General features: G+C 45.0%; 8 protein-coding genes and 2 long non-coding RNA genes across 13 annotated transcripts; 6 read left to right on the top strand and 4 right to left on the bottom strand.

Moving 5' to 3' along the window:
* Positions 1 to 29,475: 29,475 nt before the first annotated feature.
* Positions 29,476 to 43,071, top strand: LOC112902702 (parkeol synthase). Its single transcript, XM_025971869.1, has 18 exons — positions 29,476 to 29,724; positions 31,448 to 31,633; positions 31,839 to 31,928; positions 32,033 to 32,227; positions 32,345 to 32,429; positions 33,404 to 33,570; positions 34,420 to 34,608; positions 36,282 to 36,395; positions 36,908 to 37,030; positions 37,120 to 37,242; positions 38,400 to 38,498; positions 38,916 to 38,972; positions 39,528 to 39,574; positions 39,669 to 39,812; positions 39,919 to 40,096; positions 41,625 to 41,705; positions 41,788 to 41,871; positions 42,843 to 43,071. The coding sequence occupies exons 1-18, from the start codon at positions 29,527 to 29,529 to the stop codon at positions 42,960 to 42,962; spliced, it is 2,280 nt and encodes a 759-aa protein (XP_025827654.1). The 5' UTR covers positions 29,476 to 29,526; the 3' UTR covers positions 42,963 to 43,071.
* A 1,349-nt stretch (positions 43,072 to 44,420) lies between these two features.
* LOC112903357 lies at positions 44,421 to 46,041 on the top strand. The gene is made up of 3 exons (XR_003230790.1): positions 44,421 to 44,490; positions 45,350 to 45,421; positions 45,565 to 46,041. It is a non-coding gene; the product is annotated as an uncharacterized LOC112903357 (long non-coding RNA).
* Positions 46,042 to 53,228: 7,187 nt separating this feature from the next.
* On the bottom strand, positions 53,229 to 53,804 carry LOC112902187. The gene has a single exon (XM_025971121.1). The coding sequence runs from the start codon at positions 53,802 to 53,804 to the stop codon at positions 53,229 to 53,231; it is 576 nt and encodes a 191-aa protein (XP_025826906.1).
* A 2,199-nt stretch (positions 53,805 to 56,003) lies between these two features.
* LOC112903618 (spidroin-1-like) lies at positions 56,004 to 56,690 on the bottom strand. The gene has a single exon (XM_025972862.1). The coding sequence runs from the start codon at positions 56,688 to 56,690 to the stop codon at positions 56,004 to 56,006; it is 687 nt and encodes a 228-aa protein (XP_025828647.1).
* An 11,829-nt stretch (positions 56,691 to 68,519) lies between these two features.
* Positions 68,520 to 72,134, top strand: LOC112901976 (putative receptor protein kinase CRINKLY4). 2 transcript variants are annotated; one of them, XM_025970857.1, is made up of 2 exons: positions 68,520 to 68,682; positions 69,146 to 72,134. In XM_025970857.1, the coding sequence occupies exon 2, from the start codon at positions 69,159 to 69,161 to the stop codon at positions 71,883 to 71,885; it is 2,727 nt and encodes a 908-aa protein (XP_025826642.1). In that variant the 5' UTR covers positions 68,520 to 68,682; positions 69,146 to 69,158; the 3' UTR covers positions 71,886 to 72,134. The 2 variants fall into 2 exon arrangements, with proteins under 2 accessions (XP_025826642.1, XP_025826640.1); XM_025970855.1 differs by having other exon boundaries at positions 68,520 to 68,949.
* Positions 72,135 to 74,620: 2,486 nt separating this feature from the next.
* On the bottom strand, positions 74,621 to 84,217 carry LOC112902244. Of its 2 annotated transcripts, XR_003230525.1 has the most exons (13): positions 84,024 to 84,217; positions 83,316 to 83,392; positions 83,141 to 83,216; positions 82,966 to 83,038; positions 82,837 to 82,888; positions 82,703 to 82,764; positions 82,490 to 82,553; positions 81,737 to 81,794; positions 81,565 to 81,651; positions 78,244 to 78,337; positions 76,419 to 76,550; positions 75,601 to 76,317; positions 74,621 to 74,797 (listed from the first exon to the last, which is right to left on the bottom strand). XR_003230525.1 is itself a non-coding variant. In XM_025971207.1 (11 exons), exons 1-11 carry the CDS (start codon positions 84,122 to 84,124, stop codon positions 76,458 to 76,460), a joined length of 837 nt encoding a protein of 278 aa, XP_025826992.1. In that variant the 5' UTR covers positions 84,125 to 84,217; the 3' UTR covers positions 76,418 to 76,457. The 2 variants fall into 2 exon arrangements, 1 of the variants encoding a protein (XP_025826992.1); XM_025971207.1 differs by lacking the exons at positions 74,621 to 74,797; positions 75,601 to 76,317 and having other exon boundaries at positions 76,418 to 76,550.
* On the top strand, positions 74,797 to 75,977 carry LOC112902245 (tetrapyrrole-binding protein, chloroplastic). Its single transcript, XM_025971208.1, has one exon. It carries the CDS (start codon positions 75,000 to 75,002, stop codon positions 75,807 to 75,809), a length of 810 nt encoding a protein of 269 aa, XP_025826993.1. The 5' UTR covers positions 74,797 to 74,999; the 3' UTR covers positions 75,810 to 75,977.
* A 5,835-nt stretch (positions 84,218 to 90,052) lies between the features above and the next one.
* LOC112902888 lies at positions 90,053 to 91,793 on the top strand. The gene is made up of 2 exons (XR_003230690.1): positions 90,053 to 91,326; positions 91,493 to 91,793. It is a non-coding gene; the product is annotated as an uncharacterized LOC112902888 (long non-coding RNA).
* Positions 91,794 to 103,011: 11,218 nt separating this feature from the next.
* LOC112903378 (endonuclease III homolog 1, chloroplastic-like) lies at positions 103,012 to 107,772 on the top strand. Of its 2 annotated transcripts, none has more exons than XM_025972629.1 (11): positions 103,012 to 103,267; positions 104,061 to 104,188; positions 104,375 to 104,438; positions 104,839 to 104,880; positions 105,489 to 105,607; positions 106,077 to 106,143; positions 106,263 to 106,354; positions 106,646 to 106,783; positions 106,865 to 106,969; positions 107,077 to 107,160; positions 107,321 to 107,772. In XM_025972629.1, exons 1-11 carry the CDS (start codon positions 103,153 to 103,155, stop codon positions 107,453 to 107,455), a joined length of 1,089 nt encoding a protein of 362 aa, XP_025828414.1. In that variant the 5' UTR covers positions 103,012 to 103,152; the 3' UTR covers positions 107,456 to 107,772. The 2 variants fall into 2 exon arrangements, with proteins under 2 accessions (XP_025828414.1, XP_025828413.1); XM_025972628.1 differs by having other exon boundaries at positions 103,014 to 103,267; positions 104,375 to 104,459.
* Positions 107,773 to 125,280: 17,508 nt separating this feature from the next.
* On the bottom strand, positions 125,281 to 125,838 carry LOC112903617. Its single transcript, XM_025972861.1, has one exon. It carries the CDS (start codon positions 125,836 to 125,838, stop codon positions 125,281 to 125,283), a length of 558 nt encoding a protein of 185 aa, XP_025828646.1.
* Positions 125,839 to 143,568: the final 17,730 nt, after the last annotated feature.

The following is a 143,568-nucleotide window of genomic DNA, read 5'->3' as shown; positions in this document are numbered from 1 at the left end:
TACTAACCACATGCCGCGAAATATGGTAAGCGGTAAGCCTAGTAACCAATCAGCCCGAGGAGTGGACATACCTCCCACCACTCGATTGCTTCTTCTGGTTACTTATGTTCGACTGAGGAAATACGTGTTGCAAGGGCAACCAGGAATACGGGTTTTGTAGTCGCGCTACAGACGTATGTCCTGCACGAGTGATGTGCGTATGTTCCTGCAGTCGCTTGTGGTGGACCTGTCCACGAGTCGGAATGAAAGGCAAACGGTTGCTTTGGAGCAAATGTGGGATGTTCCAAGCGTGTGTGTTAGGTTTACCTTGCAAGGTTGAAAATTCGATTCAGAATCGTCCGCCTCTCACGAAGATTGAGACTGCTTAATCCCTTTATCACACAGAGTAACAAGAGCAACTATATGATGAGTAATACTGATGGTTGAGATAAAGAGCTCTACCTTGCTTGCTTAGTTATAAGTGCTTATCTAGAATGGATAATCACATAGAACTTGAAAGCTAAAAGTTGAAAGTAAGGATCTACTCTTAGTTGCTTTTCAGCTGAAACTAAACCCAGAACTTTTACAAGCCTTCATAAGTCTAGTTATGGGCTAAAGTATACCCAATTCCGGGTAAGCCTTGCTGAGTATTAGTATACTCAGCCTTGCTAGTTATATGTTTTGCAGGTAATGTCTTGAAGACCCTACTCTTTCCTTGCCTTGGACCTGTGCTCTTCCAGATGATTGGTCCGTGGAATGGGATCCGTCCCCGACCAGCACTGGTGATATCGAGTGATGTCGTGCCCGGGCTTAGCATGACATCCGTTTTAACGACGTGTTGTAATCATCATGTATGTTTTCCACTGCTAAAACCCATAGTTTTTAATAGTATGTAATCTTTTCTTTGAATCTGAAATTTCGTAACTCTTTTGGAAACTCTTATAATGTAAATCTCTATGATGTAAAATGTGATGGTGATTGTATCTCTGGACTCACCTTCGTGTGAGGTAACCTTATTTGATCCTGTGTATCGGTGGTTTATCGGGACGTTACCCGACAGGCTAAGGGATTATACCGTTTGAAGCACGTTGGAGCCCTCTGGAGTGGACTCACGTACTTGAGCCGGTATAATTCAGGTTGGTTCTGCCACAGCTGGTATCAGAGCTATAAGGTTACCCTGGAGATACACTTTACCTTAAAAATGCTTTCAGTATAAAAGTTTGACCAACAAAATGTTTGAAAAAGTTACGTTGGATTCGTTAAGGATCGTGTTTAGTACGTAAAGCCCTAGGGTAATGCTTATGAGGGATTTAGAGGTGGCTATATATATATGTATATATGTATAATTCTAACTACCAGCATTACTTTTCTGTCAAAACTTAAATTCATGCACAACCCAACCTTACTTTCTGTAACGACATCTTCGATCGTGAGGTAAGAAGGTAAGGATCCTCAGCCAACTGAGGGAGCTTGGCCTTCCCGTCGGTGATGCGAACCGAACGCTGTTTCTCAAGCAGTGGCCTACTTGAGATGCTGCCAATGTACCAACCTCGGTTGACTACATTGGGAGTATATGGTTCGGCGCAGGATATGGCGATCGCTGTTCATATCCCCGCATTTTGCGGTACCCCCGTGAATACGTTATCTCGATAACGTATGCTAACATTGTCTGTACGGCGGTAATTGTACAGATGCTGTTCCTATAGTGAGCAGTAATGATTGGGGACGCTTTCATGACATGCTGGCATGAAAGGTTCATTGGTTATATATATTGTGGTTTTCTGCAGGTACACTAACCACGAATACGAAACTAGGACGGATAGGGTTTATCGACTAGTTAATAGTGAGAGACGTATGTACTATGCCACCGAAACTAACCACGTAAGTCCGAAGATATTCGGCAGTTGTTTTTGGTTTGTGAGGACGAGTAGAGCGTGCATGCATAACTCCTCATTAAATACATGAATACAATGTGTGACTTAGTTCTTCTAAGGATGTGTGGTAGAATGTTGATCTTTGGTATGGTTAGTGGGATTCTTGTAGCAGTATTGATTATGTCTCTTAAGTATCTTCCTGCTTTCCAATCCTTGCTATATCAAAATCAGTTATCTCGTCCTATTTGCCTTGTAAGTCTTCAGCAGGGTAAATAAATTCTATCATCCGAATCTTTGTTTCAGATGGTTGGAGCTACACGTGGAACCCCGGAAGGATCCCGGGCAGATCGATCCAGCAATTCCCAGCCACCATCCCCATCACTTTCACATCTAACCGAGGTTATGGCTCGGCAAACCGAACTTCTCAACCTATTGGTACAAGCACAGCAGAATCAACAACACCAGCAGTCACAAGGTCGTGGTGAACCTCTGGTGGCAACCTATCAAGATTTCCTCAGTACTCAGCCCCCGCTGTTCAGCAAAGCGGAGGAACCTTTGGATGCCGATGCTTGGCTCCGCACCATTGAATCTAAGTTTGCTCTTCTTACGATTCCATGTGCGGACTCCAACAAAGCTCATTTTGCTGCCCAACAATTGCACGGAGCTGCCCGTATTTGGTGGGATAGTTATTGTACTATGCAGACTGATGGTCATGTTATCTCCTGGGAAGAATTCCGTAATGCCTTCAGGGCACATCATATACCTGAAGGGCTGGTGGAGCGGAAACTGAATGAGTTCTTGGCACTTACTCAAGGCACCCGAACTGTACTGCAGTATGCACAGGCTTTTAATCACCTGTGTCAGTACGCGGGCTACCATGCTGATAATGATGCCAAGAAGCAAGATTGTTTTCGTCGAGGTTTGGATACTAAGCTTAAAGAGCATCTGAACCTTGTCAAGGCAAATACTTTCAGCGAGTTGGTCAACATGGCACTGACTCAGGAGGATTGCATTACGGCACACCGTGCCGAAAAGAAGCGAAAGATTTCCACTGGATCCACGAGTGTTCAACCCTCGTGGTATCAAGTTGATCAGAATGTATTGCTTGAAGCACCACAGCAAGATGTTCCGATTGGTAGACTGGTTCTTAGGCCGCCTCAACAGCAAGGAGAGTATCAACCTCCTGTACTTCTACAACAACCACAACAATTTGGCCCACGGCCGAATATTCAACAAGCTCGACAGAAGAGCAACACTCATTGCTGTTTAAATTGCGGAAGTGCGGATCACCTCCTTAAAAATTGTCCGCAACCCAGAAGACCTAATCAAGGGCAGAATTCCAATCGGAATGATCAGAACAAGGGTAAGAGGCCGATGATGCAAGTCCGGTATGGACACATCAATTTCACTACCCTTGCAGAACTTCCGGATGGAGCTCCTATTATGTCGGGTACATTTTCGGTACATCACAAACCAGTTGTTACATTATTCGATTCTGGAGCAACTCATAGTTTCATTAGTAACAACTGCAGTACCCGAATAGGACTTGATCTTTGTCCTACTAAGGGGTCATATGTGATCTCTACCCCGGGAGGAAAAATTTCATCTGGCCAAATGGTCAAAAAGGTGCCAATTCAATTGGGTAGCAAGGAAATCAGAACTGATTTGATTCTATTAAACCTAGAGGGTATTGATATTATACTTGGGACAAATTGGATGGCAGAACATAGAGTACTGCTAGATATCTCTTCCCGAGTTATTGAGATTGATTCACCACATCAAGGAGCAATTACCCTCTATCTGCCTCAGCAAGAGTATTTGCACTCTTGCACTTATGCCATCACAGACGTTAAAGTAAAAGATATCCCAATAGTCTGTGAGTATCCTGATGTCTTTCCGGATGACTTGCCTGGAATGCCACCCGACAGAGATATTGAGTTTATTATTGAACTCCAACCAGGCACAGCTCCTATCTCGAAGAGGCCGTATCGCATGCCTCCAAATGAATTGGCTGAATTAAAAATCCAACTCCAAGATCTCCTTGATAAAGGTTTCATACGCCCAAGTGCGTCACCTTGGGGTTGTCCTGCTCTCTTCGTAAAGAAGAAAGACAATAGCCTAAGGCTATGTGTCGATTATCGTCCACTCAATGCGGTCACCATCAAAAATAAGTACCCTCTTCCCCGCATTGACATATTATTTGATCAGTTAGCTGGAGCTAAGGTCTTCTCAAAAATTGACTTACGCTCTGGCTATCATCAGATCAAGATTAGGCCTTGTGATATTCCAAAAACGGCCTTCTCAACCAGATATGGACTTTATGAATATCTGGTTATGTCATTTGGGCTTACCAATGCACCGGCATATTTCATGTATCTTATGAATTCAGTCTTTATGCCGGAGCTTGACAAATTTGTCGTGGTCTTCATCGACGATATTCTAATATATTCCAAGACCAAGGAAGACCATGCTAATCATCTACGTGTCGTGCTTCAACGACTACGAGATCATCGCCTTTATGCCAAATTCTCGAAATGTGAATTCTGGCTAGATAGTGTGAAATTTTTGGGACACACTATCTCTAGTGACGGCATATCGGTTGATCCCACTAAAGTCCAGGAAGTTATGGACTGGAAACCTCCAACTTCAGTCCATCAAATCCGAAGTTTCCTTGGATTGGCAGGATATTATCGCCGATTCATTCCAGACTTCTCCAAGATAGCTAAACCAATGACTGAGCTACTGAAGAAAGAAGTTAAGTTCTGCTGGGATACTAAGTGTGATGAAGCATTCCACACTTTGAGAAGACTTTTGACAACTGCCCCAGTACTAGCTCAGCCAGATAATGCTCAGCCTTTTGATGTCTATTGCGATGCCTCTGGAATTGGCCTTGGTTGTGTTCTTATGCAAAACAACCGAGTCATCGCTTACGCATCCAGAGCACTTCGGAGTCATGAGCAAAATTATCCAACTCATGATCTTGAATTGGCAGCTGTTATTCATGCTCTCAAGATCTGGAGACATCATCTTATGGGTGCTAAGTGTAACATCTACACTGACCATAAGAGCCTCAAGTATATCTTCACTCAAGCTGACCTAAATATGAGGCAAAGGCGTTGGTTAGAATTGATTAAAGACTACAATCTTGAGGTACATTACCATCCTGGTAAGGCCAATGTGGTTGCGGATGCCCTTAGCCGTAAGGCACGATGTCATTGCTTATCCATTGAGGCTTTCAATGACACTCTCTGCAATCAGATGAGGAAGCTCAATTTAGAAATCATTCCTCAAGGTAGTCTGAATCATTTATCCATCGAGAATACCCTTCGAGATAAAATTATCAAGTCTCAACTACATAATGAGGGTATCAAAATTATCAAGTCAAAGTTATCACAGGGAGAAGTTAAATATAAGTGTTTTCACACTGATCATCAAGGAACCTTATGGTTCAACGATCGAATTGTTGTACCTAAAGATCGTCAGCTTCGCAAGCAAATCCTTGATGAGGCACATCTATCCAAATTCTCTATTCATCCTGGTAGTACCAAAATGTATCAAGATCTTCGACAAAATTTTTGGTGGACCAGAATGAAAAGAGAAATTGCCAAATATGTATCCGAATGCGATACGTGCCAGAGAGTAAAAGCCAGTCATCTCAAAGCATCTGGTACACTTCAGCCATTACCCATTCCGTCATGGAAATGGGAAGACATCAGTATGGATTTCATTGTGGGTCTTCCCAATACCCCTCAGAAGCATGACTCCATATGGGTAATTATAGATAGACTTACTAAAACTGCTCATTTTATTCCCGTGCGTACTATCTACACCACCAAGAAGTATGCCGAAGTCTATCTAGATCAAATTGTCCGGTTACATGGTATCCCTAAGACCATTATTTCTGATCGAGGGCCCCAATTCATTGCACGCTTCTGGGAACAGCTGCAGTCAGCGCTTGGAACTAAACTAATTCGAAGCTCTGCATATCATCCCCAAACTGATGGACAGACTGAGCGAGTCAACCAAATTCTTGAAGATATGCTCCGAGCTTGTGTTATACATTATGGTACAAGCTGGGACAAATGTCTTGCCTTGGCCGAGTTTTCTTACAACAACAGTTATCAATCTAGCCTTCAGATGGCTCCTTTTGAAGCATTATACGGTCGCAGATGTCGAACTCCTTTGAATTGGTCTCAGACCGGTGAACGCCACATCTTCGGACCCGATCTGGTTGTAGAAGCCGAAGATAAGGTCAAGGTTATTCAAGCCAATCTCAAAACCGCTCAGTCTAGACAGAAAAGCTATGCAGATAAAAGAAGGAAACCTTTGCAGTTCCAAGTAGGAGATTTTGTTTATCTCCGAGTCTCTCCTACCAAAGGTGTCCAGCGTTTCGGCATAAAAGGAAAGTTAGCACCACGGTATGTTGGACCCTTTGAGATTCTTAAAGTTTGTGGCCCAGTGGCTTACAAAATTCGCCTTCCATCTCAATTGGCTGCCATTCATGATGTCTTCCATATATCTCAACTCAAGAAGTGTATTAAAGTACCTACGGAGATCATTGAAACCACCGCCATTGAGATTGAACCCGATCTATCTTATACTGAACAACCTATTCAAATTTTGGATACCAAAGAAAGAGCCACCAGAAGAAAGACAGTGAAGATGTACAAAATTTTATGGGATCACCACACCGAAGAAGAAGCAACCTGGGAAACGGAATCTTATCTTCAACAAAATTTCCCAAACTTCCTTCAAGCCAATCCCCAAACCTAATCGTCTGATTCTTTCTGCCTTCGAATCTCGGGACGAGATTCTTTTTAGGGGGGAGGGCTGTGACACCCTAGGTGTCAAATTGTACCATAATATGTATGAAATATAATGCATGTGTTGATTTGTAAAAGGTTGAATGTATTTGTAACAAAAAGACCCTATGTGTAATTTTATGAAAATGTGAGTCCTTTTGTGTAAAAAGCATGAGTTACAAAAGTAATTTCCAAAAGTTATTAGGGGCCAAATTATAAGAATGCAAGTAATCATGGCAGTTCTGAAGACTTGCATTAAGGCCCAAAATTATGTGGGTAATTATGTAGCAAAGACAAAATCTTATAAAACTTAAAATTTGTCCAAAGTTTCAAAATAAAGATGCATACTTTGAGTTTTTGAAATCAAACCCTAAAGCAAAGTTGTAGAGCTTGAAAAGTTGTACAACTTTCATTTTGGTCATTTCTCCATTAGAGCCCTGTAACAGTGGGTAATTTTGGTTTTACTTTCAGACCCTTGAAGTTTTTGCAAATCACAAACAGGTCCTTGGCGCTCTCCCACTCATCTTCTACCTCTGGCTGTTTCCCCTGCTTCTCTGTTTTACTGTGCCGGCGCCGCAATTCTTGAATTCAAGCCGGCCAGTGCAGCCCCCCTTCCCCCCCCTCTCCTAGGCACCGCCCTAGGTCTGCTCCTCTGCCCTAGCCCGCCCTCGTGGCACCTCCCCGCACCCCCACGCGCCCACCACTGCCGGCCCGAGCTGCCAGCGCCGCGCCACCGTGCCGCCGTCGTTCCCCGGCCGTCCGCCCTTCTCCTCCCCTTCTTTCCCTATAAATAGCAGCCCTGAGGTCTCCTGATGCTAATCCCCCCACTCCATTGCGCCTCTCCCTCGCCGGAGCGCTGCTCCCAGCACCACCATATCGCCGCCCCTACTGCTCACGCCGGCGACCCCCTTCCCGGCCTCCCCGAGCCCAATCGAAGCCACAATCGGGTGTGTCTCGGTGCCCTCTTCCTTCCCACCCCATTCTTCTTGCTAATCGACCAACCCATCGCCGGATTTAGGAGTGGATCAGAGCTTGCGCCGGCCATCCATGGCAGAGGGACCTGTTCGCGAGGATTGAATTCTTTCCAAGGGTCTAAACAGAAGTTTTCAGCCCTTTCTTCCTTTCCAATGTGCTGAACTTTAAAAATTCCTAGAAAATCGTAGGAAATTCAAAAAAATGTGAAACCAGTTGCATATGAATCTTCATTTCAAATTCTATCACCTTTATTTTGTGACCATGCTATGATAATGGATAGTTTGTGTTGTATTTAGAATAGAAGTGAAGGAATGATTGTTATTTCATGTGAGTGCTATTTTTGACTTGTAAATTCAATAGAGAATTATAGAAAATTCCAAAAATTACAAAACCAGTTTTGTTTGAAACTAGGTTTTGAACTCTATAACTTCCATTAAATGAGTTTGACTTGAAACCAAATAGTTTTGAATCTATATTGAATCTAAGACATGAAAATGTAATGTCTTATCCATAATTCCAATCTTTACCCGATAAGGTTAACTTTGTGATCATAATTTTTGGATATACAAATTTCTATAGAACATATAAAGTGATATAAAATCTTCAAATTTAAATTCATGATATAATTTAATTTCTTTTAAGATAACCATTTCAAACTATTCTGAGCAAAAATCTGTTAAGCATACCTTTTAAACTTTAATCAATTAGATCTCTTAATCATGAATTATGAAGTAATCTATTTTTAAATATTCAAAATCTTATAACATTCTTTACTCAAAAAAAAATTTAAAATTCAAATTTAAATCTGAGTTTAACTCCAATTGATGTTTTAATATTTATCTTGGATTAGTTTAATACAATTAACTAAATCTTTTTAGTAAAGCTTATCTAATTAAATCTTTTGATCAAAATCTTTAAATTGATCTGTATTTAAGTTTTCAAAACTTTATAACTCTAATTACTTAGAGTTCACATTCAAATTTGAATTTAATTTAAACTTGAATACTTAATTTCTATTTTCAATTAAATTAATGCTTTACTCATAAGTTAATGCCTATGATTCAAAACTTAGGTTTCTTATACCATGAGTTCTGGAATGTTAACTTCTGGATTCCAACTTTACCGTGAATTGAAATAAAAATATGTGCATCCATTAAACCTCATCTTGCATATCATGTAGACTCAATCTCTCCCGCCAACGGAAATTATCAGCTAATCCCGGAACCAGAAGGAGGTTATTCTGAAGATCCTAAGGACTTCGTCAGGGAATTCTCTGAAGACCCGAACCAAAGTTCGGACGTTGTTAACTTGACTAACCCCAGCCCCGCCAGTAAAGGCAAGCCCCGGACATATCCCACTATTTTATTTACACTGCAATCTATCTCTATCTATATTGTATCTTGCATTAAGTCTAGGAGTTGGAATGAAACCCTAGATGCATGAATCCTAGGAATCCAATGTAATGCTCCCGAGTCCTTATCGGATAGATGCTCCGCTAAATAGGACCGGTAGAAGTCGGGTGATTTCCTGTCACTCGCGCGATATAGGGGTTGTAATGTTTACATTCCTGTTCTCACTATAAGGATGCCGGACGGGAGTTTTGTGCGGTATCATAGTTGAGGTGATACCCCGTCTGTGTTGTTGAATTGGATAAGGCCGCGGGGTGTGTTAGCGGTGGTTAAGCATTTGAAAGTACTAACCACATGCCGCGAAATATGGTAAGCGGTAAGCCTAGTAACCAATCAGCCCGAGGAGTGGACATACCTCCCACCACTCGATTGCTTCTTCTGGTTACTTATGTTCGACTGAGGAAATACGTGTTGCAAGGGCAACCAGGAATACGGGTTTTGTAGTCGCGCTACAGACGTATGTCCTGCACGAGTGATGTGCGTATGTTCCTGCAGTCGCTTGTGGTGGACCTGTCCACGAGTCGGAATGAAAGGCAAACGGTTGCTTTGGAGCAAATGTGGGATGTTCCAAGCGTGTGTGTTAGGTTTACCTTGCAAGGTTGAAAATTCGATTCAGAATCGTCCGCCTCTCACGAAGATTGAGACTGCTTAATCCCTTTATCACACAGAGTAACAAGAGCAACTATATGATGAGTAATACTGATGGTTGAGATAAAGAGCTCTACCTTGCTTGCTTAGTTATAAGTGCTTATCTAGAATGGATAATCACATAGAACTTGAAAGCTAAAAGTTGAAAGTAAGGATCTACTCTTAGTTGCTTTTCAGCTGAAACTAAACCCAGAACTTTTACAAGCCTTCATAAGTCTAGTTATGGGCTAAAGTATACCCAATTCCGGGTAAGCCTTGCTGAGTATTAGTATACTCAGCCTTGCTAGTTATATGTTTTGCAGGTAATGTCTTGAAGACCCTACTCTTTCCTTGCCTTGGACCTGTGCTCTTCCAGATGATTGGTCCGTGGAATGGGATCCGTCCCCGACCAGCACTGGTGATATCGAGTGATGTCGTGCCCAGGCTTAGCATGACATCCGTTTTAACGACGTGTTGTAATCATCACGTATGTTTTCCACTGCTAAAACCCATAGTTTTTAATAGTATGTAATCTTTTCTTTGAATCTGAAATTTCATAACTCTTTTGGAAACTCTTATAATGTAAATCTCTATGATGTAAAATGTGATGGTGATTGTATCTCTGGACTCACCTTCGTGTGAGGTAACCTTATTTGATCCTGTGTATCGGTGGTTTATCGGGACGTTACCCGACAGGCCAAGGGATTATACCGTTTGAAGCACGTTGGAGCCCTCTGGAGTGGACTCACGTACTTGAGCCGGTATAATTCAGGTTGGTTCTGCCACACAATGATTTGGCACAATGAATTCGGGGTACAAGGCTGTGATAGATGGAACCGACCTTCAGGTGCACCTCCTGGACCAAGCCAATTGGAGAGCCGATGTCTTCAATTATTTGAAGGATTCGGCTCGGGGGGCACCCAAGAACATACGCTACAAGGCTATGAGATATGTCCTGATAGGAGACAACATGTTCTATAGGACTTTGGAAGGATTGCTACTCAAGTGCCTAAGGCCGATTGAGTCCAATCGTCTCTTACATGAAGTCCACAAAGGAGCCTGCGGGACTCACCAATCGGCTCATAAGATGAAGTGGCTGATTAGGCGATCAGGGTATTACTGGCCCACCATGCTTGAAGATTGCTTCAAATATTATAAAGGATGTCAAGCATGTCAGAGGTTCAGAAAGATTCAGATGGTAACAGCATCAGTGATGAATCCCATTATCAAACCGTGGCCGTTCAGAGGTTGGGGGGATGGACATGATCGGCAAAACTAATCCTCCATCCAGCAAAGGCCACAAATTTATTTTGGCCATTACAGACTACTTTACCAAGTGGGTAGAAGCGGTTCCCATGAAGTCAGTGGCATCCAAAGATGTTATCAATTTTGTCAAGGAACATGTCATTCATAGGTTCGGGATCCCTCAGACCATTACAACAGATGGAGGCTCAGTCTTTATTTTAGAAGAATTCAAGAAATTTGCCGCCGACATGGGCATCAAATTGATCAGGTCATCTCCATATTATGCCCAAGCAAATGGACAAGCTGAAGCATCCAATCAGAGCCTCATCAAGTTGATCAAGAGAAAGATTGATGAGTATCCTAGGCATTGGCATGAGGTCTTATCAGAGGCACTGTGGGCATACCGTATATCTTGCCATGGAGCAACAAAAACCTCTCCTTATCACCTGGTGTATGGACAAGAGGCCGTTTTACCGTGGGAAATTACGGCCGGCTCAAGGCGTGTAGAGTTCCAGAATGACTTAACAGTGGAAGAGTATGCTACTCTGATGAATGATAATGTGGAAGACCTCATGGAACTCAGGCTTTGGTCACTTGAAAAGATCAAGGAAAATAAGGCCAAAGTAGCCCGCGCATACAACAAGAAAGTCAAGCCAAAGGAATTCCAAGTTGGAGATCTGGTTTGGGAAGCGGTGCTACCAATAGGGACTAAGGATGCAGCGTATGGCAAGTGGTCTCCAAATTGGCATGGGCCTTATAGGGTTGACCAAGTCCTATCTGGGAATGCATATATGCTTGAAGAATTAGATGGCGTCAAGTTCCCGGTGGCGGTCAATGGTCAACATCTCAAGAGATACTTTCCGAGCATGGTGAAGCCGATGTTGTACATCAGGCTGTAAGCCGATGTGACCAATGGGCCTGAATAAGGGAGCGTCGAAGATGTGCGGAAGGGTACAAACCAACAGAACTCGATGGCCCGTATATGCGAAATTGGTAACGTGTGCCAAAATAAGAAAAAGGAAAGAAGGCCAATGCGTGCAGTCGGCCCACATATATAAAAGAAAAGAGAAGATTTCGTGCCAGCACACTAAGTTGATAGAATAGCTGATGTGCGACCATCGACTCTAGGGATTTAAAGTGCCCAACACATTGGGACAATCGAACAGCCGATGTGTGACCATCAACTTAAGAGTTTAAAATGTACACATACAAGTTTATCTGTTAAAGAAGCAAGCCTACTGAAGAAATTTGTCGAAGGCAGCGATGGCCTCAAGACAGACACGATCAGCTTCAGTGATCACTGCTTCATCTTCCTCGTCCACTCCTGGCACCACCTGCTTACTCAGAGCACTCAGCTCAGCCAGATCCACCTTCAGTTGAGCGGTCAAGGCTTCTGCTTCCCGTTTGGAACTTGCAATAAGTTCTTTTTCTTCTTGGATGCGCTTCTTGAGGTCTTCTAATTCCTTCTCTAGAAGAAGAAGAAGCCGTTGAGTGTGCACAGATGTGTCAGCCTTGGCGTCCACAACCACTTTCTTCTTGTTAACCAACCGGCACCTCTCGGCAATGTTGGCCTTCAAGAGGGATTGACAGTGACGGGTCTCAATCCTGTGACGAGCTTGAGCTACTCTGGCCCGAAAGAAGGGGAGGTGCCCGGTCAGCCAGAGCTTGATTTGAAGAGCCACGAGAAGCTGAGAGTTGATCTCCTCGAGGATCTGCCTTACCGCACTGGAGTCCTGGACCAGGGCATCGATCGAAGCTGACAGAAGGTCCTACACACGGAGAAGCTGACTGGCGACTCTGGTCGAATCTGGTTGAGGATCATTGGCTTCTAATATGGCCGATCCAACAGATGCAGGATCAAACGCAAGCAATTCTGAGAGGTTCAAGCCCTGAAGGGAGGCATGTGAGTAAAGCAGCACAGAAGAGGATGAAGATGATCTGGTGGTAAAACATACCTGTCTTGGGGGGAGTAGCGATAGCCGATGAAGTAGTGATCGGCTCCCGAGGATGCATCCCTTCTGGAGAAGGAATGTTGACAGCGGGAGAGGCAATGGTCAGCTCTTGAGGGTTCACCCTCTCACAAGGAGGAGTGATAGCCGACGAAGTAGCGGTCGGCTCTTGCAGGCGCGCCCCTTTGAAAGGAAGATTGGCAGTCGATGAGGCAATAACCGATTCCTGCAGGCCTTGAGGGGCGACCGGAGCATCAATCAGCGCTGTGGGGCCTTCCAGAGCTTTTCGGTCAGGATCCTGAAGGGTAACCAGAGCACTGACAAGCGCTTCCACATCTTCTGGAGCTTCTGAAGCTGAGTCTTTTTGGTGTGCTGGTTCCTCTCCGCTAGAAATGTCCACAACGACAGGCTACAAGAAAGGGGAGTGTAATCAAGAAGAATGTACATGAGCAGAAGGTTAACTATTAAAGGGGTGATCCAAACCTGGCTAGCAACCAGAACTTCTTGGCTGGTGGAAGATGGCCCAGCTGCTTTTCGGATTTTCCTAACAAGCACCTTTCTCATCTTAGCAAGGGCCCAGGGGGCAACAACGTCAGAAGATCGTCTCAGTTTGGGGGTTAGCTTTGCGGTGCTGGGCTGGATCTGCGTGATGCTTTTGGAAGGGGGAGGTGCATTTTTGCCAAAGAGAACCACAGGGGCAATTGGTGAGAACTGGAAGTTAGATCCATCATCGTTTTTTGGCTCCAGGCCATCCTCCTACTATAAAAGAGTAAATGGAATCAGAAAAGGATTCAACAAAGTCAAAAGGAGGAACGATGGGCGGATGGTAATACCTCTTCTTCAGGGACTTCATACTCAGCATGAATCTGCTGCAGCATCGGCCCCAGGGCTCTCCGGAAAACATGGGTCTTCCACATCAACCACCAGTCCTCGAAGCCAACAGCCGAAGAAATAAAGGAAAGGTCAACAAGAATTGGGATGAAAAGGTCTGAAAACAGGCTGTGGCATCTTTGGATGGTGACGGCATCAGGAAGTTCTACCCAGTTTGATGTCAAGTGATGAAGGAGGAAGTGTGGAGGAACTGGCCCAAGACCAAATTGCCAGGCTGCTACAACCGGCTGGTAAAACTCGTATCCCAGTTTGATGATCCGATTGGAAGTGCTCATGCCAACTGGGAGGAGGCAAGGGCGAATCATGATAGAGTACAGGCGCTGGGTGTCGACATCATCGGTGAAGTCAGCCAATCGGAACGTGGCTGGGCTCTTGAAGATTTCAGACTCAGCATAGGGGAGGAAGATTGGGTTGTCCAGGCCCTTGTAGAAAATCCTAAACCATTGTGAGGCGTCCGAAGGATTCAACTTGCTGCCAGGGAGACTGTATAAGGCCTGGCCGAAGCTGGTGCATCGGGTCTGCCTCCCACTTTGGTCCGGGAAAGAATTGTTGGCCAGAGGGGGGAAGTTTGGGATGAAATTTTGAAAGTAAAGGTGAGCCCACAGCTGGATGAACCACTAGGGACCACCAGTGCTAAGTTTTTTGTGAGAAAGAAGGCTCAAGGACATCAGATGAAGGTATCTATAAATTTCTCCAAGGAATAATTTACCAAGGCCAACAGTGTGACCTTTGGCCAACTCGTAAGCCAGAGGAAGGTAATTCTTGTTTGGAGCAAGGGAGGGTCCACAGAAAAGGAAGTGCTCTAACCAAAGGTTCAAGAAAGCTGTGTGTTCTTTCTCTATCACAGGGCCTTTGGTTTTTTGGTGTTGATTCAGATATGCGCCCCAGTTCGTGCATTCTACTTTGGAAGATAGTTTGAAAGGAACTTCAGATAGTCTATAAGTAGAAGGATAGGATGATGCGATGTCCAGACCAGTTATCATCATCACGTCCATAAGAGTTGGAGTCATCGGACCATGACCAAAGAGAAAACAATTCAAGGCATCGAACCAAAAATAGCCGATGGTCTTCAGAAGGTTCTCATCCTTTTCAAGAGGGCAAAGAGATAGAGACAGAGCATCGGCTATTCCCATGGATTCCCATGTAGGCTGGTAAGTGTTCGCCACCCTGTTATACCAAGTCACCCAGCCCTCGGGAGGGTTCGGCCAAGCACGAAGGCTATCGGACCGGGAGTCTAGATCTATGTTTTGGCTCACGAATAGGATTCGATTAGGCTCACAAGAAATTAGATCTACGGGCTTTTTGTAAGAACGAGGCCCAAGACAGAAAGAATTGGGGAGAGAAGGATGCGGCAAGAGGATATCGGAAGCCTGAAGAAATCCACGAAAGCCAAAATAATCGAAGAAAGGTCATTAAATAGCATGAGGAATCTCGTGATTACTGCATTAAATTAACAAAGGCCGGAGTTTTACCATCAGACCAAAGAGATTCGCATCAGGGTTCGAAGACCCCACCATCGGAAACCTTGATGAAGGTCGAGGACTCAGGAAATAGATCTAGGGTTGGTGGCGCAAGATTGAACGCGTATTCTGAGGCTCGGGGGAGAATTTTGTGGCTAGGGTTTATGAGCAAAGGGGTTTTGGAAAGTAACCTAAAGTTGGGGAATCTTCAGAGATCTATTTTGGATAGGGGTCTGGATTCAGGCGGAAAATGAAATGAATTGAAGAAACAGTTCGAAATCGGATCGGTATATTTTGAGGAAGGGGACCGATGCGTTGCCATCGGCTTTTAACAAATCAGCTTTTAGAGAAATCATAGTTAAAAAGAAAATCTTATTTACGATAAGGGAGTAAGTACAAAAGAGGAGCCGATTGCTCCTAGAGCCGATCCATCGGCTTGGTGCTACAGTTTACCACCAGTAGACGCCGGAGGTCTTGTGGCGCTTGGTTGGCGGAGCTGCGTGACGTCGCTATCATCGCCGCTACTATTCTCATTGCTATCATCATCTCCGCTGCTGTTGCTGGTGAAGCTGCCATCGTCTTCAGTTTCTTCATCGTCCTCGTCAACATCTTCTGATGATCCAATAAGGAGGAAGTCTCCTATTACCGAATCCTCCTCGATTGAGGAGGAATCGGCTTTTTCTTCCGAAGGGGAGAGCTCTTCTTCCCAAGATGCGTCATCTTCATCATCTTCCTCCAGCTCGTCACCGAGGAGTAGAAGGAGATCCTCGCTGTCGGTCAGGGACTCATCATCTTCTAACCAAGATTGGAAGTCTCATTCCTCTGCATCCCAATGCAAGGGGGCAAGGATCTCGTAGGCGGCTATCGGATCATATTCCGGAGTAGGCTCTTGGGAGGATTCAGATTCAAAGGAGATGGCAGAACAGGCAGAAGAAGAGGAAGAAGCCATTGCAAGAGGAAGAAAAATCAGGTTAGATGTGGTTGCTAATGTCTGAAGAAAGAAGATGATTAAGAAAAGTTGCCAGGGGTAGGCTTATAAAGGCGAGGTAGAAGGTGAATCAGCACCATAACTTTTTCCAAGGAGCCCGATACAGAGCAGTCACATCCCCTGTAAATTGAAGAGGCACGCTTGTACGGATTTTGGAAGTTGAAGAGGCAAGGCGATTAAAAGGAAAATGGTTTCGGAACAATTATTGCCGAAACCAGGGGGCATGTGTTATCGCCACAATTTAGGTGGCCGGAGAGGTGGGCCGTGGAGCAAGATGGGTTTGAAGGATAGTTATAATGGGCTTGCGAATCGGACCCTTTGTAGATATTTTGGGCCAAGGTTGGCCATGTATCTAGATAGATATGTATGTTTAAACAGTTTAGATAGAGATAGTTAAGATTTGTGTCGTGTTTGGTTAGGATTGGTTAGGAAAGGCAAGTCTACGGACTATAAATATGTATTTTGGGTAAACAATAAAGAATCAATCATTCATCAATAACTCTCGGCGCATCGCCACCCCTATTCTAGGGTTTCTCAGGTAAGTGCCATGCGGCCCTGATCACGCCTCGCGTGATCGGGGCAGCAATGTCCTTGCTTGTTTACCTTTCGTGTTTCTCATTCTGAAGTGTTATTGATGACGAGTAGCACTAGTTATCTTGACGTGTATAGAGTAGCATCAGCTCTTCCATGCTTTAATCGTGCTTTGCTTGTTATCTATGAACGTCCAGCCATCCTTGTATTCGATCTCGGGTATAGGGATGGTGCTTTGCTCTGTTCTCATTTAGTAGATCTAATCCGTTATGGTTAATCTTCGTCAATTGAAGATTCAGTTTAATATCTGTTTGATTAGGCCCTTCAAACGGGTTGAATGTTCCGGCAGTATGCTTGGTACTTTATAACAGCTTAAAAAGGAATTGTTCCGGGAATCGGCTTTTGGTTGGTTTTTAGGCCTCTGTTTAGGTTGTTGTTTCGTTACCTCCCGTATTTGTTAGGCTCAATTACGTGCAGGATGTTCCGATTACACAGTGAAAGCTTTAATTGTCGTAGATTGGATTAGCTTAATGTTTACAGAGCAAGGTTTATATTACCATTGGGCATATTTGCTTTATTTATAGAACTGATCCGGTATTGAACACAATCGGCTCTTTACAGCCGATACCGGGAAACATCCGATGAGCCGATCACGGCTCGGACTAATGTTTACACGTGTCTGTGCATGCAGGAAACTAACACATAAGGTCAGGAGGCACGCCTAGCGATCCAGAAGCCAGGATGTGTGCCGGATCTCGGGCCGTTGACCGAGGGACCGGAGCCCACCAGCAGTCCCGGGAGCCTCCTAGCTCCTCGTGTTGCCTATCGCTGCTCGCCGGTGGGTTTTGACCGACAACAAACGCTTAGACATAAATCCTAATCATGTGTTGTATAACCTTTGCTATCTTGAATAGAGACCGCTAGGATCCCTTTGTATGCCTTGCTCCCACTAACCTTAGGCTTATTTGTTATTCTTTATTCTTAAGTTTGGCTTGTGTGTGTCATATTACCCTCATATCTTTATATCATTACTTACCCCTCTATGAAATGTGTCTATAGCTTAAGCATATTGTCCTGAATATGTACCAAGTAAACTCTTTTACAGCTCTACCATCCTTTAGGAAAATATAAATAACAATACCCTGAAACTCTCAGGTTGAAATGCTACAACGGTATATACGTACGCTTGCGGATTTATCTGTGAACGTTAAGAAATACCAACACTAGCTAGATCTAGGTCTCCATGGTGTGAATTTTCCATTTGAGGCTCCATTGCCTCAATCTTTTGGATGAAGTTAGGTTATTTTAGTAGAAGAACAAGATTATATAATCATTTGGACTCAATCTTTATTTTTAGCCTCATTCCTAACTAAATAACTTTTAAGATCCATGGAGGAGAGGGAAGAAGAGTTTTTTTTTCTATATTTGCACATGCATTATAGCTTTTTCCCCAAGATTTAATGGAACAATAATAGGTTGGGTTTTTATTTTTTTAGTTAGTAAATGTTAAATTGACCTTTTCCAATATCTATGCATATATAAAAGTATGTATTTATGTACCATTTATTTATATAATTATTGAAGAGATTATTTTAATTCATTTAAATTATTTGTTGTTGTTCAGAGATCAATAGGATATGGATGCACAAAATACGAAGAACAGAATCCTATTTCCTTGGAGAACTTAATAAATTCATTCAATCTTTGGAAAACCACGCAAGAACTAAGAAGACATAGAGGATACCTTGCCCGTTCAAAATATGCAAGAATATGAGACTATGTGGCGATACAATTACAATTAGATCATATGTGTTGGTGGATAGTTTTGTGGAGAACTACCTGCCAGAATAATGATGAGGAAGGTCACACCACATCAGCTAGCAAGAATCGTCTCCAGATGATTTGAATGAACCTTTTTACGCTCTTGCTTTTTATTTTCGCTGCTCATTGCAAGCAGTTTCAACATTATCGGTCCAATTTTTTGATAGATTGTAAATGGACTTTTATTTGTCAATAGCTAACTTGTTTTAAATAAACTTCAGACGGTTTTGTTAGTTTTGAAATCATCTACAGTTAACTTAATACAGATGTTGACTTCACCATTTGTAATATGGGATGATATCACCAATGCTCTCTAGCAAAACGGATGGAAAGTCGTTGGCATTGTAGTTTTTAGCCATCTATATATATTGACTTTTTTGACCTAGTGTATGGAATCCTTGGTGGGTCTAGCTGTATTGATATCTCTATTGGTTGTTTTAAAGAAGCGTAACAAACAACCAAATACCAGATAGTTCTCAAATAGTTTGTTGGCACGAAAACAACCCACACCAAATACGAGCAAGGTCACTTGCAGCACCTAGAGCTGCTCCTTGCAACTCCTCTCTGAACAAAAGCATTCAATTGTGAGCGCGATGAAGGAAGAACAAAGGTTTAGGTTTTCAAAAAGTAGAGGAAAATAAAAGGTAAAAGATAAAGTTAATTGTGTTTTTGATCGATTAGATGACCTCAGTTGGCCGTGGGGAGGTCTTGCCCCTTAGAAGTTCATCAACCTTTCGCGCAATAGTTTAGCAAAATACTCCATTACTTCCAATATAGACCCATATCCTTTACTTGATAATAGATATATTTGGCCAACGAGAACACCGTTGGCTAATATTACAGCTCCATCGGCCAATTGTTTAGAATGCAAGCGTTGTAGCCCTCCAAAGCCTGTGATTAGTATTAGTTACCCAGATGCAATTGACTTCTTAATCATTGGCCATTGATGCTCACCGGCCCACGTATCATTTGTCTTCCGCCCATAATCATTAGCCGATGGCTTTTCATAAACCGATTAGTACTATTTCCACTATGTAATCAAATCAACATGCACCTGGTACAGCTTATCGGTCTCTATAATGTATTTGAAGCTGAGTTATTTTGCAACTTGATCGGTGATCATCAGCCTGATGAATTCATCGCCTATATTGCGCTTCCGAATCGACAACACCCAATACTTTGACTCGATACTTCTGATGTTCAATTAAATCTGTATCGGCAATTGAAATAATATTGCTTGGGTTGGTCTTTAGCCGCCATTGGAATTTATGAACATGTACCACCATGGAGCCGATAGATATATCGACTATCTCGTAATAATCATGGGCACATCATTCCTGAATGTCTGACATTAGGAAGCATGGCATATCTTCGTGTCCCACCGAGCATGCCAAAAATATGTTGATGCAAAAATTGAGCAGTGAACCACTGCGTTGACAACACACGAAAGGATTGGGAGATTTGCTTGACTCCGGTGCAGGTCTTGTATTTCGACTCGCGAGGCGTGCACAGGCGTGCCAGTTAATTTGACCTGTAGTTGACAAGAAAAATTTAAAATACATGAGCCGATAGGCAGCGAAGCCTTCGTGCTCATAGATAGGCGTTCTTTGAATAAAAACCCCATGCAAATAGATATTGAATGTAATTATGTAGTGTAAATGACTAAAACAATCGTGGTACGTGCTACCGGTTATGTCAACCGACAGGATAATAAAGCATGATAAGTAAATAATTAGCCTTGAGGCCAATTCCAGCATCCTGATGAGCATGAGTGGCTCATCGGCTGTCCAAACCAGATCCACACAATTGATAATAATAAAGCATGAAAGCTATCAGCTAGAAAGCCGATAAGAAACGGAGCGTCGTTGAGCTCTTGCTCCACTATGACTAAGGCCATAAGCCGATGAAACTTAAATTAATGTTACAACCAGTATTTCTAGTTGAAACTACAGCGATGCGCCCGGTAATTGAAATCTAGAAATGATGGCGGCAAGATGTTAATCTAAACTTTATAAGCCGATAGATCTGTCCACAATAGAACTTGATCCCAACAGTACTTGAGAGGTAACTGAGATTAAGATGCAACAGGCCATTAAATAATCTATCGTCTATTTCAACAAGATAAAAGCTAATTAAAGCAAACTAAACAGCTAGACGATAGATTAAAAGAATATCAGCCGATGCAGGCTTAATCAAGGCTAAGATAACTATGATTCTACCATATTAAGTAAGAGATCAAACGATGCAGTCTTATGAGACAGGATAAAACCGATAACTGGTGAATACACTAGATCAAGATAAAAGTGATGCACCGTAAATCAGAGATCTAACGTATATGTTAACTTGTGAATAAATTAGATTAAGGAAGAACTGATGCACCATCAACCTAAGATCTATATTACTCGATAACTAGTAGGTAAATCTAGACAAAACCACAGCAATGCGTCCGGTGGTTAAAGCCCAGAATACCTAGTGATAGAAACTTGCAGCTTGCCGTAGATGGAAGTCGATGCAGCCCCGCTTGCTAGAAGACAACTCGTCGAGAAGCTACGTTACTTCTACTCCTAAGGTACGGTAATGGGGTGAATCCGAAAAGGAAAATTGTGTTGTATTGATTGAGAGATAAAAGAATTACAATGACCGCCATCCCCCTATATTTATAGGGGCAGCTTTGGACCTCACGCAGACTCAAACTTGCCTAAACCAACTATGACTTGACTACCTTAATTAATGCCTAAACAAAAAATATTAAGATATATGGACTCTGAATTTCCTTGTGTAGAGTCCTTATCCATGAAGCTTCCTTGTCCGACCTGTTTGTGAAGAAGCCATTCTGCTTACGTAATTAACTTGGACATGTCCTTCTCATGCTGCAACTTACTCTTATTTTATTCGAATTACTTTGACATGCACGTCCTGGCCTTGCCCTTCCTTTATTTGTCCTACCTCCATTATTAACAATAAAATAATTCGACCAGGGTGCTAACTGTATCTAATTAACAAAGCTCTTCACGTGTGACCTCACATATGTGCATGCTGCAAGTCTTCTTTACTTTAATTGCCCTGCCCGCGAGCTTTCTTTTCTCTTGCTTGTCCCATCTGATGAAGCTAAGCCAATATTTAAATAAACCTTCTGGACTCCGGCATGAGCATTAACTCCCAACGCTCTCTGGACAAGTCAAACTTGTGAATCATCGGCATGCATGCCCGCTCGTCACATTTGATCCCTGCCGATGCACGCTAGTAGCCGATGATCTCCATATTTCAGATTACATCGGATTTACTGACAAAACCCGGTGTCAACAAAAGTCAAAAGTCTTACATATCTTGTACCAAAATATAACTTTAGCTTGGATTATATACAAGAAAAACTGGCCTGGACAGCTTAGGAAATCAGTCTAGCTACTTTCCTGTGGTATGGATTTCCCTGCAACCACAACTCTCTCATGTGGATTCCAAATTAGACACTATATGTATATATGGATATCGATCCTGAAGAGCTACGCAATAGTAGAGTCCAATTCGTGATTCAACAATTTTCTCCAATCGGTTTGGCCGGTTGTTTTAAGCCATGCTACTTTTTTGCAATCAAAAGTGGTAAACATTTAACACAGGAGTTTTGTTTGAAGGGGAATGGCAGGTGCTCTACCTTTTCATTAAAGAAGAAACAACCACACCATTTCATGAAGTGGTTGTTTCTTCATTTTCCATAATGTGGTTTGCAAGATGTGTACCTACATTGCTGCACATCAACTACCATTGCCAGAGTAATGAGAGTCTGACTCTAATTTCCTTAGCTAGTGCGCACCGTGACCTCTAAATTCTTTTGCTTTATATGGAAATACTTGGCAAACACGCACCCCTATACACACTACAAACAAAAGTCGTTGTTAGATAGGCTTGGACTTGCGCATGGCATCAGTCAAAATCATAATAAAAGCGTCAATGCACAACAACCCTACTTACTCAGAAGGTGGTTGACCGTCCTTAAATGCAAAATCCAACTGTCAACTATACTCGGAAATAAAGAGGAACGACCCTACTTACTCACATATTTGTTATCACTAATCTAGTTCCACAATGTATTGTATATTAAACCATTTCAAGGATTCAAGTCTAAATAAGAGCGAAATGAGCAAAGTACGCAGAAGAAATACACAGAAGATCGCCTCCTACGTCACCCCAATAAAGAAGGGCCCTCATGATAGAGCAAACTAGCGTACTTTTGCAGGAGTCACCAAGTACCAGGGCAAGGACCCACCTATCAGCTAGTCAAAGGAAGGCGGTGCTTGGGGTCCCCACTAGGGGTCGGCCGAACCTGGACGGGATCCAAGCCTGTAAGCTTTGGCGGGAAGATCTCTCGCGCCCTCCCTATGTCGGTTGAAGATGTTTCCATATATACCTCGGCCAGGAACCGCCCTTGGAGGAGTATGAAAGGAGGAGGAGCACCCCCTCATTCCATACACTACACTTGAAATCTCTCTCCCTCTCTCAAAGTTATGACTTGTAATTCTTAGGCTAGTAGAGCTAGGCTAGAATCTCTCTTAGCGAGTGCAAGCCATCCTTGGGGTCGTGGAGTAACCCTCAGCCTTTGGTATGGCTTTGTATTCAACTTGTCGGTACTCTATCAATAATTCAGAGTTTATTCATATAATTGTCTGTCTATCTTGATAGTTTGCCATGCCATGTCTTATGCCTCCTCAAGTTATATACCCATGTTTAGTTTTGTTTTAAGCCTCGACATCGGTTTGATTTGCTTTCAAGCTTGCTCTAGTTCTATGCCTGTCGCTCATCATGGTTGGGGTCCCGGAGGGGCTAGAATAGTGATCACCAGTGCGGGCGCGGTGCTCGGGCATCGTAGGATCCATCAAATATGACTGCATTCCATGGTCTGTCTGGTAGGCGGCAGGTGGTGATAGCCCTGTCCATCCCTTATAGTCCCCCACGTTCGGATGAGGTATATGTGGCAGAACCGCCTGAATTATTCCGACTCAAGTGCACTAGTCATCGCTATACAGCCGATACTAACTCAACGCACTTCAAACGGAACAACCCATTGGTTTGTTGGGTCACCGCCCGATACAACCACGGTTCAACAGATCGAAGTAGGTTTACCTCGCATGAAGGCGAGTTTACAATCGCACAACAGTTCACCAACTTTAAGTTCACCAGAATAAGTAAACTTTATTACAAACTGTTTGGTAGCTGAAAGTAATTTATACAGACATTGTTTCAAATGACAAGCTAAACAACTTTTCCAGGTTCACAGCGGAAGAAAATTAACACGCGACTACACACGTTGCGACGGTTGACCCCACTCTCAGCCCGAAATGTGGCGTCATTCTGGATGGTCACTGCCAGCCGGGGATGGATCCCACTCCACGGACCAGCCAAACGGAACAAAAAAATGGCTAGGCAGGGCTATCCGTTGGGTTCTCATAGGCCATACCTGAAAAGTAGACTAGCAAGACTGAGTATGCTAATACTCAGCAAGACTTATCCGTTTCATGGTATACTTAGCTATGTAACTAGACTTATGAAGGCTTGTAATGGTTCCGAGTTTAATTTCAGCTGAAAAGCAACAAAGAGTATGATCTAACTTTCATGTTTTAGCTTTTAGGTTCTAGTTGCATTAACCAGTTTAGGTAAGCACCTATACTAGACAAGCAAGGTATAGATTAACATCCATCAAGATTGTTCCAACAATAGTTATTGTTCTTACTCTATGTGGCAGAAGGAATAAGCAGTCTCAATCTCTGCGAGAAACGGATGATTCTGAATCGAGTTTCATAACCTTGCAAGGGTAAACCTATCTCACATGCTTGGGACATCCAACGATCGTTCTGAAGCAACCGTTTGCATTTCATTTCGACTCGTGGATCAGGGCCACCACAAGCGACTGTAGGACCATACGCACAACCAATGTATAGGACATACGTCTGTAGCGCGACTACATGACCGTACTCCTGTCCGCTGCGTGGAACGTAGTCCCACACATCGGTGCGTGAGAAAAACCAAATTACGAGTGGTGGGAGGTATGTACACTCCTCGGGCCGATTGGTTACTAGGCTTACCGCTTTCCATATTTCACGGCATGTGGCTAGTACTTTCAAACGCTTAATCACCATTACCATACACTGTGACCTTATCAACTTTTATCAACACAGACGGGGTAACCTTCCAAGTCATGATACTGCACATGACCCCGTCCATCATCCTTATAGTGATTGCAGAATAGTAAACATTCAACTCCTATATCGCGCGAGTGACAGGAAATCACTCGAATTCTGCCGGTCCTATTAGCAAGGCATCTATTCGATAAGGACTCAGGCATAATATATAGGTTCCTAGGATTCATGCATCTAGGATTCCATTTCAACTCCTAGACTTAATGCATAATATAGATATATAAGTATCAAACTGTATAAGTGTAATAATTTGAAATACTGGGTTATGCATCGGGGCTTGCCTTCTTGAACGGGGCTGGGGGCAGGGTTGTCAAAGACTTCCAAACCTTGGTTCGGGGCTTCAATTATGTCTTCCGCGATGTTCACCTGGTCTTCAGAATACCCTGGCTCGGGTTTCGGGACTAGTTTGTATGTTCCGTCGTCAAGTGTCGCTGACTCTACATGATATGCAATGATTTGAATTAGTGGATTATTGAGTTAAGAATTTTACTTCACGATAAAGTTGCAATCTAATATATTGATAAACACAACTTCATAAAACAAGAACTTTAAATTCAAACCTATTGTTTGTATCTTAGTTCAATTATCATGATTAATTGAATTAATTGAATTTGATTAACAAGTTTGATTTTTATTTTGAATTCCAAAAAGGCTATGGCCTTGAATTTTTGTGGGTAAGCTTACTTCTAATAGATGAGCTTACTATGAATTTTTCATAATTTTCTGAAAGCAGAAATTAAAGCATTTGAATTTAGTTCAAATGTCAAGTTTAAATTCAAATCTTAGGTAAAACAGTGTTATAAATTCTTGAAAGATTTACTATGAACTACTCTATTACAGGACATCACATGGTAAAAAGATCTAGGCATGAAAACTTTAGTAACATGCCTGAATAAATTTAAACTATGTTAAGCTTGATTTGACTAAGTTTAAATTAATTCAAGCTAGGGTTTAGTACTGTAAGTGAATTTTTCACACAAGCTCACTTATCTCCTAAACAAACTACATACCAAAAATCATAAGCAAAAGAGGTAGCATGCAAAAGTTACACTTAAGATACCCTTTTGATAAACTTTAAAATAACTCTAAAAATATTTTGTTTCATACTACACTTTAGTAACAAAAATTGTAAAGCTAAACTTCTGGAACACAAAAAAATTAGTTTGGCAATTTTTGGATTTTTTTACAATTTCCTATGGATTTTCCAAGTTGACTGATTTGAATTGGGGGTACTGATTTTTCCACAGAAAGGCTCCTGGAAAGATTTGAATCCTTGCAATTGCATCCTTGGCCGGGCTACACAGGGATGCCGATCGGTGGCGATCAAATTCCAGCGAGGGAGCTCACCGGTGGCGAGGGGAAAGTGAGGGAAAAGGTTCAGGAGCTCACTGCGGTCACGGGGGTGGCCAGGGTTGGGGAAGAGAAGGGCCGAGGCGGCGGTTCGACGGTGAACAGAGGCGGGCGGTGGTGCTCCGAGGGACGGCGATGGCGTTCCGGTAGCCGGAGGGCAGGAGAGCAGCGGGGAAGTAGCTAGGAAGCTTCCTCGCGATGATGTGGTGCTGATGGTGTGCTTGGCCAAGGCTAAGAGGCGGTGGATCGTCGGGACGACGGCGAGGCCGAGCGGCGGCGGAAGCTCGAGCTCACCGGCGCAGTGGTCCGGGCAATCTAGTGTGGGAGAGCGAAATTGGGCAGGCTTGTGAGCATCAGTGAGTTGCGGCGGTGCTGCTAGAGCGCTGGATCGGGGGTGGGAAGCGGCAGCGGCGGCTGTCGACGGTGAGCCGAGGCAGCGGGGGGGCTCCGGCGAGGTGTGGAGATCGGGGGAGAGAAAAACAGTAGAAATGCAAGCGCGTGATGGCAAGAGTGAGTTCGTGGGGAGCTCCAGGACGTGCTTTAAGTCCAGAAGAAGGCACGGGCACGCGGGATCTGCTGCTGGGATGCCGGCGGCACGCGTGGAGGCTCGGGCGGCGGCGGCGCGACGTGGAGGAGCAAGGAGAGGCCAGCGCAAGCCGGGAAGCGGCGGGTGGGGTGCAGGAGCGACACGTGGTGCGAAGGAAGGTGGCGCGGGGGCAGCAGGGGCTCGGGAAACGGTCGGCGAGGGCAGCAAGATCACGAGCGCGGGGCAGAGCAGGGGAGAGGACTGGAGGTAGATGAAGGGGGACCTAGCTGCAATTTCCTAAAAGTGTAGGGACTCCACTGTAAAGCCTAGTTAACTTTCAAATCATAGCTCAAATGAAAATGTGCCCAAAAGTAAAAGTGTAGGGTTTAGCAAGATCTATAACTTTGCTTTAAGGTTCAGTTGTAAAAGAGCTAAGGATTTGAATCTACTTTAAAACTTGGCAAAGTTTCAAACTTCGGAGAAATCCTATTTAAAATCTATACTCCACTTGAATCCTTTGAGTAGTTTCACCTCTATTTGTGGTTTAAAAGCAAGTTCTTGCCTTTTTGCAAAACAACCTCCACATGTTTTGATTTTACCTCCCATTCTCACCCATTTTACACCAAAGGACCTAAATTTTCAAGAATTATAAAAATACCCTTTTGCCTTTGCATTATAGTTTTTGGCACACATACACAAGATCAAACACATACACTTTATACTAGAATCTAGTGTATTTTAATCCTAAGTACCTGAATATCACAGTATAGAAGTCTAAAGTGCTATCTCATCTTGCTGGCAGACCAGTGCTGGGTAGTCTCCCTGTAATATCGAACGCTTAGACATAAATCCTAATCATGTGTTGTATAACCTTTGCTATCTTGAACAGAGACCGCTAGGACCCTTTTGTATGCCTTGCTCCCACTAACCTTAGGCTTATTTGTTATTCTTTATTCTTGAGTTTGGCTTGTGTGTGTCATATTCCCCTCATATCTTTATCATAACTTACCCCTCTATGAAATGTGTCTATAGCTTAAGCATATTGTCCTGAATATGTACCAAGTAAACTCTTTTACAGCTCTATCATCCTTTAGGAAAATATAAATAACAATACCCTGATACTCTCAGGGTGAAATTCTACAACGGTATATACGTGCGCTTGCGGATTTATCTATGAACGTTAAGAAATACCAACACTAGCTAGATCTAGATCTCCATGGTGCGAATTTGCCATCTGAGGCTCCATTTGCCTCAATCTTTTGGATGAAGTTAGGTTATTTTAGTAGGAGAACAAGATTATGTAATCATTTGGACTCAATCTTTATTTTTAGCCTCATTCCTAACTAAATAATTTTTAAGATCCATGGAGGAGAGGGAAGAAGAGTTTTTTTTCTATATTTGCACATGCATGATAGTTTTTTCCCCAAGATTTAATGGAACAATAATAGGTTGGGTTTTTATTTTTTTAGTTAGTAAATGTTAAATTGACCTTTTCCAATATCTACGCATATATAAAAGTATGTATTTATGTACCATTTATTTACATAATTATTGAAGAGATTGTTTTAATCCATTTAAATTATTTGTTGTTGTTCAGAGATCAATAAGATATGGATGTACAAAACACGAAGAACGGAATCTTGTTTCCTTGGAGAACTTAATAAATTCATCAATCTGCGGAAAACCATGCAAGAACTAAAAAGACACAGAGGATATCTTACCCATGCAAAACATGCAAAAATATGAGAGTATGCAGCGACACAATAACAATCAGATCATATGTGTTGGTGGATAGTTTTGTGGAGAACTACCTGCTAGAATAGTGATGAGGAAGGTCACACCGCATCAGCTAGCAAGAATCGTCTCCAGATGATTTGAATGAACCTTTTTACGCTCTTGCTTTTTATTTTCGCTGCTCATTGCAAGCAGTTTCAACATTATCGGTCCAATTTTTGATAGATTGTAAATGGACTTTTATTTGTCAATAGGTAACTTGTTTCAAATATATTTCAGACAGTTTTGTTAGTTTTAAAATTATCTGCAGTTAACTTAATACAGATGTTGACTTCACCATTTGTAATATGGGATGATGTCACCAATGCTCTCTAGCAAAACGGATGGAAAGTCATTGGCATTGTAGTTTTTAGCCATCTATATATATTGACTTTTTCGACCTAGTGTATGGAATCCTTGGTGGGTCTAGCTATGTTGATATCTCCGTTGGTTGTTTTAAAGAAGCGTAACAAACAACCCATTATTTTTCATACCACAATTTCAATTACTAACCTTGACAATTAAATTGCTTACAGTGTCATTAAAGGATCTATGACAGACAAGATGCCCAACGCAAAGTTTATAGTAATACCGACATCTTGGTCACCGGAAGCTACTATGAACATCTCTATCCTAACCTGTAATTTTATCTTATTCTTATTTTTATGCCATTTAGTTTCCCAAGTCCGACGCCTAGCTTACATAAGACTAATACAGCGTATATCCGTATACTCGTGAAACTTGCTACTCCTATTGATTATGTTAACATTAATCACTCTTTTGATTAATAGGGTCATGGATCTAGCTTACAGCAACTCGATCATATTAGTTCAGGGACAGCACGCAGTAATGCGTACAATAAACTAGATATACACGCTAGCTCTCTAGGCTAAACAATCACTATTGTCTAAGTTTTCTAGGTCGTCCATAGTCAGGATAGCGCAGCAACAAGTGTTTCCTAATAAATTCCTAGTAGGTCCATGCCCATAACTGCCCACCTGTAACCACACGCCGTGAGCGACTGAGCGGCCCTCTATAAATGGCCACATTGGAGCACATGCATCATGTACCTCCGGATCCAGCTGATTGATACACCTCTCCTTCCTTGAGCACTGAGCTGCTGCTTCCGGACTTGTACATGTGGAGGCTGAAGGTGTCGGAGGGCAGCAGCCCACGGTTGAGGTCGGTGAACAACCTCCTCGGGCGGCAAGTGTGGGAGTTTGATCCTGACCTAGGCACGCCGGAGGAGCGCGCCAAGGTGGAGAAGGCACGCCGGGAGTTTGCCGAGCACCGCTTCGAGCGCAAGCATTCTAGCGACCTCCTCATGCGGATGCAGGTCTGTGTCCATGTCTACACGTCTGCTTGACAGACTGGCATACCTGATTGAAAGGAACTGGTGCTCGTAACTTAAGAGGGAGAGGAGGTGAATTAGGCAATTCTAAAATCTTAATCTATGGCTTAAACTAGTTAGCACAAAACATAAGCTAAAACATATTATCTGGATATGCAATCAGGGTTCAACTAGCATGAAAACCTTATGCCAAAGAGTTTTGCTACCTATAGCCATCCTAATAAGATACTACACTAAGAATGTAAAGGCACACAAGATTACAATAAAAAATGCGAAAGTTTAAAGAAAGTTGACGAGGGGAAGCAAACTCTCGACACGAAGATTTATCCCGTGGTATTGGTAAGCACAAGGCCACCCCTAGTCTACGTTGTTGAAGCACTCACTAAGACTATTGCTTCCCGGTCACCGAGTCTCTTCCGGAACTCTTCTTGACTCGCCACCAAAGTTTAGCCACCAAGACTCTCGCCAAGTCCCCGGTCACTTCAATGCCGTCTCTACTAAGAAGCTTCTCCGCGAAGGAAGGAGGGTCTCCACGTCCCCCGCACAAAGACGTCGTCGCCGCTCCACACCAAGCCGGAGGGTCGATGACTTGCCGGCAAGCCACCAAGACTCCAAGGGGCCAGCACATCGAGATACAACTTGTGGTTCACTCAAGAACCAGCACACAAGGCAGCAATGCCTTGCTCTCTCACTCTCTCTAGAGCTAATCTTAGCACTAACACTCTCAAAGCTTGTGCTAAACCTAAGGATGTGATCAATGAGCTCTTAGATGGCTTGGAGAACTTCTTCAGAGTAAGGGTAGCTTCTCACGAACTACAGCAGCCTCAAATGATCCGGGATAAAATCTTATATAGGCTAGAGATCCACTCCTTCCCGTTACATGCTTTTTCCCTAAAAAGCATAAAGCATCGGTTAAACCAGTCGCCACCGTCGGTTTAACCCGTCACACACAGCCTGCCCACTAGCTGTTGAACTCCAACTGCCATCTTCTGCTGACGTCATTGCACACCCGTCAGTTGCACCGGTGCTGAAGACTTTGCTTGGAAACCTTTCTGGAACCAAAACATGCGTACTGAGTAACCATAGGACACTTATACCGACGCCTTCTTTTGCACCGGCGGTTTAACCGGTGCCTCTGTTATTTCTTCACTTGATTGCCATGTTATCTCCTTGTTGCACCAACGTCTCCCTTCTTATAGCATCGGTTCAACCGGTGGTACCGAGTTCTTCTTCACTTGACCGTTGTTTCAACTATCAATGCACCAACCTGTTATATCTAGGATCGTCAGTTCAACCGGTTGACTGATTTTGGCTAGCATTTGTCCAATTTATCGCTGCGATCTTGACAGCGAATTCGACCATCTTGTATAGCATTTTGTGTTGTGCGTGTTCGGGCATATATATACACATGACCTCAAATAAAAATGGTATAGGAAATATAAGTTCGTGATCTTTGAGGCGATGGACGTGCCTGTCTCACGAAAGGCTATTTTTAAAAGATTGAAATAAAGGTTGCATTAAAACTCGTCAACCATATAGGCCGGGCTGATCAAGCTGACTTCACTTCGACCTACACTAAAGAAGTTAACTTCTCTTCTGTTCGTGTAAAATTTTGGTACTGAAAAAGAATGCTGTTCTCTACGGGAGTACAAGTTAACTTGCAGCTGCAGTGACTCGCTTACCTCTTGCTCTCTGTTATATTGTGCAGTTTGCTAAAGAAAACCCTCAGAAGCTAGACCTCCCGGCCGTCAAGCTTGGAGAGAATGAAGAAGTCACGGAGGAAGCCGTCTGGAACTCTTTGAAACGGGCAGTAAGCAGGGTCTGTAATTTGCAGGCAGATGATGGACACTGGCCCGGGGATTATGGAGGGCTTCTGTTCCTTTTGCCAGGCTTGGTACACTTGTTCGAACTTGTTCTATTGCATACAGCACCCATACCTTGCTATTTTTGTTACCCACGCGCCACTAAGATGCATGCATATATGTGAATTGGCAGCCTACAACGATGTTTCTTTCAATATGTGTTGCATTAAAATGATTTTGTTATTTGCTGCTATGCAAGGAAGTTACTCATCAATGTTTTCCAACCCATGCGCTCAGATTATAACATTGTATGTGACTGGAGTTGTGAACACTGTTCTATCACCGGAACATCAGAAAGAGATACTCCGGTACATCTATAATCATCAGGCACGGCTAATTTTGTATTTTTGTAATTTTTTTTATAAACACTTACAATTCTGTGCTGGGAGAAAGCAAATAAAATCCATTTCTTTTCACGAATACGGTTGTAGAATGAAGATGGAGGGTGGGGGATGCACATTGAGGGCCACAGCACAATGCTTGGTTCATCCTTGAACTATGTTGCTTTGAGATTGCTTGGAGAGGGTCCAAATGCTGGAGATGGAGCCATAGAGAAATGTCGAAAGTGGATTTTAGATCATGGAGGAGCCACATTTACGGCGTCATGGGGGAAGTTTTGGCTCTCGGTAGGGGACTAATGCTTCTTTGTTTATGGAATTTACGCAATCTCAAACTTACTCAAACTGGTTTCATAGACAGAAGTAATTCCTTCGGATCGCTTTTAATTATTTGACATATTTCAGGTACTTGGGGTATTTGATTGGTCCGGTAATAAGCCGGTGCCACCAGAATTATGGCTATTGCCATATCACCTGCCATTTCACCCAGGTTCTGTTTTCTTTCTTGAGGCATTGTATTCGTGCATGTACATATGTATGTCACGACCTAGCTAGCCTGACCGAACATGACAATGTAGGGTATGTTTGGGTTTAGCCCCACTAAATTTTAATCATGACCAAATTAAGTTTTAGTAAACCTGGGGTGTTTTGATTGTTGCTACACCAACACTACCAAAAGTCCATATAACCATTTTTGTAGAATGTGGGCTCAATGTGCAAATTTTGTTTGAGCCTATGGACAGCCACCAAACCCCGGTCCCTCCACACGTAAAAACATGTACATGCTGTATAGCATCTCAAAATATAGTTGACTAGAGGCCATGAGCACATAGTATACACGTGTCATCTGGGTTTAACATAGTGTCTCACAAATATAGCTCATATACAACTCATAGCAGCGGAAAAGATCTAGGACAATTAAAATTCTATAATGAATAAGCTGTTATATATGTTAACATCCCTTTGATCTTGCCTGCACTTTCCTCCAGCTTGCTCTCCAGCTTCTTAAGATCTCATGCATGGGCTCACAGTTTCGGTTGCATATCTCTCACAAATGTCCCACTAGGTCATTGACTCATTGCATAAGTTAGACTGTAATATACTTAGAAGATTGGTAGGAGCAAATTAACAAAATAAGCCAAGAAATATACTTAGCAGATTGACTCAATAATGTCCCACTAGCCAAAATAAACCAAGACATATACATTGTATAATTTACAACTTAAACTGCAACCCTGTTCAAAGCAGATTGGTAGGAGCAAATTAAGCAAGTTCATGATGATTATGAGTTCACGTTCAACAAGCAAAAAGAATTCTTCATTTGCATGGCTTACCCATTTTATTTTTTAGAGGACAATCAAATCATTTTATCACAATACTCCAAAGTTGATAAATGTTAAAAGTTCTAGGACGCAAGGTCATTGATTGCTAATATGATACAATGTGATTAATGATGCAATGCAGGTCGAATGTCATGCTATATCCGAATGGTGTATCTGCCCATGTCTTACATTTACGGAAAGAAGTTTGTTGGCCCAGTCACACCAGTTGTACTGGAACTGAGAAATGAACTCTACAAAGTCCACTATGATGAGATTGACTGGAACAAAGCTCGTACGGAGTGTGCTAAGGTTGGTATGAAAAGTTGTCAGCAATATAGCACGTAATCAGTGTACTATACTATTTCTTTGCCAATAATGCACTACGGTATACAGTTAAAAATTGCTGTTTTTAAAATATATCCACAATAAGCTAAGAGGATACACAAAGCAAATTGTAGTACAAACACAGTATGTTAGAATATTGGACTTTCTCAGAATAAGTGAAAAAGTGATTTTATTTTGAGGGGATATTTTTAAATAATCATACCAGGAAAATATCTTGAGGGAAGGATCATTTTTTGAATATTATAATGCACATCAATCAGTTGCCAAATTCTAGAAAATGGACTATCCTTGAATAAGGATGCAAAGCTAATGAGATAGAGATCATTGTCGTCTTATTTATTTGCTCCAATTAATAGAGATGAGCCAGAAGACAATAACAGGAAGTGACCAAAATGATGACTTACGGCTGACAGTGCTTAATGGAACATTGGTGATAGAAACAAAATCACTGCTGGTTCTTACTTGATATGGTCATTGATACAGACTACATCAGTAATTTATAGCCAATGTAGTCTAATTGGACCATGTCGTTTTCAGGAATTGCTCTCTTTTGGAAACAGATAGAGTACTTATCAATATTGATGTGAACTTTGTCTAAATTAAACTACGTAGGAATTACATATATTGGCTTCGTGATACAGACGTCATTTTTTAGCGGAGAGACTTGAGAAGTTATTATATTGAAAGGAAAACGTGAAAGCGCATATAAGATGCCGTACTTATATTTGCTTTTTGATCCAGACTTTTTATTAACGCAGATTTTCCAACTGTCTAAATGATTTTTTTTTCAATTTTTATATGCTAACATTTCAGGAAGATATGTACATTCCGCATTCGTCAGTTCAGGATATACTTTGGTCCATTATTCACAAGTTTGTTGAACCAGTTTTGATGCATTGGCCTGGGAGAAAACTGAGGGAGAAAGCTCTCGCCACCGCCATAAGGCACATTCACTATGAAGATGAGTGCACTCGATACATCAACCTTGGTGCTGTACCCAAGGTAACCAGAGGACTATGATTATTTGTTATATTTTTTACATGATGGAAGTGCAGACTTCTTGTTTTAAAATTTCATAGATTAATGCAACAACATTTTAGTTATTACCTAACAAAGAAAACAGTTTAGATAAGCAGGTTGTAACACTCCATTTATTTTAGGAATAAGTCTATGTTTGGTCTTCTATGAGAGTGTACATCTCATCCCTTGTCTATCCATGCCAGTGCATATCAGGTCCACATCCGGTTTCATTGGTGGTTTTGATTGGCATGGCATCCATGTCACTGATCGATTGTTCTTCCCTCTCATATATGCCACATATCCACAGATCACAAGCCTGATCATTCTCCCCTGTGATACTTTCATCTCGCGCGGCTCTGCTTCACCTGTATACCTAAACGCTATTGAAACTTGAAACTGCCTTGCCGCACCGCAGCTCTGGGCACCTCCCCTGCTAGAGTGCTCTGCTTCGTTCCCCTTGCCAGTTCTCAAGGAACTTTTCCGGGTGGTAAAGGGTTTTAAATTTTAGTCTAGATAAGCTAAGGGCCGGGATCTAAAAGGACCGTCTATAATCTTATACAATTTTAAGCTAGAAATATATAAAAGTCAAGTTGGATCGTGAAGGAAGCATTAAATCCATGATCCGTTACCACCCCTCCTTATCTCATTCGGAGCTCTTCCCACCCAGCACTCTTTTTTTTGTTTGTTTATTTGAAGAAACCACCCGGCACTCTTAATCTATCCAGCAGCAAGTTATTATTAGGGGAGCATAGTGACAAGCAACAAAAACCAAGCGGTGACTTGGTGACCAGTGCATGGAAAAGTCCAGCCATCTAGGCACAGGAGTAGAAAAGATGAAGGAGCGCGGCAAAGGCAGGTCATGCTGTCCATGAACGAGGACTAGCTGTATCTGTACTGCTGTGGCCCATGAGGAGGACTGGAAGAGGCACTAGCTTCCATGACCGGCATCCAGATCCAGGTGTTCAATTGAGAAGCCCTAGTTGTATCTGTAGCCCGCCATGATGTTGGTTCTGAGCTCTGACGAAGCTGTGCCGTAGCTGCTGCTGCTCTCTTGACCAATTTTCGGCCAGATGTGATGGTGCTGCCACCGATCTTTATTTCAGTACAATATGAGAATCATTTCATTTACAATATCTTGATTAATTGATAATTTTCACAAACTATATGCGCTTCCTACTTTTTTTAATCTATGGACATGCATACTTTTTGGCAAAAAAATCAATAAACATTTTATAAACTAGCTCAAGCGAATGCACAGGTAGGTGGCTAATTCTTCTAATTTCCTTTTTCCTACACCGAGTATGAAATATGTTGCATCGATTGTGATAGAGTAAGTACTATTTTTCAACCACTACTGATATTCTTTCTATCCAAAATGGTTCAAGGAACTTTAGCTCGTTCAGTTTGCAATTGAGTTGAACTTCACAATCAAGTTTGAACTCCGGTCCAGGGTCCACCACACCACATTGTGTTACTGAACCTTCTTTTTTCCTTTATTGTGTACTTCATTCTTCCCCTTTCTTGGAGTGATTCCTTTTTGTACTTCTTCATAGTTAGTGAACTTCTATCATAGTATTCCTTAGTGACTACATTTGTTTCCAATCAGCCTTTCCATGATAGCTGAAAAAGAAAATAACTAAGCAAATCATGCACAGGCATTAAATACGCTTGCTTGCTGGGTTGAAGATCCAAACTCAGTGGCATTCAAACGCCATATTGCACGAGTATATGATTACTTGTGGATTGCTGAAGATGGCATGAAGATGCAGGTAACTATTTAATGTTCTTTTCCAAGTATTCATAATGTTTTTCTGGCCCACTTCCTACTATCTCCTTCACATTCCATTCATTCTATGAAACATAAGTATTCATAATGGTTTTATCTAATAGTTTTGGCATGCTCAGTGAGAGCTTTTATTCAGTCTACCAAGTATTGAAACATTTCTTAATTGTTGAGATTGTTGTAGTTGAATCAGCGTCAACTCCTCTCTACTCTCTTAGCAACGCCTTTAATGTACTAACATTCAGATAAGGTGAAGCTACACAGAAAAGATCACATGGAAGGACTCGACCGCAACATGGTAGGCCAATGGCTAGCAATAGCGGACACATGCAGTTCCAGAAGTCTCACGTGGCACCAACAACCATTAGCATACAAATAATAAAATTATTAATCATAATAGAGATGTATGCAATGCAACAATAGCACCCTGTTTTCTTGGTAGGGTTACAAATTCTTGGACCCTAGTGGGATTCCAACTTTTTGTACTGTTCAATGCAGATTTACGATGGCAGCCAAGTGTGGGACACAGGTTTCACAGTTGAGGCCCTTGTGGCTACCGACCTTGTCAAAGAGATTGGACCAACTCTTAATCGAGCGCATTCCTTCCTTAAGAATTCGCAGGTACATGCATGCTACTAGACCTCGATTTTGTCTATAAAATGGCAATCCATTATGTTTTACTAATAAGCAAGCTATTTTCACTATGGAAGTTGCTTGACAATTGCCCGGGAGATTTTGAAAACTGGCATCGCCACATCTCCAAAGGTGGATGGACATTTACTACAGCTGATGATGGTTGGCAAGTTTCAGATTGCACTGGAACAGCATTAAAGGTGAAAACTTATATTTTCCTAACTATTACCAGTAAAGAACTTTTCTTGTCTAATTTAATTTCTTTCACTATGTCTATTGAATGCTCATGCATATACTAGAAACAAAGTGTAGATATAATATGCATAAGATAGTCTCCCGGCCCTGATCATTATTACTAAGGGCCTTTATATGGGGCCATGAAAGAAAATTACCTTTCCTTGTCCACCAATCCATGCTTTCAGCTCCTTCCATGTCTCCCTTCTATTCTTGTTGTTATAACCTACACGTTAAGAAGCAAAATATATACGAAAACATTTGAACCCAAAATGAATTTGGACAACTAAGATATATATACTATATGATTGATAAAAACTACTTGTAAGGAGTGGATTCTCCTGCGAACAACCATATGAATCTAAAGATACAGACTAGTTACTATCCATTGAAACTCAGAATCTCATATCACTGTTGTCTTCTTCAAAGGTTCAGCAAGACAATAAAATAGCCAAATAGAATTTAAGAAAGGATGCAGAACATAAAAGATTTAAATGGTTTGCCTTATTGAATAGGTTTAAGTTCAAAACTAGTATAGTAAAATCTAATAAAATTGAAGGAAACTTCAATGTGGATCCATTGGTGCAAGGTTTCATAACGTGAAATCTTGAAGTGGAGTGAATTTTGAATATTAAGGCCAGTGCAATAGTAATTGATTTTTTTTGCGCTTATTGTGGACTCCAAAAAATTAATTTTAGCGATTTTTTCCATCTTCAAAATTTGGGGAGCTACAGTAATTTTAGGTGTGCGGGGGTGGGGGTGGGGGTGATGGAACTGACAGGGGTAAATGGGCATGGGAACATATAAGATTTCATGGGTGCTCATTTTTTGTCTCTCTAAAGTTTTATATCTGCTTATTGTCGTCTAACAATGCACATCACACACTTAATACAGTGGTTTAGGCTAGACTTGACCCAATTGAACTAATATCACAGTTGGTTACAGTGAGTAACAATAGTTTTATTAGAGTCGTTGTTTAGATTCTCGCATGGGCCAAGATAATGAACCAACTGTAATGTCTGAGTGTTGATAATATTGCAAATGTTCATTTTACATTATTCCCTATTAAATTTCTGAGATTATTTTAAGTATCTATGCTTTTACAATTTACTTTTACATACAGGCATGTCTACTGTTATCAAAGATTTCTCCTGAAATCATTAGCGAACCATTGGAAACTGAGAGACAATATGATGCTGTCAATTGTCTGATGTCTTTCATGGTAAGCATAGTTCAAACTTCTGTCACTATTCGACACAACTGTAGCTACTAATTATATTTTATAGACATGTTCACTTTTAAGTTGAAAACATAGTACGTGGTGTGCATATTCAGTACTCTGTCATTGAGAAACTGAAATCAATGGAATGACAGAACATTTACTCATTTCTGCTGGATCACAACTTTCTGGATCTTCCACTACAATGCCAATAGAAATGTGGTTACCTATAAAACATTTGCAGTTTGTTCTTGTCAGATCACAGCATGAAAGGGCAGCAACCCAACTAATTATGGTTGTATAGTGATAACATTTCTAAATGTCAATGCTCAACATTTAAGTTTCATGAAGTTTCTTTATCAGATGGTTCACTTTGACGAGCCTTGTGTCTGATATGCTTGTATTAATAAACATTCACAGAATGATAATGGTGGCTTTTCATCATTTGAACGCATAAGGTCTTACACATGGCTGGAGGTAAGTAGTTGATCTCTTTCAGGATCCTTCTTTTTCAAATTTATGCTAAGTCCCAATGTTGCAAGCCAATTTTTTTCCCTTTCTTTCATCAGTAAATAAGAGAGCTGAAGATACAAAGGGAGATGTGCACACATGCTCGTGTACATCGTCACAAGCGGCAATGTGTTCTTATTACATATATAAACAAAAAAATATACAGCAGTAAAACACAAGTAGTACATGCCTTATACATAGGCTAGGTTTGTTTGATGTACACCACTTGAACAACAACCAAAGAATATTCTAACCTAGGTAAACGAGACAAACGGAGAAAATCAAGTACTCTGAATCAGAACTTTGAATTTACCCCAGTTTTGTATAATCTGAAGTAAATGGAATATAGAATGCAAAGTTAAACAGGATAGATGCTAAATTAGCTAAATGCACATATTCGTATATAAATTAATACATATCTGCTTCGCTCTCTACTTACATGCTTACTTTGTTGAAAAAGCACAACTACATTCATCAATGTGACTAGATTTGTCTATACTGACATATTTTGTTGGAATTCAGTATATTAATCCTTCCGACGCATTTGGGTGTGTAATGATTGAATACCCGTAAGATGCTACAATCCATTGATTTTCAGTTTTAATATTTTTCCTTTTAGTTATATATAAGACAGTCTCCAACCATGTGCATCTGAATTGACAGGTATGTCGAATGTACATCATCATCAATTCAGTGTCTAGCATTATTCAGAAAACTTAACCCTGGGCACCGCAAGGAAGAGGTGGAATATTGTATCAACAAAGGTGCTAGTTTCATTGAGAGTTCTCAAAGAAGAGATGGCTCATGGTTAGTATTATGATACCATGCAAACATAAGTACAGATACAACAGAATGAATATATAAATTAAAATCTTTACTCAACCCTAGTTGTTTCAAATCTGTATTCTAACAGGTATGGCTCTTGGGGAGTTTGTTTCACCTATGCCACATGGTTTGCCGTAGCGGGATTAATTTCTGCTGGCCGGACATTCGAGAATAGTGCTACGATCAGAAAGGCATGTGAATTTCTCTTGTCCAAAGAGCTTCCTTCGGGTGGCTGGGGAGAGAGCTATTTGTCAAGTCATGATGAGGTAACTTTGACGTCAATCCATCAGTTTGTTTGAAGTTGATATTTAGGAATCAGGGTTTTATACACTAGTACAAAATAATCCTTCATTAGTCCCGGTTGGGAACTGGCTTTAGTCCCGGCTTCCCAACCGAGACTGCCTATCCAGGACTAATGTGCCTCACCTTTTCATCCTAGCAGCTATTCAACCGAGACTAATATAATTTTTTATAAAAAAAATATCGGCATCCGAGACTAATGTAATTTTTCATAAACAAAAAAAATATCGGCCTCCACACCACCGCCCGCCAGGACCAGGCCGAGCTAGGTCTGGCCGTGCCGCCCGCTGGGGCCTGCAGCTCCATCTCGAGCACCACCTTCTTGAGCTCCAACTCCACCTCAACCGCCACAGAGATGCAATCAAATCGAGAGCAAGAAAGAATCGAAAGATTCACATCACATGAGTTCAATTTGATCCATTGTATAACAACTGATTCACAACACATGAGTTCGATTTGATCACAGTACAACATCTAATTCACAACACACTTACAAACGAATCATTCACAAACACGAATCGTTCACAAACACAAATTTATCTATAGCTTCTCACCGGCTGGATCCACTGCGGCCGGGCCTGTCCTCACGCCTGGCGGCGGCACACAGCCCTCGCGCCCACGCTGCCGGGCCTGCCCTCTCGCTAGCCAGGCCAGGTGCGCACGCGACCGTGGGGGCCGGCGGCGGCAAGTCCAACACCACGCGCCCGTGGAGGCCGGCGGCGGCAAGGCCAGCCCTTGCGCCTGGCGTGGCCATGACAGCCAGCGCCGGCCAGGCCAAGTGCGCACGCGGCCGTGGGGGGCGACGGCGGCCAGGCCAGCCCCGCGCCCGTGGAGGCCGGCGGTGGCCAGGCTAGGCTACCAGAGAGCTATAAGAGAGAGAGAGAGAGAGAGAGGGGTTACAGGAGAGGAGAGGATAAGGAAGGGGTGAGAGAGATGAGAGGACAAGGGAGCGAGGTGAGAAGATAAGGAGATCCGTGAAAAAAATCGCCCTAGTTTTTAATCCCGGTAGCTGGCTGCACCCGGGATTAATGCTCTCTTTTAGTCCCTATTGAAGCCACCCACATTTGTCTCAGTGGGTGGCTCCAACCGGGACTAAAAAGAGATCTTATGGAGCTAGGGATTAAAGTTCCTACTCTTGTTCTATCTATTTGGACTAATGTCCATATTGATCCCAGGTCCAAAACTAGCCGGGATAAATGAGATGAACGAATGACTCTTTCTGTAGTAGTGATATATGTAGCTAGTGTTGCAAGCTGGTATTTTGGGATTTAGTGTTTCTATGTAATTTCTGTCGGGACTCAATAAAATGGACATAAGGGATTGTTTGTTTTAGATAGAAATTGGGAACAATAGCTTGTGGACAATGGGTGTTGGAATCCGAGTTTGTGCGAGCTGAGGGTCTAAAAGCTGATACAAATAGGCCGTAAATTGAGAGTATAACAACCATGCAACCACAAGATCTGACCAGCCATCCTCTGAATTGCATTGAATCAGGTTTACACAAATCTTAAAGGCAATCAACCTCATGGTACGCACACTGCATGGGCCATGCTGACACTAATTGATGCAGGACAGGTCTGCTTTTTTGTTGTTCATCAGTTGGCTTGTGGATTTCAATACGATGTCCACATCAGACTAATTCAAGGTGTTGTTGTAGGCTGAAAGAGATCCAATGCCTCTGCATCGTGCAACCAGGGTTTTGCTGAACTTACAATTAGAGGATGGAGAATTTCCACAGCAAGTAAGTAATAGCTGATTGCTTCGGAAGGTAGTTTCACTATCATTGGGAGATATGAAGAGATATTACTAAATTATAAACTACTCCGTCAGTTCCCCAAATAAAAAACAAGTCATTTTAGGAATTCTATGATATATTAATAAGGATATAAAATAACCTTATTTGTCCTTATTTATTAGCCATGTTTGACACTAATTGATTGTTGCATACACATGCACATAATAAATGGGATAAAATGACTTTTTTTGGATAAATTTTAAATCTTAAAATAACTTGTATGGGACCTGGGGAGTACGAGAGTAATGATTTTCATGTACAAACAAGCATTAGTGTTTTCTTCTTCTACTTCACTTACTCTTGATTCAAGACTACAATGCTTATGAAACTCCTGATAAAACTCCCATTGAGACTGGTCTAAGAACAACATAAGCTGGCTCAACATAGTGGTGATTCCATGAAGACTTCTTCATTCGAGCATATCATGATGTTTTTTGCATTCATGCTCAATGTTAAACAAAATGGATCTATCCCGTAATGCCCATATTATGAATAATATTGTATAGATTTTTAAAAAATAATTGTAGAATATTTGTACATGTTAAAAAATTAATCTATTGAGAAACCCTCAAGAGTGAGTATGCCTCTCTTAGCATTTTTGCAATTCATTAACAAATAACAATATAAACATATATGCCAAGCCCATGCAAATCAATGTCCTGTGTTGACAACTAATGAAACATTCCTAGCAGAAATCCTCTAGTAAAAACATTAATCATGGAAGAAATAATATGAATCAAGCTTCCATGGAAACTAATTCGTTGGAACTAGATTGATAGGCATGTACATTTGTGTTATTTTATCTATACAGAAACTCTTATTTCCAGCATATGGTTACTCTATGCTTAATTACATTATGAATAACGATTATTTATAATATTGCAATGTGTTGAGAAATGTTATACTGTCAACAACAGGAGATCATTGGAGTTTTTCTCCAAACTGCCATGGCCAGTTACTCCCAGTACAGGAACATCTTCCCTGTATGGGCTCTCACAGAGTACCGCCGTCGAGTATTGCTCGCAGGCAAGAAATAGGTGTTTGATTTAAAGTCATAAAGACAACTCTTCGCGTGTGGGTTACCTTTTACTCCTAGCAGCTTGTACTACTCTCCTTGTATCTATCTTTCATTTACTTTAAACTCTGTCCTACCCTTTGTACTTTCTAAGATTAAAACGTTTAATCGTAAGTAACAGATAATAAATTTTAGTTCCCTTTCTCTGTAATAAACATGTAAACTGTAGTACTGCTTCCTTGTAGTTACACAGGTGCTTTGCAGTAATAAGAAATCTCATCTAGTTTCCTGTATGTTATTTAATTGTTTTTGCATAACGAAAGGTCACAGATCTTGCCGGTTCATTATTTGCATTATTACTGGCCACTACAATCAAGAGCTTTAAAATTCTTCGTTGAATCGCTGATTCAGGCTAGTGAGGCCAAATTCATTGATTACCAAGTGAGAGGGGATCAATTGCTTCTGGTTTCTTATCCTAGCTTCGAGTAATTTTTATTCGTGCGAAACCTATTCTTCTATTTTGGTACCATTACAGTCATAAGCCAAACATATTCAGGTATCACTTATCTCGTATACACTAGCGGTGTAATCTGATAACGTTTACATTTTGTGTTGCAATTTTTGAACCAAACACTACCTAAGTATAAGGTGTGCATAATCCTTAAGATGGGAGATGCCAATTGTACTTTCATTAATTGCTTTTCTTAGATTCTAGCCAAAAGATTAAAAGTCTGCGTACAAGTTCTTTTTGTTTCCAAAATCAGCCTTCTTTTCCTTTGTTTTGGATGACCAACCTTCGTTTTCTTTTGAATCCATTTATGGTAAGAATACCTAAATTGGATGATTTTTACTATTTGGTTGACTTGGAATTTGCAAAGACTTGAATTGATCCTTATGACTTAAAAAGCCGACAAAGAGACATTCTTGACAAACACATTAATTCCAATAAGTATATTATCCACTCAATCATCAAAATCGCAACCAATAACCTAGAGGAGCCATTTTTTTTACAACTTGGGTTGAAAAAATAAAAAGCCCTCCAAAACCAATGCCTTCAAAAGGGCACGCGTCTCTATTGCCAAGATCCGATAAAGCCCAAAGAGTGGTTTTCACCTTGAAGAGCAATTCCATCAATCCTGGCTTCAACAAGGAAGCGACAATAATGAGGTCATTGGCAGAGTGCAACCAGCTAAGGCCAAACCTAGAGATTTATCCCCAAAAGTTAAGGACACATGGTACTCGAAAAGCTCGCTAAGGCCTCGTTCGGTTAGGCCGGATTGGCCCGTTCCCGGCCTCGTTCCACCTGGATTGAATCGGCCTGTAATGGTCGTTCGTTTCGACCGGACCGGGAAATGAAACAGGCCCGGAATGGGCTTCCCCCCTTTCCACCGCCCGGAACGAAACCCTACCTCATACCCTACGGATCGATTCCTGCCCACTCGCGGTCACGCGGAGCCAGTGGCGCAGGCGGTGGACGGCGCGGCACATCCCCGACGGGGACGGCGACCACCTCCCATTTTTCATCCGCAGTCTCCGCCGCCTTCTCGCCAGTAAGCCGTCAACTTCTCCTCTTCTCTCCCTCTCGCGTTTCTTGGTTCCGGTGGCCGGTGGGCCACGGCGCAGGCCGGGTACGCGCTGGGGCGGCGGGCGTCGATGGCCTCCCTGGCCACGGTGCTCTTTCTCATCTTGTGCTATTGCGCTGTGTGGGACGTCGCTGGCGCCGTCGCCGCACTCCGTGCGCTGCTGAGCTTCGGATTCCATCCAATGTGAACTGATTCCATCCGTGCGCTGCTGAGCTTCCACATTCCGTGCGGTGCTGAGCTGTGCTGTTGATTTGCTTGGCGCGAAGATGATGAGTGAACTGATTTTGCGATGATTCGAGCACATCGTTGGTGGTTGGTTTTGGTTAATTGCACGCAAAGATAATAGATTGTTCTGTGTAGGTGAGAATTACACTCTAATTGGAGATAAAACGAGGTGTGAAGTGATGCGTTTGAGCAATATTAGAAGAAAAAAAAGAGAAGGTAACAAAAATGGGCAGCGCACCTCTGTTAATATTTTTAATGTTTGTATAAGCGGGTGGAGCTGGTATTTTGATGAGGATTAGTTGTGTTCTCATAGAAATTATTCTTTTTTCCCTGATGGCACTCAGGACCGTTGATGCTAGTTAGAACTTATTAGTTCTACAATTGCAAAGAATTTCTTACCATGAAAGCAATTTTGTTTCATTAGTGATTGAGAATGCTAATTCCAATTAGACTAGTGGTGTCTTACTGTTTTGTTTGATAAAATGAAACTTCTGCAACTTGCTGTCAATCACATTTAAAGATACTATTGTGGTGAGAAGTTCAGGTCTATAACTATGAACTTTACTGTTTTGTTTTCTTACCATGGCTCGTTGGATTTCAGTTGGCTGGGAGGGTGGACCATGTTTTCGTGGACTACTTCGACAACAATCCCCATCAAATCTGTCGGGAACAGGTTGTTAATTAATAACAGCAAAATTTAAATTTCTTATCAATAACAATGTGTGCTTGGAAAGTGATTTCAAATAATCTGACTTTCCGATAAAGTTTGTTTGCACTGATGTTCAGACTTCTGGCTGCTTGCAATGTTTTAAACAGAAACGACCCCCTCCAAGCGCACCCAGAAGACTTTGTGAAGGAGCAGACTTTGTGAAGGAGCTGAAGACGTACTTCGCAGACGTCGGCGCCTTTGAGCTGCCAGAGGAAGAGGTCTCTGACTCTGAGCTGGAGCGAGAACTGAATCTGATCCCAGAATATATGACTTTTCTTTTTTTTTCCTGTATAGAAGTAGTTTACTAGAATCACGCAGATCCATAGTAAGAGTGTGATGGTAGTTGAAGCAAACGCTGCTGGCAGGATGATGGTTGCTGGCATCAGAATTCAGAACTGATGTTCCTTCTTGTCTTTGTTTGCTTCGCTTCAGTTGCTTGGCAATTTGGAACCAGGAATGGTTCCTATCCAGACAAATACATTTTGTAGGGGATGGAATGGTTCCTGGATAGGATTTGAAGCAGACCAGGATCGAGTGAAGGAAGGGGATTCACTCGATCATGGCCCTGAACCGTTCCTGGACGGGAACGGATTCAAAATAAACGAACGAGGCCTAAATGGTAACCAATACTGTGTTGCCACCCCTCACTTCTGCGGTCAAATTTTACATGCCTCCGAGTATTAGCCAGCTGCAATCAGCCACAAACTACATAATATAAGCTACTACCCACTTAGGTATGACTAAATCCCCTCAATGCCACTAGAGATTATACGAATTCCTTGAGGGCTATTAAAATTTCTTACTTCCCTTGACTGCTATTATTTAAAATTTGCATTTCCTTAAATGCTATTTTCGTCACATGCCGTTAAGCTATGATCCACTGACTAAATGGACCCAGTCTGTAAAGCTATTCCGTCTGATTCCTAGGACATATCTACCCCTCTTCAACTAATAAAGTGGGTACACAGTCACTCTGAGATAGGGAGGTCTAAGCCTTATCTGTTGGCATGTGTTTAGTTTAGGGACCAAATAAGATGGATTGGGTCCATTCATGTTTTCGGTTGGGTTGAATCCACCTCGTGTTTGGTTGAGAGGATTTATTCTAGTTTTTTATTTGGTATGAAGGATGAGGTGGGGTGGGATGGATGGCAATTTAACACCGTTAGTACTATTAGGTGTGGGACCCACATGTCATTGACGGGACCGACCTGTCATCAGCTGCACGTTCTTCTTCCTCGGGCGCACATGCCCATCATAGCGCCATCCACTGGCCGACCCCATCTCGCCGCTCAGCTGCGCTTCCGCTCGGCGCGCGCCGGCCGGCTGCCTCCACATTCGTGCCGGCCTAGCGCTCGCCCCATGGCTGCCATCGTGTCGCGCTGGCCGCCCACCCTACGGCCGCCACCGCGTCTCACCTTCCCGCCCACCGCTAGCCCTGCGGCCGCCTCCATGTCGCAGGGCTGCCTCCGCGACTGTTAGGAATAATCACGCCATGGTCTGTTCCGGGGTGCGTGAGTCCGTGTGTGTTATGTGTCGCGTTGTGTTCGTGCGCGTGGGCGCCAGCAGGGAGGCTGCGGCGAGGTCGGGCGCGCCACGCAGGTGCGACACGTTCTGGAGTCGAGGATCATGTGTGCGTGCCTGTTGCAGTTTGGATCACGGCTGTTTAGGGCTGTTGATCGTGTTGGAGTCTAGGTGCAGTACTTGCACATGTTTGTGCCCAGGCTGCTGTGGGGATAGGGTCGTAGGCAGTTAGAAGTCTGTGGAGTGCATGTGTGCATGGAGCCGGTCAGCACGGAAGAAGCCGCATAGTCCGAGATGAGCGGATGGCTCTCACGGTGTTTGTTGAGCGCGTCGTGCTGATCATGGCGTGAAGACCGGGTGAGTGGAGGTGAGCTCCATGGTGCGTCCCTGGTGGTTAAATACACCATGTACTCCTAGTTCAGTATTCTCGCCGAGTCCGTTTTTTATCAATACAAGCCAAGATACAGGAGCTTGTGCTCCGCGGCGTTCGTCGCCGGCAAATCTTGTGTGTTGTCTCCAACTCCGGCGAGCTGATCGCGAGTGTGTGAGTGAGGGCAAGGCCAACAGCGACGAACGGACGCCTCCACGTCACGCAAGTCTGCCCGCCTACATGCTGCATGGCCGCCACCCACTTTCATGCCGCGCTGGCCGCCTCCTGCCTGCCGCTCGCCCGTGCACGAGACGGTGCGAGCTGCTCGCCCGCACGAGACGGTGCGAAATGGGTCGAAGTGGGTCGACCCATCCGTTTGTTTCAAGCTGATAAAACGGATTGATGCGGAGAATATTTCCATCTGAATCCGTCCCAACCTATATGAAATCGCATCTAAACCTAGGGCTACGTGGGTCGAACCCATTCCAACCCTCTTCAGCAGGACGTCCAAACACATGCTTCAAAAACCAAAAACCCTCTCCCGGACCCACCCCCATCGGCAACGTGCGTGCAGCTGCATGGAGGACGTGGGTTGCCGTGCATGAGGCGAGAGCTACATGGCACACGCGCCAGGACGACATGCACATCCCCCCATCCGGCCATCACGAACCATATCTGATAGTCAGAGCATGAAGCAGTGAAGAGTTGAATCGAGAAATGGTGAAAAAGCTCGGAGGCAAGGACCTCAAAATCGAGCACATTTGGATGAACTTAGTGGCCAATGGCTTGAAAATTGAACAGAACGCCGATGATTGAAGCTCCTAGTGCATCGAATCGAGCTCCATGCAGCGGCTCCAGCAGCTTTGCGGTCGCTTGTACCAAACTTTTCTCTCCTTTTTCAATCTTTTATTGTTTCAGTTTTCAGATGAGACCATGGAAGAATGCTTTATTTTTTTCAGCCAAATGCTGTTGTGTTGACTGTCATGACCCGGCGGGCATCCAAGAAGAAGCGTCGTCTGCTCGAGAGAAGGGAGCGGAATATGGCGCGCATCATCGATGATTCATATGAGAAGTAGTTGGGCCGTGCGCCTTGGGCAGGCTAGTGGGCCGTTTCGGCCGAGTTGTATTCCTTAATACAGCCGACTTCCAAATAGGGAAGTTGATTCTCATAAAACATTCTAAGCTTCTGAATCGTAAGCTATCCTTGACGACGCCCCTACCCAAATTCTCCATGTTCTTTCCCTGATCTGCTCTTACCTTCCTGATTCTATCTAGCTTTCTGAGTGCGATCATAACAATTGGTATCCATAACCATCTTCCCCACATATCCCCCAAAATTTTTTCCAATCCATCCAGTATTGCGCCCTGGCGCCTCTGCGTAAGCCCACCAAACTTCAGACTCAAATGGCTTTGTTGCTTGAGGATCTCGCGACCAAGTTCGAGAGCTTCGATCTTATGATGAAGAAGGTTCTCGACAAGGTCACCAGGTTGGAAGCGTGGAAGTCCTCCACGGACGCATCCATGGACTCCCTTCTCAGCAAGGCGAACAACACCGCATCGCGGCTGCAGCAGCTGGAGTTGGCGCCGCCTCCCTGGCTGCAGCCACTTCCGCATCAGCCTTCGCTGCCCCCGCCACCACCCCCGGCGTGGACCGACCCGTTCGACCTCAACCTTGCCCCGGGACAAGCGGCGCGCTCTTCTACGCCAACTTTGGAGCGGCCCAGCAGGCACCGCAGTGATCATGGGCACCGGGATGTTGGCGGTGGGATCCTGGGATCCCATCCGCCACGGCCAGTCATGGGTATGCCTCACAATCCCTCACCTCGTTTCCATGATTTCATTCCTAAGTTGAGTTCTTCTGCTGTTCGTTCGGATCCTACACCAAAAATGGATTTCCCCAAATTTGACGATACCAACCCTGAATTGTGGAAGGACAAGTGTGAGCTCTTTTTTGAGGTGTATGGTGTGAGTGAGTCTTTGAAACCTTGTTTCCCGGCTCTCAGTTTCTCAGGCACAGCCGAATCATGGCTGCAGACCTTTGAGAGGCGTGGCAGAGTTGGTAGTTGGGAGGAGTTGCATAAGGCCGTGTGCGAGCGCTTTGATAGGGACCAGTACTCCTTGCATATGCGCCAATTAGATTCACTGTGTCAAACTGCATCGGCTGATGAGTACCATGCGAAGTTTGAGCAGTTGACTCACATCATTCTGTTGTATAATCCCAACTATGTTGATACCTTCTTTGTTGTTCGCTTTCTGAACGGGTTGAAACACGAGATCTGGGCTCCTATTGTTTTACATCGCCCAACAACTGTGGATACTGCGAGTGCTCTTGCCTTGTTACAAGAAGAGGAGTCGGAATCTCGCAAGCATCATTATGGGAAGCATGAGCAGAAGGATCTGTCCAAACCCAGTAGTCGGGTTTTCACTGCTGGAATAAAGCTAAAGCTCCTTTCAAGAAGGATGAACTGAAGAAGTCTGACAAGACCATTGGGGATGAAAAACTGGCAGCACTTATGGCTTACCGAAAGGCCAATGGCCTCTGTTATACATGTGGTGAAAAATGGACTGGCAGGAACCACAAGTGCCCTGATCAAGTGCCTATTCACATGCTCCAGGAGCTATTGGATCTGTTACAGGTGATTGATCATCTGACACTGATTCCAGTGATGAGGAACAGGAAGTCACTGAAGATTGTATGCAGAACAGTCCCACTCCTCAGGAATCCAAGGTCAAAAGAAAGACTATGAGGTTTTCTGGTTCTATTGGCAAAAAGGAAATTCTCATCTTACTTGATTCGGTCCAGCAGTAGCACAGTGTTGTTCTGCTCTATTGCAACCTTGTGACACCATGCAGTTTTCTACAGCTGATGGGACCCCAATGGTGTTCGATTCATGTGTCCCTGGTTTTCATTGGACAATTCAGGGTTATTCCTTTGCTTATGATGCAAGAGTGCTTCCCCTCAAGTGCTTTGACATGATAATTGGAGCCGATTGGCTTGAAGACCATAGTATTACATGGATCCATTGGAACAAAAAGTTGATAAAATTTCCTCTGGGTGGCAGACGTTTGCTGTTGAAGGGTATCTCGGATGATATTGCTTCCTGTAAGGGTATCAGTATAAGAAAGCTGAAGGGACTGATGAGGAGGTCTGCCATTACACACTGTGTTGAACTGAAAAGAATTTCAAGTAATAGTGAGTTACCTGTTGTTCACTCTATTGCTGAGGTAATGTCAGAAGATGACACTTCTGTTCCACCAGAAGTTGCTCAGGTGGTTACCAAGTTCCAACACCTGTTTCATGAACCCACTGCCTTGCCACCACAAAGAGAGGGTGATCATCACATTCCCTTGATACCTGGAGCACACAGCCTGTGAACATAAGACCCTATAGATATTCTCCCCAGCAGAAGAGTGAGATTGAGAAGCAAGTTCAGGACATGTTAAGATTAGGTGTGATTCAACATAGTGCTAGCTCCTTTGCTTCCCCAGTCCCGCTAGTCAAAAAGAAAGATGGTAATTGGTGTTTCTGTGTCGACTACGACACCTCAATGCCATAACTATCAAGAACAAACATCCTGTGTCCATTGTGGATGAATTGTTAGATGAGCTTACTGGTGCTCAGTGGTTCACTAAGCTGGATTTTAGATCAGGGTACCATAAAATCAGGGTGGTTGATGGAGATGAGTTGAAGACAGCTTTTCAAAAGGAAGCATTTCATCAAAAGGGCAATGCCGCTGCTCGCTATCATCATGGTTCAGTGGAACTCTCCTTCATCGCTATGCACCTAGGAGGATGAACAAGATATGCGCCGCCGCTTTTCATCTGCTCCAGCTTGGGGTCAAGCTGCCTCTCAAGGGGGAGGAATGTCATGACCCGGAAGGTATCCAAGAAGGTGTGTCGTCTGCTTGAGAGAAGGGAGCGGAAGATGGCGTGCGTCGTCGCTGATTCGTGTGAGGAGTAGTTGGGCCGCGCACCTTGGGCTGGCTAGTGGGTCGTTTCGGCTGAGTTGTATTCCTTTATATAGCCGACTTCAGGGAAGTTAACTCATATAAAACATTCTGAACTTCTGAATCGTAGGCTGTCATCCTCCTACTCCTGACGACGCCCCTCCCAAATTCTCTCTATTCTTTCCCTGTCCTACCCTTCCCTTCCTGATTCTATCTAGCTTTCGGAGTAAGATCATAACATTGACATTTAATGCTTATCCAAATTCCAATGCAGCAGCAGACTAGCAGAGGCAGGCAGGATTAGGCCGAGGGGGACTTGGTTTGATCAAGGAGATGGAGATGACTCAGTTCATGAATCTGGTTTTGGTGCCTAAGATTTTGGCGAGCGGGGAGGGAGATCTGCTGCTGAAGCTCTAATTCATAGAGGTGTGGAGGTGTGGAGGTGTGTCCGTGCGTGAGGTGCTCTGCTCTTGGTGAGGAAGAAAGGGGGATAGTAGAGAAGGGAGAAGAAAGTGAGGGGTGTTGGCGTTCCGTAGCATCATCCTCAAGACGGTTAATCCTCGGCGGCGACGTCAGAAAACACCGTGTGGTATTTCTTACGTCATAGATAAATCCGTAAGTGCACGGAATACTGTTGTAATATTTTATCTTTGAGTAATCTCAGGTGTCGTATTTATATTTCTGCAAGGAAGGCGGCAGTTATGGAATAGGTAAGTTGATCATAAATTCTTGCTTGGATATTCAATTGCATAAATAGGGGCCAGATAATATATGGATAACGAGGTAGTGTGACACACAAGTTACTCAAGCTCAAACACTTAGCAAAGACATTAGGCAGGGGGAAAGGAAGAAGAAAGCTACCTTGGGTCTTATGTACTTCTATCTAAGGGGCTGTTTGGTTCGATGCCTCACTCGCCTAGCCTAAGGTTAGCCTGTTGCCTAAGCTGTGGCACGTCTAATGTAGCTAAATTTAGGTACGTGTTTGGTTCATGACCACGCCTAAAGTTAGGCATTTAGAAAAAAGTGTGGTAGCAGTTTGGATGGCTGCCACACCTACAGTTAGACAATGTGTGGTAGCTGTTTGTTTTGCTACCACACCTAAAAGCCACTTAATTCCTTTCCTCCTTCGTTAATAGGTGGATGATCTGTTTAGTTCTACGCTTCTCTTTATGGCTTCTTTCATCTATCTGACATTCTCGGTTCTATAATCTTTAGTTGTCATTTCTTTCTGCTATTGGATGTCACGGATCCTTGCTGCAACATATTTGTCATTTGTGAGAATTGTAAATTTAACACCATGGTTAGAGATTGCCATGTCACATATAATTTGGCTCCCTTCTCTCCTTTGAGGTTCCATAGAGCACTGTAAGTTCTGAGCAGAGTATGGACAACTCCACTGTATGAAAACTGCACTGTATGGACACAAGGTCACAACAACAAAGCAACCCAAATATTTTTCTTTTACACAATAGGCATGTGAGCAGAGTTCTTGTCCAGCATAGTCCAATTCAAATAACATATAAGTTGGATACTAATGTAGCACTGTCCACAAAAGATCGTACCACTAGCAAAAGTACGTGAGCACCACCATACTATCATCATCTTAGTTCTACAGAAACTAGAGCAGCACCATACTACCATCATCTTAGTGCTAGAAACTATATGAGCAGCACCATACTACCATCATTTTAGTGCTACAGAAACTATATGTGAGCATCACCATATATCTTCATTAGCTGTCATATATCAGCCTAAAAGAAAATCAAAAGAAGTGCCGTCATTGACACCATCCACCTTCAGTTAATTCTTGAATGAGTCTACAAATGCAAAACAGCTCATTTTAGCAAAGTGCAAACAATGAAAGTAATAATGTATGAACTGAAACATATATCACCTGGCACTTAAACAAAATAGCAGCCAAGCACATAGGGAATTACAGCCCCGAATCACTGAGAAATTTGAATACCCATGATTGAAATGTCATCTCAGCTGAACCGGATAGAAAACCACGCATACCCTTTTGATCCTTATGTGCTAGAAAAGTTCCCACCATCAGCTTTTGATCGGTAGTTAATGTCATATTTTCAAGCCTTTGCCACAAGATAGCATCAGAATTAGGCATATGTGGTGGAGCCGGTGCTGGCTTCTTGAGTTCTTGTTGAAGGGTCACCAAAGTAGTTGCAATCGTATCCCCTATTTTTGACAACTGACTTTTCGGTCTCACATCTCTCTTGGCTGGTTTACCCTCAGCTCTAGGACGCTTCATTCCAGAGCTAGATGAACTACCATCGCCAGTTTGGGATAAAAAGCTAGTTTGCTCATTTGTAGGAGAAGGCAAAGTGTCAGAATCATCACCTAGATCATCTTGAGGTTGAGCATAATTTGAAAAGTCATTGCATATGTCATCATTCAAGTCATTGTCTTCATCATCTTGTGTGTCATTCATGCAATTAGCGGCATCCATAGCAAGAAAACCGTCTGCATTGCTATTACGGAACAATTCTTGCATTTCATTGTAGAATTTGATAGGCTTAGAAAGGAGCCTTCTTACTCTAACCTGCACAAAGTAACATATTACTTAGTTGTCTAAATTACATTAAAACAGTAAAATATTAACAAAAATACATTGAAAAATAGAGAGCACCTGTAGTTTTGCCTTGTCTGATTCAGAGATAATTACCATAGACCTTGTTGCATCAAAAGTGTTACCACTCTTAGCTAAGGCTGATGCAACAAACTTTCAATTTTCCTTGTAGTGTCTTAGATGTCTCTCAACTTGGGTAGCACTTACCCCCATATTGAATTGTCTATTCAATGCTTCTGCACACTTGAAGTGGTGCTGTTTTTTAAGCTTGAAACCAGCATGTTGATCCTTTATGAACTCAATGAACCAACCAAACATAAACTTGGTTTGATCATCATCCCAAGTGATGGTCCTCTCACGAGCGGAGCCATCACCTTCAACCTTTTTTTTCTCTTTTCCTTTAACCATATCTGTACTCAAGATCAACAAATAAAAATATAGCAATGCAACAAAACAAGATCTGAATACAGCCGCTTTATATAGCTAATCAATAGCAACTAAATGCAACCATCAAATACAAGTACACAGGGTCTGAATACACCATCCAATACAAGTAAATAGGTCTGCATGCAACCACACACGTCCAAATACAAACACACAATACAAGTACATAGATCCGAATACAAGCGCACATTTGTTGGGCTCAAATACATCAATTTTGATCCCATTCATCCCACATTTGTTGGGCTAACTGATCGCGCATATTTGCCCACAGCTAGTTGTCTATATTCATATCACCATGGGAACGGTTGCTCCTTGGAAGAGTTGCAAACCATGTCTCATCATCATAGACATAAATATCAGGACCCTCGTCTATTATAAGGTTATGCAAAGTGCAGCAAGCTAATACTATCTTTACTTGAGTTTTAAGAGGAAAAAATGGCTGACTTGTTAGTATCTTAAATCTGTTTTTGAGTGTGCCAAATGACCGCTCAACAGTTGTCCTAAGGGAGGAGTGACGAAGATTGAACAATTCCCTTGGATTCTCTGGTCGCCTAGTCCCCTGAAACTCCTTAAGATGGTACCGAACACCTCGATACAGAGGTAATATACCAGGTCTATCAGCGTAACCAGCATCAGCTAGAAAATAGTGACCTACAATTGGATTTAGCTAAAGTTAGGTAATATTTTTTTAAGGCAAAACACTAGGCATCACTTATGACTTTACTAAATACCTTCTGGAATTTTTAATCCTGAGGGGCGTGACAATGCATCTTGTAGCACATAGGAATCATGAGCTGATCCTTCCCATCCAGCCAAGACATATGTGAACCTAAGATCAAAGTCCATGGCAGCTAACACATTTTGTGTTGGATAGTGTTTTCTACCTCTAAACCTATCCTGCATATATAGAGGAATCGATGCTAGGATATGAGTGCCATCCAGAGCCCCTATACATTTCTAGGAAAAATAAAAAAAAGTTATTCTATTAGTAGGTACTACAAATTAACGAATATAAGATTAAATTCTAATTACATATGTATATGTGACCTTAAAGTATGGGTGAAATCTTCCTGGGCTGTTGGATATTTTTGGATGTGTCTCGGTGGTTCTCATGGTAATGACGTCGCGGGACAGAATGCATAGAGCATCTAGAACAGCATTGAAGTATCTACTAACTGTCTCTCCGCAACGCAAAAATTCAAAGGCAACCGACCTATTTGTCCATCTATGGCCAACAAACTTCATGAACATAGCAAGCTGCTCTTCAATAGAGACGTTCATACTGTCTTGTAACAACCCACGAGACCTTAAATGGTCACATATCCTATGGAAAACGGCTTTACGCATACGCAACTCACTAATACAATTAGCCTCGGTCCCATTATACAAACGGTTGAGACGCCTTTCCCTTTCTAAATCTCTTTCTAGCAAAGAACCATATTTGATGTACCTCCTGGACAATCTATTTTCTTGCAACTTGTACCATAACATAACAACGCAGATTGCCATGCAAATAAGAATCCTTCTTCTTCGAATTTCATAATAATAGCAATACTCAAGATACAGCATTTTTTCACCCATCTATACAAATTATAAACTAATTAGAATGCATACAACTCATGCTTATACAAGTAGAGGAACGAAAATATACCTTGGAGAAGTTCCAATAGATTGTCCTGCTCAATAATCCCTGCTCAGTAATCCCTGAAAAAAGGTAAAAGCCACAAAATTAGTGAAGCAATTTGGAGCAAATCCATGGAGGTACTGCACGGCGGCGCACAGAGCTGGGCGGCCCCGGCCATGGCAGAGCCCCTGCCTGCACGCGGCGCCCCTGCCTGCCGCCGCCGCCCCTGGCCGCGGCCCCTCTGGCCGCAGCCCACGCCATGGCCGAGCCCCGCGGCGCCTCTGGCCGCAGCCCACGTCGTGGCCGAGCCCTGCGGCGCCCCTGTCAGCCGCCCATGGCGCCCCTGGCCGCAGCCCATGCCGTGGCGGCGCCCCCCTGGCCGCAGCCCACGCGGTGGCGGCGCCCCCCTGGCCGCCGCCCGCGGCGCCCCTCGCCGCTGCCCACGGCGACCCTCTGCCCGCACCCCTCTGGCCGCAGCCCCGCGCGATGGCGGCGGCCCTCTGGCCGGAGCCCCGCGCCATGGCGGCGCCCGCTATCTCCCCGCTGCAGCTCGTGCCGTGGTGCCGCCGCCGCCACGGATCCGCGACCTCCCTGCCCCGCCTCCCGCAGCAGCTGCAGGCCACCACCGCCACGGCCAATGCGCCGCCGCCATGGCGCGGAGCCGCCGCTGCCTGACTCCCGCCGCGGCTGATGGTTCCCCTGCCGCGGCTGCCGGGTCGTGCCGCCGCCATCCATCGCCGCATCGCGCGAACACGCCGCCGCAGCCGCCATCTATCGTCCCCATCGCGCGAACACGCCGACCAGAGGGCTCGACCGTCGACTGGCTGCGCCGTCCCCTACCCCCATCTTTTCCCCAATGAGGTGAGGCGCGACGGGATCGTACCTGGAGGAGCTCCGGCGACGGCAAGATGGGGAGTGCGGCGCGACACAGTGGACGGGGAGTGCGGCGCTCGTTTCGATCGCCGAACGTTAGGCATTTTTTTTGTGAGGCGAAGGGGTGCCGGCCTGCCTAACTTCTGCGGCATGCCTACGGTTAGCTGCGAAACAAACGGGTGCCTAACGAGGTGTGGCACGCCTAACGTTAGGCTGCGGCAAGTTAAGCGTCGAACCAAACAGCCCTTAAATATACAGCTCATACTATATACTCATATATATACACATATATATACACATGATTATCCTCAGCTCTAGGCTCCCAGGCACTACCGGGAGAACCGCACAAGACTAGCAGAGGAGCCACCAATCCACTTGGCTACTTTATGGACCTCCTACCACAACTACCCGAACGGGAAAGATTACGCTGGACGGACAGGGCTATCACCACCTGCCGCCTACCTCAACTAACCATGGGATCGAGCTGTATCCGGAAACACTAATTAACCTACATACCACGTCTACATTAAAGAGCGATACTCTAGTATCCCGCACGGAGCCCCCACCCTCCAGATGGACAGATATCATACTAGAGTAAACATACGAATAACGGAACCGTTGCTGTGACACTAGATTTACTCGTCTAATCATGCAAGGCATAAGGTACAAGTATAAACTAATCATATATGTCTGACACCGCAGAATATAAACTATGCGAATATATAAATCTAGAAGATAACTCTATTAAAGAATTCCGAGTATTACAAAGGAGAGGAAGAGCAAAACTAATACCGAACACTCCTAGGCAACCTCGGGAACCTGAAGAAGAGCTACTTCACCTAAACTCCACTGTCTTAAGGACTAAGCAAGAGAGGAACTTGAGAGAGAGCAACTTGAGGTGTGTCTTCGTTTGGAGCCCCTCCCCTCATATTTATAGGTGTGCCCATGGGGTGCTCCTGCCGTGCAACCAGCTGAAGCTCTGCAGAACCGACCTTGGGAGCCAATGGGGAGGTCACACGTCGAAGAGGTATGGCGGTGGAGCTGGTTCTGGTTCGGACGAACCAGGTGGTTCCCACCGACCTCAGTTTCGCCTAGGTGATTGACATGTGGGTCCTGGTCACTCCTGAGTGTGGTTTGGGTCTGTCCTAAGTCGGTTTCATGCTCTGATGGGCCTTTTGATCCATGTGAGGCTGAATAGTGCATTCTAATTGGTCGATGCTCTTTGCGTTGGATTCAAGGATGTGCTTTCCCTCCATTTCTGCTCAATTTTTTGCATAGCATTAATTTCCAAGGTACATGTGGAAATAGCATTATTCTTAGATAAATATGTGGGTGAGGAATGCTAGTTCTCCCAATGTTCTCATCAAATTGATGGTCGAAATTGGTTTATAACGAGCGTCAACATGGGGCAAAAGCATCTCTTCTATAATTCTATTGCAACATAACGGAAGTGGCACATATCGGAATGTGATTTTAAATAGTTGCAGTGAAAGAAAATGAAAAATTTTAATGGCACATACAATTTCTAGTGGCATTAAGAAAATTTACTCTTAAGCATGCCACCTAAGCAAGGGCACCCACAATGGTTATAGTAAGCTGCTCTCTATAAGAGATGACACCTCACATATAGATAGTATAATAGATACTTCTTCCAACGGTCTCAGCATGCCTCCGATGGATCAAGCTTTGTGACTATGGACGCATTCTGTGATAGTATGGCGACGTCTATTGTACTTGCATGGAATTAATGTAATAGTTTTTTATTATTATGAACATGTCATTAAGGAATATTTGGGTGCGAACATTGGAACTATCATATATTTGTATTATAATTTATGGAATATTTGGTTGCAGACAATTAACTTTTATAATCTATTTGTATTTTATTTTCCCATGAATATTTTATTTTGTATGTGTCAGCGTCAAGGGAACAAGGGTCCCCCAGCCATGGACAAATCAAGGATAAATAGGCTAAAAGACTCTCCTAGCGCATTAGTAGTAATGGGCTGAACTGAGACGCCTCCTAGAGGACCCAAGGCCGTGGGAGGCCAAGCACCTCCACTGAAAGGGGCGGTTCCTTCGTGGAGAAGGGATCGCCTAACGATGCATTTAATGTGCCCGCCCTGCTACAACAGAGTGAGGCCCGTGGGTAGCGCGCCTTCCTTGTAAAACAACTTGATTGGGGATGAGGGCGCCTCGACCTTGGCGGTGTCCCCCCTAGGGAAGCACTGGTGGCAGCCCGTGCGCTCCCACGCCACCCCCCCCCCCCCCCCGCCTGAGAGCAGAGCCCCGGAACACCCAAGGGGAAGTGGATCGATGAGCTAGTCAGTCTCGTCGGGAAGGCGTGCCCAAGGCCGGGGTCTCAAGGCTCCCGCAATATCGCCGGAGATCCCTCCTATGGGGACTCTAGGTCGCCGTCGCAGCAGCCCACTCCAGGCCGATCTCGCACTGGCGGGTCGCGCGACTTGCGCTCCGACCTCGATGAGAAGAGAGTCGGCAAAGAAGCCCGGACTACCCTCGAGCGTACACGTGAGTGGCGCCGAGAGGCCAAGGAGGATCACGCCTCCTCCGGCTCCTCCGCGCAGGGAAACCAGGGGTGGTGCGGCTCCACCGGCTACGACGACATTTGACCCTACAGGGTCGAGTGCTGGGCCTTCACTGCGGACTTGCAGCGGGTCGACTGGCCCCACCAAGTTCCGGCTAGATATCCCGGAGAAGTACAATGGTACCATCGACCTTGAGGAGTTCCTCTAGATCTACACCATGGCCCTAAGGTCACGGCCAACTAATTCCACATGGCCCTCAGGGGTACCGTGAGGTCCTGGCTGATGAACCTTCCGCCGGGATCTGTCGGCTTGAGGGGCGAACTTTGCCAACAGTTCGTCAACCCAGGTGGCGTCCCGGGTTCTCGGCCTTGCGCGGCTTCCCGGAACAGCTAGGCTGATGTGACCTCGAGTCGCAGGGCCCGAGCTGATGGGCCCCGAGTTGCAGCAACTACGCAAGCTGCTCACGCGTTGTCGACTCAAAATCTCAAAAAAGCTAAGTATTTAATCGCTTAATTGCTAATTGCTAAGTCACCTCCACTCCTTGGTTATACTTGCTGAAAGTACTTGGGTAGCATAAGGCCCAATCCGTGAAACCTCATCTCTTCTATGACGCCTAAAATCTCCATGCGTGCATCAGTATGCGCTCTCTACGCTACGAGCCACGGCTAAACAGAGACTGGGTGCTTGAGCGTAATGGGCTAGTTATCCAGGGAAATTATAAGATATTTGTTGTTAGAAGACATGCCCCTTTCCATGAGTAGTGCCCCAGTCTCTTGCTTCCAAAGCCAAAGAATGGGCCTCGTACCATGGCAAGGGACCATTTTTCTCACTTGAATTAAGAAATTAAACTAATCTAGTATTCCATTCACTTGTTGCTAATCAAACTAAAATTCTAGTTTGAGCTTTGCGGTATATGCAACGCAGGTGCACAGGTAACTGCGCGTCTGCACCCAACATTCCACGCCACTACATGGCGGGGCTGCTTGTGCGTATACCAGCCGCACGAGCACTGAGGCGTGGCAGCACCGCCGTGCTCAGCAACCCGCATGCATACCTGTGTGCCCTTGGGGAGTCGGGGAAGCCTTGGTCCCCACACCATTCCTTGGAAGCGTTCAGCCGCTGAACTGTTTACCGCTCCCCAGGACGTTGGTGACCTGCGACAGCCGACGCGGAGCTCCTATTCCCCCGAGGGCCCAAGGTGGCTTGCCCCAACATGGGGCCTGAGGGTTGTCCCGGGATTTGTGTCTGCCAACGCCGGCGTCGATGACGGCAGCAGCTCGCGCTAGCGCGATAACAACCACAGCGGCGTCCGACCATCAGTGACGACGAGGATGAAAGACTAGAACGATGGTACCTAGGGCTTCGCCGAACCACAATGACGGCAGCGGCGCGGCTACACCAGGGGCTCGACGACATTAACACCACTCGGAACCGCTCCAGTGGCAAAGCCAACTCCGGTCGCACCAAAGCCCGCTCTGGCGGCAAAGCTGACTCTGGTCGCACCAAATCCAACTCCGGTTACACCAAGCCAACTCCGGTCGGACCAAGCCGACTCCGGTCGCACCAAAGCCCGCTCTAGCGGCAAAACCGGCTCTAGTTGCACTAAAGCCCGCTCCGGCGGAAAAGCCGACTCTGGTCGTACCAAGCCAACTTCGGTCGCACCAAAGCCCGCTCCGGCGGCAAAGCCAACTCCGGTCGCACCAAAGCCGACTCCTGTCACACCAAAGCCCGCTCTGGAGGCAAAGCTGACTCCGGTCGCACCAAAGCCCGCTCCGGCAGCAAAGCCAACTCCGGTCGCACCAAAGCTCACTCTGGAGGCGAAACCGACTCCGGTCGCACCAAAGCCCACTCCGGTCTCACAAAGCCGACTCCGGTCGCACTAAAGCCCGCTCCGGCAGCAAAGCCGACTCCGGTCGCACCAAACCCAACTCCAGTCGCACAAAGCCAACTCCGGTCGCACTAAACCAACTCCGGTCACACTAAAGCCCGCTCCGGTCGCACCAAAGCCCGCTCCGACAGCGAAACTGACTCCGGTCGCACCAAAGCCAACTCTGGTCGCACTAAGCCGACTACCGGTCGCATTAATCCCACTCTGGTGGCTCACTCTGGCAGAAAGCCAACCCCAAGTCCGGAGAGGCAGAGTGGCAGTCGAAGTACTGTCCACCTCAGGATTGGCCCCAGACCTGGCCTTCGGTGTCTTCGTCCAGATATGGGGCCGGGGGCTACTGTCGGCGCCAAGGGAGTGGGGGTCCCCCCAGTCCTGGACAAATCAAGGATAAATAGGCTCAAAGGCCCTCCTAGCCCATTAGCAGTAATGGGCCGAACTGAGGCGCCTCCTAGAGGATCCGAGGCCGTGGGAGGCCAAGCACCTCCCCGGAACGGGGCGGTTCCTTCATGGAGAAGGGATCGCCTCACGGTGCATTTAATGCGCTCGCCCTACTACAACCGGATGAGGCTGGTGGGCAGTGCGCCTTCCCCATAAAACAACATGATTATGGGGGAGGCATGCTCTCAGACGGCGCGGCGACCGGGACAGAGGAAGCCTCCCATCCCGGGTCGCGTCGTGTCATCTGGCGATGGGCGGTGGGGTGGCCTCCGCCACTCACACCTCCCGTAACATCGGATAGACATGGAGAGGAGCGCCTGCGGCCCCGGGCAACGCACAGAAAAGACCTCGGGCGATGCACAGAGCCTAGGAGAGACCTCGGGGCATCCCAGGGTCCCTCGAGGAGGACCTCGGGTGATGACAGTCCAGGCCCACGGCGCAGGACCCTACCTGGCGGGCAGGCGCCACTTGCAGACCGGCGCCCCTCATCAGGCGCCGCATTCACACTTAAGGCGGTAAGCCTCTTTCCGGGGCCCACGGGGAAGGCTATAAATAGAATACACGGACGATGTGTAAGGGGATCGAATCCAATCGACCTGAAGTCAGACTCAACTGAATACAACTAACAACTACACACAGGACGTATGGTGTTAATGCTCACAGCGGCCCGAACCTATCTAAACCCCTTTGTCTCCTGATGGTCACACGGTCTGAATCCTACTGCGTGTTACACCCGTGACCGAATATCTAAACGGGGGTTCCCACAATCCCCGACAGTATGTATTGCAAGAGTAGTTGTAGTTAATGATAATTGCTCTCATTATTGGTACAGTCAATCAAATCGTGGGCAAAAAGGACAATCCACCCTCACAACCCTATTTTCTGGAGCCGGGACACCCTCCATGCCAAACACCCAATCCAGCCAACTCCAACTCCATTTAGAGCTAGCTCCAGCGAGAGTTTTGGAGTGGAGCTGCTTCAGGCAGATTTGTAGCGATACCAAACAGGCACAATGTACATGATCTCTTAGGATCCACGTGTCATGAAAAATTTAATTCTCTCACTTACCGTGCTCCCCACCGACGCAGCCCCTTTTCCTTCATCCGTCCGCACGGCGGCGAACGGCGCGCCCTTGCCTCGCCCGACGGCCACGCTGTCCGCGCATTGTCCGACTCCGCCATGCCCGCCTGCGCTCCACCTCCACACTCGTCCCCGCTGGCAATCTGCCTCTTGCCGAATCCCGCAGCGGCCGCGGCCGAGCCCCACTCCACGGCGAGCCCGGCAAGCTCCTCCTCTCCCCGTCCAGTCATCACGCTCAGCCCTTCGGTCCGTCTCGCCTCATCCGCAGCCATTGTGGGGCTCGCTCAGCATGGGGACGCGTGCTAGCGGCTCTCACCAGCTCTGGCGACGACATATTCTCTGTCCATGCTTCTCTTTCGTACTTGGAAGGCTTGTAAGAGCCTATCGACACTGTTGCGGGTGCCTTAAGGATAATGTTACAAAGAAGCCGACAGTTATAGTTCAAAATATGACAATTTACTGAATGCATCTAAAGCCTCGTTGTCAATTGAACGAAAGAGTAGGTAATACCATGAGTTAATGCCAATATAACTCTGTTCTCTAGGCCAAGACCCTTGACTGATGATAAAAACTTCATTGTGAGAGTTTGCCCCCTCATTTTGGCTAGTTTTTTTCTTTTTCGCTCCACATCGAAAATAACCCTGGAACTAGGGCCGAAATGAATATTATTTCACCCTGTCGACCGAATGCATTTGTGTTTTACTTAGAGTATTATTTGTGATACTAATATCAACATGGAAGCCCTAAATCTGACTGGAGTTCTATGCAAATTCACCCATCGAAGTATCAAATCTATTGAACTTTTGAAATTGTAGAATTGCTACAGCCAAAGGGATTATAATTAAAAAAGTCTCTTTCCACTTTTCTGCTATTAATTATTTTCCACACGACTAAGAATTGCAAATTTCCTAAATCACTTATTCCGAATCTATGGATCTAAAATATAAATCTAAGGATCTAGACCAACAACTCAATCTCTTTTCTCAGCATAGACCTTTGGGGCAATCCTAACCCATAATATTTATGAGCAGTGTCTATATTATCCAAGATTAAAATACCACATTTAGAAACTACACTCTACCACGCAGGATGTCAGGATGCAGATTCCTATTAAGTTCACTCTCTCTTCTCCACCTATAATATTTGTTTTCCATTTATTATAAAAATAATACCCAGCGCAATGCAAAATTTGATAGTGTCTAATGTATAGATTTTCATGTCGAAACTGGTCGTACATAGGATCGGGTTTCTTACTCTTTCCATTCTCTCCTATTTATTATAATAGTATATAAGTTAAACATCTTATATGACTATGTAATTAATACTATGGAAATCATTCTATATGGAGGGTTAGGAGTGCCCACAGTTTTTACAAAATTTATTAAGAAATATTTATTATAGGAATGGACCAGATTGGCAGGTGTATGTTGAGGCGTTCCTCATTTCCTCTCATGCTCAAGTCATGGTTCGGAACAATCTTGTTTTCCAAACAACAATGTTTTAAAAATGAAATAACTAATCCTAAAATGAAGATGAAAAAGTTACTCGTCTCAAAATTAAAAAAAATTAATACTCCCAGGATTAACCAGGCAGAGCAGATATCAAGCATGCAGCGCAGGCATACGCTGTGGCATCGAACTGAATTCCCACTGACACTCCCCACCTACACGGCCTCCAACCAGGAACTGCTCTTTAATGCCCGCATTCAATACCCTTTCCCTCTCCCTCCCTCCCTCTCTCGCCGAGCAGAGCCCCGCTCCTCACTCAAGGCCGCCGCTGCAGCGCTCTCGGTGGTCCGGCGACCCGTCCAGGCCCTTCTCCTGGTAGGTGAACTGTCCCTGCACATCATTCTTGAAATGGCTTGATTTTCTTGCTATATGTGTCGGAGTAGGTTCGTTTCGTTCCCAAATCCTATCGGTATCTCACGCTCCCCTGCAATTTTTTGTGCAGCAACTCATCCAAATCCGCCCATCCTTCTGCGGTTGATTTTGTTCCTCTTCAATCGCCACTCAAGATCGGCGTTTATTTGTTTTCCGGAAAAGATTTTTCGGATTCAGTTAACCCTCCCCAAAGTCCCATTACAAGTGTGAGAACCGCCCAATTTAATACCATTTTAGACGAATCGCCGGTCGTTATAATTAAGAGGAGAGCTAACACGCGCTCGCGCTTCGGCGTGCCACGTGTTAACCCACATCTAAATCACGACAACCAACACGACATTCACCCAAAATGAGGCTAAATCCGGTAGTCCCGGTATGTGCTCCACCATATGCCCAAGATCATGCATATACACATACCGTTCACAATCTAGTATTTCGCTATTGTACCACAAAGAGCAATTTTAAATAGCAAGTTCAAATTGAAGTTAAGGTTCAACACAAGTTACAAGCCTTGGGCTCACAATCCAAATTAAAAGGGACATAATTCATGAAGTTTAGTGTGACATGATAATTCCCCAAAAGACGAGTACGCAGCGGAAAAGTAAAGCGCGCAACGAGACGGAGTCTTGCTCAAGGACGCCGTCGACATCACAATGACCTACTCCTCGCCCGCACCGGGATCGGCGAGGTAGAAGTGGCCAAAAACAATTTCCGGCTCACCTGCAACTTAGTTAAAGGAATATAGCAACATGAGTATAAAGGTACTCGCAAGACTTACGTGAATAAATAGATCAAGGAAAATGCATATGAAGGCTCACGAAAAGGCTTTAGGGTTAATTAATTTAAATAAGCATGAGCTCCCTAATTCCACCATCTAGCCTCCTAGTATTTTAATTAGCTTGCCCAACCCACCTCAAGTTTTAGTTAATTAGATAACTCCAATTCTAAACATCAACAAGAGGTAACGTGCGACAACCATTCGACAAACACTTCTACGAAGATTTCGTGGGATAAAGAGCTTGCTCATAACCGAGAGCGCGGCAATTCGAATTGATTCATTAACCTTGCAAGGTGTACAACTTTACCCACACGACACAAGGACCATGCGACTCGCCCAACCGATCACGTTGGGTGAGGGGGTACTCGCATCAACCATTCCCGACGAGTTATAACCGTTGAACATCACGCCTAACTTGCGCGGAGAGTTACCTAGGTCCACCGGGGACACCCCTAAGCCTCTCTACAAAGCCCCATGGCCACGCATCTAGGACCGTGCATCAACGATTAGAACTAGAGGGTATTCGGCTTATCCACCCCATGAATGGATATGTGGTAGTACGATAAGTGCTCAATTTCCAAGGTCATCCACGGACGGTCCTTAATCGGTTCAAGCGGACTAAACCTCCGAGACTCCTTTCTCTAGGCCCTACCTTCCGCTCGAACCAAAACCACACTTCCAACTAGACCGATCCAAACCCACATTCCGACACCGGACAACATGTTTAAGATAACACCAAGTGGGTGAAACAAGTGATCCTATTCCAATTTTCCCTACAAGATATCTACCAACCCTAGACACGACTAAGCATTTAGTTAAATGAGTTGCAAGTGACTACGTGTACCAAGGGCATGGATAAACAAATCAAGAGAGGGCATTGCATGAAAATAGGGACAACAATGCAATAGATAATTATTTAACATAAGCATAGATACCCAAGTGAAATAACTAAATTTAAGCAAGTTAAATAGGTCAAGGAATTATGCTTAGCTGCTTGCGTTGGTTCTCTTCTTGCTCAACCACACACTCGGCTCCCGGCTCGGTCTCAACGAACTCGGTGGGCTCAACGGGTGCGTCCTCCAGCGTTTCGGTCACTACAATGCATGAATGAGATGTATGCATTAGGATGATGCCAATGATGTGAACATGAGATGATATGCAACGACGTGGTAAGAGAAGAAAAATGTCACATCAACGCGAAAGCAAAACCACCATGGCACCACAAGCTCGATTACAAATTTAAACACTAGGACCGAGGCGAATTTCGCTTAACAAAACATCTACAAGCATAAATCATGATTTAATTTAGGCATACAGGGGATCTAAAAATAAGCTCATGAGAGTTGAAATTGCATCAATAGCATATTTGTGGAATTACTTATGATATTTGTAAATTTCAGCCGCTAAACTCAAGTTAAATCTTAAAAGCCATGCAAAACATTTTCAAAAATCCTAATAAAATTACCAGAGGTAGAAGACATGATAACAAGGATAACAGAAGTGGTTTTATCATTTTATCAATTTTCTATCAAAAGATATGAAAATTACAAGTTTGCAGGCAGCAAATCAAAAAGTTTAATAAAACTCTATCAAACATCCTAGGAACAATTACACAACTTGCACTATGAGAAAAAGCATTTTACAGGGAATATAACAAACTTTAGTTTGACATTTTTAGGATATTACACAAAAAGCTAAACAATTTTCTTACTTTACAAAAGGAAAGGCATAAATATTTGCACAAGATATTATCATGCTTGAAAGTAATTTTACTGCGTAGATCTATTGTAGAGGAAACAAAAAAAACAATTCTCACAATTTTTAGAGCCCTAGAACAATTTCTACACATTTTACAATCTTTCAGCATATTTAAACAAAACAAAACAGCCCCAAAAGGGCTAGGGCCACCCGGGCCAGCACCCTGCGGGCGCCGACAGGTGGGCCCGCGGGGACCGGGGCCGAGTCAAGGCCAGCCGCGGCCTTGACCCGCCGCGGACGCGGCCAGGGCGCACCATGGCGCGGCCCGCACGCGAACGCGCGCGCGCGGCGTCGCGGCGGCCGGCACGGGGCCGCGACCCGGGGCGCGAAGGGCACAGGCGGGGGCGCGCGGAAGCAGCGCGGCAAAGCGGCGAGGCTCACCCGCGGCGGGGCGACGGCGGAGCGGAGCGGCAGACGGCGGGACGGGGGAGCGCGGCGGCGGCGGGCGGGGGCGAGCGTGGGGAGGCTCGGGCGGCTGAGGGGAGGAGCGATTGAGGGTCGGGGCTGAGCGAGGAGGTGGCGGGGGAGCTCTGCGCGCGTGGAATCGAGCGAAGGCGGAGTGACGGCGGAGGATTGCGGTGGCGGCGGCTCGGACCGGAAGAGGAAGAGGCGGAGGCAGGGGCGTGCGGTTCAAATGGGGAGCGGGGAGAGCAAGGCGAAGCGGCGGGGGAGGAAGACGAGCGGGCGGCACGGGAGACGAGGGGACGGCGCCACGCTGGACGGGCCAACGGCCGCCGGCGTGCGCCACCGCGCGGGCGCCCAACGGGCGGGCGTGGAGGGCCGGGGGACACGGAGGGTGGTGCTGACGCGCGGGCCCGGGCGCGCGGAGGAGAGAGGGAGGAGGCAGACAGGTGGGGCCGGGAGGAGAGAAAAAGAAAAAGGCAACGGTTCAACTTACAAAATCTAAAACATGCATTTCCCGGGCTCCAAAAATCACCAAATTTTTACTGAAGTTAGATTAAATCATCAAGAACACAATTCAACAACAAGATCATAAAAATCTAATATGGATTGCTCACAAAAAATCAAACAACATTGCAGTTTTCAGATATTCCAAGAATTTTATGGCTCGGGTTAGGCATCCAAAAATTGCACAAAAATATTTATAATTCACAATTTGAAATCTAGTATTTTAATAAATTATTTGGAGGCACATTCACCTAACAAAATTTAAACTTTCTTCCCAACATACACTCAAACAATGCAAGAAAAATTAAATAGCTCAATTCGAAAATATGCACATGATGCTTGATGATGCTTGGGTTATGCTCAAGATGATGTTGCTTAATAATTTTAATCATGTTATTAAGTTTTGGGTCGTAACAACAAGTTCGCCTCTGGGGAATACGGGCGTGGAGGATGAGGAAGAAAGATGCTGCACTGAAGCTCGTGCTTCCACTGTCTGCTCGTGCATGATTGGAGATGGAGGCTTGAAGCATGGATTTTATTGGGGCTTGAAGCAATTTTGGTCCAACAAAGCGTCAATAATTTGGGGTACGATGAGTGGTTCCTCTCTTGCTTCACTGCTTGCGCTCTTGATTCGCCGGCGAAATGCAGAAATGTTGAACAGGTTGCAGCTTTCTTAGATTCAGGTTGCAATGCCTCTTCTTTAATCATAGCATATAGGTGTTTTTTTCCTGCTGAGTAAGGTAGCAAAGACAAAGGAGGAAATCAACAAAGCAGTGTCCTGTTCAAATGCTGTGCTGTGACGATGACTGATTAGCCACTCTACCATCCTTGATTCTTGCTTCTTGGTATGCGGTGAGTTAAAAGGGTCTTGTATAATAATTAATAAGACTCGTCTGGTTACTGTTGGTACTCAGACACTTTGTTATGTAAAATAAGACTCACCTGTTTCTTGTTGGTTCAAAAACTTTTTTCGTAGTATAATGGGATTCGCCTGATCCTTGTTAGTACTTAGTACTAAGAAAAGTCCAAACATCTGTGTTTCTGGCAGGAATCTTCTCAGCATGACCTCCCAATACCCCAAGTTCCAGGAAATGGACCATATGCTGGTTCTAGCAGTTTGCTTCCTGGCCTTGCTGTCAGGCTGGGCCTGTGGCCTTGGCTCCATGTCATCCATCTCAGTGGCTTATGGTGAGGATGGTCCGGTGTTCTGTGGCTTGAGCTCCGATCGATCCCGCATCGTCACCTGCTTTGGTGTGGATGCCTCTGTTCTGTATGGTGCTCCGCGCAATATACCTTTCCTCGGCCTTACAGCAGGGGACGGGTTTGTGTGTGGCCTCTTGCTTGACTCCAGGCAGCCATACTGCTGGGGGAGCAACTCCTATGTCAAGAGCGGGGTGCCACAGCCAATGATCGAGGGTGCAAAGTATTCTGAGCTGAGTTCAGGGGACAACCATCTTTGCGCGCTGCGAGCAGCTGCAGATGAAATCCATGGTCCTAATGCTGCTACTTCATTGATCGATTGCTGGGGATACAATATGACTGCCACACATGTTATTGATGAAGCTGTGTCAACCATCTCAGCCGGTTCAGTGTTCAACTGCGGCTTGTTTGCACGGAACAGGACAGTGTTCTGCTGGGGTGATGAAACAGTGAGCGGTGTGGTTGGACTGGCACCAAGGGATGTGCGCTTCCAGTCCATAGGAGCAGGTGGTTACCACGTCTGTGGGGTTTTGGAGAATGCACAAGTGTTGTGCTGGGGCAGGAGCTTGGAAATGCAGCAAGTGGCACCGGCGAGTGCTATCGGTGATGGAGATGTGAACATAGTGCCAATGGATGCGATGGTCTCTGTGGTTGGTGGACGGTTTCATGCCTGTGGCATCAGGAGCCTTGATCACCAAGTAGCTTGCTGGGGTTTCGCACTTCGTAACAGTACATCACCTCCAAAAGGGCTGAAGATGTATGCACTTGTGGCTGGGGACTACTTTACTTGTGGAGTGCCTGCTGAGACATCGCTGATGCCAAGGTGCTGGGGCAACAGTGGGGCAATGGCACTACCAATGGCGGTACCACCTGGAATTTGTGTACCTAATGCATGTAGCCATGGGTACTACAATTATGAGAACCATGATGAAGTTGGCAACAGCAAGGTTTGCAAGCCTGCAAATTCTAGACTCTGTTTGCCCTGTAGTGCAGGTTGCCCAGAGGAATGGTACGAGTCATCACCTTGCAATGCCACAGCTGACCGCGTTTGCCAGTATGATTGCTCAAAGTGTGTCACAGGTGAGTGCATATCATTTTGCTTATCCCAGAAACAGACCAAGAGTCGGAAGTTGATACCCTTTCAGCTGCGTATCTTTGTAGCCGAGATTGTGTTTGCCATCATCTTGTTACTCAGTGTGTCAGTAATTGCATGCCTGTATGTACGACACAAGCTTCGGCATTGCCAATGTTCAAATAACAAGTTGAAACTGGTGAAGAGCACAGCATATTCCTTCCGGAAGGATAACATGAGGATTCAGCCTGATGTGGAGGATTTGAAGATCAGGAGGGCTCAGGAATTCTCCTATGATGAGTTAGAGCAAGCAACCGGCGGCTTCCCAGAGGATTCACAAGTTGGCAAAGGCAGCTTTTCATGTGTGTTCAAGGGCATATTGAGAGATGGGACAGTGGTTGCTGTGAAGCGTGCGATAAAGGCATCAGATATGAAGAAGAGCTCAAAGGAGTTCCACAATGAACTTGACCTCCTCTCCAGGCTCAACCATGCACATTTGCTCAACCTTCTTGGTTACTGTGAGGATGGCAGTGAGAGGCTATTGGTTTATGAGTTCATGGCCCATGGATCCCTGTACCAGCATCTGCATGGCAAGGATCCAAATTTGAAAAAGCGACTGAATTGGGCAAGGCGGGTCACAATTGCTGTCCAGGCTGCCAGGGGAATTGAGTACCTCCATGGCTATGCTTGCCCTCCTGTAATTCACCGAGACATCAAGTCATCAAACATATTGATTGATGAGGATCACAATGCACGTGTCGCTGACTTTGGCCTATCTATATTAGGTCCTGCTGATAGCGGCACCCCACTGTCCGAGCTGCCAGCAGGGACACTTGGCTACCTTGATCCAGAGTACTACCGTCTCCATTACTTGACTACAAAGTCCGATGTCTACAGCTTCGGAGTTGTTCTCCTTGAGATCCTAAGTGGCAGGAAAGCAATCGACATGCAGTTTGAGGAAGGGAACATTGTTGAATGGGCAGTGCCACTGATCAAAGCAGGGGACATTTTTGCAATCCTTGATCCAGTCTTATCTTCTCCATCTGACCTTGAAGCTCTCAAGAAGATTGCTTCTGTGGCTTGCAAGTGTGTCAGAATGCGAGGGAAAGATCGGCCTTTGATGGACAAGGTGACAACAGCTCTAGAGCATGCCCTTGCACTGCTGATGGGCAGTCCGTGTGTCGAGCAGCCCATCCTGCCAACTGAGGTTGTTCTCGGAAGCAGCCGTATGCACAAGGTATCACAGATGTCCTCGAATCACTCTTGCTCAGAGAATGAGCTTGCCGAGGGGGAGGACCAGAGGATCGAGTACAGAGCCCCATCTTGGATAACATTTCCCAGCGTGGCCTCATCACAGAGGAGGAAATCATCTGCATCAGAGGCTGATATCGCTGGTCGAACAACCACAGATGGTAGGAACATCGGGAGCAGCATAGGTGATGGTTTGCGGTCGCTGGAGGAAGAGATTGGCCCGGCCTCGCCACAGGAGAACCTGTACTTGCAGCACAATTTCTGAAGAAATGTCGTGACTTCCTGCTATTTTCCGGCCACCATTTGAAGTTAACACTTGGTTACCTGTTGCTATATGGAAAGGGTTACTGTTTATACATCCTATAGTGGTGGGGCATTTAAAAACTGATGTAGCTAGTTTGTAGAGTACACGAACAAAATTTAGCATCCAAGGGCATTCCTTTGTAGATTTATCCAGTCTCTTCATCCCTTTTTTTCTCTTGGGTGTTAGTTATCTGTTCATGGCTTCAGTTGATGGGTTATCTTCCACGATTGGCTTACAGAATTGTGTAGTTTCCACAATCCTTGAATATTCGTGATGTTGCTCTGGTAAAAAATGGTTCAATTGTCGTGCTAGCCTGTTAGATCATTAGGTTATCCAAGATCAAATTTTGCCTATAAATTTTTACATGTGTTCTTGTGGATTCTTCAGTTGCTTGATTTCTGATTCTCAGTAACAGGTTGGTTGGCCCAGTCTTCTTCAGTAACAGGTGAGATGTAGTTGTCAGGAACGACTGCTGCCATGTTCCATGGCCTGTTTAGGATGCTGCTTTCAGCATACTGAAAGCTGGTTGTTAACCAATCAATGTTGCTCTGACCTAACAAACTCGCCATTACGTCTGTTGACAATGCTTCTTTCAGAAGTAATCTTTGCGGTACCATAGGTACTGAATGAGTTCTGTTGCTTTTGCGACAGAAGATATCCATCAATAATGTCTCGGCTTGCATCTTAGATGCTTGTTGCTTGCATGCCGTGTAATATACATGGCATGCCAAAACTTGCTTTGCTTAATTTATTTTTTGTAACAATGTTAACTTTCTTTCATAGATGCTCTCTTATTTTCAGCGATTCAGTGAGCTTATGGTACGCATCCTATTATTTCCCTAAAATAAATTGTAAACTACTTTGGACCCTCAGATGAGTGTAAACCCGATAATTTTTGTTTGTGATACAGATCAATACGAGTCATGATGCACTGGCAAGATTTGAAATATATGGAAGTTATGGATCTGCTTGGTTGGCTACTAAAATGTGGGCATACCAAATTTTTTTACCAAAATCTTGGCAATTTTAAAATAATACTTAGAAGGTGGGCTACTTTTTGAATTCCAAAGTGCCAAAATTTATAGGCTTGCCCACATTTTGGCTGGGCAAATTTTGGTAATCAACCAATCGGGCTCTACATTAAGTTTTGTTGTCCAAATACTTGATGTCAAAATATGTGTAAAAAACACAAAGTTCTCAAAAAAGCAGAGGTAGATTTGCATAGCCAAACTTGTCTTTCTTTTAAGATGATTGGCACTGTTTAGGCGCTCTTAAAGAGTAAATGTAGAGTTATTCTTCAGTTTGAAACGACATGGACAAAATCACAAAATTAAGAAAACAAGGATAAACCACCATTAGAATTCAAATTCAAAGTAGGAGCATATACACAAGGTTTAGTTGTAGCGCATCTCAGCGATTGACACAAATGGTCAAGGATTTTTTTTTACGTAGGCACATAGGTGGCGGCCTAGTCTACGGGTTGATAGTTATTAGAGTGCATGCTTTCTCCTTTTCGATTGTTTGTCCTTTGGGCAAAGATTGGAATTTTTTTCAAGCGGGATTTTTCAAGCAGATATAACTATACTTGAATTTAATAAAATTTCCACTTTCAAAAAAAATAGGCATAAACACACAAGCCAAAGCCCCTTTCCGGGGCTCACTCACCCATCTTGAGCTCATGAGCTGGGTGGTCCTCAACACGGCCTCACGGGTGACTAGCGGCAAAGTACAAGCCGGTGGGCCCACTTGCCTAGTGAGAGACAGGAGGGAGTGGCGCTATGCGGCCTACTCCACGTCTCCACTCCACACATCTCAACGCCTCCACGACTGATGTGCGTATCTGTGGCTCTGACAAATACAGTAACAATGTTGGTTATTTTTATTGGTTTGGTTGGAACGAGATAGCATATGTGGCCTTTCCAGGACAAAGACAGGCAAGCTCGGCCGTCCAGAGCGTCCGACACAGCCGTGCCGTCGCAGGCGCAGATTTTACATGGACCAGATCCGTAGACCCGAGAAACTTCCCAACCCCCAACATCATCTTGATTCTTCTGCCATGCTAATTGAGTTTCGTTACCATTGTTGTTGTTCCAAGAATAGGTCCAGAGTAGCATCGCAGTTCAAGACACGCAAAACGTTTTCAAGTTTTTCCGTATTTGATTAGCTGCAAAAGTAAGATGAGGGTTATCTGAATAACCAAAACCCAGGGCCATAAAATAGTACCATCAGCATCATTGTTCATACATATGTGATTCGCGAAGGGCTAGACGTTCCTGTAGTTTTAAACTTTACATGAAAGTTTGTAAAGAATTTTCGGTGGTTGCCGCCATTTTTGAATGGAACGGACAAAATAACAGCCGACCCAAAGTCTAGAGGGAAAAAATGGTTTACACCTAGTACAGTGCAACTGTATTACAGGAAGAATTAGAACAGAGAAAAAAAGAACTAGAACCAGAAACTGAATTTTCTAGAGAAATTTTGTGCAGATTCAAACTTATATTTATTACTTTAACAGGGATTCAAACAAAATCATAGTTAATAGTTATAGAAAAAAGAAAATAACTAAAACTGGAAATCGAAATTTCTTGGGAAAAGTTATGTAGATTCAAATTTATTTTTGTTATTTCAACACGGGTTCGGACGGTTAAAATAACTAAAATTAAACATTACCATAGCAGGGTTTGGAACCAGGGTTCTTTTTGGGGCACGAGTGCCAAAGAATGCACAACATATCAGAACTGTTCTGTGGACTCGGCCTACACACCCCACATCCTCACCTCCTTGGCATATCTCTGCTGCGTAGCCAGTATCCTCATCTCACCCAGAACCCACCAATCACAGCCCTCCTTTGTATTCTCTCCCAGATGCACCCCCTACAAAACCACCACCAAAATCTCTCACAACCCCTGACAGATCACAACAAAAGTTACACATACACAAGGCAACACACTCTCAATTCTCCACACCACACGACCACCAGCTCAGCTCTCACTAAACCTCATCCACTCCTTTATCATCGTCTCCCTCCCTCTCATCTCCCTTCCCTCCGTTCTCAGCTCAGTCCTCCTGCCATCAATGGCGAATGCTTCTCTCCAGTCCTTTCTTCTTCCCCAACACCATTCTTTCGTCAACACTGGCGGCAGCCATGACAGCTCCCCTTCTGCACTACTCAAGCTCTCTACCAACAGCAGCAGCAGCATTTCCTTCAGGCTCTACTCCAACACCTCCCCCTCGGTGACCACAACCTCGACCACCAACTCATCAGCTCCGACTCCAGTCACCCCTGCCGCAGCAGCAGACTCGCCACCCACCCCCTCCATAGACCTGCTTGGTCGCCAGCTCGCAGCAGGGGACTACCGTCAGGCTGATGAAACCACCCGTGCGCTCCTCATAGAGCTTGCAGGGGAGTCTGCAAGGCGCCGAGGGTACGTCTTCTTCTCCGAGGTCCAATTCATCTCCGTGGAGGACCTCCGCGCCATTGACAAGCTCTGGAAGGAGCACAGCAATGGCAAGTTCGGGTACAGTGTTCAACGGCGGCTTTGGGAAAAGTCACGTTGTGACTTCACCCGCTTCTTCATCAAGGTTGGCTGGATGAAGAAGCTAGACACCGAGATAGAGCAGTACAACTACAGGGCATTTCCTGATGAGTTCATTTGGGAGATGAAGGATGACACACCTGAAGGTCACCTGCCGCTCACCAATGCCCTCAGGGGGACACAGCTGCTGGGGAACATCTTCACCCACCCGGCCTTCGTGGAAGAGAGCCAGGAAAACCAAGCCGCGGCGGAGGAGAGTGTTACAGCTGCTGGCCAGAGCAAAGATGATAACAAAGGGAGGGAGAGACCAAACTTTATGAAAGATTTCAAGCCTAACTACTCCTTTTGAGCCTGGAAAAAAAAAAGGCATGGGAGTTTGTGATGCAGAGATGTTGGCATGGTGTAATTGATTTAAAAGAACATGTATCTGTAGTTCTGTTTTTCGTACTTTCTTGAACATGCATGAGAAATTGTGCAATATATTATGAATATAATTGGTTCAGGTGTTTGCTCTGCACATGAATGATGCTTGCAGACAAGAAAGTGAAACAGCCTGCGCAGGACAGCCACAAATATAAATTATGAGGAAAGTATGGATGCAATGCATCTCAGCACTCGATGGTATGTACAGTGAGCAAGGCACTACCCATGCTGCATGTATTTTCATTCAGCAGGCAACATCCTACCAAATACCATGCAAAGATTAGCGGGTACCCCATTTCCTTTTGCATCCATGATCCTGCCCAAAAGTAGGATGTTTGTGTTGAGGGCTTGAAGCAACCAGTATGCAGAATGGTTGTTCATCATGGGGGTGATGGAGAACCACTGGTTTTCAGCTTATCATCTCCACTTGTTTCCTGTCCAGTGAGTGTGACTGACGTGAGAAAACCTACTTTGTACATATCTTGGCAATTAAATGAGTCTAAAGCATGATAGAAACTTTTTCAGGGAAAACTACCTCTACTCTCTTATGTGTGTCACATTCCTTTATTCCTTCTCATGCACATGGACAGAGCCTCTGGGTATGCTGATGTGAACCATCACATGTGAGTCGCTCATCCATCTGCATATATAAGCATGCTCCTGGATTCTGAAATAGCAGCCAATGGAAGTCAGTTCCACATTTTAACTGTGACTATTTTATGTTTATATGCAAAACATCTACGTAGAAAGTACAACCACAACTGAAAAATTCAAGTCAATAGGCACTACAGGCATTCCCTCATGCAGCATTGAGAGCTTAACTTCTGCAATCCCTAACGTTACTAAATTCAGCATTTCGCTGGGGTCCAATGCACAGATATCATAAGCAGTTAAATATCAGGCATCTAATTAGCATAACAGGAATATCGTGAGCCTTTTTTTAAGGCTAATATGGTGAGCCTTTGATTGTGAAAACAAACAACAATATGTAAGATTCCTTTCAGAAGGTATCGGACAAAAATGATGAAAGAAGAGGCATCTAACAAGACAACTTTGGTGGCTTTGAGAACTGATGTTCCTGCAACAATTTTTTCAAAACAAGTCTTATGAATTTATCATCAATCCATCAAATCTTCTAATATATTCACACCTAGGGGTGGTAATGGATCATGGCCCTAGTGCTCTCTTCATAATCCGACTTGGCCCTTATGTATTTTTAGCTCAAAATTCTATAAAATAAGAGCCCGGCCCTTAGATTATGTAGACTAAATTTTTAGGCCCCTTACCACCCCTATCCACACCCCACTCTCGTGTGAATTGGTAGGTCTTGTATCCAAATGTCATTTGATATTCCAAGTAGATGTGTGTGGAGCTGACTCAACTTTGTCAGTGTCAAAACAGAGAAATAATGATATCTGAATTCTGAAAGATAATAAGTTTAAGCATATAAAGTGTGTTAAAACTAAAGCTGAATTTGTTCAGATGTATCCAATGAGGCAGTGGAAACCATCAGGTCGGTGAAATTAGGGATGGTGTGACGAATAATGAATTTTAAGAGGTGATATGTTTGTCAACTATCCAATGAGGCAGTAGAAACCATCACGTCGGTGAAATTAGGGATGGCGTGACAAATAATGAATTTTAAGAGGTGACATGTTTGTCAACTATCCAATGAGGCAGTGGAAACCATCACGTCGGTGAAATTAGGGATGGCGTGACGAATAATGAATTTTAAGAGGTGACATGTCTGTCAACTCCCGAAAGTTTTATGTAATGGTACTCTTCAGATGGTCAAGGATCACCTTGTGCAGATAAACAGATTGGAAGCAAAGTTATCTCTTTAATCAAGAATCTATGTATTGCAATTAGGAAGTTAGGATCATATCTAAGTTCCCATTTATAGTTGACTTATGGGTCAAAATATCTCCCTCTATATAAAGTGAGGGATGTACCATGGTTCAGGTTAATTAAGGAGAAGCGAAGGGCTTAGCCCCTTCAGCTCTCAGCTCTCCAGACTCTCTGCTATAACGTGTAAGCTGGCTTCCCATAGCCATCACATTCTCCCCTCATCCCTCCTAAATTCCAAAGCAATAACATGTTGTTAGTTAGTTAGTTGGCTGACTATTTTACAGAAATTGGCATAAGCGCAGCACATCTAATAGCAGTTTGAAGTATGGGCATAAACAGCATAACAAGAAGAGTACACAAAATATCCTATCCCATATAATCTGAGCTGTGAAAGCTTCCATTTTATGATCAAACCTTTTAACAATCTGCATGTGGTGAAACTGCCAAAGACGGAAATGAAATAGACAATAGTCCAAGAATTAAAAAATAGTAAATCCAAATAATATTCATACCAAGCTGGTCGGAGCTTCATCAACAACTTCAGCAGGCTGATCTGGTCCAAGGCTGCGAAAGCAGCCGCTTTTGCATCTCATATATTTCTGCAAACTGGTTTGAACAATTGAGCACAAGCGATCATTATCCTGCATGAATGTATGAAAAGAAAACACACACAGAAACATGAATATTGCTCCAGTTTGTACTTGTAAGATTGTGTATAATGCGTGGAATATATTGTTTGAGCCCCCTGGCCTGATTATATAGGAGTACAGGCTTGGAGGGCAAGTAGCCTCTCCTAGAGATAAGGAAGGTTATCCCAAGATTACAATCAATCCTAAACTAACCATATCCGGAGTTTCCTAATATACACTAACATCCCCCCCCCCCCGCCGCGCAGTCACAACGGGAGCGCGCAGACGATGAGACTGGAGAATAAGCCGAACAGATGACATCCCCCCCCCCCCCCGCAGTCGCAACCGTCGATGCTCATATGTTGTGGATGGAATGGGAGCTGAAGAGGCTTGTCAAGCAGGTGGTAGCCCCTTAGTGCCGAAGTAGCCGAGGTCGAGGTGGATGTGGTCAAAGCCATGGAGGAGGGCGCGGGTCCAAAGCGTCAGCGAAGACGCCCGAATACACAAAATCAGGAGCTTCTTGCCGACAGGTTCGGCAGGACGATGAGCCAACTGCGATGATAGATGGTGCAGCTAAAGAGCGCGACTGCATCTTCCTTCAACAACATCAGCGTCGGTGTCCGCGAGCATGCGGCAACAGGCGCGGACTCGGACTCAGAGCCAGCTTGACAAGGACCAGCAGCATGAGTGGCGCCACCGCCTGAAAGGACCGCAACACCGGTGATAGTGGCTTGATCACGAGCGTCGCCGCTGGAGCCTGGAGGGCGGAACGACAACCTCGTCCTTGGAGGTGTCGACGATGAAGCGACGACGTACGGTAGGGCAACGCAAACCCGATCTCTGACCAGGAAAGAAAAAAAACAGCAGCAGGAGGGTCATGGCGACAATCTTAGGTGCACCTAGTGATGCCCCCCACCTTATCCCCATCTCATCCGCCATCAGTCAAAAAGACAGAGATCGAGAAAGTGGCATAGCAGAGGGGGGCGAGGGTGCGTCCCTAGCGGCGTCTCCACTCCAGCCGCGCGGCGGGCTGGCGGCCCCCGAGCCGCCCCCGCAGCCGCGTCCTCGCGCTTCATGGCAGCGGCGGAAGCAGTGTTGAGGGGGAAGGGGACAGCAGGCCCGATGGCGCGGAGGGGGGATTATGGAAGGCGGGAGGGGCGGAGCCCCACGGCGCTGCGGCCCGGCGGCGACATCGTCCGGCGTTGTGGCGGCCCAGCAACCCCAACGGCGCGATGGCCTGGCGGCCCCACCTCCGCAGCCGCGCACTCGCACTCAAGGCAACGGTGCGGCGGCGCTGGAAGGAGGGGCGCCTGGCCTGTGGCGTGGAATGGGCGACAGATCTAGATCGGAGCCAGGGGAACGACAATGTCTAGGCAAGGTAGGCTTGGCGGCGGCCCCATGGCAACGCGGTGCCCGACGAGGACGACGCGCAGCGCGGCCATGGATCGGCCACAGGTTGAGGTAGGCCCCTCTGCTATGTCTTGACCACGACGGTGCGGCAGATCAGATGGATCGGCCGCACATCCTACAAGGGCGTTGCCCCCGGCGGAAACCGATCTCCCCGGGGGCGGCGTGAGGGCAGCGGAAGCGGAGGCCTAGGGTTAGAACCTAGTCTCGTGATACCATGTAAGATTGTGTATAATACAACAACAACAACAACAACTTAGCCTTTTGTCCCAAGCAAGTTGGGGTAGGCTAGAGATGAAACCCACAGAAAACAAGAATAAGAAACACAAAAAGGGCACAAGCCAAAGGAAGAGTTAGGAGTTAAACAAAAAGTAACAAAGGTCACGGTTCAAGTACGTTAATTGCTAATCTCCAAGCGCTCCTATCCATAGCTAATTCCTTAGCGATATTCCACTTCTTAAGGTCTCTCTTAACCGTCTGGATAATGCGTGGAATATATTGCTTGAGCCCCCTGGGCTGATTATATAGGAGTACATGGCTTGGAGGGCACGTAGCCTCTCCTAGAGATAAGGAAGGTTATCTCGGGATTACAATCAATCCTAAACTAACCATATCCGGAGTTGCCTAATATACTCTAACAGTACTAGCTAATTTCCCCCAAGAAAAGTTCCCTTGGGATCATGGTGTAAGATGAATGAGTTTATTGATCATCAAGTGAGGATGTGATGGGTGGATCTATTTCCACAGCAAGCTGACAAACTAACACAAACAATCATAAACAAGAACAAATATGTCCTATCATGAAAGACCTACTAACAAAATGATAACATATCAAGGGTACATAAGATCCAGATGAGGTCCACAGCTAATCTGCCTGATAATTTATATTAACAATATTACTGACAGTGCTCATGCAAGCTTAATAAAACTTGTATCTGCTTTACACTGGAGCCAGATGTGCCCTTCAATTTTAGCATGAGTCTTATACATGATATGAAATTATCTCATGCAGGTAACTATGGAACAAATTTACACAGATTGGACAGAAAATGGGCTAACAGCTAATAGGTGCCCAAAAAGACTATGCACTCAGACAGTCTGTCAGGGAACAAAAAATTCTACATTCACGCAAAGGAGCAACAAAATAAATAAATAAATAAATAAATAAATAAAATAGAAACTTCCTGCTGAGATGCCCACAGGAAAAACAACTGATGTGTCAACATCTAAATTCAAACTGGTTCCCTTGTGCAAATTCATATGGCATCACCTCTGGGCCATATCTTTTGTAATCCTCCAGTCTACCCCCTATCCTTTCAGTTTCAGGTAAAAGCTTATGATGACCCTAGTCGAAATTCATATTCAACTTACGGTGCAATTCAAACCCATATGAGCCTTCTGTCAATACATGGCTCCCTACAAATAATAAAATATACACCCAGTCTAACTATTGACAGGACAAAGCTATATTCAACACAACACACCCTCACCTCCCCCCTTTTGCTCCCAAATCAGTCTATATGGGATGTTCCTTTTTCAGGCGTCACTTTAATATTGATGGACTTATCCAGATACAGTGTACTGTTGGATATTAAATTGATAAGTTAGGTTCTGAGTAATCTCTTGGTCAACATTTACTTCAAGCCTACCCCTGATGCAATGAAAATGGAACTTGCTAAATGACTAGTCAGCTAAACAGCAACTGTTATAGCACGGCATGTGTGTCATGTGCAATTTGAGGATAATTGACTGAACTGTAACGATGGCATGTAATTTGAAGATAATCATTGGACTTACATCTCACATTTGTTCAAGACAGAGAGCCTGCTCGGAACACATGACTGTCCTCTTACTTTGCAAACCAAGCTGCAAGATTCTCCTGGCCTAAAATTCACTTGAGCTTTCACAAAGCAGTTCCTAGGTGCTCATCACATTAAAGAAATATGTGCTTGAAGTGGAAAGGCCTTACCTTCCTACTACGACATTAATGCCCAACAACTTTGATACAGAACTAGGTTCAGTTGATCCTGCAGAATATATACACTCCATGATCACTTCCAGTCATCAAAACGACGCATCATGGGCACTAGTAATGGACTAATGGACAGAAAGGTACCAGATTGTGAGCGGAGCTGCTAGCACAGACTGTCCAAATTTTAGTCAAGATAATAGGGGAAGATCTTATCACTATCAAAGTTCTCAAGCATCCATTTATAAATACAATAAGTTAATAGACGACTATCCATGCCATTATTTGCCCCACCAATGATTCCAGGCCGTAGAATATGTTACATATTTCTAGTATGGCAAATGCTGCTACACTGTTGAAGAGGCCAAGAGATGGCTTGTCAACAGCCCATTGCCAAAGCAAGCTGTCCCTACCTGTATCTAGATAAATCTTTACTTATGACTCATGTCCGATTAGTGTCAAGCCTTCAACGGAGCTGAATCAAACTATTTGAAACTCGAAGCAGGTAAACTAGAATGGGCTTGTTTCCACTCCTAGTGGGGATTTGGATGTTTTAAAATATTATTATATTAACATGCACATGAATATGAACCCCAAGGGGAGACATTATTAGTGTTTACTTAAATAATTCAGTTCTAGCAGTAATGAGCTGAGAACATGATAGTTTAGGTCTACCAGTAATGATCTGTGAATATGTTGCAACTGAAGTTGTATTATAACCAAGAAATACAATTCATAGTATGTCTTTCACACCTGAAGAATTTTGCTGTACTGAAAAACAATGATGGAAGTCACTGGCGTAGGCATTTTCATGAACCTTGTAAAATGGAAAGAACAACTTAGTTAGACTGAACCATTTTGACAAATAGTTGTTGTAACTCTAGGCAAACCAAGCAAGGTGTGCCCTAAAGTAAAAAGAATTGTTGTATCGGTACTTGGGGGAGGGGGAGGGGGGGGATGCAGTACCACACTTGCAGAGCTATGGCGGCATCTTCCCATGCAGAAATCAAAAATATTTGTGTATGTTCCTGGAGAAAACTAACTGTAAACTTCATTCATCATATTACAAATTCACCAATTAATAACTTCAAGCATCTTACCAGCAGTAACTGGCTTAGCTACCTTCAGCTTCAGCACATCTTCTTTCTTGGTCTGTCAAGGCAAGTAAAAAAAATTGTGAAACAATTCATTTTTGTATTCCAGACCTGGTACTACTGGATGGGAATTACCTTAGAAGGATTCAAACAGCAAGAAACACAATATTCATAAGAGTTGCAGCACTGTAAATCATGCTTGCAGCCCCTGGATTATGTCATGAAGACTTATGTCAGGTTCAGGTTCACAGGGTTAACCAGATCAGATGGAGTGCTGCATATAAGGTGCAATGAAAGATAGGAAACCCACTGGCAGGAAAAGCGGTCCCCTGCTGTTGGGCAACAGTGAGACCATGGATTGATTGAAAGTGCAGAGCATACATAACCTACAAAGGGAAATGTTTCATCAGTGAGAAATGGTTGAAAGATAGTGTAGCATTTACAGGAAAAATAATCTAAGCAAGACAAAGGAACAGGAGTATTGCCATTATCATCAGAGATCAGATGCCGTCCCTGAACAGTGCTTCTGCACATAATTGGTTCAATAAAGCCAATGTCCTTCCTGCACAATATTTAAAGGTCTGTCCTTACCTTTACTGAAATATACACAGCAAAATAGCTATCATATTCAGAATGACAAGAATGTTCCAGTACTAGACCGAAGCAATTCACTGAGACCCAATAAAACTTTTCCTGGTACCAGAAACAAGGTTAAAGCACAATATAATAACTGAACTAGCACCTAGTATCTAGCTAAATGCTTAACACCATTATAAAAAGGTGAAAGGCACTATATGGAAGTATTTCTCGTCAATCACCATCCCTTCGCCCCTTTTATGTACCTATCTTTCATATTAGACTAATTAGTGGCATTTACCTGTGTGTATTGGCACGGAAAGCTACCATTTCTAATCGGTGGATCCAACATGGACAAACAGAACCCCATTGAAACATAACAATTAAAGCATCCTGATCTTAAAAGTCAGAATTAGCTAGGCATCGCCCCCCCCCCCCCCCCTCCCCCTCACAGTACACATCAACAGAACCAAGCTTGAGGCCCCTAAGTGGTCCGAATACTCGCCTTATCTACGAAAAACCTTTTTACGGCGAGAGCTGAACTGACTGCGACGAGCAGGGAGAAACGGGATTTGGGTCCTAGCATAGCAAAGGCAGCAAGGGGGTGCGGATCTCACCGGATACCGGAGACGGGGGCAGGGAAGCAGGCGCAGGCGGCGACCGCGATGGCGGCGGCGAGATGGAGGATCCGGCGGGGGAGGGGGCGCGGGCCAGCCATCCCGCCGGCGGGATCGGCGAGGCGGAAGGAATGGGGTGGGGGCGGAAGGAGGACAGAGTCCGGAGGGTTCAGGCCGTGCCGACGTGGCAGAGCCGTTTGACTGCTGAATTACAGTTTCAAATTTTGAAGGAACCAAATTAAAAATGCTAAGGAAGCAGTCAAGCGAGAAATTTGAATTTGTGCTACCAGAAATATTAGACTTTATAAAATTACTATTGCTAGGACTAACTTCGTGAAATCACCGCTTGAATCATTGACAACTCGATTTCCTTGCCATTTTTCCTATTTCACTATTTTTAATTTGCCTTTCCATTTTTTAAGGCACGACCAAAATACCTTTAGTCTATGTGTACTTAGTTGGGATTGGATGCTCCACTTAATTAGTATGCGAAGAGAGCACGCGCCCCGCTGGCCGATACGCCTTGTGCGATCACCGCCAGGACGCCATCCTCCCTCGATATCTAGGTGTGGGCAATACCTTCCCTCTCTTCTCTCCCCATCTCTCCAAACTGGAGTAAAATCCGTTTTGCCCCTATAAACTTGTGGCCGAGTTTGAATAACCTCCTAAGCTCAAAAACCGGACAACTACGCCCTCTAATTTTAAGAAACCGGATAAATTACCCCACTCGAATAATTGAAAGTCATTTATGGAGTGGTTTTTGTTGATCTGGCATGTGGGACCCACCCGGTTACATCCCAACCTTTCCCTCTCTCACTTACATATCCACCCCTTCCCCCTGCTCGTCTCATGAATCGTCGATGCCACGAACGGCACGGCCCGCCCGCCACCGTGCACGCCAGCCGGGCATACCTGTGATGCCCATCTCATTAGATTCTAGCTCTAGCCTTCTTCTATTGCAAATCTTATGAAAAACCCCATAAAAAGATTCTGACATTAGCAAAACCACCTTAAAACCCACTTTTAAATGATCAATGTGGGTAATTAGTTAGGTATTTCAAAGTTGGAGGCGTAGTTGTCCGGTATTTGATTTTAGGGGGTTATCCAGATTCGGTGATAATTTTAGTGTGTGTGTGTGTTGGGGGGGGGGGGGGGGTCAAAACAGACTTTTCTCTCCAAATTGCAGGACTGGGGTTTTTGATCGTTGCTTCAGGCACCAATTGAGGGGGACCCAAGCCGGCAGAAATTGAGCATAAGAATAAGGAGAGGACAGATGGCTTTGATCGTTGTTTCAGGGACCAAATTGTTCTTATGTGGTTCTCAGCCATACTCCACATACATTGGCAATATGCATTCACTTGGCTTCTCTGCTACCAAGCATCTTAATTCATTTAGCTTCCTGTCCGATTGAAATTCTTCTGAACCTGCACAAGCACTCCTTCAGAACCTGCACAAGCAGGACACTTCACTTGGCGATGGTGAGACTGCGGCAGCCCGGCAGGATGATGGCGAGTCAGCGGCAGCCGGCAGCCTCGTTGGGACGGCAGGTGTGTTAATCTTGCTGTTTATTTTGTTGATCATGTTTTGTCGAGTCATGTAGTGTCTAGATCCAAGTTGTGTTTGTGCGTGTCATACAGCATGGTGCAGTGGCCAGGATCTGCAAGTGCAAGCAGATCGGCAGCCATGACGCGAGTGTGCGTTATGTGCTGTTGGAACCAGCATTTTCTTGGGAGTGTGCGGCGGCCAGGTGCTTGGTCCAGTGGCGGCGAGTGCATATTAGGAGCAAATCAGCAGGTGAATGTGTGAGTTAGTTTAATCAGAGAAGTTCATGCAGGTGCATGTTGGCTTGGAGTTGTGGCCGAGTCAAGTGAACAAGTCATGGCGAGAAGAGTGGATCAGATAGCTCTTGCATGCAGCCATTGATAGTGCTCTGCATGCAGCAAGATGTGCCTTGTATGTAGGAAGGTGATCAGTGGATAAGCCACGGGAAGCCGGTTTGCATGGCAAGACGTGGCTTGGCCTGTGCGTGTGTGTTCTATTTAACCAATGTAATAAGTGTTTGTTTGTGTGTGTGTGGTGAAGTGAAAAAAGAAGTACGGTGCTGATGTGCAAAGCCACAAAAACTACTTGTGTGTTTCTATGTTCCTACTTGAGCATCTTCTCGACTTCTCCAAAGAGCCGAGTGTCGTGAGCTGTGAGAGTGAGCTGGGAGCTGGGCCAACAGTTAATTTCTCAGATTCACCCATGTATATATCATCAAAAGCTCCCTCTTACAGTTGCACTCGGGTCTTCTTGATGCGCTCTTCGCCCATATACATCTCCTTGAGAGCGTCCCACGCCTCCTTCGCCATCTCCTTCTCAGATATGGTGGATGGCCTCCAGCGCAGCTTGTACAATGGCGGCGAGAGCCATTTGGTCCATCTTCCTGTCAACATCTCCCTTGCTCACTATGTTACCCTATATTTTCTGAGAACAACTATGGCGTGGGCTGTCGTGGTGAGAAGGGAGATGTCAACGAGAAGATGGACCAAATAGCTCTCGCTGCCATTGTCCAAGCTGTACCGGAGGCCGTTGTGATAGCCACCATATATGAGAAGGAGGCGGCAAAGGCGGCATGGGATGCTCTCAAGGAGATGTACATGGGCGAAGAGCGCATCCAGAAGGTCTGAGTACAAACTCTCAACAAGGAGCTTGATAGTATGTACATGGGTGAACCTGAGAAAATTAATAAGTTTGCTTTGAAGGTTACCACTAACATGAACAGGATACGTTCTCTCGGCGCGAAAGTGGAGGAGACCACCATTATCGAGAAGCTCTTGCATTCCATCCCGACAAGTTTTTACCCTCGTGAGCACCATCGAGCAATAGGGGGATCTGTTAGAGATGACGGTGATGGAGATAATCAGGCGTCTGCGAGCATTCGAGGAGTCTTCAAAGGGGCGGCGGTGTGACATGGAGGAGATGACGCGGGATGAACATACGTAGGATTAAGCTTCGAGGTTAAATTGGTTCCGTTTATGATCTATTTTGGTCCATTAACATATACCGCGTCCCGCATGATACATTTGAGGTGTTATTTCAACCCACATAACATATTAAGGAATTATAACTTAGTTCTCCTTTTTTTGTTTGGCTTGCATTTCTTCTCCGTATTTCTTATATTTATAATATCTCATTTTAATTCATTTAAATTTTCCTCTATATCTTTATTTATATATTTGTCAATCAAACTTGAGCAAAATTTGATACATCTAAGATTTAGCTTAACATTTTTGTTACATGATTCATATACTAATGGTCCCTTGTATCATTTTTTGTTCTAGGTGTACAAAGTTTTGCTCGGAGACTTTTTATGATTTGTTTAATTTTTTTTAATCTGTTAGTCTCATAGTTATGTTTGTATATTTTTTTACTCAATGATATTTATTCCACGAGTCATATCATTTGTTCAACATGTATATCTTCTTGTTTCAGGAGTTCTCATGATTTGTTCCACGTGTATATTCTTTTGTGACTCCTATTTGTTCCATATTTATATTTTTCCGCAAGTTCAATAATTTGTTCCATATGTATAACTTTTTTTGTTTTGCATGATTTTGTCCCACATGCACATATTTTTGTTCCTCGAGTTGTTTAGTTTTGTTCTGTGTGTATATTCTTTTGTTCTCGCAAATAATTTTTTTAGCCTTTTTTAAGGGGAACTTTTTGGTAGTTTATCATACGATTTGGTCCAAATATAAAAAGTTTTGTTTTCAAATTTGTATGATTTTCATGGATGTACAAAAAAATTTCGCATAGGTTTGTACGTTTTTTGTTTTAGACATATAAATTTTGTTTTTAAAGTATTCATGATTTGTTCTAGGTGTACACATTTTTATTTGACTAAAAGTTTTTGTTTCAACTGGAGGCATATTATATTTTGTTTGGAACAATTATCTCTATCGCATGAACAATTTATGCTACGACTGGAACATTTTCTTGTGGGCGTTCAACATTTGTTTTTTATTTGTAAAAAATGTTCCATCTTCATTAAAAATTGTTCCTAAGAAATTATCATCTAAACATACTAAAATGTGGTCTTATTTTGATGATCTTATTAAAATAAACACAATGTTGCTATCGGAATTTGATTTGAACATCTGGTTTAAGAATTATAACTTTTTTTATGAAATACAATAATCTTATTACATTTTAGTTGCACATGCATGTAAGATGTAACTACTTGTAGTAACATATGGGAAGGGGGGTGGTCGGCTCTGTGCACCTGACAACCAGGCGGACCCTATACATAACAAATTTTTTTTGATGCCTCTCGTCTAGCATCTATTCATACATGCACCATCCTACACACACCACACGTGTACAACCAGACCTATAACTATACATGGGTACGAAGACCGCGTCTGTCGGTACATACGGACAGGAATACCTCCTGTTAGGGTGTCCAGGCCCTTAGCATCTCAACTTTTGCAATCTCCCCCTCGTCTTTTGGGTGATGTGGCGTACGGCCCGGGGTCTGACAGCTGGGACCATGGTACCCGGACCTTCCCCGTGCTCTTAGAGGCCCGAGGTCTCCACGTGCCCAGGAAGGCAGGGGAGCTCTCGGGTAGCCCCCGCGGATCCGGACTTCCCAGGGAGGTCCGGGGCCGCCACGTGTGATGGCCGGACCATCACGGGCCTGACCGCTCCAACCGGCCTTGGGGGCCCGGACCCCCCTCCCTCCGGGAGGGGGTCCGGTGCCGCCACGTGCCGCCCCTGCGGGGGGAGCGGGGCTGGCCCTGCCACGTGCCTGTGGCAAGAGGCCCTTCGCGGGTCTCCTGCCCACCAACCAGCATTTAATGCGGTAGTTGGGCCGGGCGCGCCCAAGTCAAAAAGCGTGGCCTGCCACTGACACACGGGGTAGGTAGGCTGACACCACGGTAAGCCCGCCTGTTTCCAAGGCAGCGCGTCGTGTTACCGAATACTGTGCGCAGGCGGCGTACAGTCCCGTCACAGCGCCGCGCGCGGCGTGATGATGGCCTGTAACAGGTGAGCCGAGGCGTGCACTGCTACAGTATGCGCGGAGGCAACGGCGCGGCGGGTCAGCGCTGCTCCTTCGCCTGACAGGTTATCACTCAACAGTGCGGCACGGCTCCACTGTTGGGTAACATTGACAGCGGTCGCTGTGCCTGCAAGGCAGCACACGACCGTATCCAGGCGGTGGATACGCACATTATCTTCCCAACCGTGAAGACTACAGCGGGGAGCTGGAGAGGGAGATCTCCATATCACATAGAGCAGGCTCCTGTTGGCCGGACCCACCTGTCGGGGTCCCGCACGGTGTAAGCATCTCCCTTGAACTATAAAAGGGAGAGTGCACTCGTTAGAAAGAGGGGTTCAGACAGACACACACGAACACAAGTTCACGCTAAGTTCCATCCAGACTTTCACAATCAATACAACACCAAAGTGGACGTAGGGTATTACGCTCCGGCGGCCCGAACCACTCTAAATCCCTGTGTTCTTCCTGTATCCATCCACGCATCGATCGAGCGCTCCTAAGTCTCCTCCAAACTCATCCTTAACTAGGATTAAGCGGGTGCATTCCGCCACCCGACTGGAGATTTCCTCCGACAGCGTCCTTCTAGAGATCACCGGAACCCCCAACGTTCTATAGTCGATGGGCGCATTGCAATCCCTTCGTGGCTCCACGCGTGAGAGGTAACGGAAATTATTCAGATACTATACGTTGCTACACAGTATCTGAGTGAGCAGGGGCAGGCTCCACATGTATTCATGGGTATTCAGTTGAATACCCAAAATTTTTGAAAAAAAGTTTGTATACATAGTATATAACATGTATATGTATCAAAAACTAGAAAATAACACCACCAAACAAGCTTCCCAATCTTAAATTGCGTCTTGAACTCAAATGGCCCGCTACTCCCCCTCCTCCAGACCCAGTTGCGGCGGCCCAAACAGCCCAACTACTCCCTCTCCCCTCAACTGGCGCAAACGGCCCAGACTGCCCCCCTCCCGATTCCCTTCCCCTTCCCTATCCCGACTCCCACCGCAGGGCCAGCGGCGGCGGCGAACCCTAGCCTGGCTAGTGGTTAGCGAGCAAGCGACAGTGGGGTAGAGGGCAGCGGGCAGCGGCGCTGCAGCCTAGTGGCGCGGCAGTTGGGCGCCAGGCGGGCGAGCCGGGGGTAGGGGCGCGGGGCGACACCGCGCCAGGCGGCCCAACAGCTGCGTAGGCAGGTGGCACACCGGCGGCCCATGGTTCCCTTCCTCAGTTCTTCGGCTGTTCCTTTCCTCTCTAGACTCCGCGATTCTAAAAAGAGAAAGATGAACAGTGTGCAATTTGGATTGGCGATTGCTTATTATTTTATGACAATTCTAGAGCAATGAAAGCCAAATGCAGTTGGTGGTATTCCAAGAATAGAGTTGAGTTCAGAGGTTGCAAATAATTTCAGATGTTGAATTTTGTTCTCTTTAAATAATTTCTGCTCCTGTAGGTTGATTTCACCCGTGGTTGCTGAAATTACTTGCTTTGTTCAAACACAAAGATATGAGTTTTATTATTTACAAATGTGCACCACTAAGAAAAGAAATTTTGCATATATTCAGCTAGTACTAGAAGGCAATTGAATACTGACTTGCTTAAGTAGCTGGAGGAAATTGTGAAAATATCTGTGCTAGATGTGAAATCATGCCTTAAATATTAAGTGTCTGAATTCAGTATCTGACTTCTTTTCCATCCGAAGCATCATGCCTGTTCACAATGTTTCCTTGTGATAGCCAAAACAAACGTAGTTTGCTATTAACTTTCTAACTATATACAGATGCTTGTAGCTGTGTTTTTTTTTTATGATTGACCTGCTATACTACATATCTATTTATATCAAGACTTGATAGTATCAGCCTGCCTGAATAGTATTAGGTCAGTTCAAACACAATGATAGCATGAGCTTGAACTAGCTGTTTGTTCTTATGAATCTGAATTTAGTATATGACTTCTTTTCGGTCTGAAGCATCATACCTGAATCATTTTATGGGAAGCATCAGCTATAATCTGTGTAGAGTAATAATAAACATTCAGCTCCTTGCAACTCAGACAACAAGTTGTTTCTCTTGCCAGAAAAAGGTGTTTCCCTATGTGCAGATCAAGAGAGAGTTGACTTCTCAGAAGCTCAAGTGGCTCCTAAAGGTAACAATTAACATTGGATACCTTTGTGTGCATTTGCTAATCATGAGAAATGCTGGATTATGTGATTACTTGCAGGAAGGTATGCTTGAGGCCATCTCAATTTAGGCATTGGCTCAGGTAAATATAAATCTTCAGCAGTGCAAAAGACTATTTATGTTGTTAACTTGACCTTTTATGTCTTGCAAAATCTTGCAAATCGGGCTATAGCATATTACTACCTGGACTTGCCAAAAGCATATATGCAGTAAATTTTATGTGCGCTACTCCCTTTTCTGTGTTTCAGGCTGTGGTGCTCTTTGCAGGGATGGTTATGGGACATATCTTGGCTCTTGGACTTCTGGATCAAACTATCAGATGATCCAGCAAGTAGTATTCACCAACATGGCTCAAAGTGAAAAGTGTGAGGTTTAGTTCTTGTATAATGCCATTAGGTTCAGCTTATGTACTAATTCAGATAAGTGGCGTTAGGAACCGTTGAAACAAGGTAGTAGATTAGATTAGGCACTGTGATGTATGTATGAGCACAGATGTATGATGTACATATGGCCTATTTTTTTTTTCAATTTTTATCATCTATTTTTCTTTTTTTTGTTTTTTTAATTCATCATAGGAGACATTGGTTGCCAACTCGCGTCTCCAATGACCCTCGCAGGAGACGCGGATTGCCAATCCGCGTCTCCTATGTAGCATAGGAGATGCGGGTTTGTAAAAAGTGTCTCCAATGACCTCTCTCATAGGAGACGCGAAAAACGTGTCTCCTATAGAGATGTAAATCTGGAGAAGCAAAAAAATGTGTCTCCTATGTGAGTTAACCCGCGTCTCCTATGAGGCTGGCTTACATAGTGATAGTGTTAGAACCGGGGTCACGGGACTGTGCAAATAGCATAGACTTTCTAGAATAAGAGGTGGAGCATGTCTTATACCTTATACCTATTGTAAACTACTTGTACGAGAGTAAGACTAATTGGAATAGAAAGAAACCACTCGAATAGCACTAGTGTAGGACTCCTAAGCTCGTATCTGGCTGGGATTCTTTGTAACCATATCCCCTAGACTCTATAAGGACGGGTAGGGACTCCCTCCAAACGAATCAACCCACACTAGACCATAAGGCAATACAAATCACCACACAGGACCTAGAGTATTAAGCTCCTTGCGATCCAAACTTGTCTAAATCTTGTGTTCCTTACATCTTCAAGTTTCTGATCTTGGCGGCACCTCACCTGAAACTTACCACCTCGGGGGTATTCCTTGGTAGGCTTGGAGGTAAAACACCGACAGCTGGCGCGCCAAGTAGGGGAGCCCGTCGACGATCCACCGGAGTACTCGATGGTATCTTTTAACTTCACCAGCACAATGCCCGATGAGGGCACATCGTTCACCTTTCGTGCGGGCTCATGCGTCAGAAGGGCACGAAAACCGTTGAGTTATTGGACATCAGCTTACCTCTCTAAAACACTAACTCCGGCGAGCTCCCGTTCTAGGAAGGCAGACCCCTCAGTCCCTCTGACGGAGAAGAGGAGCAACCCGCCAAGTACTTCGTGCCGGATCGCGAGGTGTTCATGGCGTTCATCAAAGAAATCCAGGACGCAAGGGAGGAAGGGTCGGAGCATGTTCAATTAGACGACTACTACATCGACGATGACGACTACATCTCCGGCACACCCGGTTCAAACCCGGATGTGGCGGGGGCGTTCGCCGATCACGAGCTACCAAGTACATGCTCTCGACACCGTGGGTACCATGAAGGTCGAAGATGAAGACGGCGTCCAAAAAGAGCAGCGCAAGCTCAGGAACGCCAAGCGTGCCGCATGCAGGCAGCGCATATCAGAACAACACCAACATCAGCGTGGCAACCTCTATGACTTCTCCACTATAGACCTCCGCAACGTCATCAACGTTAATCGGGACGCCCGCAACATCATCAACGCCAGGCAACAAGAACACATCAAGGTGGAAGCTTATAGCCCCACCAACTATCACATCTCTCAAGACTACCTGAATCCAACTCAGAAGCGCAAGCCAAATGCTCCTGATGCAACGATGGAGCGATCGACCCGAGGAAAAATGATGCTCAGTTCGCAAGAACACTTCAAACAAACCCTTCATGGGTATTGCCCGTGGCATCCAAGTTCTAATCATTCCACTTTCGAGTGCATCCACCTACGCAGGGCCTTGGGGGCTCCCCCACTCAAGAAAGGCTGGAAGAAAGGTCATGAAGGAAGGTGGCAGGACTACTCAAGTGACGATATGTACCAAAATTAAGTCCCGGTTCAAGGAGGTTTTTTGAGGATCTTTAAGGGTTCATCTGTATAACCATTGTTTCATAATCGCGTATCGGAACAAGCGGTTCTCAAAACCTAAAGATTTTTTCTTTTTTATCACTTAATCAGGGATTTGTTTTGTGTACATCCACTTTTCGCTATTAATTTCAAAGCAATTCTTCTGCTCACTCAGCAGCTAGCGCAAATCCTCTTCCTCCCTAGTCGATCTCTTGTCACTTATCCTCCTTGTCACAAGTTCTTTTCGTTTTCACTCGGAGACTGAGGGTAGGGCTTGGGAGAGATGGGCATCGGGAAGGAATGGGACAGCTCCTTTTTTTGGTTCAAGAACTCTACCACAATCAGGTCGAGAAGATTATCAAAGAGGAGTCATGCTGTTCATACACGACTCATGTAACCCAGTAACACTATGAGTACTAGTTACTGACTACTGACTAGTACTATATGTAGCCTTTGTTACTGAAGAGGGCCTTACACCTAAATTCCGATAACACGCCGAGTCCTGGTCATCAACTAGTTCTATGCGCAGCTTGTTACTGAAGGGGTTGCTACACTCATAATCTCGGTAACACGCCAAGTCCTGGTCATCGACTAGTTCTACGCGTAGCTTGTTACCGAAGGGGTTGCTACACCCATAATTCCAGTAGACACTCCGAGTTCTGGTCATCGACTAGTTCTACACGCAGCTTCATTACTAAAGAGGTCCTTACACCTAAAGTTTGGTAACACGCTGAGTCCTGGTCATCGATTAGTTCTACGCGCAGCTTGTTACTGAAGGGGTCGTTACATCCATAATTCCAATAACTCTCCTAGTACTGGTTAACGACTAGTACTACATGCAGCTTACGTTGTTGAAGGGGTTCTCATGCCCATACTCTCGATGAGGGTACTGAGCATTAGTCTTACCACAGACAAGTTTATCTGCGTGATAACTTCTTACAAGCCATTCTGGCTAAGCCGCAACACTATTTGCGCATGTCCCGACTACTTCGAGTACTAGCCTACGCAGTTCACCAGAATCCATCACGCCAAGTCACTACGAGACCGTTGATGAGGTCCTCACACCTACATAGCTTAAGCGAACCAGAGTGGCCTGCGATCCAAGTTAAGATTGGTTTGCCTCCATCCCCGTACGGAACTAATTTTTTAAACGTTAAGTTACTTCCTACATCCAGAGTCGATACACTCGGTGTAGTCCAACCTACGTATTTCAAATTCTTCTTAAGCCGTAGGTTTGTCAAGTACTTTGTGTACTCTAAAATAAGCCCGCAGGAAGAAAAATATCATTCTGGACATATTTACATACAACCAGACAGATTGTTCATGACATGTTCATGATCTAATCCTACTCCAGGTTCTACATTATCTTTTGAGCTACAATGCCACCTTCCTCAAGGTATTCGGCAAATTGCTGGTCAGAACAATCTGCGGCCATACCGTCAATCAACACGCTCAGATTACACTTGGGCCAAAAAGACTTCACGAGCCCGAGGACATGGGTAACGTACGACTTGGTGGTCTCCGAAAGGTAGCTGGAAATCCTCTGTGGAGCTCCTCGGAGACGCTCTAGCTGAGTCATGTTTTCAATAGCTCCTTCCTCCGGAGGCTCCACCATGTCGACAACAACTCGAGCAGCATCCTCAAGCTCCACCAGTTGTTTCTGCTTCGAGTTATTTTCCTTGGTCATCGATTTCATCCATTGCATACACTCTGCGAGTTGCTCGTTGGTATCCTCAAGCTTCCTCGTCAGGAGTTTGACCTCGTCTGGACAACAGAGTGCTCGCGCGACATCAGTAACCACTACATGAATATGCCAACACCAGTTACTGTACTCGGAAGAGTATTACCTTGGTGCGACTGGATCAGGGAGTTGTTCTTCTCTTTCAGGTTCTGAAAGGATCTCAAGATGCCTAGAGGGGGGGGGAGGGGGTGAATAGGCTAATCTGAAACTTAAAATACTTTAAACACTGTTAGTAACACAGATGTCCGCATACTCCGGATATATATCCGGATACTTCAGGATTTGTGTCCGGAGTTTCTAGAAATATTGTCCGGAGATTCCGGGTATGAAATAATTTAAACACAAACAAAGATATTGATGCTGCAATTTAGATCGAGTAAATTTAAACAAGCTGGTGGTACCTTTGGAGCGTTTCTTACCAGTTGTCTTGCTCTAGAGACTCGTGTAATAGTAGATCGACCTCAAATCCTAGAAAGTTAGTCTCACAAGCAAATAACTAATAAAAACAAGTAAGGAGCACAAGAGAGAGATAAAATTTGTTTCCCGAAGTTCACTTCCAAAGGAGCTACGTCTCTGTTGAGGAAGAATTTAAGAGACGGTGCTCAAGAACCTCTATACTCCTCTTCCAAGGGTGAGACCAACGCACAAACCCAAGGTTACTTACTATTTGTTCCTTCGAGAGGAATGATGATTACAAACTTCTTGTGGTGCTCACAACTTGCTTGAGCACTCACGAGCGACGTCTAGCCGTCTAGGAGCTTGAAGCTCCAAGAGTAAAAACTTGAATCCACTAGCTAGATGAGGATGATGTGCTCAAGAGATGGAATGGAAGCTTACTAGCATAAATCTTTGCTCTTGCAACAATCTCACTTGAATCCCCAAAGGAAATTACTCAAGAATGAAGAAAGGGGGAGTGAGAACGCTCTTCTTTTGCTTGTGAGTGTTTTCTGGTCAAAATGAGCAAGAGAGGTTTGAGTGAAGGGTATGGGGGTATTTATACTCCCTCTCATAGAAAACTAGCCGTTGGCTAAAGGGTACCCGGATACTCCGGGTATATGTCCGGATACTCCGCACACTAGGGTCCGGATACTCCGGTCTCAGAGAATCTATTGCCGGGAAACAGTTGCTCGAAAACTCTGGGTATATGTACGGATACTCCGGAACACTATGTCCGGACATTCCGGAGCGTGAACCGGACAATCCGGGCATAGCAGGGAATTTCACAAGAAGGCTGTTTATAGTGTAGGTTTGATTCTCATGGTTTTTTGTAGGTTCTTTTGAGCATAACTACAACGTCAACACCTGTGGATCAAAGTCCCTCTTGATAGTACGGCATTTCTATACTCAATTTCAAAATAAAATCTAATTCTTCAAGTAAATTTGAAACACCGCTTTTCATTTTCCTTTTGAGGGGTCATGCTTCGTACTACGCTTTGCTTAATCACTCTTAGCACCTGCACACATGCTTGATAACATGATTAAATATACATGTGCTTTGTCATGTACCACCAAAACCCACTAAGGGGCCTAGATATCTTTCAGGTTCTTGATCTCCTTCCTAAGGAGCCAGACTTCTCTAATGCGCTCCAGCTTGACAGCATCAAGCTGGTTCCGCAGTTCAACATTCTTCATGACCTCCTTTCCAATTTTGTGGTCCTTCCCCTATAATTGGCGGAGGCTGTCTTCGACAGCTCTCAGCTTGTCAGATTTCTCCCGAGAGCGATTGGCCATTGTCTGCATGACACGATAAAAGGTCAGTCAAGCAAGTAGGATATTCAACAATGCATCTTGCGACAAACCAAGCAGACATACCGTGGAGAATTTGTATAGCTCTTTGAAATTGTCTTGAAAGTGTTTCAAGACATTAGAACACAGCATTGGATCATCCACAAGCTCTAGCGGGACAGCGTATCAGGACTTAGGAGGTGTAACCAGTATATCACCTGATACAGTACCCGCAGCGCCAGTTTCTTCAACATTTGGCCTTTGAGTACCTGTCACCTCGCCCGCAGCAATTAGTCTCGCCTCCGGCAGATAAGTACTCGAGGATGGGGGAGGCACAATTGGATCACCTGATGGAATCTCGGGGGCTGGCACCACCATATTGGGACCCTCTGCCGCTTTGCCTTTGTTTTTCCATGCTGATTCTTCAACTTCTGCGGCAGTAGGGGCGGCAGACCCCGCAAGTGATGGCTTTGGGCCTACCCTTGTAGTGATTGCTACTACCGTTTCCAATGTTGCAGCATTAGGCTCGTGTTCAAGGGCTACTTTGGTGGCGGCGCCAGGTGGCTCTAGGCCCAGATCAGATGATTTCCTTCACATGATAGACAGTTAGCTTGATTGACCGTAAACCTATAAATTGCAACCGAAAAGTACTCAAGCACTTATAGCACGGACTTTTTGAAGGCAATTTTCTTCAGTTTAGGTGCTTTTGGAGCCGGAGCTGTACCCAAAGCACTTGACGGCCTCACCTTGTCATCTGTGAACAATGCTTGCCCCGTCGTGGTGGCTGCCGCAGCTGGCGACAACTTTTGTCCTCCCGAGGGTAGCATTTGCCCCGCGGCAGCCCCGGCAGAACCCAACAATGGGTCCACTGTAACGAAGGCCACATCATGACCCATTACAGCATCATCCCTGAGCACCTCTCCGACCTTTTGCTTCATGCGCTTGGGATTCAAAGGGCTCTCACTGAATTTTGAAACAAAGGGGAGAAGTCAACAAAACTCAGCAAATGATAACTGAGGATAGTATTAATGAATCCAAGAAAGGGCTCTTACCTTGGCGTACCATCACTTTTACTTGGAGAGGCGCTGGCTCTGCGTTTCCGAGTAGTTACACGAGGTTTCTTTGGGTGGCTCGGTAGGAGATCAACATTGGGAGAGTTTGCTTCCTCCTGCAACGTACCTGTCTTATTGCTTCTAATCACCTCTACCAATGTGTGATTGTCATCAGATTCCTCTTCTTCTTCTCTGCTCACTGGATCCTGAGCAGGTCGAAAGCTGAAGGGTGGCTGATGTGTCAATGATAGAGTATGACGTGGACGCTCGATATCCGACATAGGAGGCATGCTCCTATATACATTCACATCATCCTATGATGGGATTACAAGGTCTGTTAGTACACTTCAGATTCAGGAAGGCAATAAGTACTTGACAGAAATAGACAACTACTTGTCTTTACCTTATTTAGAGAATTCTTCACATGGAAGAGCTTGGGCACATAAGGAACCGTCTCGGCGTCAAGCGGTACTCAACTCACTCACCTCACAGCTTCATTCTGATGGATCTTGTTTGCAGTGAACCGAGACGGGGCTAAGATTCCAAGGTACTCAAATCCGAAACGAGCTCGCTTCTGTAACAGCTGGATACGCCTGCCGATCCATGAGTACACCACTAAAGCGCCAGTGACCCCTTCATCCTTTATTTTTTCGAGTAGATCATTGACTTGGCTCAAGTCTCGGAGCTCACTGTCCACTCGCCGGCAATCTTGGGGCTTCCAGTTGTTCTTTCTGGCAATTCGGGTTCATGGTTCCCGACAAAGAACCAGCGTTCTTTCCACCCGGGTAAACTACTCGGAAGCTTGTATGGGATAGACTTCATCTCCATACCTGGCCTCAGTTGGAGGCTAGTTCCACCAACTTTGGCGATGCTGCTTGCTTTTGGCTGAGGCTAGAGGTGGAAGAGGTAGCAAAAGAGGTCACAATGGGGTTCTATGCCTAAGAAAGCTTCGCAAAGATGGACAAAAATGGATATGTGCGGAATAGAGTTGGGATTGAGATGATGAAATTGGACTGCATAGTAAATGATCACGCCGCGGAAGAAATCTCAAGTTGGAATTCCTAATCCGCGCTCTACAAAATCTTGGAACAACAAAATCTCTTCGGTTCCCTCGTACGGTCGAACATCCCCAGCAGCAGCACACCATTGAACAATCTCTTTTGGCTAAGGCACTCATAGACTAATGATTGGAGGATAGCTTGAGTACACTTACTTTTCTTCTGTGATCCGCCAGACGATGCTGCGGCTTGGGATTCTTTCGCTTTTCCCTTGGAGGTGCTCTTCTTGTGAGCCATTCTTGATGTCACAAGGTGTTTCACTTGCTGGCGCTCTAGGGCTAAGAAGGGAGAAGTGATTGTTCACTTTGAGGAGGAAAGAATGTCCAGCAAAATCTCGGCGGATTCGTGGATCTGAGAGTATGATGGTAGCGCTAGCGTTCTTGCGGAGCAGATCTGGAATGTGAAAGCAGTTGCACTGGCAAGTGAAGGGGTAAAAACCCTAGACTCACCATCTGCTTAAATAGCCAGCGGATGCTATAGTGGAAGACCAATGGTCCCAGCGTGGAAGCCGATAAGTTTTTATCGGGATAAGATTTGATTTGAGCGTTAATTTAGGGCTATTTTTGGGAAAATTATTTGATTAACCATTTTTTCAGGGATGTCATCCTGAAAAAAGAGGGGTTTTCGAATTTTTGAACCAATATGCCCATTTTATCCATCAAGTTAAAATCAGAATTAATTCTACAAATGCATGCTACGACCTTTGGATCCTGTATTCCAAACCTTGGGATTTGGACTTAAGGCTCGAGGCTGCGGACACATGTCATCAATGGCTTATTTTTAAAATTTTTGGAAGATAAGGATTGGAAGATTCGAGACTAATTTGACCCTCAGCCTGTTTCTTCAATTCAACCTAAGGCTCGGGGGCTAGTCCATATGAAGTGCGAGTTTAATCGTACCCCATATAAAGCAAGACTGAAGAACTACTCAGGGCTTGAGCACCTCACAGCCTCGAGGCAGCCAAACAAGTACTTAGAAGATACCTTCAAGACGGAGTTTCGGAAGAACTCGAAGACGCCTTAAGAAGTACTCGAAAGCCTGTAGTACTTAGCTACGAAGAGCTCGGGGGCTTGTCAGACCTGGGTCCACGGGACTACGCACATGGCATAAACTTTCTAGAATAAGGGGTGGGGCATGTCCCATACCTTATACCTGTTGTAAACTACTCGTACGAGAGTAGGACTAGCCGAACAGAAGGAAACTACCCGAATAGCACTAGGGTAGGACTCCTAAGCTCGTATCTAGCTGGGATTCTTTGTAACTCTATCTCCCCAGACTATATAAGGGTGGGAAAGAACTCCCTCCAAACGAATCAACCCACATCAAACCCTAAGGCAATACAAACCACCACACAGGATGTAGGGTATTACGCTCCTTGTGGCTGGAACCTGTCTAAATCTTGTGTTCCTTGCACCTTTGAGTTCCTGATCTCGGCGGCACATCACCTAAAACTTACCATCTCGGGGGTATCGCTCAGTGGTCTTGGAGGCAAAACACCGCCAGATAGCTACACATCTAAACAATTATAAAAATGATAACTTGCTTAGATCAGTGGTTCTTCCTATAAAAGATAAGTTTCTTAGACACTGGAGGAACATAACTATGTAACAGAGGTAGACCCCGGGATATCCCTATGGAATGGTGCCCAGATCTTCGGGAGGTGGTCCTAGACCACGCTCCTGGAGTGCAGGGCACTAGATCAGATACGTCCCAGGTCCTTTACGGATTGGATCTGAGTTGGACTCTACATCCTAGAAGTTGAAACCTAACCCGACTCGTTTCCTTGTAAAACAACCCTTGGTAGGTTCCTAACCCAACTTGTAACTCACCGCTATCAAGCTATATAAGGTGGCTGTGGAGATACCCATACAGAACAGATCAATTCGTCTGAAAACCGTAGCCAACAACTCGTCGTAACCTTGTCTTCGCCGAGTTCAAGCAATCCAATACAACAAACAACAGAGGATGTAGGGTACGTTCTTAGCGGTCCAAACCTGTTCAATCCTTACGTCTCGTGTTACCATCAAGGTTCTTGTCTCCGCGATCTCCCTCACCTAAAATCTACCATATGAGAATACCCCAGGAAGACTTGCCGGACTACAAATCCGACACCATGCTTTATTCAATTGCATTTATAATGGACCCTACAACTGAGATATGGGGTTTGAACAATGCTCTAGATCGGTTATCTAACCTCTTTGGTACTAATTACTTTCCATACTTAACTAAGGTAAAAGATAAACTTTCTACCATATTTAATAAGTATGATAACAATTTTGGTGCAATAAGGATGTAGAGGCCATTACAGCCAACCAGTTTTGGTAAGAAAAAAACTGCTTGGGGGTAAATTTTTTTTTGGTTCTGATGCTATTGGTGCTAGTACATCAAACTTTGGAATTACTTCTGGTAGTGGTACTTCTCCCTCCAACCCATCCTCCTTATCTACAAGAACTAATGCAAGTGTATTGTTGCAAGCGGCAAGTATTGGTGCTGGTCTTGGTATTGTCTATGAACTAACTTCCTACTTGGATGGCGACATTGTCAACTAGTTTAATGATGATTTTAACACCCTGAATTAGTGGCATGAGCACAAACTAACCTACCCAACGCTTCCAATCTTAGCTAAAGATGCTTTGTGTGCCTGTGTCTACCATATCTTTAGAGTCTGCTTTTAGACTTTTCAGAAAAAAGTCTACTTTTAGTCTAACTGGTAGGATCATCGAGGAGCACCGACAATGACTGACCCCTAAAATGGTGGAGATTCTCTCCTGCATCAAGGATTGGGAGGTTGGCGAAGCAAGAGCGCAACATGCGGTAGAGGACAAAGAACTTGAAGCTAGTTTCGATGATCTGTATCATGATGGGTAAAATGTGTAACTATAATATGTATTTGTGTTGAACACTTGAACTATGTAATATTGAACCTTTTTATGTATAGCTGGCTTGTATTTTTTTCCTATCTAGGGTTTCTTAGGAGGTGTGAGTTTTACTTAGATAGGTTTTTAATGAGGCAGCCATTGCACCAGCTCAAACTTGAGGATATGCATGTGGTCTATTTCTCTGTGTGCCTTACTGAACTATGGCTTCTTGTTTGGTTTGAATTTATGATTGTTTATCAAAAAATTTGAATTATCTATCTGTTAGGGCGTCTCCGGCGGCCGACGACTTTGCCAGCAAAACAATTATTTTAGTTGATGAACAGTGGCAAAAAGCAGCGCCTAACATTTTCCTCCTCTCCTATCTCGCACATCTCATCTCCGGTGCTCCTCCCATCACATACACGTTTTCCGTGCATCTCCTTGGCTTCCGGCAGCCTCCTCTCTCCTCCACGGGTGCTGGCGAAATCGTTAGGACCAATGGAGCCACCCTTATGAGCTGTTGAGGAGCTATCACGGTGCTCCTCCCCCTCACATATACGTTTTCTGAGTATCTCCTGAGGTTCCGCCAGCCTCCTCTCCTCCACGGGTGCTGGATACGTTTTCCGAGTATCTCCTGAGGTTCCGCCAGCCTCCTCTCCTCCACGGGTGTTGGTGAAGATCAGGACCGATGGAGCCACCCTTGCCCTGTTTGTTTCAGTTTATTTTGGATTTTGAAGACTCGATTTTAGAAAAATCCAAAAGTCGGATGACCCCCAGAATCAAGAATCGAGACTCCCAGCTGATTATGGATTCTCGATTCTCGATTCTGAGAGTCATCCGACTTTTGAATTTTCTAAAATCGAACCTTCAAAATTTAAAATAATCGGAACCAAATAGGTGTGCGAGAATCGAGAAGTTGCCGCACGGCGCAACACGACATGAACTAAACCTTAATGCCCAGACGTGTGGTGCCGAATCATGTTGTGCCTATACCATGCTAGTGCCCTGGCCAAATATATCTCAACCCTCTCAAACTTTAAGAGGCGACGCAACACACCACGAGACTAATCGAGGCACCACAAACAAAACAGCCACGCAATAGGATGCACAACCACAAACTGTTGCATACGCATGGAAAACAAGAAAGCTCCAGCCCAACGAAGATGGGGAAAGGATAACAGACTTCCCCCAATCGCGGCTAAAACCCTAGCTTAGCGGCGGGCGCGGATGCCCCTCGCTCTCCTCCTCTCCCGCATTCGCCTCCCGGCGGTCAAAATGCCCAGCACCCGCTCCAACGCCTCCGCCAGACTGGTCCGCGCATCCCCCGCCGACCTCAACCCAGGTGGAGTGGAAACCCACTTTCCTTCCGTTTTCCTCCCACCGGATCTTTCCTCCCCATTGGTAGTCCATTGTTGAGCTCCGTACTGTTTTCTTGCTCTATTTACTTCCCCATTGGGCGCAAAGACGTTATTTTGTTCAATTAGTGCGTAAAAGGACGGGATTGTTCTTGAAATGGTACTCATTATCGCCCAATTTGTTTTCCCTGGTCTATGCCTAAATGTTTTTTACCTCAGAAATTACTAGTGCCATTCAGTGTCTAGAGCTGAGCAATTCCTTTCATGAGCTGGGTGAAATCAATGTGCTACCTGGATTTGGTCTTTTCCTCATGAGTTTAGGTTGCTTGTCTATGTGATGCAAGGGGGAAAATGATTTTTTTCCTGGAAGTCTTTTTCTTATATATTTCTCCTTTAATTAGCACTGAAAATTTTGACTTTGCTATGATGAAGGAATATGCATATCAATGTTGTGATCATGTCGTGTGATGAATGCCTTGCTCTTTCGCTACCACTGGCTTAATATTGTAGATACTTGGATCGCAATTTGATGAGAATAATCCCCTTTGTTACAGCTGATACCAATTGTTTGGTTTATGCGGATGAACAAGACAAGTAGGTTTAACACTTCTGGGTCAATTTTAGAAACTTTATTCCAACTTGAAGTGTACATCGTCTATCTTAATCTTCCTACACTATTAAGACATATACCTGACTGCCAGTGCCCATACATGATTTTTTCAACAATTTTAAAATAGTTTAGCTTCTTGTAAATGAAGCACGTGTTTCATGCCTTTTCAGTTGTACGAGAAGTGAAACGTGAATCCAGTGTTTCTTTTGATGTTTCCAAGTGTGAATCAACTGCTTCTGTTAAGAGGAAAAGGGTGAAGCGAGAGCTTGAAGTGAATGGGGAGTATCCTAAGAAGCAGGTGTCTGCTGACTAAATAGAATGTTTTTATATGAAATAAGCAAGATTCATGTATTGCTTGTCTCTTGAGCTCTAACTCTTTGATGCAAGTGTACCTCTTGTATTTAGTGACATTTATTAACTCATGCTGTTACCTTAGTACTTCGTTTCGTAGTCTCAATATAAAAAATGTCCTATGCATATGCAGGTTGGTTTTGTCCCTGACATTGAGGATTTTCGATACGACAGGACCAAAGCGGTTCCATCATCAAGTAAGGCAACCCTGTCTTCGGGTAAGAACAGATGATCAGATAATGTTTTATGAGTTTTACTTCTAAATGATCTTTTGAGCCAATTTTCCATAATCAGCGTGTAAATAAGCTTGCATTACTTGTGGTTGGGGAAAAGTTATTAAGGTCAAGAGTGTCTTTTGAAAGTGCCTGATTTTCACTATCGGGACTATTTTTTCTTGCTCCAGTAGTCAAACTGGGGCTTTTAACTCATCAATGGTTTCAGCTATACTTACTTGGCCATACTTTGTTGTTGATATTTCTTTCTTCGTGGTATCTTTCATCTGGATAATCTGCTTGCACATCTCTATGTACCATATTATAATATTGTTTATATTTCTGCCTTGTCTTGCAAAAGAGCTCTAACGCTTCCCTTCTTCAGTCAAGGTGGAGGAAAAGGTCAGAGTTTCTTCAGTTATGAAAGGTACTCATATGCCTTGTTGCTTTTCTTGTTATATTATGTTTCCTTTCCTGTAAGCTTATATCAAAGCAAACCTATTAATTCCAACAGTAATTCCTTCAAGTTCTGGACTACAGATTATTGACTTCATGTAGTGCTCACATGTTTATATTTCCTTGGGTTGCTAAAATGAAGTCACTGGATTGAAACTTCTGTTCTGCTAGCATGTGGTCAATCTAGCCACACACTCACAAGTGGGCCATTACATCATCAGGATATGTTGTGGCCTTTTCAGTTCTCAGTTTCCCATACACAACTGTATAATTCATAAATTCTGTATTTTTTTTAATTATGCTTTGGAACTAGATTATATTCTTTTGCTTTCCCCTAATGCTGATGCTAGCCAAAAAAGATAATCTAGTTACACTATCAGATTTAAAATTTAAATTAAACTTAGTGTTTCCTCATTCCATGCATCAGCGCATTTTTTATTTGTCATTGTTGCACCATGAAAAACAAATGTGTTAAGATCAGATTTATTGATGGCTATGAAGCATTCGGAATTTTCATTTGATAATTATCCTTCTTATGTTCATGTACCATAAGAAAAACTAAACTAGTCATCTGTGCAGCTAAAGCTCCAGAAAACTGGGAGGCAGTTCTTGGGGGTATTAAAAACATGAGGTTATCTGGCCAAGCCCCTGTAGATACGAAAGGCTGTGAAAAGGCTGGATCTCTCCTTCCGCCCAAGGTACTTTTTGGTACTAAATCATCTTTTCAACTATATAGTTTTCTGTTAAAAGTCTTTTTGGTATGACCTGTCCCAAGTTTCTTTCATGCTGGATATATTTGTTCAGTGGAGCTCTTTGGTTAGGCCTTGCATAGGTAGCATTGGGGTAGTTCGGCTAATTCCTTGTGCTTTGTTACCATATAAAAAATGTAGCTCCTTTCCTGTCTACACATTAAAGTGCAGTCAGTCTGTGCATGAATTTGTGCCAATAGATTGCAAATTTGCCACATTTATGGCTATTTACTTATTTTCTTCTTTACAATACAACTCAAGCCTTTTTCTCAGAAAATAATATGTTGCATATTTGATCCATCTAGTTTATCACTTATTCAGTAATTCTTCCATTGGTAAAAGGTTTAGATCCAATTGTATGGAATGAAGCTACGTGAGTTGTTATTATTAATTTATCAATACTTCTCTTCCTGGACAGGAAAGAAGATTTGCAGTTCTGATATCAACTATGATGTCTAGCCAAACTAAAGATGAAGTTACGCATGGTATGTCTTTAAATTCTGTGCTCAGGAATTCTTTCTTTTTTCAATTTCACTGCTGTTTTGTACTAAATACTTGTCCTTTAGAAACATGCTGATTGCATTTTGGAGTCAATTCTTGTCAGCTGCTGTGGAACGTCTCTCTGAAAATGGTTTACTTGATCCTGATGCTATAGTCAGGATTGACGAGGCAACGCTTGCGAATCTTATCAAACCTGTAAGTTGCAAGGCGTGTTCACCATATTAGGGTGAATACTATGCGCACATCGTTCATAAGTGAGTAAATGATTACTGTACTGGATGTACCCAAAAAATGAATGAACTAAGCAGCATGGGAATGGAAATTCATATGTCTGCTCTTCGCATCACATCAGAGGCTTTGCAAGCACACCAGACTAACATTATCTGAAACAGAAAATTGCTTTAGGCTCATGACACTTAGAAGCAAGAGCTTACAAGAAACTTCTCAGATTGATGTGCCACACCATATTGTTCATGTTCTTATCAGGTTGGATTCTATCAGAGAAAGGCTCAGTTCATAAAAGAAGCTTCTAAAATTTGCCTCGAACGTTTTGGAGGGGATATTCCAGATTCTCTGAATGAGCTGCTTGCTCTGAGAGGAGTTGGCCCTAAAATGGCTCATTTGGTAAAAATATTCTTTTTGTATCCTTCCTGGTTGAAATATGAACATAAACATCTTCAAAGATATTCTTCTTTATCTGAACAGGTGATGAGCATTGCTTGGAAGAATACTCAAGGAATCTGTGTCGACACTCATGTGCATCGCATTTCTAACCGTCTTGGATGGGTTTTCCGTGAAGGAACAAAGCAGGTAGTTTGAGTTTGATTTGTGTTGTGTTATCTCCTTGCAAAGAAAATTGCACTACAACCATTATGAGGCTGGTGAATTGTCCTTACGGTGCTATATGTTGTGCACAGAAAACTACAACACCGGAACAGACAAGAATGTCTCTAGAGAAGTGGCTACCCAAGGATGAGTGGGAACCTATAAACCCATTACTGGTATTTTTCTACTGAAGTATATATTTTATTTTTGGTACCGTAGTTTCTTCTTTTCTTTGTTTATTGAATTGTAAGAGGTTTTCCTTCTAGGCTATCTGAATCCTTCATTACTTGCAGTGGTGCTAGTCTATGCTGAAAAGAACTGAAAAATGTCTTGTAGGTTGGTTTTGGGCAGACTATCTGCACTCCACTGAGGCCCAAATGTGACATGTGTGGCATCAATAACCTTTGCCCTTCAGCTTACAAGGAATCTTCTAGTCCAAATCCTAAGCAAAAGAAAACAAGGTCTTCATAGAGCTTGACCATGACTGAGCTGGCACCGAAGTTAGATAAATATTTTTGGATTATCCTTTGGTGGTAGATATTATTGGGTATTCTTTTGGTTGATCTACTGTCGTGTGATCACCCTTGGTGCAAGTACCATTGGCAAACCACGTATCATTTTGTATATAGCTGTAATATGTTCAAGACTTTGGTTAGACGGACGCATAGATCTTGTCAATTGCACTAACGGGGCCTGCTTGGAAGGGAGGTTTTTGGTCCAAATCCTGGGACCTGGAAACTTTTACAGGCCCAGCCCAAAAATTCTACTTGGATGGGTTGTAATCCCAATAACTTGTTAACGTTACGCCTGTTTTTGGCATTTGTAACCGGACTCCAATTCAGACACAAATCTGCCCACGAACTGCCAATTTAGCTGTTTCGGGCGGTGGGATGATATCCAATGAAATGCGTATATTATAGGAAATGAAATCACAACGTAATCACAGAAACACATTATATGTAACACTATAATTAACATAAAAGCTCTTCTCCATACATATCCAGTATTTGACTCGATAAACAGTCCGTCAAGCGATAAGTCAATTACATATTATGCTAACAATCCCCAAATACAAACTAGTAACAATCCCCAAATACAAACTAATCTACCTTTGCTTGTATGCTTGTAATTGTGTAACCATTCATGCTGGCGTTAAAGGAAGTCCTTTGAACTGATGGTCGTCGGCCCATACAATGGGCACCCCAACGTCAAGTAAATTTTCTTGATAAAAAGTTCTTGCCTCATTGGAACCAACCGTGTACACGTCGTGCACAGCATTAGAGCATAAATCAACCAAGCCCTTAATGTCTCCAGATGGTGGATGCACAATCATGCTTCCTTCCGTCTCAAAGATAGTGCAGCGACCTGTTCTCAAAGCCCCAACCAAATAAGAAAGACATGAGAAACTAGGAATACAAATGCCTCAAACAACCATTTTTCACACTATCTAGTAAACTGTGTTGTAGTGGGTGTTTCACCGTGTTTTTGCTTTTCCTACTGTGATGCTCCCGTGATATTAACATGTATATTGCTCTGAAGCTTTTCAGTATAAGTAACAAGGGCTCACTTGTACATTCAAAGTAGAGTAAATTAGTTTATTGGTCCTAACAAAAGTTCGGTTTAGTTTCTTAGTTCCTTTAACTTGCTTATTTGACCTAAAAATGAATTTCGTTTTGGTTCTTGACCCTTCCGTTAATTTGACAAGCTAACGGTGTTAAAAGAAACACGAAATGACTCTTTTACTCTGCGTGCATTAATATTCTGATGCGATGAAATTTTGAGCCCTAGTCATGAGTCGCAAGTACCCCCAGGTTCCGGGTGCACTAGCACAAAGTGAAGTGGCGTAGTACGATGTGAGGCCCTCCTTTCACCTGATGGAGCTCTGGACCAGCACCGTGGTGTGGCGAGCGAAGGGGTGTCGACACGCACCCGCGTCAGCTGCCTGGCTGACGGAGCTCACTCGCCCTGCCGGAAATGTGTATAAGTCGAGCACCGCCGGCACAAGCAGAGCCGCCGCCGTGAGGAGAGCCAGATGCCGACGCATTTGCCAAGTATGAGCCAGGCTCCGGTGGTGGCCGGGGAAAGTTCGTGCTCGTCCGACACGGCGCACGAGGTTGGCCGGTGCCGGTGGTGGCGAGCCCGGGGAGGCTTCCCTGAACGAGCCGGGCCACGGTGAGCCATCGCGAAAGGCACTGGTAATGGTGCGGAGGGCCCCTCTGAAAGTCGCTCGTCTTGACACCTCTGGAATCTGATGCACGCTAGCTATAAACTGTCCAGATCTTTTTCCCCTCTATTTGTAAGACCACGAATATTTTAGAACAACATAAATAGGATTTGTTTTTGAAAAAACATAAATTAGATTTGACTTCTCCATTGCCTTCTGTTTAGATCTTTTAATTGCAAATCTCAAATCTCATTTGGCGCTAGGGGTAAAAGAGTCATTTCACGTTGCTTTTAACAACGTTAAATCGTTTTAAGACCAGATAAGCAAGTTCAATAAAAAAGGAACCAAGAAACTAAGCCAAGAAACTAATTTACTCTACAAAGTAAATGGATACATGGCTGCAGCTGGACGAACATCCGGAGAAAAATATGGCCCCCAGAATTCCGCAAAGAAGAGTTTGCGCTCCCGGGAATCGTTCGCTTCATCTTCATCTATGCTCACCAAAAGGTTAACATGGTACAAATTTGGGTGGCAAAAGGATCTGGAAGATTCCATAACTCGCAAACAATGTCAAGCTTGTAACTTGGTTCCTGCAATAAGGGCATAGGTTGAGAATACTTAAGCAGCCTGTTAGAAACACATTAGTATGAGAAATAACTAACAGAGCCCAGCATGGTATCACAAATGAAGTCTTAAGTATACTAATCGAGCAGTACAGTGGTATTCACAAATAACTAATTCATAAACTACTAGAGCAGCACAGAAGCATATCACAAATAACTCACTCACTAAGAATAACTACGTACTCTATAATCTAACTATAACATATTAACGGCACGAAGCACTAACAGGTAACCAACAATCACAGAGACCAGTAATCGTCGAGCACTAATAAGCAAAATGTACCAAGCTGCAAAGGGGTACCACGGGGCACATACGTACAAGATTGAAAAATTAGAGAGCACAGGGAAGAGCAGGGCATGGGAACAGAGAGCAGAAAGCTAGAACAGATTCTAGGTAAAGGGAGGTTTAGGGGATGGGGGGGAGTTCATTACCCAAGGATGCTTGCAACAGTATTCGGGGAGCACTTTATTCAGCTCAGTGCAAACAGAAGTCAACTTGTCCTTGAACTCCGATGCCTTTGTGGACATCCCTGGTGAGGGAAATAGCGACATCTCTGGTGCCAGCGGCGAGGCGATTGATGACTTCTCTGGTGTGGCGGATGGGGACATCTCCGGTGATGATGATAAGGTGAACGGGGCCACCATCTCTTTGGTGAATGTGGATACCCCCTGTGAGAACCACCACCTGGGTAGGGTGATTGGATACCTACCCTGTGATATACAAATGGGGACAGGCTGGAGGGAGCCTCCATCTCCATTTGCGATGAAAAAGGCACTGAGTTGCATGCTGATTCCTCTCGGAGGATCGTGTTTATCCTGTCCCAATCAGCATCAGAGATCCTACCAGGTTGAGCAAGTAACCGACTCAGGTTGTTGCGCTTAGCAAGGGATAGTGCCATGAGGAATGATGCAAAAGCAGCGTGTTGGGGGTGCTTGGCAGCCTTGGCTGCAGCACTGAAGGGGATGTCCGATGAGCTCAGGTAGATCGTGTCCATAAAGTTGCAGTTACAGTGGTTGAGGAAACCAAAGGCCTCATGGTCCGACATGCAGATGGCTTTATTATTCAAGTTGAAGGTGCCACGCAAGATTGCAACCATGCCAGTGAGGGAACATGACTCCATGCGAGACAAGGCTCTCATGCAAAGGATACCTTGTGGCACTTGAGTGTCGGCATCCTGTAATCGATAGCGTAGACGTAGTATCTATGCTTAAAGTTTTCTTTATTTACTACCCTTTCCCATGGTATGTCGGGGTAGGCGGCAATGGTGATAGCCCTATCCGTCCCTTGTAGTCCCTCACGTTCGGGTTGGGCGTAGAGCTAATAGCCGGATATGCTTGGCAGATCAGGTGTAAGCTGGTGCCCGAAGCAAACGAGTAATAGCTAAGCTTATCTTTCCTGAGAGTCTCTATCCTTAGACAACCACATAACCAGGACCATCCTATCTTCTTTATTTTCCTTAGGTAAATTAGCTAGAAGACCATTACATCTACGTTCCCTGAGGAATATACAATACCCTGAATACTCTCCAGGTGAAGTGCTACAATGGTATATCCGTGTACTTGCAGATTTTATTCATGAATGTTAACAAATACCAACAAGCATTTTTAACGCTGTTGCCAGGGAACGGTTGCTGTAGTTGTCTTCGAATCTAGTTTGCCCATGTATCCTTTATTTCACCTTTATTCTTTTGTCCCTTTATTCTTACGCCTTTTGGCATCTCGCCCAAACTTGTCTATACCCGATGATGTATCATTATACATCTTTTGCTCATGTTTAGACATGGACGTTGCCCTAGATCTCGACATCACCGTAGGAAGGTCGTTTGCTCATAAAACTTCGACGGAAGGAAGGAAATTCCTAGATGGCCTCTTAGAAAACTTTTCCTCCCGTACAAATCATAACGACCCCGCAGAGAGGAACTCAAGTCGAGCCATTAGAGTCCCTCAACAGACAAATCCGAGCCTTTACTCTCCACATCCAAAGGACAGTCTGTTGAGCCCTCTCCCGAACCACGAACACTGAGCAAGAAGAAATTCAACCTTCGGAGTTCGCTTTCCAGTTTGATGATGACCCTTTTGAAAATCTTTGGAATACCTCGAATCATCTCTGCCAAGAAGGAACCACCAATCAATGCTTCTCCTCCCGATCCTCCAAATAAAACATTTCTCATGAAGGACATGAGGGAGGAACGGACGAACAGAATGATACACTTTTCTGAAGCAATTTAGATTAGTTCACCCTCCGCGATCATTCCATGTTCCATAAGGGGAATCCCCGTGGAAGCCCAACTTATCCCCATCATGGAGGGCAATATCATGCCATGTCACTTGACATACACTCTTTTGGGTAGAGTTCCTCTAAAGCCATCCGGCAAGCTCTTTAAAAGTTGTCCGTTGGGACACATCCTTGAATAACGGGGGGTTGCAAGTGCCGTGCTAATCACAATAGACAAAATCGATGTCAACCTAGACTTTCACATCTTTGATATCCTCGATTCTGATCTCCTCATAGGCTACCCTCTAGAAAACCTTCATCATGCACCTCTAGGGAGCCTCTATAAAAAGCTAAGGAAAACAACTTCTGCCACACCTTGCTTAGAAAATCCTTTGGCGAAGACTTTTCCCAAGCAAAACCCGCTCAAGAAGATGATGCATGTATTTCCATTCTTATCCTTTGAGCCTTTCTTCGAGGTCGCAGAGTTTGCCCACCCCAAACATTACGACTTGGGAGAAACCTTTCACCTTTGTGAAGGCGAGTGACCCTCATCATCCTCGACGAGTTTGAGCCTCTTCCCACTAGCCTACATTATGTTGTTCTCGATCATGATCGGGATACAACCATGATCTTCCATGATGAACCTCTTGAGACAGAGAACCCTTGGGCCATGGAATCCAGTGAGGCATTGACTCTGGAGTCCGAAGCAAAGGATTATGTAGATGAGCATGGCAGCTTTATCCTTGAAACACCACCACCATGCCCGTATGGGCATAGCACCCCTCCAGAGTCAGCCACGCTTTGCACCGCGAATGCTTTCAAGGGCTACAACCACCTTAAGGCCCTCTCTAGCAAAACGTTTAGAAGGATGGTTGTAGATGCATATGTTTATTATAAGCATTGTAAATTTTGTGGATGCACTGTGGCACTAATCTTGCAGCTTAAGCACAATCAACGAATGGTGGTGAAGGTGGGAACTACATTATCATTGATAGCTGCAGGATGAAGCCCCCATGGTCGAGCTTGTGACCATAAATGAAGCACTGCTAGGAGATAGCCCGAATTATCATAAAAACATATACTTTTTTTATATAAACCCTTCTTTTAAAATAATAAGAGCAAGTACATGTTTTTAGGATTGTATGCACCTTCGGGTATTTTTGGTCGCTAACCATTTCAGGTTGAGATTAAAAAGAACGAAGGGCATACGATGCCCGAGAATATGATAGCTACAACAACTACACACTTGGTACTCCTTGTTGATGGAACACACTCTTAAGGAGACACCGACATTGCACACTTGATTTTTGATGTCGTGAGACAAAAAAAGTCCAAGTGTGGGGAAAGATTGGTGAGCACCTCGCAACAGGATCCATCCATACCAAGGATGGTGTTGGTTTTGTCTTGCCAAAATAAAGAAGGGAGAAAAAAAGGAGACAAAGAAAAAAGGGAAAGAAAAAAAGAAAAGCGAGAGAGAGAGAATAAAAAAGAGAAAAAAATAAAAAATAAAAAAAGGAGAGCGGAAGAGAGTGAGAGTGAGCCAGCAAGCTCTACACGAATCAAAGGCCACCATGTGTACGTACCTTCAAGCTATGGTATTATATGTCAGGAGAAAATATTTCGCTGCCTGGCTCCACCCAGCCTTGCTCTCGCGCGCGCTTGGAAAGCCTTGTCATAATCCTCATCCACTCCCAGCTTTGCGTAGCTTCGCTCTAGCAGCTCCTGTGTGCATACAAGCAAGAGGAATGCTCCTCTTCCTTTCTAGACTTTTGCTGCTCCACTTCGATTGGCACTTGCTCGCATGCACGAAAAGAGATGTACTTTGCATCTCCAAACCTACAGCATTGTGCCAACGGATCATACCTCCAAGGAACATGGTCCTCACACACGAGGTATGAGTACCACTCGCCTGAGTTGGTGTGGTCAAAGTACATTCCTCCGCTGCAGTCTGCATCAAAATAGAGGAACCATCGACAACCATATGTGACCACGCCACCACTGTAGCAATTTCAAACCATCCATCCTCACATGCTGCCAGTAAGAATACTCAGGTATGTGAAGGTAGCAATGAGTGAGTATGTGTCAAAGAAGTCTTCTCCTTCCTTTTGTGTGTAATCTTTGGCCACAAGCCGAGTCTTGTACTTCTCAATAGTACCATTAGGCCTAAGCTTCTTCTTGAATACCCCCATACAACCAATTGATTTGCAACCATAGGGTTGTTCCGTTAATTCCCAAGTCTCATCGGACAGAATCGAGTCCATCTCATTATGAACAGCTTCATTCCAATCATCTGCATCAGGAGATGCGTATGCCTCTACAATAGACGTGGGAGTATCATCCACAAGGTACACGGTTAAATCATCACCAAAGGATTTTGCAACCCTCTATCTCTTACTCCTCCTAGGAGCTTCACTGTCATCCTTCTCAAGGATTTCCTCATTCTCAACAGAATGCTCAGAAGAATCAATAGGTGTAATAGATTCAGGAGTTATCTCATTTAGGAGTTACCTCAGTAGAAAATCTACAAGTGCTATGCATATCTTTGATATGAATCATATTCTCGAAAAATGTTGCATCATGAGATTCTATTATAGTATCAACATGCATATCAGGTACCTCAGATTTAACTACTAAAAATCTATAAGCAATGCTCCACTGAGCATATCCCATAAAGATGCAATCCACTATCTTAGGCCCCAACTTGCGTTTCTTTGGAATGGGTACATTGACATTCGCCAAGCATCCCAAGTGCATAGATAAGAAAGCGATGATTTTCTTCCAATCCACATATCATATGGTGTTTGATATTTATTCTTGTTTGGAACTCTATTCAGGACATGCTATGAAGTCAACAAAGCCTCCCCCCACCATGCCTTAGATAAACCAGCAGTGTCTAACATGGCGTTAATCAAGACAGTCAAGGTGCGATTTTTCCTCTCAGCAATCCCGTTTGATTCGGGCAAATAGGGAGGCGTCCTCATGAATAACACCATGTTTCTCACAGAATTCATCAAAAACTTTGAAAAAATACTGACCACCACGATCAGACCTTAGACGTTTGATCTTTCTTTCTAATTGATTTTCAACTTCGGGTTTATAGATTTTAAAGTAGTCCAATGCTTCATCCTTAGTTTGCAACAAATAAACATATCAAAATCTAGTAGCATCATCAATCAACATCATGAAATATTTCTTTCCACCTTTTGTCAACACACCTTCACAGATATCAGAATGTACAAGTTCTAGAGGTGCTAGGTTCCTCTCCTCAGCCAACTTGTGAGGTTTTCGAGGTTACTTCGATTGCACACAACTATGGCACTTAGAACCTTTGGTAATGGTGAAACTCAAAATTAAACACATGCTGGAAAGCTGGGCCATGAAACCAAAATTAATGTGACATAAACAAGAATGCCAAAACACTCGCATCATCATTAACACCACCGCAAATATGGTTCACTGACTTTTTACAAAATTCTACAAGGGAAAAGGGGAACAAACCTTCGCTATCATAACCTTTACCAATGAATTGTCCATGTTTAGTGGTGATGTTTCAAACCGCCGACTAGTAAATTTGTGCTTGTGTATCTGGCTCGGATGGTGTGCAAGGAAGACACAAAGGTTTATACTGGTTCGAGCAAAATGTGCCTACGTCCAGTTCGAGCTGCTCGTGTTTTTACACTGGTTTGCAGTAGGGGTTACAAACGGTCGAGAGAGGGAACGGGTTCCCAAGTCTCTAGTGGCAAGGTGCTATGCGAGTGCCTCCATCTCTCAGAGTTCGGTCCCCCCTATGGGGGTCCTCCCCTTCCCTTTTATAAGCCAAGGGGCAGGGGTTGAATACATGAGAGAGAGAAGGAATAAAAAGAGGGGGGGGGGGGGGTCGCCGGGATCCCGCTGCTCTGCTTCCCTTTATGTGGGCCCCATTGACCCGATAGATGATGACGGGGGTGTCCCTATGTGCTCCCTGACGTGATGTGCGATGTGCGCCTCAATAGGATGGGCGGTATGAGCCCCCGACGTGTCTGGTGGGCGACGTGTGCTCCGACCAGACGGGCAGTGTGAGGCCTCGGTGCGTTTTGCTGCTTAAACCCCGGCACAACGGGCGATGGGGGCTCGCCGTGATGGCCTGTCACCTTGGGGGGTCACGTCGAGGCGTGCCCTCACCTGTTCTCATGTTAGAGGCTTGACCTCTCATGTGAGCCTTCACTCCCACAGGACCCTGAGGGTCCCACGTTCCTGAGAGGCTGAGCCCGCGCCCTCAGGGTCGGGCGAGGCGCAACCCTTCCCACTGGGGTCGGATGAGGCCGAGCCTGCACCCCTGGGGTCGAGCGAGGCGCCTCATGCCCTGCGTCTGGGCCTGATGCTAGGCCGTCGAGGTTCCTTCAGCCAATGGGCTGTCCACGGCCACGTAGCTGCCCGATCAGACCGAGCTGCACAGTTTGGGAGGGCTAATCCGTGATTAGCTCCCTAAAGAACGTACTTTCGGGGATCCATGATGTTCGCCCCCGTCAGAAGCCCCTGAGCCCTTGCGTGGCTTTTAAGAGCCGGGCGGTGGCTTCACTTTACCCGGGCATCGTCTGTTGTGCCGGGCCAAATGCGTTCCCAGCCTTGCATTTGGGTTAACGTGGTTTGGGTGTGTTCTCTTCCTGCCAGGCTCATGTGGGTGCACGCAAGCGCACCCACTGGGTGTAGCCCCCGAGCCTCTAGGTGAATCAGAGATTCTCACAGAGGGTTCAGCTGGCATGCTCGCCCTTGCATCCTAATTGATGCGACCGTTAAGAGATCTCCCTCCGCTTGACTCACGTGGGTGCGTGCGAGCGCACCCAGTGGGTGTAGCCCCCGAACCTCTAGGCGAATTAGAGATTCACGCAGAGGGTTAGCTAGCGTGTTTAGAGGGTACTCCGCTATGATACCTTGGTCCAAGCACCCCTTCGTCGGGTCTTCTTTCTGCTGACTGCGGCCGTGTTAGCGCCATAATTTGACCAGAATAGGAGGTGGGCCGAAAGCAATGTGGGCTGCAACAAAGTATCGTGACAGGTTGTGGAAACGGCCCTGTGCAGGAAGAGAAGGGCCCAAAGGGGCCTCGTATCCAGTAGGGTTAGTTTAAACAGTAAGGTTAGAGATAACTCGTAATCAGTTAGGGTTAAGTCCTTGGACTATAAATATGTATCGTGCAAACAGAAAGAAAGAAGAATCAATCTCCTACAATTCACGGCGCACCGCCACCCCTGTTCTAGGGTTTTTCACCAGGTAATTGCCGTGCCGCCCTGATCATGCCTAGCATGATCAGGGCGGCGTAGCTCTGATCTACTATTTTGGTATTGCTCGTGCTGAAGCGTTTTTTATGGCGAGTAATGCTAGTTGTCCTTTCGTTTATGATTCTGCAGTAATGTATCGTGATAATTTTAATCTGTTGAGTTGTTTCAGAAGCGATTAGCTGTGCTTATACATCTGGCTGTGTAAAGCACAGCACCTTGCCCTGTATTTATCTAGTAGATTTGATCTGTTACGGTAGGCCTGTGTATTACGGAGGTTTGGCTCAATATCCATACAAATAGGCCTTTCAAACGAGTTGAATGTTCCGGCTGTGTGATTGGTGCTTTGCGGTAGCCTAAGAAGGGACTGTTCCGGGAATCGACTTCCTGTCGGGTCTTAGGCCTCTGATTAGATGGACGCTTTGTTCATTGATCACACATGTTAGGCTCAGCCACGCGTAAGATGTTCCGTTTGTATGGTGAGAATCGTACCGGCGTGGATCAGATTAGCTAGTCAGGTATAGGGCGAGCGTTCTTCTCTATTATACATATTCATGTAATTATGGGTATTTTGACCTAATAAAGGTGCTATCGGCTACTTGCAGTCGATTCTGGGAGGACCTAGAGCCGAGCACGGCTCGGGTTGATGTTTTATTGTGTATGTGTATGCAGGAAAAGCGAAAGTGACATCTTCATCACCTTCCTGATCGGGTATAGGTCAGGTGGCATGCCAGGTACTTCATCAAGCCAAGGCGTGTGCCAGGTTCTGGGCCGTTGATCGAGGGACCGGGGCCCACCAGCCGTCCCGGCAGCCTCCCGGCTCCTCGTGTTGCCTGTCATCTCTCGCCGGTGGGATTTGATCGACAACACATTCTGGCACGCCTTGTGGGACCATCTGTTCGACTACATTAATGCTCTTCATCGACTACTTCATCAACTGTGACCGTTTCGCCAGTCACCGCCTGCTTCAACAACCTTCATCGACCACTTCGGTTGCGACTACTTCAACCCTCATCTTTGGCTACTTTAAGTGCCAAAGATGCCGAGCGGCAACCCGATCACCTACGAGGAGGTTTCTGAAGAACATAAGCAGAAGTACGATGAGTTGAAAGAACTCTTCGAAGCCGACCTTATTGGCTCTTTTAAAAGGACTCGACATCATGGCATCAGATGGAAGGGATTCTCGCCCGAGGGGGCATTGGACGAGGTGGATCTGTCTACTCCTTTTGAGGAACGGAGAAGGGCTCTCCGTCAAGAAGTCAACTACATGGTGGCTCACTCCCTGCACCGTCATTCTGAGAGTTTGGTGAATACTTTGGAGCGAGTCTCGGTTCGCGTTGTTCAGGAAATTATGAAACACCAGTACTCTCCAGCAGGACCTGCTTTGGGAGGACATAGGGGAGAAGCATCCCACCAAGCTAGGCCGCCAATACCTTTTGCTCTCGCGACCCCAGAGCCACAAAAGTCTCCAGCGTATGTTGTGTACAAAGTAGGAGGCGATCCTGCAGATCATCAGTTCTTCAGCGAGCCTCCCAAAGGAATTCCACACGGTTATGTCTGTGCATACATACCAGATGGCAACGTATCAGGGCAGCTTATACAGAGGACTTCTGGGGAGAATGTAGTCGATGCAGACAAACAAGCATGGCTAGCTACTTATGCTACAGGGCCGAGTCATGGCAATGCGCACTCGGCCCCTGGAATGCAAACTGTGGATCAAATCACGACGATACTAAGAGATCAGTTTGGGATTTTGCCAAGAAGGCGAGCGATCGGCTACACAAAGCCGTATCCAAGTGAATACGACCTAATTCCCTTACCTCCCAAGTATCGGCTTCCTGAATTCTCTAAATTCAGCGGGGCAGATGGTGCTAGCTCAATAGAGCATGTAAGCCGATACTTGGCCCAGTTAGGGATGATTTCAGTATCAGATCCAATGCGAGTAAGGTTCTTCTCGCAATCTCTCACGGGGCCAGCCTTCGGGTGGCACACGTCATTGGGTCCCGATACTATCAGGACATGGAAGTAGCTGGAAGAACAGTTTCACATACAATATTATTCAGAAGCTGCTGAAGCTGGGATTGCTGATCTGGCTCAGATCCGCCAGAAGCGTGGAGAAACAGTGGCAGAATACGTGCAACGCTTCAGGGAGGTAAAGAATAGGTGCTACTCGACTAGAATTTCAGAAAAGGAGGCGGTCGAGTTGGCTTCATTGGGATTGGCTAGGCCGGTTAGAGATTTGGCTTTTCAGCTAGAGTTTACCTCTCTGGCTCACATGGTGCAAAAGATGACAGCATATGAGCAGCGTCATCCGGAAGTCTACCAAGATAAGTTCAAACGTCAAGTCGCAATGATTGATGCAGAAGATTCAGATGACTCCGGTGATGACCAAGAAATCGCAGTCGTGGAGTGGACACGGGGGGCAAAGCCTGTGCCGTGCAGATGGGTGAAGTCACAGGGGCCCTCGAAGGGGTTCGACTTCGATGTAACCAAAGTAGAACAAATATTCGACTTGTTGTTGAAAGAAAAACAGCTAAAGTTCCCTGAAGGACACAAGCTTCCAATGGCCCAGGAGTTGCAAGGCCGAGCATTTTGCAAGTGGCACAACTCCTTCACCCATGGTACCGGAGATTGTAAGGAGCTCCGGAGACAGATTCAATCGGCTATAGAACAAGGCCGGTTAATTTTAGGACAATATGCCATGAAGGTTGACACCCAGCCCTTTCCAAATGTTAACATGGTAGAAGGGTATGACCGATCCACCCGCCGACAATTGGATTTCACGTTCGACATCAATATGGCAGGCCATGCACCTCGTAGTCGAACGGAAAAGAGGGAAGCAGAGGCTGATTCTGGCAATCGGCCCCAGAAGGGAAAAAGAGGCTATATCACAGAGGAACAAGTCAGACATATCAGAAACCAGCGACCAGTCTCTTCTCATTTGTTAAGGAAATACGAGTACCAATATCAGCAACGACTCCGTCACGAATCAGTTGAAGAAGAATATGAGAATCGCACTGGGAAGAAACTGAGGAGACGGGAAGATACTCAAGACCACTGGCATTGCCCGTTCTTCAGGTATTGCTGGGATTCCGGTATGAATCGACTTCCCACTATGGAGGACTACCCAGAGTGCAAACCTCGGGCACGAGAGGGAGAAAGTTCGGTGTTCTGACGTCTGGGACCGATCCAATCTCGTCAGGACCAAGTCAAATCTCCACAAGGAAACAGTGTTCCTGAAGAGGAGGATAGGTGCCATCGACATTGTTGGTGTCGTGATGGACTTAGTCGATCTTAGAAAAGAAGGGTGCAACGGCTGCGCAGCCTAGAAGAAGCCGAAGACAGTATCTAGAGACGCTGCGGAAGGCACGGCCGGACCTGGCGGAGAAGGTTCGTCACAATCAGACTGAGGAGACACGCACCTCTAGAAGAGTATGGCGCCCCAGGAAAGCAGAAGCCGATGCTAAAACATCGGCTGATGTGCATATGGTGTTTGTTCTGCCCGAAGAATTCCATGCACCAAGTCGAAGAGAACTACCCGTGGCCCAGTTGGACTTAGGGCCGCGCCCTGTTATATTTGAAAAGCCCCAGGAAAGGAGCTACAGGCATCTCAAAGCACTATACCTGAAGGGCTACATCAACGGGCGACCAGTTAGCAAAATGTTGGTCGACACTGGTGCAGCAGTTAACATCATGCCTTACTCCATGCTATGTCGGTTGGGTCATTCAGTTGGGGATCTAATCAAAACAAATATCACACTGAGCGACTTCAATGGGCAAACATCTGAGGCGCAAGGAGTTTTGAGCGTAGAATTGACGGTGGGGAACAAGACGGTGCCTACTTCTTTTTTTGTCGTCGATAGCAAGAGCTCATATTCTGTTTTACTGGGAAGGGATTGGATTCATGCCAACTGTTGCATCCCTTCCACAATGCACCAGTGTTTGATTCAGTGGGACGGAGATGAAGTGGAGGTGGTCTATGCGGATGATTCTGCAGAAATTTCGCACGCCGCCATGAGTATATGGGATGCAGAAGATCAGGAGCCTATTTCAGGAATCAGTTTGGAGGGCTGCGACCGCATAGAGGCTACAAAAAACGGAGTAAGGCTGGTCTTATCCACCGGCCTTATGGACTAGATATAAGGAAATTAGAGCAAAAGGCCGATCCCCGCGATCGGCCCCAAAATTTAGACAAGGATGCGTTTCCGTTCATGATCTGCTGTAATGAAGATGGAGAAGTCTATTCCCACAAAAGGCTACGAAATCATACCACGTTGGCCAATCCGTGCGATCGGCCAAATCCTTTTCCACCATACCCTTTGTCTGTTTACAATATTGATTTAGAAGACGATGGGAAGTTAGGATACGGGTTTACGTCTGCAGATGAGTTGGAAAAAGTCGATATTGGTCCTGGGGATAAGCTGCGACCGACCTTTATCAGCAAGACATTGAGCCCAGAACTAGGCGAGCCGATGGTAACATTGCTTAAGGAATACCCGGATTGCTTTGCTTGGGATTATACAGAGATGCCCGGGTTGGATAGAAGTATCGCTGAACATCGGCTCCCTCTCAAGCCAGGGTTTCGTCCGTTCCAGCAGCGAGCTCGACAGATGAAAGACGAGGTTCTCAAGGAAGTCAAGAAAGAAGTTGAGAAGATGTTAGAAGCAGGCTTCATCAGGCCGTGCAGGTACGCTGAATGGATTTCCAGTGTGGTACCTGTGCAGAAGAAGGACGGCCGATGGCGTGTCTGCGTGGACTTCAGAGACCTTAATAGAGCAACGCCAAAGGATGAGTACCCTATGCCTGTGGCCGAAACACTGATCAACGCGGCCGCAGGGCACAAGATGTTGAGCTTCATGGACGGCAACGCGGGTTACAACCAGATTTTTATGGCCTCGGAGGACATCCACAAAACTGCATTCAGAGTCCCAGGCGCGGTGGGATTATTCGAGTACCTGGTAATGACTTTCGGGTTGAAAAACGCTGGCGCCACGTATCAGAGGGCTATGAATTACATCTTCCACGATTTAATTGGCAAACTAGTCGAGATCTATATCGATGATGTGGTAGTAAAGTCAAAATCAGTCGAGAATCATTTGAAAGATTTGCGACAAGTTTTAGAACGAACCAGGAAGTTCGGTCTCAGGATGAATCCGAAGAAATGTGCCTTCGGAGTTTCGGCCGGTCAGTTCCTTGGGTTCTTAGTGCATGAACGAGGAATTGAGATCGGCCTGAAGAGCCAAGAAGCTGTAAAAACAATGGTGCCACCCACTACGAAGAAGGAACTCCAGCAACTTATTGGCAAGATTAATTTCATTAGAAGATTTATTTCAAACTTATCAGGGCGGCTTGAGCCATTCATGGAACTGTTGAAGATCAAGGCCAATGAAGAATTTCGCTGGGGGGCATCACAGCAGCAGGCGTTCGATGAGATCAAGGAATATTTGTCTGCACCGCCTGTATTGGTGCCACCTCAGCAGGGTAAGCCCTTTTACATATATTTGTCAGTTAGCAACAAGTCTATTGCTTCGGTCGTAGTACAATTGCACGACGGCAGAGAAAGGGTTGTGTTCTACCTCAGCAGAAGGATGATGGATGCGGAAACCAGGTACCCAGAGATAGAAAAGTTATGCCTGTGTTTGTTCTTTACGTGTACAAAGCTCCGCCATATTCTGCTATCCGCCGAAGCAATCGTCATCTGTAAGTCAGATGTTATCAAGCATATGCTGTCGGCCCCTGTGTTAAAAGGCCGGCTCGGGAAATGGATGTTTGCGTTATCAGAGTTCGACATCAGGTATCAGCCCGCGAAAGCGGTCAAAGGGCAGGCACTGGCGGATCTTATTGCGGAAAGAATCAACACTAACATGGCAGTGCTGTCTGTTAAGGCTTGGGCCATGTATTTCGATGGATTAGTCTGTGGAGATGGCTCCGGTATCGGCATCTTGCTCGTCTCGCCTCGGGGGGCAATGTATTCCTTCTCATTCAGATTGCCGACCCCTTGCACAAACAATCTAGCCGAATATAAAGCCGTTCACAAGGGTATGGAATTGCTACTCGAAGCTGGTGCCGAAGCATTCGAAATCTTCGGGGATTCCAAGCTGGTGGTTTCTCAGCTCACCGAGGATTATAGATGTGACAGCGAGGTGTTATTCCCGTTGTGGGTACAGTGCCAGGAGTTGATGGCCCAGTTTAAGTACATTAATTTCTATTGGATCCCAAGGGCACAGAACGCCGAAGCTAACGATCTGGCACAACAGGCTTCGGGGTACAAGATCACGGACGAAGAAGTTGATTCCCAGGTGCACTTCTTGGACCAGGGCGATTGGAGAGCCGATATCTTCAATTACTTGAAGGATCCGGCTCAGGGGGCACCCAGGAAGATACGATACAAGGCAATGAGGTATGCCCTCGTAGGAAACGAGTTGTTTTATAGGACAATGGAGGGGCTGTTGCTCAGGTGTTTAGGGCCGGTCGAATCCAATCGGCTTTTGCATGAAGTACACGAAGGTACTTGTGGCACTCATCAATCCGCCCATAAGATGAAATGGCTGATTAGACGAACAGGGTATTATTGGCCAACAATGCTGGAAGACTGCTTTAAGTACTACAGAGGATGCCAAGCATGCCAAAGGTTCGGGAAAATATAGATGGTACCAGCATCAGTAATGAACCCTATCATCAAACCTTGGTCGTTCAGAGGCTGGGGTATGGACATGATCGGCAAGATTAACCCCCCATCGAGTAAGGGCCATCAGTTCATTTTGGCCATCACGGATTATTTTACTAAGTGGGTAGAAGCTGTTCCTATGAAGTTAGTAACATCAAGAGATGTTGTCAATTTCGTCAAAGAACATGTCATTCATAGGTTTGGGATCCCACAGACCATTACAACGGATGGAGGTTCAGTCTTTATATCAGATGAGTTCAGAAGATTTGCTGCTAGTATGGGAATCAAGTTGATCAGGTCATCTCCATATTATGCACAAGCAAATGGCCAAGCCGAGGCATCCAACCAAAGCCTGATCAAGCTGATTAAAAGAAAGATTGATGAGCACCCGAGGCGATGGCATGAAGTATTATCAGAGGCATTATGGGCTTATCGTATTTCATGTCACGGAGCGATAAAAACTTCACCATATAATCTGGTATATGGACAAGAAGCCGTATTGCCATGGGAAATTACGGCTAGGTCAAGGTGAATAGAGTTCCAGGATGATCTGACTATTGGAGAGTACGCTGCATTGATGAATGACAATGTGGAGGATCTGACAAAACTCAGGCTGTGGTCGCTGGAGAGGATCAAAGAAAATAAGGCCAAGGTAGCCCGTGCATACAACAAGAAAGTTAGACCTAAGGAATTCCATGTGGGGGACTTGGTGTGGGAAGCGGTGTTACCATTGGGAACGAAAGATGCAACTTATGGTAAATGGTCTCCAAATTGGCACGGGCCCTATAGGATTGATCAAGTTCTACCGGGGAATGCATATATGCTTGAGGAACTAGATGGTGTCAAGTTCCCGGTAGCAGTTAATGGTCAGCACCTCAAGAGATACTTCCCAAGCATGTGGGAAGATGAGTAGTAAAGCCGGTGTAGTACATCAGGCTGGAAGCTGACAAGATCGAGTACTTTAAGGGAGAATAGAGGCAGGATTAAGGCTCGAAGATTGAGTAGCCGATGTGGAGCCATCGATCCTAGAGATGTAACCCTCACCTTGGTTTGGGCTCAGGGGAAGTAGTAGTAAGGGATAATTTTTGCAAAATATGACTAGGTCCCTTTATCAAGTACTACTCGACAACAGAGTCTGCAAAGTACTCGAGTCTTTGGCAAAATCGGGCTCCACGTAAGGATCGGGTCCGGGTCAAGATGAAAGAAGAAGTCCGATGCGATGCCATCGGATCTTCATAAAGTAGAAGGTGCGAAATTTCAGTTGGCTAAGAAAAGTTCTTTATACAAGGGTCGATACAAAAGGAAGTCGATCAGAACACTTCAAAATGAAAGCCGGATTACCGGCTCTATGCCTAGTGGATTAAAACCCTACGAACTACCACCAGTGGGTCCCTAGGATCTTGCGACGCTTAGACTGGGGAGATGAGCTGGAGCTGCCGTCGTTGCCGCTGCTGCCGCCGCTGGTGCTGTCGTCGTCATCATCATCACTGCTCGAACCAGCGTCGTAGCTGGTGTCTTCACTGCCTGCCGAGGTCGATGATCCTCCGCGCAGGAACCCTCCTGCCACCGAGTCCTCGTCGGTGGAGAGATCTTCGGTGTCCTCTACGGAGGAGGAGAAGCCGCTGTCCCAGGAGTCCTCCTCGACTTCATCCAGGGCGTCCTCGAGGAGGACCTGGAGGTCCTCATCGCTGGTCAGAGATGCATCGTCTTCTGACCAAATGCTGAAGTCCCATTCCTCTGCGTCCCAATGCAGAGGAGCGAGGGCATCGTACGACGCCATCAGATTGGGCTTTGGCGCCGCTTCAGAGGAGCTTTCGGGGTCGGAGGAGATCGATATGGGCGAAGAAACGGAGGATGAGAGGTACCCGAAGGAGGAAGGGGTAATGTCGGAGGACGGTGAAGTGTTGGAGGCGACGGAGGAATGAGAAGCCATGGTTGAGGAAAAGAAGGTATGGCGGTGCAAGCAGAATGCAGGAGGGAAGATGAACCGCCGGCATCATTTTATAGAGCGAGGATGGAAGGTGAAGAGGCGCGGTATCGGATTTCAGGAAAGAAGCTGAAGAGGCGCATCTGAAAGGCCGAGCGCAGAAGTCGAGGCGGCGCGTCCGATGGCAGGGGAAGCGGTACGAACCCGTACAAATGGTGGAAGTTGAAGAGGCAAGTCAGAGGAAAATGGTTTTGAAATTATTATTTCCAAAACCAGGGGGGCAGGTGTTAGCGCCATAATTTGACCAGAATAGGAGGTGGGCCGAAAGCAATGTGGGCTGCAACAAAGTATCGTGACAGGTTGTGGAAACGGCCCTGTGCAGGAAGAGAAGGGCCCAAAGGGGCCTCGTATCCAGTAGGGTTAGTTTAAACAGTAAGGTTAGAGATAACTCGTAATCAGTTAGGGTTAAGTCCTTGGACTATAAATATGTATCGTGCAAACAGAAAGAAAGAAGAATCAATCTCCTACAATTCACGGCGCACCGCCACCCCTGTTCTAGGGTTTTTCACCAGGTAATTGCCGTGCCGCCCTGATCATGCCTAGCATGATCAGGGCGGCGTAGCTCTGATCTACTATTTTGGTATTGCTCGTGCTGAAGCGTTTTTTATGGCGAGTAATGCTAGTTGTCCTTTCGTTTATGATTCTGCAGTAATGTATCGTGATAATTTTAATCTGTTGAGTTGTTTCAGAAGCGATTAGCTGTGCTTATACATCTGGCTGTGTAAAGCACAGCACCTTGCCCTGTATTTATCTAGTAGATTTGATCTGTTACGGTAGGCCTGCGTATTACGGAGGTTTGGCTCAATATCCATACAAATAGGCCTTTCAAACGAGTTGAATGTTCCGGCTGTGTGATTGGTGCTTTGCGGTAGCCTAAGAAGGGACTGTTCCGGGAATCGACTTCCTATCGGGTCTTAAGCCTCTGATTAGATGGACGCTTTGTTCATTGATCACACATGTTAGGCTCAGCCACGCGTAAGATGTTCCGTTTGTATGGTGAGAAGCGTACCGGCGTGGATCAGATTAGCTAGTTAGGTATAGGGCGAGCGTTCTTCTCTATTATACATATTCATGTAATTATGGGTATTTTGACCTAATAAAGGTGCTATCGGCTACTTGCAGTCGATTCTGGGAGGACCTAGAGCCGAGCACGGCTCGGGTTGATGTTTTATTGTGTATGTGTATGCAGGAAAAGCGAAAGTGACATCTTCATCACCTTCCTGATCGGGTATAGGTCAGGTGGCACGCCAGGTACTTCATCAAGCCAAGGTGTGTGCCAGGTTCTGGGCCGTTGATCAAGGGACCGGGGCCCACCAGCCGTCCCGGCAGCCTCCCGGCTCCTCGTGTTGCCTGTCATCTCTCGCCGGTGGGATTTGATTGACAACAGGCCGAGAGCAGCCTTTGCAGGCGTCGGATCGTCCGGCACAGGTTCTCCAGCTACGCCCATCCTTGCTTGCTTCGGGGCTCGCACGACGCCCGCCGCCTGCTCCTGTCTCAGTCACCGCCCGCTCGCCCCGTCTTATCCCGTGGTGGACCGTCGGGCCTGGAGTTGTTAATGGGAATCAGGGCATGTATGCTTTTTTAATGTTGGTCGTTTGGTTTTGGCCCATCCATCCTCACGGCAACACCCTGCACTGGCACGGCTATAAATAGCGGCACTGGGATTCTAGTTGTTTCACCAAGTCCAAATCGAAAAAACCTCCAACAATGCATGGTAGAACTAGGCGTCCTACAACCCGGATTCGGCTCGTTCGAGCCGGATCTCGGTCCTTCATCGGTTGCTGTTATTGGATTGACTACGAGCGGAGGAGCATGAAGAAGGAGAACTCGAGCGTCCAGATCCTTGGCTTCACCTTCGTGGGTCGGTTGCCTTGGTTCAGGTGCTGGTTCCTTGTGAGGGCGAAGGCGGATTCATTGTTCTTCGTGAAATCGTTGGGTAGTTGGCGGCTCGCCCATGTCTCCCTACTTCCTTCCTATAGTGTCAGACCTGGGTATACAGGACTGTCCATGTGGCGTACTTCTCCTAGGATACGGGATGAGACATGGCCCACGCCCTACATCTGTTGTAACTACTCGTAGTGCAGTAGGACTACTCATACGTAGCAAAACTAGTCGGACACGGTAGGAAACTACTCGAGAAGTACTCAGGTAGGACTCCTGGGCTTGTACCCGACTAGGACTTCCATGTAGACCTGTCCTCCCAGACTATATAAGGGCGGACAAGGACACCCCTCAGGGGCCCCCTCAGGGAATCACCTAGGAGATCACCCGATCACCATCAAAGGCAATACAAACCACACAGGATGTAGGGTATTACGCTCTTGGCAGCCCGAACCTGTCTAAAGCTTGTGTTTCTTGCACCTTCGAGTTCGTGATCTTGGTGACACCCTACCTACAAACTCACCACCTCGAGGTATCCCTCGGTGGGCGTGGCGGTAAAACACCGACAGCTGGCACGCCAGGTAGGGGTGTTCATTGAGCATCCACCGGAGAATTCGATGGCATCTTTCAACTTCACCAGCGCTATGCTCGACAGGGGCACAACTTTCATCTTCGGCTCCTGGATCTGCGTCGCCAACGGTTCAGGTGGCTTCAATAGCCACCTAGCCAACTCCAGGGAGCTGGAGGCCTCTTCATCAACTCGAAGCAGCGATCTCGATGAGATCATTGACAACCTCGACAAGTTGTTGCTTCCCGATCTGGCTTTGCAGATCGAAAAGATATCCGTTTTCGACGCGATTTCCACTTGTGACGCACCAGATCTTGTCGGATTGGACTCAAACTGATCTGAGGAGACCACACAATCTAAATCCCTCTCCAACTTGGAGGAGGATTTGGATTTGCTGCTCAAGCTCAAGGACGTGGGAGCCACCGCTTGTCGGGGACCCTGTTTCCGACATCCACTCGGACTCCAACAAAGTGTACTCCTCGCGCAGTACTACACCTTCAAGCCGGTCCCGAGAAGGACTCGGAGATGAGGGAGCCACCGCTCATCGGGCAGCCCCCGCCTTTGAAAACCACTCGCAACCCGATGGCCACACTGATTCATTTCTAGGCAGCCATATAGATTTAACCATAACATCAATGCCGCAAGGACGTGTTGGGTACTGGAAGGGCTTTGAGCCCTCCGAACTACTCGATTACGAGTCCCGCCTTGTGGCCTTCACGCAGGAACTATCCATCAGGAGGGCAGACCTCTCTCTACCATCACGGAAGAGGGAGAAAGTAGCACAGAGCTACTCAAGTACAGCCTTACAGCTAACCACTCGCCGGATCGTCAAGTCTTCATGGCCTCCCTTTGCAATATGGAGGACGACGAGCTGGACCCCCAATAGGACAACGAGCAACTCGTGGACGTCTTAGCCGATGAGCCTATAGCTGATGCTCCCTAGGATGAAGATGAGGAGCACTGAAGGATCCGACGGGTGAAGAACGCCAAGCGTGCCCAGCGCAGGCGCAATACGCAGAATCACGCCCACGAACCAAGGGATCTAAACAACGCTTTCGCTATGGTCGCGGATCGGGAGTACCATTCGCCGATTGGCGCCATCACAGAAGCAGCCGTCTTAGCTCAACAACTGCCACCCAATCCTAAGATACAACGACTACAGTATCTGACCCAGCGCGTGCTCGTGCAACTCGATGGGCAACATCCAGTGTCTTCCACTCGGAATCAGCCCTCGAGGTCTAAACGCCATGGTGATACCGCACTGGTTAGTCGCACCCCCGGAGGAGGCCTCGAGAGCCGGAGGAACGATAACCGCCAGCGCAACGAGGGCCACCCGTCCGCGCGTGGCAACAATGAACAAGAAGTACAACAATCCACTCGCAACCAGCATGGTGCAAGGCATCAAGGCCAAGATCCACTTGAGGCCAACCTTCATGATGCTCCCACGATCGACCTCAGGCAGAAGATCAACGAAGGTCGCGATGCGCGGAGTGTTATTGAATCAAGGAGAAGGGACCGTACCGATAATTTCCATGACGACGACAATAGTGACCGTTTCCCGCCTTCACCACCAGCATCACCTACAAGTCCTATCCAAAGGACTTCAAACCAGTCAGAATCCCAAAGAACGATGGTAAGCAAGATACACGCTAGTGGATTCAATACTACTCTGTTGCTATCGAAGTTTCAGGGGGATCCAACTCCACCAAAGCTCTTTACTTCCCGGTGGCTCTGGAGTCCGCACCCCTCACGTGGCTTGAAAGCCTCAAGCCAAACTCCATCGACTCATGGGGGGACCTCAAACGGGCCTTCATCGACAATTTCCATGGATCCATGATCAGAGCGGGTACTCGCCATGATCTGTGCTAGGTGAAGCAAGAGATGAATGAGACCTTGAGGTCCTACACCCCGCGTTTCTTCGAGACACGCGCCACCATCGCCAACATCACCGATGAGGATGTCATCCGCTGCTTCCAGAACAGGCTCTTCTCAAAGCACACGTACCACAACTTCGGGCGCAATCGCCCGACTACTGCGGTAGAGCTGCACAACATGATGGCTCGGTGGGCTAACCAAGAGGACGAGGAGAACAACCGGTTCCTCAAGCGCAACCATGACAAGCAAAGCAATGGCAGCGGCCACTTCGACAAGAGCTAGCGGAACCACTCAGGAAATACCCGAAAGCGCAAGCCAGACCATGAAGTCACAGCTGTCGAGCGCAATCTGCATGGCAACAAGTTGGGGAACAATGACTCGGAATATGAGAAATTCATGCACAATCAGTGCCCGATACACCTGAAGTCGCGACACACGCTCTTCGAGTGCGTCACCATCTGCAAGTCACTCAATGCACTACCCTCCCTCTAGTAGGAATGCGAAATAACAAGGAGGATGACGAGGAAGGTGACAAGTCGGGGGCTCGAGACTTCCAAGATCCGAAGAACGTCGTGAACGTCATCTTCGGCGGTGATGGCGGATTCCCCTCCAAGCGCGCGCAGAAGTTGACCCTGCGCGAAATACTTTCTGTGGAGCCGGCCACGACAAGACCTCTGAGATACAGTGAGGTCCTGATCTCCTTTTCCAGGGACGATCAGTGGACTACCTTCTCCAAGCCGGAAAAATTCCCACTCGTCCTATACCCTATCGACGGCGGGAGCAACCTCAACCTGCTTTTTGCGAGTACTCTAAAGAAGATGGGCCTGGACATTTCCAAGATGCCATGCCTTTGGGGTGTAACGACTAGTCTACTTTATTAGCGAAGTCCTCTCTGAATCCAAGGTTCGTTAACCAACGATTCAGAAACTACTTTACAGTATACTCATCACTTCCAGGAAGCTTCGCCATTATTTCGACACATACAATATCCTGGTGGTCTTCGACTTCCCATTGGCGGATATCCTCCACAATCGGGACGCTACCAGGTGCATCTCCAAGTGGGCTGTAGAGCTGGGAGCCCTCACACTCGACTTCAAGCCGCGGACGTGTGGCAGAACCGCCCGAATTAACCCGGCTCAAGTGCACTAACCTTCATCGATAAAGATGAACCGGCTACCATGCACTTCAAATGGAGTAATCCGACAATCTGTCGGGTAAACCTCGGTACAAGCACTTAATATTTCAATCGAAACCAAGCGTACACATAACTCGCATGAAGGCAAGTCTAGAGATTACAACATTCCACGGATTTTATCTTCACAAGTCGGACATCAAATATTACAAGTTGAGGTCACCAAACAAGTACTTTAGAGTTCAACATAAAACTTTATTCAGAGTTTAACAGCAGTAGAAAGAAAAACACGATCACCTAGCGCCGATCTGGATAGCACGATGAAGCCCATACGTGGCATCACTCGGCAGAGTCATTGTTGGCCAGGGACGGATCCCACTCCACAGATCAACCAGTTGGCAAAGTACACGGCCAAGTCAAACCAGCTATCATATCTTCGAAAGGCACACCTGAAAGCATCACCACAAGCAAGGCTGAGTATGCTAATACTTAGCAAGTCTTACCCGACTAGTGGTATGTAAATACTGGCTACTAAGCATGCATAGCTATAAGGTTCTAGGGTTTTCTTTTTGCTAAAAAGCAACAAAGAGTAAGTTCTTAATTTCATATTTTAGCTTTCAAAATTCTAGTTCATTTAACCAGTCTAGGTGAGCATCTATCTCTAAGCAAACATGGTGGAAAACATTTAATCATCCGACAAGTTTCATCATAGCCATAGTTCCTCTTGTTACTCTATGTGGCAGAAGTGTTAAGCGGTCTCAATTACCGTGAGAAATGGATGATTCGAATCGAATTTCTTAACCTTGCAAGGGAAACCTAAACACACGTCACGTGGTTACTCACAAAGTCACAGGTGCAACTTTTCCCCTTTATTCCCGTTTTATGGATCAGGGCCACCGTCCTCGAGTATAAGAGGTCCACGAACCACGGACAATGCCGGGCCATGGCTGCTCTTGCACTCACCATTGGGCCCATGGGAACAGCGTCAGGACGGTGGAATCTATCCACGCACCGGTTTAATCGGGTACTTAAGCTTACCGATTACTGTATTCTTGGCATGTGGTTAGTACGTTCAAACGCTTAACCACCACTACCACACACTACGGCCTTAGCATTTTTCACTACTCAGACGCGAACTCAACCATGAGTACTTCACCACAGCCTCGCCTGTCGACCTTATGGTTGCAGTATGCTATAAAACATTCAACTCCTTAAATTCTTGCAAGTGGAGGAAACCACTCGACTTTTACCGTACCTATTTAGTAAAGCAACTACTCGAACTTCCTATTCTAGTAGTCATTACAAAGGTGCTTAGGATCATGCAGCTAGGGTTCCAATCAAACTCCTATGAACTTCAATGCACAGGCAAAAAGGAACAGTAGTTAAATCAATTGAAAAAAAACTAGGATTATGCATTGGGGCTTGCCTTCTTGAGCAAAACTAGTCGAGAGTTCTTCCGAACGCTGGTTTGGGTCTTCGCGACTTCTGTTAGATTAACCTAAGCTTCGCATTGCTCACTCTAGGATTTGAGCACTAGATTGTAGGTTCTGTCGGCGAGAGTAGTCGAGTCTATATGAATGCACATGTATGAGTAGTTTTACTGATACAAGATATAATTATTTCACTAGAAAGTAATCAAAACTTAAGTTAAGTCGAGTACTTCATTTTCTTTACCCTAGGCAGTCATTTATCAAGTATTTATATGGATTAACTGACTTCATTAAGTGAGCGAGTGGTTTTGCATGTTGTAAACGGTCATTTTTAACAGTAAGCATTGCTTAAGCAAAACTACTTGTAGAGGTAGTTTCTGGGTTGATGTTTTTATGCAAAGCTCGTGCAAAACTACTCGTAGAGGTAGTTTCTGGGGTTGAGATTTTTATGCAGAGCTCGTTACTTAAGTACAAACTTACTGTAACAGTTTTAGCCATTTTCATTCAGCAGGTTATTCATGAAAAATATATTAAACGACTACCGCTAGGATTAAGATCTTATGTACAGAACAACCCATGCAAGAACTGGTGCTCAACATTTTGCTAAACAGACTTACTCGCACGAGTAGTCTACTGTAAAATTTGCAGATTTTTCTTATGCAAGAAACAGAGGCTAACATTTTAGTTTAAAAGGATCTAGCTTGGATTTAGAGCATGAATTTTTATGAAAGACTAAACTCTTAGCATAGAAGCTACCATCCAAAACTCAAGAGCAGTTCTTTTCTGAACCTCTTGGAACAATTAAAAGATATTTAAACTTGATTTAAACCTACAGCTAAAATTATGTGGAAACAGTTCCAAGGTCCTTTTACAAAGTTGTAGATCTTAACTTAAGGAGTTAAGAACATCTTAGTTTGTGTTCTTAGGATTTTTCTGTGAGTTGTTTTGCATCATCAAAGTTAATAGATTGGTTTTCAAAGTTATTGTTCCTGGTATATAGATGAGTCCCTGAGATTTACAGAAAGCTTCTTGGAAAGATTGAAATCGAAGCAATTGGATCCTTTGCACAGGGGAACGGCGACTGCCGGCCAAAATCCAGCGACTAGAGTTGCCGGTGGTGAAGGGAGAAGGTGGGAGAGGCAAGAGGGGAACAAACCGCACCTATTTGAGGTCTTGGGTGGGGAAGGGGTGGACCGAGGCGGCTTGCCAACGGTGGCACAGAGTCGGCGGCGGGTGCGGATGGTGGTGGCGACAGTTCGGTGAGGAAGATGGCGCGGGGAACGACTGTGCAGCTTCGGGTTGAGGCGGAGAAGGTGGTGGAAAGGTTGGTTTGGACAATTTGGGGGCGGAGTGGTGTGTCCACGCGCGGGTGGTGTCTCGTCGGAGTTGGTGTTGGGGGTGACGAGCTCAAGGGCCTCTGGTGGGGCTTTTATAGGCGCGAGGGGAGGGATGGTGGCCTGGGTTCGAGCCGTAGGGGAAGGCGAGACCAGGGGGAAAACCAGGGCGCAGCCGCCTTGTTGGCGCCAGCGGGGCTCGCCGTGGCGCCAGCAGCGCCTGCGGCAGAGGAATGCCGCCGCGTGGAGGCTTCCTAAGCGAGTAGCGCAAGATTTTGTGGGTCCATAGATGATTTCCAGTGCGCTAGCAAGCCCACATGACCGGGCCATCTCAGCTACGCTGGGTTGTGCCGGCTAGCTGGCCTGCAGGCAATGGGACATGGCAGGGGAGGAGAGAGGAGGGAGAAGATGATGGGACTTATGTGCAGGAAACAAAAATAGCGGGGGCCTGGATGAAAAAGGAGCTAAAACTCATTCTTCCCAAGGTCAAATCAAAAATATTTGAATACCAATTTTGTTCAACTTTTCAAGAAAAACATTTTCTTTGTTATGACTATGTCCATTTGAGCAATGTATAAAAAGTTATTTTGAAATTCTGAAAACAAGTATTTAAATGACACGTCATTTTATGTGAATTTTTGCACTATTAGCCTTTGAGTTCAACTAGATTTTTGTTGTTCTTGATATGGCAGATGTGCCATTAAATTTTTAGAGTTAGTTGTGATCAACTTTGAAAGTTACAAGAGTTTTTTTTGCAAGAGTTCAAATATTTATGCATATATACATATACATATATTCATTTGCCTGAAAGGTAGATTTGGTAGGTTAATTCATATCTTTCTTGCCTGATTTCATGGTTTGGATCTTTGTTTAGTCTTTTAGACACCTAGGGTGTCATAGCCAACCCCCCTTAAAAAGAATCTCGTTCCGAGATTCGGATAAAAACTAAGTGCGGAAAGTGTGTACCTTGGATGGAACCAAGAAAACCAGGAAACTTTTGATTTTGATAATTTTCAGTTTTCCATGTGGCTTCTTCTTCAGTGTGATGGTTCCACTGGATTTTATACATTTTAATCACCGCCCTTCAGGTAATTCTTTCCTTCTGGTCAAGGATTTTGATGGGTCGCTCAACATAAGAGAGGTATGGTTCCACCATTTCTTCTTGTTCTACAATTTCGGTAGGTACTGTGACACATTTCTTTAGTTGAGAGACATGAAAAACGTCATGAATGGCTGCAAGCTGTGAAGGAAGGTGCAATCTATAGGCCACGGGTCCACATTCTTCAATGATTTAATACGGACCAACACAACGAGGGGCTAACTTTCCTTTCACTCGAACCCGTTGCACACCCTTGGTTGGTGAGACCCGAAGGTAAACATGATCACCAACATCGTGTTTCAAGGGTTTTCTCCTCTTGTCAAAATAACTCTTTTGTCTACATTGGGCTGCTTTAAGATTTTCTTGGATAACTCTCACTTTTTCTTCTGGCTCTACTACCAAGTCTGGTCCGAGGATTTTGCACTCTCCAGTTTGTGACCAGCTCAACGGAGTTCAACACCTTTGACCATACAATGCCTCGAATGGTGCCATTTTTAGGCTTGCTTGATAGCTGTTGTTATATGAGAACTCTGCTAAAGGTAAACATTTGTCCCAATTCTTGTCATAATGAATGACACAAGCTCAAAGCATGTCTTTGAGAATGTGATTCACTCTTTCAGTTTGGCCGTCGGTCTGAGGATGATAAGCTGAGCTTCGGATTAATTTGGTACCAAGGGATTCTTGCAATTATTCCCAAAAGCATGCTACGAATTGAGTGCCGCAACCAGAAATGATTGTCTTTAGAACACCACGTAGACAAACAATACGATCCAGGTATATCTCAGCGTATCTCTTGACCTTATAAGTGGTGTGTACGGGAATAAAATGAGCGGTCTTTGTAAGCCTATCTACAATAACCCATATAGAATCGTGTTTCTAATAAGATGTATTGAGCAAACCAAGGTTGAGGTCCATACTGATGTCTTCCCATTTCCAGGATGGTATTGGCAGAGGTTGAAGTGTACCCCCTACTTTTAAGTGGCTAGCTTTCACTCGCTAACAAGTGTCACACTCTGCAATATATTGGGCAATTTCCCTCTTCATCTTGGTCCACCAGAAATTTTGTTTGAGGTCCTGATATATTTTTCTACTGCCTGGATGAATAGAGAATTTGGAAAGATGTGCTTCATCAAGAATCTGCTTTCGGAGTTCGTGATTTTTCGGAATGATAATGCGACTTCCAAACCATAAAATTCCCTTGTGATCCTGATGAAAACATTTGTCCTTCTCCTCTCCTTGAGATAGTTTCTGCTTGATGATCTTAATACCCTCATCATGTAATTGTGCCATGATGATACGGTCATGAAGGGTGGGGTCAATAGAGATGTGATTCAAAGTTCCTTGAGGAATCATTCCCAACATAAGTTTCCGCATTTCAGAGCACAATGTCTCAATGTATGATGCGGCAGATAGGCAATTGCAATGAGCTTTGCGGCTGAGTGCATCCGCGACTACATTAGCTTTGCCTGGATGATAGTGCGCCTCAAGATCATAATCTTTGATTAATTCCAACCATCGTCTTTGTCTCATATTCAGGTCCGCTTGTGTAAATATATACTTGAGACTCTTATGATCAGTATAAATATTTCAATGGGTGCCCGTAAGGTAGTGCCTCCAAATATTGAGAGCGTGAATGACAGCTGCTAACTCAAGATCATGGGTTGGGTAATTCTTTTCATGGGGCCGAAGTGCTCGTGAAGCATAGGCAATAACCCGATTGTCTTGCATAAGTACACAACCCAAACCCGTAACAGAAGCATCACAATAAACGTCAAATGGTTTGGTATTGTCAGGTTGAGCTATGACTGGGGCTGTAATCAAGTGTTCATGAAGATTGTGGAACGCCTTTTCACAATCTTCAGCCCACACAAATTTTACTCCTTTCTTCAACAGTTCGGTCATAGGTTTAACAATTCTGGAGAAATCCGGAATGAAACGACGATAATAACCAGCTAAACCAAGAAAACTACAAATCTGATGAACAGAAGTGGGAGTTTTCCAATCCATCACCTCTTGAACTTTACTGGGGTCAACTGAGATACCATTACTGGAGATAGTATGGCCCAAAAATTTCACACTATCCAACCAGAATTCACACTTGAAGAACTTAGCATATAACTGATGGTCTCTAGGGCGTTGGAGAACAATGTGCAAATGTTTAGCATGGTCCTCCTTGTCCTTGGAATAAATAAGAATGTCGTCAATGAAAACCACGACAAACTTGTCAAGCTCCGGCATAAAAACCGAATTCATGAGATACATGAAGTAGGCAGGAGCATTTGTGAGACCAAAGGACATGACTAAGTACTCATATAGTCCATATCGAGTGGAGAAAGCGGTCTTTGGAATATCACATGGTCGAATCTTGATTTGATGATATCCAGAACGAAGATCAATCTTGGAAAAGATTTATGCTCCAGACAACTGATCAAAAAGAACATCAATGCGAGGAAGTGGATATTTGTTTTTGATTGTCACCTTATTGAGAGGCCGGTAGTCTACACATAACCTCAAACTATTATCTTTCTTCTTCACAAATAGGGCTGGGCAACTCCATGGTGAAGCGCTTGGACAAATATATCCTTTGTCTAGAAGTTCTTGCAACTGTATTTTTAACTCTGCTAATTCCTTGGGAGGCATTCGATAGGGTCGTTTAGAGATAGGTGGAGTGCCTGGCTACAGTTCAATGACAAACTCTATCTCTTGATCTGGTGGCATGCTGGGTAAGTCATCCGGAAAAATATCAGCATACTCGCGTACCATCGAGATTTCTTCTAATTCGGAGTGGACCTTAATGAGAGCACATGAACTTGTGCATTCTCGGAAGGGCAAAAATAGAGTGGTAGCTCCTTGGGTCGGGGAATTGATTTCAACGGCTCAGGAGGAAAGATCTAAGGTTACTCCATGACGATTCATCCAATCTATTCCCAAAATGATATTGATGCCTTCAAGTGCCAAGAGGATCAAGTCGGTGTTGATGACTTTGCTACCGAATTTAATTGGCACGTTTCTTATGAGTTGATTTGAAGCAATTTTACCACCCGGTGTAGCTATCATATACGACTTTCTTGTGTGATAGAAATCCAAACCCACTTTTGCACTAATAAAACTATGTGATGCACCAGAGTCAAATAATATAACAGCATGCTTGCGGTGGATAGAAAATGTACCCGTCATTACTGGTGCGCCATCAGGAAGTTCTGCGAGGGTGGTGAAATTGATCGGCCCTCGCTTGACTTGAATATTCTGTTTCTTGCCCTGGTTTCTGTTGTTGGTATTGGAGCCTTGGCCCTAAGCTTGTTGTTTGGCCTGAGGGCAATCTCGAACAAAGTGAGTAGAAGTCCCATAGTTGAAACATCGGTTGGTGTTACTCTAGCGAGGTGGCTGCTGTGTATTCAGCCTTGGACCATTTGACCGTGGAGCAGGGGGTCTTGCCACACCCTGTTGCTGAGGGGGCCTGATAATACAACGTCCTGGCTGAGGGGCATTCTAAAGAGCTTTAGGTGCTATATTCTACAATAAACGATACCTCGGTGGCTGAGCACTCGAGGGTCCAGCTGGAGCGTTCCTCTTCTTTTCTGCACGATGGGTCAAAATGCAATCCTCTTGGGTGATTGCCAAATTAACCAGCTTATTGTATGTGTCCGTTCTGATGGGATTTAGACATTCCTTGAGCTTGGTATTAAGACCTCTACGGAAACGATCATGTTTCTTGGCATCCGAGTCAGCATGATAACCCGCGTACTGAGAAAGGTTGTTGAATGCCTGAGCGTACTGAAGTACAGTGCGGGTACCTTGAGTAAGAGCCAGAAACTCATTCAACTTCCTTTCCATAAGACCTTCAGGGATATGGTGGGCTTGGAACGCATTCTTGAATTCATCCCAAGTGACAACATGATCCGCCGGAAGCATGGCAAAATAGTTGTCCCACCATATACGCGCAGTACCGCGAAGCTACTGCGCGGCAAATCAAGCTTTGTTGGCTTCAGAACATGGCAGTGCCAATAAGGCAAACTTGGATTCAATGGTATGAATCCAAGCGTCCGCAACCAATGGTTCCTCTGTCTTGTTAAACAGAGGGGGTTGCGTTCCAAAGAAATCCGAGTAACCAGCAACTTGAGATTGGGGTGCATTGTGCACTCCCCGTTGCTGATGATGGGATTGCTGCTCCTGGACAGTATGTTGGAGCAACTCGGTTTGAGCGGCCACCACTTCCACCATACTAGGTGGCGGTGGCGGTAGCGGTAGCGGTATCTGTTGCGACGTGCTGCCGCTTGCTCCGAACCCATCAGGATTTCCACGTGTTGCCCGAACCATCTGAAACATGGAGGTTTAATATCAGCAAAGGCTTCATAATTCTCCCATGGTTCCAAAAAGTTAGCACGGGAAAATGTAGAACTTGATAGGCTTGATACAAACGGGTGTGCGATCTGCGGCCCCGCTGTCAGTCCGGTAGTGCTTGGGAGCCTAGAGCCCGATCCTAAGCATGTGTATATGTATGTGTAACAAGTATGAGCTATGCTTGCTTTCGATAGGAATAATCTTTATATGCCCTTGAGTGCTCCTGTGCTTAGCTCTAATCCTAGTTATCTCTAATTTGAGGATGGTATATCTTGTGTCACACTACCTCTCAACTATATTATCAATTACCCCTGCTCAGACTTTGGATATTTAGTCATGATATTCGCCTGAACTTGATAATTCTTTAAACCACCGCCTTCCCTGCGGAAATATAAATACGACACCCGAGATTACTCACGGGTAAAATGCTACAACGGTGTTCCGTGTGCTTGTGGATTTATCTATGACATAAGAAACACCAACAAGCATTTATGGTATCGTTACCGGGAACTAACAACCCTGGTGATGATGCTAACAAGTGTCAACAAGGCCTGGATGCCGATCGGCAAACCCTAGATGGCCTCACTCTTTCCTTTCTCCCTCCCCGATACAAGCCCCTCAACCCACTGCTGCCGCTTATGCGCCACACCTCCTCCTTTGTGCGCCAGTGCTACTACCGTCAATCCCCGGTCGCTGCCGCTGCTCGTGGCTGTGTCGCAAAGCTCAACCGCCCGATGCTATCACTGGCCATCTTGCTGGCATGCTTGTGCGACCTGGTCCTGCGGCATGCCATCGAGGGGCTCCGCTGGGGCACCATGTCAAGGCAGGCCAACTCTCACGTGTGGCCGTGGCCCGTGGGTGACCCGATGACGTTTCTGATGCCCGCCATTGGCCGGCGCTCCTCATGCTGATGTCGCCCGGCATTCTAAAACTATGTGGAGTGGTCCCTGTCGAGTCCCCATGTGGCTTGGCTGATGACGGGCAACGCGAACTCGACTGTAGTAAGCGGGCCCATGACCTACTTATGCCGTGCACCGGTGACGGAGCCACTTCCGGCGCTGACGTCCTCATGCTAGCGTTGGAGGGAACAAATGTGGCCAATTATGCCGCGCACTCCATGGACCTGTGGTAAGACAACTTATGCTTGGGTTAGGGTTTAGAAATTTGGGAGTTTCCTTGTGCGCTCTGAAATTTTAGCTTTTCTCCTTCGAATTGCTTACTAAGTGACTAATTGCATGAATTTGATTTCTAATTTTGCAATAAAAGGAACTAACAGTAGCAAAACCAAAACCCTAGAATCCCAATGTGCTTAACTAGACATGATTTAAGCCTTCAATTTGCCTCGGTTAATTAGGTTCCAGGGTTAAACATCATTACTTAGACCTAATCTGAGACTTTTGCCTAATCAGATTAAAAACTGGACTAATTAAGATCCAATATAAGCGCAATTAGGCTAATCATTCTTAAACATGCGCTTTAATCATACTGTGTGATCTTAATTACACGTAGATATGCACAATCAAACTAATTTGCACATGAAAACCAAATCTGCGCACATAAAACTTGATCCATTTGAGTTGTGCAATAGGATTTAAATCTCCGCAACATCTTAACCACTCTAAATCAACAGATCAGAGACATAAACATGGCATATATAGGCATATAGATCAACATGTTTAGGTTAGGATACCCCTCACACCACTTGCTAGGAATTTAGCCTATTAACATGAACAACACTTGAAGCCATAGGTCTTAACATAACCTAACACATGATGAACCTAACAAATGCGGATATAGAGGTATAACATATACCAGCGTTAGCCCCAGCCATGGAAGCTCTTGCACTAGGTGATCTCGTCGATGTATATGTTGATTTAGGGTAGTGATGGCTCTCGAGAGGTCGAACTTCTGCACCCCTCCAGGGCCCTTAGCGACCAGACTTGAGATTAGCGACTAGCAGTAGGGTTTTAGACTTGGAAAATGGTCTAGTCCCATCCTTACCTTTATAGGTGCTATGGGGGCAGGGCTAAGCTCTGTTTGGAAAGAAAATAACGGACATGCTGATCATAGCCCATTAATTTTATTTATTTTCTTAATCATGTTTAGGTGGTTCAAACGCTTTTCTTATTCCTTTTATTGACTTAACTGTGAAAATCACCTTCCGAATAAAAATTTCCAACATATCTGTCATGGTCTTCTTCCCTTCTTCTAATAATTCATTGTCCTCGGTCCTCTTGAGATGGTCGAGAGGACCAAACATAGTTCTTGTATTTTATCCACCATCAGCTGCTGCTACTTTATGCACCGCCGTCCCGCTAATGCCACCTATGCATCACCAGGCATCATGTGGATTGCAAAACACGAGAGAATCATGTTTCACTTATATGCAATAGAGTTGCGGGATTGCAAACCAATTTTCGGAGGAAATTTTCACTACTAGAAATCAAGTTATCGGTATTTTTAGGGTGGATGGAAGCCTTTAGTACCGGTTGGTCAACCCGTACTAAAAGGTTCACATTAATACCGGTTGGTGTTACGTACCACCCAGTACTAATGCCTCCACCCACATTAGTATTAGTAACACCACCTGGTACTAAAAAGTCCACATTAGTACCGTTGGTATTATCACCCGGTACTAAAGGGTTCTCAACAGATTATCTTAAAAGAAACCATCAATCTCACCCAATTATAATTTATATGCATGTGAGATGGTAAGCGAGATGGTAAGGAGGGATTGTGCAAGGCAAGAGATCCTAAGTTCGAATCCAAGCACCGCATGTGTGCTGCTCCCAGGTTCAAAATATTATTTTTATGCCATACGCTTTGGTTTTTAGGGTTAGAGAAAAGATGTATTTAGTACCACTCCTGCAACAGGTACTAATACCCGAGACTTTAGTCTCGGTTGCGCGGTACCAGTACTAAAGGTCCATTTGACCCGGTACTGATGTCCTTTTTTCTATAGTAGTGTTTTATCCTGGTGATTGTAGTTGGGCTCCAACGTCAACATTATGGAAAGACATTCTGCCATCTTGTTTTCTTGATGATCATGCTATGATATTTATTTATTAAGGGCACTTGTATACCTTCTGTAGTATCATGATACGGATATACAATGGATGCTGGCAACAAAACAAATGTACAAAAACGGCGAAACATTTTGTTCTAAAGTCACCATTTTTTGCAACATATTTTCATTTATGGATCAGCAAAAAGGAGTAACAAAACAGAAGCTTTCATTTTTTTCCAAATCTTGTGCAGTAATTCGAAGCACATCAATCCCCAGAGCACCACAGCATTCATTTCATGGGGAACCAAATAACCGACATGGAGGACGAGTACAATGATGGCCTCCACCTACTCCAGGGCAAACAAGTGCTCTGGTAGCAATATCGTAACTGCCTGCGTGGATCCAAAGGCAAAATGTTAAATGATTTTTTTTTGTCAAAGGTGTGCTTAGACAGTCTTCAATCATTATGAATAATCAATAGTACATCAAACAGTTAAGATGCTGATTTAGCCTTCTCATAAGCCAAACTTGTATAACTATGCCATGTGTATAAACATCTACAATATCAAATAAATGCATTATCAACACATATCACGATGGATTTAATAAAACTACTTTGCTGATTGCATTATCAACACATATCACGATGGATTTAATAAAACTACTTTGATGATATCATGATATATTTTTCAGTACTTGCGTTTTTTAATAACGGAAGAATGGTTCTGGTTTTTCACATCCTCCAACGCATGCATTGTTACAAAGTTTTATATTATGAAATAGGGAGGAGATAATCAAGAACAACATACAGATTTACCGCAAATTCTTACCAAATTGACACACATTTCTAGAGGATTTTCGACACGCTCCACAAGAAAATGTCTTAGGTTGAGCGCCCCCCCCCCCAAGTCCAAAGTGTGTCCTTTCTCCTCTGTACTCTCTCCGTTTCAAAACATAAGATATTTAGTTTTGTTGTGGTCAAAGTTAGATATTTTGGCAAATATTATAA

This window comes from Panicum hallii, chromosome 8 (genome assembly GCF_002211085.1).
Source record: "Panicum hallii strain FIL2 chromosome 8, PHallii_v3.1, whole genome shotgun sequence".
NCBI lineage: Eukaryota > Viridiplantae > Streptophyta > Magnoliopsida > Poales > Poaceae > Panicum > Panicum hallii.
The sequence above is the reverse complement of the archived record's forward strand: the minus strand, read 5'-3'. Positions and strand labels throughout refer to the sequence as shown.

Excerpts from the sequence above, each read along its gene's own strand:
- LOC112902702 (XM_025971869.1), top strand. The coding sequence starts at position 29,527 with ATGTGGAGGCTGAAGGTGTCGGAGGGCAGCAGCCCACGGTTGAGGTCG. Across the intron at positions 32,430-33,403 it reads TCACCTGCCATTTCACCCAG|GTCGAATGTCATGCTATATC; the intron begins GTTCTGTTTTCT and ends GATGCAATGCAG. Across the intron at positions 37,031-37,119 it reads CCTTCCTTAAGAATTCGCAG|TTGCTTGACAATTGCCCGGG; the intron begins GTACATGCATGC and ends TCACTATGGAAG.
- LOC112902187 (XM_025971121.1), bottom strand. The coding sequence starts at position 53,804 with ATGCAAGAATTGTTCCGTAATAGCAATGCAGACGGTTTTCTTGCTATG.
- LOC112903618 (XM_025972862.1), bottom strand. The coding sequence starts at position 56,690 with ATGCGGCGATGGATGGCGGCGGCACGACCCGGCAGCCGCGGCAGGGGA.
- LOC112902245 (XM_025971208.1), top strand. The coding sequence starts at position 75,000 with ATGGCGAATGCTTCTCTCCAGTCCTTTCTTCTTCCCCAACACCATTCT.
- LOC112902244 (XM_025971207.1), bottom strand. The coding sequence starts at position 84,124 with ATGGCTGGCCCGCGCCCCCTCCCCCGCCGGATCCTCCATCTCGCCGCC. Across the intron at positions 83,393-84,023 it reads GCCCCCGTCTCCGGTATCCG|GAAGGACATTGGCTTTATTG; the intron begins GTGAGATCCGCA and ends AATATTGTGCAG. Across the intron at positions 81,652-81,736 it reads ATTAATGTCGTAGTAGGAAG|GCCAGGAGAATCTTGCAGCT; the intron begins GTAAGGCCTTTC and ends AGTGAATTTTAG.
- LOC112903378 (XM_025972628.1), top strand. The coding sequence starts at position 103,153 with ATGCCCCTCGCTCTCCTCCTCTCCCGCATTCGCCTCCCGGCGGTCAAA. Across the intron at positions 104,881-105,488 it reads AGTTTCTTCAGTTATGAAAG|CTAAAGCTCCAGAAAACTGG; the intron begins GTACTCATATGC and ends TCATCTGTGCAG. Across the intron at positions 106,355-106,645 it reads TTGCGAATCTTATCAAACCT|GTTGGATTCTATCAGAGAAA; the intron begins GTAAGTTGCAAG and ends TGTTCTTATCAG.
- LOC112903617 (XM_025972861.1), bottom strand. The coding sequence starts at position 125,838 with ATGGCTTCTCATTCCTCCGTCGCCTCCAACACTTCACCGTCCTCCGAC.